The following is a 122,432-nucleotide window of genomic DNA, read 5'->3' on the forward strand; positions in this document are numbered from 1 at the left end:
CAGGGCTATGACTGGAGCTGGGCCATTGTCATTTCTGGACATGCATAGACACACTCCGGAATTCCAGTGTAACTATAAAATGAAGCTAGGGCTTGATTTTGAGGCTGCCTGGTGGGCTTGCCTCTAGAACTCATTTCTATGGATGACAAGTTAAGGTACATGGGCAGGAGGTGGGATTGAGAGAAAAGAGGAGATGCTGGACCCAGAGGGGGAAGGCGAGAGAGATTGATTCTGGATAATGGGACGGAGGGAATGAGGGAGGAGGCGCAATTCCAGGGGGAGTGCCGTTGCAGAGGTGGGGACACCAGAGCAACAGTTGGCTCAGGGAACCACAACCCCTTGAGCAGGCACTGCTCATATAACCTCCAAGCTCCTGTGTGTGACAAGTTTATATTACAATTGAATTCCATGTGATATTATTCTCTGTTTTCTTGATGATGCTTTCCATGTTTTCTTCATGTAGTTAGTTAGGAATTAGAGTAAACACTTTATTTTAGAAAATTGTATCTTTCCTACAAGATAACTGCATTTAATATTTGAGAGTGAGGCTTGATGGCAGTACATTGTAACTGGGTCAGTAATTTTCCTGTTTAGTAACTGAATTAAGAAATCCCTACAGGTTTAATTAATACCAGTTCAGGAGTTTAAAATAAAATGTTGGGAAAGATTATTTGTTGAGTCAAGTGAATGAAAATATTCGTGGCCTATTTTCAAAAGGTCTGCAAAGAAGCTTTGGATGCATCTGAAAAGGTGAATAACCTCAATTATTCCAATTTTTAGAGTAATCCCTACTCTTTATTAATTAATACATTCCATCATATTATAGTCTCATTTTTGTTTATTGGAATATAAATAGTTAATCACCTGACCAGAATAATGTAATGAACTAGGTGGAATATAAGTAAGGCTCAATGTTAGGAAGAAATAATGCTTGAATTACCACAATAAGAGGGTCATCTTATTAAGCCTTTACACTAGGTATGCATGGCATCTATCTCCATCTTCAGGGTTATGAATTTTCTGCTATTTTAGGAAGGTGAGTAATGTGCACTTATATGGGACATCAATAGGACAAGTAGGAATCTATAAAAGGGTCGAGTTATGGACGGCAAATAGTTGCATACTGGGCAGGATGTGGAAGAAAGGAAATGTGGAGGGATATTTTTGATATGACATCTAAATCCAATTTTGGACATTTTGCTAAAAATATCCAAAAATCAAGTGGCAAGCAGCAATTTTCAAACCAGAAAAACATATTTCTGTTTCAAAAATGGCTATTTTCTAGATGTTTCTGTGCTCAGTGTGTCTATCTTTTCAGACCATTAAAAAAAAAAACATCCAAGGGGAAAACGCACAAAAACAAACCATTGGGATATATGGAGGGGCCAGCGTTCTTAAAAGACTGGCCACACAGACATCCCAGCAAAGCATTGGGTCACCCTAGGGAACGCTGCAGTGGACTTCACATAAAAGGTCCCAGTACACATCTCACCATTACTCCTTATATTGTATGAGGAGCCCTCCAAAATGCACCAAAAATCTACTGTACCGAAATGTATACCACTATGATAGACATTATATCTGCAGGTGTCACCTATATGTGGGTACAGTAGGTTTTTGGTGGGCTTTGGAGGGTTCAAACTTTCCACCACAAGTGTAACAGTTAGAGTCTCCTCCTAACCTACAAATGCATTCAGTCCACAGCCCCTTATTACCTCTCCACCCTCATCTCCCTTATGTTCTCACCTGAAACCTCCGCTCACAGGACAAATCCCTCCTCTCAGTACCCTTCTCCACCACCGCCAACTCCAGGCTCCGCCCTTTCTGCCTCGCCTCACCTTATGCTTGGAATAAACTTCCTGAGCCCATTCGCCAAGCCCCCTCCCTGCCCATCTTCAAATCCTTGCTCAAAGACCACCTCTTCAATGTAGCCTTCGGCACCTAACCTTTATACCTCTATTCAGGAAATCTAGACTGCCCCAATTTGACTGCCCTAGTTGACTGAGTGTACATTTGTCCTTTAGATTGTAAGCTTCTTGAGCAGGGACTGTCCTTCTCTGTTAAACTGTACAGCGTTGCGTAACTCTAGTAGCGCTTTAGAAATGTTAAGTAGTAGTAGTAGTAGTAGTAGTATGAGCCTGGGTTCTCTTCTCTATAGGGCACTGCACCGACCACTAGGCTACTCCAGGGACCTGCTTACTACTTTAGTAGGACTGGTCCCAACATCTGAGGCTGTCATATAGGTTTCTTTCACATTACATTACACTATGGACTTATATCCCACAAACACTATCAAGTTCAATGCAGGTAAAAGTAAGCAACTAAACAAACTTCAGGAATTACAATAAAAAGGAAGGGGAATAGGAATGGGACTTGGTATACCACCTTTCTGTGTTTTTTGCAACTAATTCAAAGTGGTTTACATAGTATACACCAGGGGCGTATCTGCGTGGGGCCACAGGGGCCTGGGCCCCCGCAGATTTCGCCCTGGCCCCCCTCCCCGCCGTCAACCCTCCCCCGCTGCTTACTTTTGCTGGCGGGGTCCGACCCGCAATCTTCATATTTCGGCTTCCTCCGTGGCCATGTGCTTCCAGGAAGTAACGCTGCAGCGCTGATTCGTTGAATCTAGTTCGGCGTCTGACGTCCCACGTCAGACGCCGAACTAGATTCAACGAATCAGCGCTGCAGCGTTACTTCCTGGAAGCACATGGCCACGGAGGAAGCCGAAATATGAAGATTGCGGGTCGGACCCCGCCAGCAAAAGTAAGCAGCGGGGGAGGGTTGACGGCGGGGAGGGGGTGGAGAGAGGCGGCGGCGGCGGCGGGGGGGGGGGAGGCAAAAATGTGCCCCCCCTCTCTGGCTCTGGCCCCCCCCTACCGCCGGATTCCAGATACGCCCCTGGTATACACAGGTACTTATTTGTACCTGGGGCAATGGAGGGTTAAGTAACTTGCCCAGGGTCACAAGGAGCTGCAGTGGGAATCAAACCTAGCTCCCCACAATCAAAATCTGCTGCACTAACCGCTAAGCTACTCCTCCACTCCAATCATTCAACTTCATTTATACAGTGAATGATGAATCCTAATCCTGGTAGAATCTCTTAAAAAGAAATGTCTTTAACAATTTTCTAAACAGAAGCGCGCGAAAGCTTTCCTTCTAATAAGTTCTGGGAGAAGAGGATATTTCTCTGGTAAGTGAACAAATTTTGCTTGTGCTTTCGGAACTTGAAGATTGGGGTTTAAAGGAGGAACTGTAAGTTAGTGATAGGCTGATATCCTTAATACTTTAGCAAGTTTTAAATTACGGAAAAACTCAAAAAACACTAAGATGGAGTCAGCAGTCCAGCAGCGAGAGGGGTGCTATCCAGTCTTTTGCATTGAGTGTCACATGTATGATTATCTCCCAATTGGTGAGGTGTCATATGTGTGTGCCCGATGCAAAGAGCTCCTAGCTCTCAGAGAACGTGTCCGTTCCCTTGAGGCTAGAGTAGCAGACTTGATGGAGCTGAGGGAGACAGAGAGGTACATAGAGGAGACCTACAGGGATGTTGTAGAGAAGTCCCACCTCCAGTCAGGTAGCCCCTGTGCTACCTTGGAGGAGGGAGGTCTCCTAGAAGGAGAGCATCACCCTGGTGAAGTAGGAAGTACTCCTGTAGCCAGGACCTGCCCACCAGGGGATGTATTATCCTTTCGCACCGAGGATATATCTCCAAATGTTGCCCGGGAGGGAAAGGTTAGGACAGCTGTTGTACTTGGTGATTCGATCATTAGGCATATAGATAGCTGGGTGGCTGGTGGACGTGAGGATCGCCTGGTGACTTGCCTGCCTGGTGCGAAGGTGGCGGACCTCACGTGTTACCTAGATAGGATTCTAGATAGTGCTGGGGAGGAGTCCGCTGTCTTGGTACATGTGGGTACCAATGACATAGGAAAATGTGGGAGAGAGGTTCTGGAAGCAAAATTTAGGCTCTTAGGTAGAAAGCTGAAATCCAGATCCTCCAGGGTAGCATTTTCTGAAATGCTACCTGTGCCACGCGCAGGGCCCAAGAGACAGGCAGAGCTCCAGAGTCTCAATGCGTGGATGAGACGATGGTGCAGGGAGGAGGGCTTTAGATTTGTTAGGAACTGGGCAACATTCTGGGGAAGGGGGAGCCTATTCCGAAAGGATGGGCTCCATCTTAACCAGAGTGGGACCAGGCTGCTGGCATCGGCGTTTAAGAAGGAGATAGAGCAGCTTTTAAACTAGAAATGGGGGGAAGGCCGACAGTCGCTCAAAGAGCATGGTTCGGGATAAGGTATCTTTCAAAGATATCACCATAACAGGGAAGATAGAGTATCCTGATAGTGAGGTTGCAAAAGAGATTGTAGTAGATCGGGTATCTTTAAATAACAATAAAAATCAGACAAAAGATTGCCAATTAATACTGTCAAGTACTAAGCATGATGTACTTAGGAACAACAAACATAGTTTGAAATGTCTATATGCGAATGCCAGGAGCCTAAGAAATAAGATGGGGGAGTTAGAATATATTGCACTAAATGAAAAATTAGATATAATAGGCATCTCTGAGACCTGGTGGAAGGAGGATAACCAGTGGGACACTGTCATACCGGGGTACAAATTATATCGTAGTGATAGGGTGAATCGGATTGGTGGAGGGGTAGCATTGTATATTAACGAGAGCCTTGAATCAAATAGATTGAAAATTCTGCAGGAAGCAAAACACTCCTTGGAATCACTGTGGATTGAAATTCCATGTGCAAAGGGGAAAAGGATAGTGATAGGAGTGTACTACCGTCCGCCTGGCCAGGACGAACAGACGGATGCGGAAATGTTAAAGGAAATCAGGGACGCAAACAAACTGGGCAACACAATAATAATGGGGGATTTCAATTACCCGCATATACTGTAGACTGGGGTAATGTAACATCTGTACACGCAAGGGACATAAGATTTCTTGATGAAATCAAGGACAGCTTCATGGAACAGCTAGTTCAGGAGCCGACAAGAGAAGGAAAAATACTAGACTTAGTCCTTAGTGGTGCTCATGATCTAGTGCAGGGGGTAACGATACGAGGGCCGCTTGATAACAGTGATCATAATATGATCGGTTTTGATATTGGCATTGAAGGAAGTGAAACTAGGAAATCAAGTACGCTAGCGTTTAACTATAGAAAGGGTGATTACGACAAAATGAGAAAAATGGTGAAAAAAAGACTGAAAGGAGCAGCTCGCAGAGTAAAAAACTTGCATCAGGCGTGGATGCTGTTTAAAAACACCATCCTGGAGGTTCAGGACAAATATATTCCACGTATTAGAAAAAAGGGAAAAAAGACTAAACGTCAGCCGGCGTGGCTAAACAGTAAGATAAAGGAAATCATTAGAGCCAAAAAACAATCCTTCAGAAAGTGGAGAAGAGAACCAACTGAAAGTAACAGGATAGATCATAAGGAATGCCAAGCCAAATGCAAAGCGGAGATAAGGAGGGCAAAAAAGGACTTTGAGAAGAAATTAGCGTTGGAAGCAAAAATACATAGTAAAAACTTTTTTAGATACATTAAAAGCAGAAAACCGGCCAAAGAGTCGGTTGGGCCGCTGGACGAAAATGGTGTTAAAGGGGCGATCAAGGAGGACAAAGCCGTAGCGGAGAAATTAAATGAATTCTTTGCTTCGGTCTTCACCGAGGAGGATTTGGGGGGGACACCGGTGCCGGAAAGAATATTTGAAGCGGGGGAGTCGGAGAAACTAAACAAATTCTCTGTAACCTTGGAGGATGTAATGGGTCAGTTCAGCAAGCTGAAGAGTAGTAAATCACCGGGACCTGATGGTATTCATCCCAGAGTATTAATAGAACTAAAAAATGAACTTGCGGAGCTACTGTTAGAAATATGCAATCTGTCCCTAAAATCGAGTGTAATACCGGAAGACTGGAGGGTAGCCAATGTTACTCCGATTTTTAAGAAAGGTTCCAGAGGAGATCCGGGAAATTATAGACCGGTGAGTCTGACGTCGGTGCCGGGCAAGATGGTGGAGGCTATTATTAAGAATAAAATTGCAGAGCATATACAAAAACATGGACTGATGAGACAAAGTCAGCACGGATTTAGTGAAGGGAAGTCTTGCCTCACCAATCTAATGCATTTTTTTGAGGGGGTAAGCAAACATGTGGACAATGGGGAGCCGGTTGATATTGTATATCTGGATTTTCAGAAGGCGTTTGACAAAGTGCCGCACGAAAGACTCCTGAAGAAATTGCAGAGTCATGGAATCGGAGGTAGGGTATTATTATGGATTAAGAACTGGTTGAAAGATAGGAAGCAGAGAGTAGGATTGCGTGGCCAGTATTCTCAGTGGAGGAGGGTAGTTAGTGGGGTCCCGCAGGGGTCTGTGCTGGGTCCGTTGCTTTTTAATGTATTTATAAATGACCTAGAGATGGGAATAACTAGTGAGGTAATTAAATTCGCCGATGACACAAAATTATTCAGGGTCGTCAAGTCGCAGGAGGAATGTGAACGATTACAGGAGGACCTTGCGAGACTGGGAGAATGGGCGTGCAAGTGGCAGATGAAGTTCAATGTTGACAAGTGCAAAGTGATGCATGTGGGTAAGAGGAACCCGAATTATAGCTACGTCTTGCAAGGTTCCGCGTTAGGAGTTACGGATCAAGAAAGGGATCTGGGTGTCGTCGTCGATGATACGCTGAAACCTTCTGCTCAGTGTGCTGCTGCGGCTAGGAAAGCGAATAGAATGTTGGGTGTTATTAAGAAGGGTATGGAGTCCAGGTGTGCGGATGTTATAATGCCGTTGTATCGCTCCATGGTGCGACCGCACCTGGAGTATTGTGTTCAGTACTGGTCTCCGTATCTCAAAAAGATATAGTAGAATTGGAAAAGGTACAGCGAAGGGCGACGAAAATGATAGTGGGGATGGGACGACTTTCCTATGAAGAGAGGCTGAGAAGGCTAGGGCTTTTCAGCTTGGAGAAGAGACGGCTGAGGGGAGATATGATAGAAGTGTATAAAATAATGAGTGGAATGGATCGGGTGGATGTGAAGCGACTGTTCACGCTATCCAAAAATACTAGGACTAGAGGGCATGAGTTGAAGCTACAGTGTGGTAAATTTAAAACGAATCGGAGAAAATTTTTCTTCACCCAACGTGTAATTAGACTCTGGAATTCATTGCCGGAGAACGTGGTACGGGCGGTTAGCTTGACGGAGTTTAAAAAGGGGTTAGATAGATTCCTAAAGGACAAGTCCATAGACCGCTATTAAATGGACTGGAAAAATTCCTCATTTTTAGGTATAACTTGTCTGGAATGTTTTTACGTTTGGGGAGCGTGCCAGGTGCCCTTGACCTGGATTGGCCACTGTCGGTGACAGGATGCTGGGCTAGATGGACCTTTGGTCTTTCCCAGTATGGCACTACTTATGTACTTATGTACTTATAAGATAATCACAGGTCCTTATGAGGAAAGAAGGAAGAGAATTCCAAAATTGTAAGGCTTGATAAGAGTAGATTGTCGAGTAGAGTGGGAGGGTGTCAGTGACCACTGGAGGAGTAAGAGGGGTCATGCCTTAATTCTTCCAGTTTATATCTGCTCATTTAGGACACCCTTTGGTCACTTACGGCCCTGTTTACTAAGGTGCGCAAGCATTTTTAGTGCACACTAAACGCTAGAGTTGTCCATATGTTCCTATCGGCGACTTTAGCATTTAGCGTGTGTTAATCATTAGCACCTGCTAAAAATGCTAATGCACCTTTAGCATGGCTTAGTTAACAGGGCCCTTAATCGTGAATTTATTTATTTATTTATTAGGATTTATTTACTGCCTTTTTGAAGGAATTCACGCAAGGCGGTGTACAGTAAGAATAGATCAAACATGAACAATAGGCAATTACAGCAGTAATACCAACGTGATTAGTGGTATTTAATAAACTCCACCTAAACTTAGGGGCAGTTTATAAAATATGCTTAGAAGCCGTTCCTGTGACTAAATTTAGTTGCAGCCTTTTACACCAAATAAAATTTGGTGTAAATGTCCCTGCCTACTTTAGGCACAGATTGGGCATATTCTATAACACTGCAGATAAATTTTAGAAATGCCCTCAATCTGCCCATTCTCCTCCTATGGCCATGTTGCATTTTGAGATCCACATGGTTATAGACTACGTTATAGAATATGCTTAGTAAGTAGTGCACATAAATTCTAATGCGTTCTAATTAGTGTTGTTGACAATAACTGCATATTAATATCCAATTACCAGCGATGATTGGCCTATTAATCAATTAAGTTATGTACGCAAAAGTGGCTGAAACTCCAGCCCCCCCCCCCCCCTGCAGTAATAAGACAGTACTAGGCTTGGTGCCTGCGCTAATTTCAGCCATGAGGAGCCTTCTAACCTATCTGCTCCTGGAGGCCCTGTTGGTATTGTTCCTCTGACACACATGTGTCAGAGAGGATAGAACCAACAGAGTCTTCCTGAGTACGTGGTGTATATGAGGGCTTCTCACTGTTAAACTTAGCACTGGCAATGGAACTAGTACTGTCTGATTATTGCCTGAAGCCCGATCTCTCAAAGGCGGGAAGCGGGAGAGGGAGGAAGATCCAAGGAGAAGTACTGGAGGGGGGGCAATGTTGGACTGAGGAAGGTGAGGAAAGAGAAAATAGTGAGATTGGATGTATAGGTTGGAGGGAGGGAGGGAAGAGGGAAGAAATGCTGGACATGGAAGGGGGTGATGAAATAGAAAAGGTGGGTGAGGTTGGATGGGTAGGTGGGAGGGAGGGAGGGAGGGAAGAGACGAGAAATGCTAGACATGGAGGAGAAGGAAGAAGGGAGGAATTCTAGACATGGATGGAGGGGAGGTGAGAGAAGAGAAATGCTAGACATGGATGGAGGGAATAAGGAGAGGAAAAATGCTGGACATGGAAGGAGGATAGCAGAGGGAAGAGAGGAGAGGAGAAATGTTGGACATGGATGGAGGAGAGGGGTAGGAAAAGAGGAGAAATTCTGGACATAGATGGAGGGTAGGGAAGAGAGAGGAAGGAGATGCATATGGATAGTGTTTCAGATTTGGCAAGACTGTTTTTCTAATTACTAATCTGTGTGCTAATTTGGTTTGTATTATTTTGGGTGTTCTGGGGCTGTAACAGGTTACAGCAATTATTTATATTGAAAAAAATCACGTTATTTTTTTGTCTTCTATACTGGTGTAATAATTTCAGTGATGACGTTTTAGGTAGTCCATGGCTGGTAAAAGGGATGTTGCTACTGTAGTGGTGGAGCAATAGTGACCCGCCCCTAAGGTTGCCCTGTACAAGAACTGGTACCTTTTTTCTGCCAAAAAAGCACTGGCTGCAGCTGCTGCGTTGGCAAATCTTCAGGTGGCAGGCAGGCAGAAGAAGGCTTAGGCTGCACTGGTCTTGTCTCCTGCTCATGTATGTCAGCTGGGACCTCAGCTATTGAGTTAACACGTTGTCTTCTCTTCCACCATAGGTCCTTCTTCCTGCCTCATCATGCCTCCTCCTGTGTGACGTGCTTCCTGTTTCCACTGCAGGAGGGATCATGGCAGGAAGAGGATCTGTGGCAGCAGAGAAGAGCCCAAGCTCAGGAAAGATGGCAGACACCGAGGTGGGAGCACACGCTGAGGATTAAGCAGGAATCGAGGTGTGGGGGCTGGGCTGAGTGCACACAGCTAAGGAGGCAACTCCATAGCTCACAGCATAGGGTGCGGGGGCCCTTAAGTTTGTTTGCCCTGGGCCCTGCTTTGTCTGTTGGCAGGCCTGTGCAAAACAACAGAAAGGAACTTCAAGCCTCTCCAGTTCATAATATAAAAGGGTTCTGGTAACAGGGGAGAGTCTCTCATTGGAGGTGAAAAAGGTATAAACTCCACCTAAGACATGGAAGACAACAAAGGTTCAGTGCTAAAAATAATCCTTTATTGGTGATCTCAAAAAGACATAAAAATTTACAAAAGTGGAAAAACCAAAGAGCAAGCAATAAAGTTCAGAAGTCCTTCAAAGTCTAAAGAAATTATGCCCTGATTCTCTGAAGCAAACACAGGCGCTAGAGGCCATTAGCACCAGACTAGCACCCACATTTACCAGCACACAATGCTTAGAGGCCCTTATCAAGGGAAACAACAAGCTCACTGAAGAACAGCTCTAATAGCATGGTAATATAGTCAAAAAGATACAAACTGGGTCATTTCCTATTCCCTCCTATGCTCAGAGAACAGCATGCTGAAGATACCTAGAGAATTACACAATCCTGTAACGCTTATTTAGACACTTGTTGAAAAGGGAACAAAGGAGAATTCAGTATAGGCTGTTCCCACAGCTGAGCTTTAATTTCAGTGAGTTTAGCCAAAAACGTTTCACTTAAAAGCTCTATACATCATTAATACTCCTTATTTTTGTAACCCTTAATTTATTTCTTTTTTTATATCAAACACATGTTTTACATTTTATTATATCCAGCCAGGAATGTGAAAAATTCAATAGGTATCTGTATACACCATTCCCCAAATCTGTTGACTGAAAAACACTGTCCAAAAAAATATAATATATCCATACACTATACAAAAAAGCACCAGAATATTCAAGAGCAGAAAGGAGCAAATTTATCTTGACTCATATTTTGTCACATGCGTCAGTTAACTGTGTGACAGTTTAGCATGTGTCAAATGAGCAACTATGACAGTTTAACATGTAATAGTTTAGTGAGTGACAAATTAGCAACTGAGACAGTTAAAAGTGTGTCATTTCATCACACCTGCAGATAGGAAGAACTACCATTTGGTGGTGCCTGTCAGGGAGGATGCCTGACTAGTTCAGGCATTCTCTCTGACAGGCAAAGCCTGGTGCAGCTTTCTCTTCTGTGCCAAGGACTCACCTATGGCAGGACTTGAAACAGCCTTCTGCGCTGGCAAAGCTGAATGGCAAGACTTTGCTATAGGCCTTGAGTGGGACAGGACTCTGCCATGGCCATGGGTGGTGTATGCTGGCAGCTGCCTGTGGGTCAGGTCTCTATGGTGGTCATAGGAGCCAACTTTTCCAAAATATTGGGGTGCTAAGCCCAATGGAAATAACCTCTCCCTGGACACATACAAGGAAATTTCTCAATATTGGGGGTGCTCAAGCACCCATAGCACCCACAGAGTCGGCTCCAATGATGGTGGTTCTTGTGCATTCACAGAGCTGTAAGCGGGCAGGTGTGCATTGTGGGCCTTGTCCATCGACAACACCAGATGCAAGACAGTGCTCACGATGCCAGATATGGAGATGAGTGTGGAGCAGGGAGAGAAGAAGTCTGAAGGGAACTTTTGGCCACTGCGATTTGGGTGCCCAAAGGCCAGGTGTCAATTTGCATAAGCACTCAAGCATCTGCACTCAAACAGCAGTGCCCTCATGGCAGCACCCAAAACTCCTGCTTTGCCCTATACTGCCCCATTTCTAGCATGTTCTTCTCTTCCTTTTTCTGGGCCTGTTGTCATCAACACTCTACCTCTGTCCATGCTTGTGAGAGCAGCATAACCAAATTTAGCATGATACCGGGCCTTAAGCACAGGCTCTCGCTCAATGCCTGATGCAAGAACCAGAGCCACAGTCAGCTGAAAACTTGCATATCCTTGTTAAATATAAAATCTCCACTGACTCAATTGTTGCATGAAAAACTGTTGCAGTTGCTCATCTAATGCACGCTCAAGTGTTGCATGTTTAAGTGACTGGCAACGCCCATGTGCCTTGAAATGCTAGCAAAACGTCTACGCCATCCAGCTTGAAAAAATGTCCCATAAAGGTGAACACAAAAATGTAGGGAAACGTGATCACCGCAACAAAGAACAAATATAATACATTTTTGGACAAAATTCCATAGTCAAACCTCCTGGCTAGGTATACAGGATACACCCGGAGGACAGGGCTCAGTACCAGAACCCAGGGTCTTTCAGGAGTGTAGATGAGATGCACCCTCTAGATTTTATTCACCAATTGAAAATCTCTGTTCAGTTAAAGGAGGTTTAAGAAAACTAGTTACTAAGCTGTGATAAAATACAGAATTTTACCAACAGTTTACCTTACCATAGCAGTTACTAACCTTAGAAAATGAGCACCGTAATACTACAGTGAAGGAATAATGCACATTACAAACAACCTGGTGGAGGAGTGGCCTAGTGGTTAGGGTGGTGGACTTTGGTCCTGAGGAACTGAATTCGATTCCTGGCACAGGCAGCTCCTTGTGACTCTGGGCAAGTCACTTAACCCTCCATTGCCCGCCGCATTGAGCCTGCCATGAGTGAGAAAGCGCAGGGTACAAATGTAACAAAAAAAAACCCCTCACAAATGGGGTTATTCTACTCTGCTCCCTGGGAACCATTTTAAAGGAGCTGGAGTATTATTAGCATTCAGCGTGGAACCACATCCCCCCCAAAGGCAATTTTATAAACTTCAGTCCAAGCGTCCCATCTACCAGATACTCAATCTGACTTTCCACCCCCACAAAGACCTTCTTTCCTAGACCTACTTCTCCAATCTCTGGTGGTCTAATAGTTACTTGAAAAAACAATCCCCAGTCACTCCTACCCTATGTGGTTCCAGGTTGAAAATGGTGCCTCTTGACCCAGAGCACTAGTCTCATCATACTACCATTAAGTGTCAAGCTGCCATATAGAGGTGTTAAGTGCCTTTGTTGGGCTGGGGGAAGGGAGGGGTCTACGGAGATGGTATCTTTAGGGGGAAAGCCTTTGATAATGGGGAAAATGGAGTGTTGCACTGAATATTAATTATGCTTAATTCCCTTTAAGATGGCACTCAGGAGCATCCAGCCACAATTTAATAGCACAATATTTTCACAATGGCAACATAATGCCAACTCAAAGCTACAAAAGTATTTATCTTTGAAATGAGTATTGAATTTGCAATGCTTAACCCAGAGCTATATCTTGCTAAAAGGGTAGGAGAATACATCATCTTCTACTGTATAAAATGTTTGAAGGAACAACCATTGGCTATAAGATTTTCCAAGAATTAAAGCTTTTAAATATTCTTCTGCTGTCAATGAACCAATCTTTACTGGAGTCAAAATTATGGTCTACATCTTGCTCTTTCATGCTGTGAGAAGGGAGAGGCTGTCCTACCCTGGTTAGGCACCTAGAGGGTGCTGTTCCCCTAAAATGTCCAGGGAGAAGGGCTGGGTGAGTTGCTGAAGGGAGCCAGTAAGGGGAGGTATAGCTGGAGGTCGCTAGGACCGAGGAGAGTCCTGGAGGTGGAAACAGGTGCAGCAGGTTATGGGCTGGGTCCTGTTTGGCCATTAAACACTTAATACCCCACCTGAGTGGTGAGGGGGAGAGGAGAGCTAGCAGCGGTAGAAGAGAGCTGGTAGCTGAAGCAGGAGGTCCCCATGTGAAGTACTGGCTGAGCCCTTTGGACTGGTGGTGAACTGTGTGCAAAGCAAGGAAGCTGGCTGGGGTAAGAAGGCCCTAGAGTGCCAGGGATAAGAACTGTGTGTTACAAGGACGGACTGGGTGTCCGGGTTACAAGGAAGGACTGGGGTGTTCATGTTACAAGGAAGGACTGAGTGTCCAGGTGCTTAAGCTGGAAGATTGAACTGACTAGGAAGAAATGTTTAAGCTGGAAGGACTGTTTAAGCTTGTAAAAGTGTTTTAAGCTGGAAGAAGTGTGCCCCAGGAAGGGGCAATAAAAGATTTGTAAGAGAATATCCTGTTGGTGAGACCTGACTGTGTTTGCCTTTGAGAAGCAGGTCACCCTGAGCAGAAAGGGGTAGTAGAATAATTTGCATAAAATCTGCATACTGAGAACCAGCTCACCCTGAGTGAAAGAGGGTCGTGGGATCCTGAGGTGGGAGCTTCATCTTCACAATAGCCTCATCTTGACAATGCTTAGAATATGAGTTGTAAACAATAACAGAAAATTGTATGTTTTCTTAAGTATATGACAAATATGTGTTTGAAATTAGTCATTAATATCTTCTATTGAGGGGGCTGGTCAGCCTTACACAGTTGGTGATTCACCTCCAAAAGCTTACTGTAACATATGTTTGACCACGGCTGTGAAAGAAGCCCTCAGAACCCAGGCTTGGGTTTTAAAAATTCATAGGTTTGTAAAAAAAAGAGATGTGCAGACAATTATGATATGCTTCAGTTATTAGGATTGTTTTAATATATCAGTGAAATCATATGGAGTGCACAGATTGTTTCTGATTACAAGACAATGTTTGGAATTAACATTAAAGATCAATCTTTTGAAATCAGAATGATTGCCAAATTAAATAAAGAGGGTAACATGCTTGATGCTGATTTTTGGAAAGTGGATTTTCAGTGTTGCTTTTTCACTTCTTTGCTCCACCTGTGCATTGTTGCTGCTGGTCTGTGTTTTGACATCCACCTGGAACAAGAATCAGAAAATCAGTGGAACTATAACCTATCAAACTCCTCAGGCTCCCTGCATACTTACTAATACTTCATTCAATATATGATATAATTACAAATACATTCTGGTTAGTTAGTTAGTTAGTTAGTTAGTTAGTTAGTTAGTTAGTTAGTTAGTTAGTTAGTTAGTTAGTTAGTTAGAGAGGAACCCTTTTACTAAGCTGCACTAAGAAGTTGCCTGTGTTATTTTTAGTGTGTGGATTTCCCACACGTTGAGGCCACTTTTACTGGGAGGGTAAAATGGCCGCAATGTTGTTTTTTACATTAATGGCCACATGCTAATTTCCAAATTAGCATATGGATAGTGTTAAACTGTTTGTGAGCCCTTGTGCCTAGGCCGAGGCTTAGGAAAAACCTTGGCCAAGGCCTAGGGTGGACCAAACAGGCGCTAAGCAATACCATGGCCACAAAGCCCCGTACACTCAGGACAATCACCTAGCCTCACGGCCGAACGGGAACTCACTCATACAGAGTCCAAGTATAAGGGCCTCATGGCCAAACTGGAACCGAGTCATACACTAGGGAAGGGGAAAAGAACAATGAGGGGTCCCAAAAGGGATTGGAGCACATGCAATGCACACAGTACTAGATAGTGACACAAAGGAAGGGCAACAGACAAAAAGCTGGCAGGTACAGGATACGACCAGGGGAAGAGATTGCACACAAAGGTAGCAGAGGCAAAGCCCACAGGGAAAAGGAGAAAGCCGAGGACAGAACAGGACACAGACTCTACAAGAGCGAAGCTCCACAGGAACACTCTAGGCTGTACCATACAGCACTCAAAACACTAGGCTGTGCCACACAGCACCCAAGGGAAAAGGGAAGCCACCTATAGGAATACACTAGGCTGTGCTACACAGCACTCAAGGTTAAATGGAAAACACTTATAGGAATACACAAGACTGTGCCACTCCGCACTCAAGGGTCAAGGGAATTCACTCACAAGAATACCCAAGGCTGGCCATTCAGGACTCAAAGGTAAAGGGAAACCACTCATAAGAATACACAAGGCTGTGCTACAGAGTCAAATAACAGACATTAGAGACAAAGGGAAAAGCAAGTAAACAGGGAAAGCTGCCTTTACATACACCAATCAGATAAGGAGCAATGCTCACAATAATCAGGAGACAAACACAGCAGACAAAGAGTTAAAGCAGGCTAAAGGGAAGGGCTGCTTTAAACACTCAAGTCAGGAAGAAGCAGGGCTTACAATGCAGTCAAATGTTTAAAGCTAAAAAAGGGGAAATACAAACCATGTTCTTACCAGAACTCATCTGCACACAGAGACAGAGCAAACAGAGCACCCACAGCTGCACGGAAGACAGGTAATCAAGGAGCGCAGCTAGACTAGGGAAACAATCAAGCACACGCTGGGAACAACCAGCACACAGAGAAGCTACAAGCAACGAGAAGGGTAAGCAAACTCCAATGGATGCACAATGTGCTACTAGCATAGACAGAGAGAGGGCAAGGTGCTCAGCTGACAGGAGTTAATGCTAAAGCATAGGCTGTAGGGAGAGGTAGGTTTAAATAGATCTGACTTGACATCTGCTGCCTCAGACGTCAGCTCAATCCCTAATAGGCCAATCAGAGGTGAGTCCCAGTCATTCCCCTGCCTGTCTAGCAGAATCATAACAGATAGTAGAGTGAGAGCCCTTACCATCATCTATTTACTAGGTGATTAGGGTTCCCAAGCTGGACCCTTGAAAACCAGCAGCTTGCGAAGATTTGCTGATTAGCGTGGGACATGTCTAAACTCTGCCTCAAATAGCCCCCCCTACTAAAAAAATATTTTACATTTTCTAGAGCAGAATTGACATGCGCCAATCCCAGAACTACCATGGGACACCTGAGTGCACCCCATGATAGTAGTGCCTTTTACCGTGATGTAAGCACGCATTAGTGCTTACCGCCGCTTAGTAAAAGGACCCCTAGTTGCTTTTTAGATGATAACATCTAAAGGAATCCACTTATTTCATCAACCATAAACATAGGAAGAACCCTTGGCCTGAGAGATGACCTCAGAATAAACAGCTCAAAATTAAGAAATGAAAAACAGTTATAAATGCAAAAGCCGACTTTTATTTTAGCTCTGTTATGTTCTGTCATGTTCAATAGTTTACAACTTATTTTTAACTGTATTTCAAGAAGCAATTTCTGAGGTCACAGAGGGCAAGTATCCCTGAATGTTAGCTGACACTGAAAAACAGAAAAGTTCTCATCTGACAAGTGTGATTAACACCACCTTAGTACTTTCTACACTCTACACATATTTTTTTTTAGCTCTTTCTGTTTGTTACATTATTTATGTGCTCAGAGTAGAATTGTTTGAAATTGTAATGTACTGGAAAATCAACGTAAACTTGTAACTTCAACCCTTAAGTTATCAGGCTGTGTTAAAGCTATAATGAGCATGATTTGTCCTAACACAGTTTAGATTAATATAACACAAGGTTAGTGAAGTCTCTGCGGAGTAAATAGAAACAAGAGGCAGGGCATTCAAAAATATGCAAAACACCTCATTACTATGGAAATTCCATAATGTGGCTTGCACTAAATGCCTTAAACTACATTCTAGCTGGTAAAAGACAGTGTTATTTTACCATCCCGGAAGCATCAAGCTTCAGAGTTCCAGCCTAGTACTCATGCACTACTTCATAAAAGGGGAGATACACAATTATCTTGGGAGTCCCCCCAACCTAAACGGCCTCAGAAGTTATCCCATGCTCCCAAAGGCCCCCAGACCTACCTTCCTTTGTCTTCTGGGCATCTTGTTCAAAAGGGCTACTAGAGGTCATGTTTCCATATAACAAATACGTCATTAATATAGATGAAATTAAACTTGAGATCATTACCTTGGCTTTTAGTTTCGAATGAATCACAATCTCCACCTTGTGATGTTTGGCCACATTGTCCTCCTCCATTTCCACCCTTGGAAGATGAGCTTGACTCTAGAGACATAAAGAACAACAGTAGGAAGTGTGATTTTTAAGATACTTTAGTCTTGTTTTCAGAACTATCTGAAGTTTTCCTCCATGCTCCATCACAATAAAAATATTGACCAGAAGAGACATGCTATGGGGCTGATATTCAACTTACTGTGATCAGTGTTTTAAGCCACTTATAGCCACAGGCTGAATTAAGGCCTGATGTTCAATGATGAGTCATATTTGAGCGTAGCGCACACAAGTTAACCAGGCACCAGTCAATATTCAGACTGGTGCCTAGGTAGCTCAGCGAATGAAGTAAGGAGAGTATTTTTGCAATCCTAACTTTATCCACTTAATTGTGGTTAACAGACTGAATAACTTAACAAAAAAAAAAAAACCCACCACCACCACCACCAACAACAACTATCCATAATACTAATTTTTCTTACCAAACTTCCAAATTCTCATTACCCAAGTAAATCAGACATTCAGTGAATTATATGTCATTTAGAAGCTTACTTAAAATCCACTTCTTTAGATCTGTGTTCAGCTAATATGAAAATATTTTTTAAATAGTTGTATTATTGTCTTAATATTAATTATCTTGTAATGCTTCTTCTTAATTTCTTATGTAAGCCGCATTGAACCTTAGCTTTCCTAGGAAAATGCAGGGTAAAAATGTCATAATAAGTATATAAATAAATATTGCCACTAACAAAGTAAATCCAAGCTATTCCTCACTTCTGCTCTAAACTGCCCCTTCACTACTCAAACAGTGCTGTGGACCAAACATTTTCTATGGAACAGTTTTTATAATGCATTAACACTTACGTCCAGTCACTTGACTACTCTGTTGGCAGGAGCCACCTCCAACCTGAGAGCTCTGGGAGCTCTGATTCCATTGACCTCCACAGCTACTGCCCTGGCTAGATGTAGATGTTTCTGTAAAATAAAGTGGAACAGAATAAGAAGTGTAATTCTGTACAGTCCTGCTATGGAAGAACCTTATTTTCACAAATTCCTGAAGTTCACTCCTCATTTGTACATTTTTATAGGATAGCCAAATATTCATAACTATAATCAATGGTCAAAAGAACAAATTACATATTTTGTCTCCTGAATCTCAGTAGTAGATTTCATCATTTAGTGACAGGTTTCGCTTTCTTCCAGGAATTATAAAAACTACTAATGCAATATTCCAAATTCATGCTTTATAGAGGAGCTGAAACAAGCTTTGGGTCAATAATGAATTATAAAAGATGCATTTAAACTATGTAGAAGATTTATAAGTTAAATAAATTTCATTCAAGATTAAAGGTTCAAAGTGTATATAACAGTGCAAATCATGAAAAATGATATCACATTAAAAATATTGAGGTTATTTTACATTTTAAAATATGAACTTTTAACCCTGAATAAAATTAAATAAAATTACTTTGTCAGTAATAAAACTATCTATCCATGTATTAAAATATTTTAATGTCTAAGAATGCAGACATCCTCAAAGATATAGTAGTTTACAAATAGCTTGTATGGGAAAAATGATTCTAATAAATTAAAACTTACGTCCAGAGACTTGACTTTTCTGTTGGCAGGAGTCATTTACTTTAACTTGAGAATTCTGTGAGCTCTGGCTCCACTGTCCTCCACAGGTACTTCCCTGGCCAGATGTAGATGTTTCTGAAGATATAGAACAGAAAAAGAAGTATGATTCTATGAATGCATACATTTCTAAGAATCGCACAATAATGCTTAAATAATTTCTGAGGAAAAAGTATTGCAATGAATTAAAACTTACGCCCAGAGACTTGACCTTTCTGTTGGCAAGAATTAACTCCAACCTGAGAGCTCTGTGAGCTCTGACTCTGTCCTCCACAGCCACTGCCCTGGTTTGATATAGATGTTTCTAAAGATAAAGATCAGAAAAAGAACTATAATTCTACAAATGCAAACATTTCTAAGAATCGCACAATAATGCTTAAATAATTTCTGAGGAAAAACTATTGCAATGAATTAAAACTTACGTCCAGAGACTTGACCTTTCTGTTGGCAGGAATTAACTCCAATCTGAGTGTTCTGTGAGCTCTGACTCTGTCCTCCACAGGCACTGCCCTGACCAGTTGTAGAGGTTTCTGATAACATAGAATAGAACAGAATAAAGACTGTGAGTCTGTGAATCTTTAGGATTGTCTACCTATAATTTTTTGTTTTCTGCTTATTTAATAGTAATCTATCTTGTACTGTGTAAGAATGAAAGGGCAGAATGGAGATGCAAATGCATACAATGTTCTCCTTCCCCTTCTCTGTCCTCCTCCCCCTTCCCCGTTACCACTATCCAGCCTCCCCTGCCTTCTCCCTTACTTTACCTTCTCTATTTCTACAAGCTATCATAGCTACTATCTTTAGACAGAAAATGCAGACAATAACTCATTCTGGAACCTAGTGTCATGCATGCACCTTACATCTTGATAACATGTGTTACTCTTTCAGATACAGCTATATCATCCTTCCTCTCAGAGACTATAAAAGCTACCCTGAGGAGCTGAATCCAAGCTTACAAACTGAATCCATGTTTCCTACCTAGCAGTGTGTCATCCTGTTATAGGGCCATTGATTCAGGACCTTGTCATTAAGGATATGCTTAAAATGAAATATTACCCCTTTATCTTAGGAAGATAATTGCAAATTATATCAAGAGTAGAAGCAAGAATCATTATCTTAAAATAAAATGCAACTTACGATCATAGGTTTGACCTTTATTTTGGCATGAGTTGTTGCCTTGATTCTGTTGGCATGTTGTCTGCTGATTGCACTGTCCTGCACCACTACCACCCTTGGCAGACATGATTCTCTCTATCTCTCTACAGTAATGAAGAATAAGGAGAGTGGATCTGTGAGTCTTTGGTCTTATCTGTGTGATTGTGCCATTTATATACACAAGTAATGCTCCTCCCTGTGCCACATCAGTTTCAGGAATGCTTTGATGGAGTTCTTGATGAGCAAATAGGAATTCAGAATCACTCATTTAATTATGACATTTCTCTTAATTTTTGGCCCAAAGGTAAGGTGCATATTTCTCAGTGTAATCTTCTTGCTTTGATGATTTAATTAGAATTAGTGACATCTTTAAGCCATGCATTGAAACTTAGAAAATAATGATAGATAAATACCATATGACTTATCCAGTCTGCCCATTCATACCATCTAATATTCCTTCCTCTTCCTTAGATATCATATGCACTTTGTCACTTTTATGTCTTTGAAAACATTGAGGGGTCCTTGTACTAAGGTGCAGTAAGCATTAGCATGCGGGGAAATGCACTACCACGGGACACATTCGGGTGTTCCACGGTAGTGTTGGCATCTGTGGACTTTTCCCACATGTCAAAAATATTTTCTATTTAGCACTGGGGGTAGTTAAGACAGTTTCAGTGCTGTGTAGTGGCCTGATTGTGAATTTTGGAGGATTGAGAAGTTTTTACTAGGTATTCCATTAGTTGTTGAGCTACTAAGCCCTCCATCATTTTGGTCAATAGAGGTATTCACGCCACTGGTCTATAATTTGTGAGTTCATTGATCTTATTCGTTGCATTTTGGGGGATTGTGGTCAGTATGATGTTGCCTTTGTTCGGGGGGAATTGACCTTTTAAAAATATGTATTTTATGTGTTTGATGAGGCAGTTGATGAACCAGTCTGGTGGATTCTTCATCAGGTAGTTGGGACACTTGTCCAGTAGGCAGTTAGCACGTGCGTATTTTGTTAGCATTGTTTTAACTGATTTGGTGGTAGGTATCGTAAATGATGTCCACGTTTTGTCTGCCTTGATAAGTTGTTTTTTTGTTTTGTACTCGCAATCGTTTAGAAAGTCCCTGATGGATGTATATATTTTGGCTAGGTTTGAGCATAGGTTAGTTATTTTTTCTTCAAATCATTTTGCAAGCTCGTTCGCAGTTGATGGTCTTTCATTTCATGCTAGTAGAGTTTTGGTGTTTAGTAAGTTATTCATGAGTTTATACACTTTTTTCATATTAATCTGATTTTGGCTCATGTATGTGCTGTAGTATCCAGCTTTTTCTCTTTTTCACTTGTGTTTATATTTTCGTATTGCTTTCCTCCATTCGGTTTTGTTTAAGTCAGATTTGGTTTTGGCCCAGTATCTTTTTAGTTTCTTGAACAGTTTTTTCACTTCTCGTACCTCACCATTGAACCATGTGCGTGGTTGTTTCTTACATGTTGTTTTTGTTTTAAGTGGTGCTATTTTGTTCAGTGTGTTTGTGCTTAGTTTGTCCCTTTTACTCATGAAGTGGATGTTGTTGGGTGATATGTTTATTTGTTCATGCAGCACTGTTTGCCAGAAGGTGTGGTTGTCCACCATTCCTCTGATTAGATAATTATGTGATTTTTTTGGCGTCTCTTTTCTTGCTGTTTTGTTTTCATTGAAATGTGAATTTGAGTTTGTTGTGATCTGACCATATCACTTCTTCCCATTTGTGATTTTCTAGTTTGTGGTTGTTTTCCATCGAGAATCTGTAGGCAAGTAAGTCTAGTAGATGACCTTTTGTGTTGGATGATGTGCCTTGTAGTGTTTTGAAGTCCCATTGGGTCAGGAAGGTTCATACGTTTCTAGTATTATGGTCTTGCTGGTTTTCTAGGTGCAGGTAAATATCATCTAGTAGGTTTTATGTTCATTTTGGTTTTTGTTCAGACTAATCTTTTCATCATATGTTGGTATGTAATTTCCTGGGTTTTTGGGTTTGTTTGTTTTTTGTGGTACTGCACTTCTAGTAGATTGTAGGGGTACTGTCTTTCTGATATAAGTACCGGTATTTTGTTCCATTTGTTAAGCGCTGTAGCTTGCAGTTCAATTATCCATAGTAGTATCAGGTAGAAGATGACCCATTCCCTTATGTTGGTCATTTTTGGTTCATTTTATGTCACAGGTGTTGCGTTCCTTCTAGGTTAAACACTGGCCTAATTGGTGATCTGCTTTCTCCTAAAATTCTATGGTTTGTTTTTGTTTGTTGTGTGCTGTCCCAAATCCAAATAGCAAATGTAACCATTTTTTAAAAAAGAAAAAAGTTTATCTTTTTTTTTAATACTATTTTGAACAAGGTTTTGTGCTTTGTGCATTTAGATTTTTAGGCTATTTTTGAACAAAAACCATACAAGTTAAAAACATACAAAATCAAGCCATTTGGATATAGGAGGGGCCAGCATGTTTAGCAGATTGGTTCCTAAGACATCCCAGGAAAGCAATGGGGCACTTTAGGGGCACTGCAGTGGAATTCATATAAATGCTCCCAGGTACACAACTCACTGCTGCTCCCTTGTCTGCTGAGTCCTCTAAAATCCCCCCAAAACCCACTACCCCTCAACTGTACACCACTATAATAGCCCTTATGGGTGAAGGGGACACCTATATGTGGGTACAATGGGTTGTTAGTGAGTTTTGGATGGTTCACAGTTTCCACTACAAGTGTAACAGGTAAGGGGAGGTATAGGTCGGGGTCCACCTGTCTACACTACACTACACTGCACTGACTACTAGACTACTCCAGGGACCAGCATGCTGCTCCAATGGATCTGGCTATAACATCTGAGGCTGTCATATAGGCTGGTGAGTAATATTTTTATTCTCATTGTTTGGACGTAGGAGGGGGGTCAGTGACCACTGGGGGAGTTAGGGAAGTCATTCCTGAATCCATCCAGTGGTTATTTGGTCATTTAGGGAACCTTTTTGTGTCGTATTCATTAGAAAAACAGGTCTAGACCAAAATGGTGAAGCTTTTTGCCCTACATGTTTTGACTTTGTTCCATTATGGCACACCCTAATCCCACCTTTGAAAGGCCTCAACACACCCCCTCGTGCTTTAGATGCACTACATAAGAATTGCATAGATAAACGGCTGCAAACAGGTTTCAAATATACCAAATTAGATGTTTTGAGAAGACATTCATCCAAATGATACTTTATGACACTTTTTAGATGTCTATCTCTTTTGAAACTGAGCCACAAAATCTTTTCCTCTAAACTGAACAGAGCATTTCCTACGATATATATTTTTGAAAGGTTGTTCTCATAGCTAAAGCTCTGGAATATATTTGTAAGACATCCTTTCTGACTTCCTGTGTCCTAGGGAAAATTACAAATAAACATAAATCATTATGACAAAGAAAGATATAAATTATTCCCTAAAGAAAAATATTAATGCCATATCATGATCAGAGATGGTCAGAAAAGAGACTACTAACGTAGTCTTATTGATGGGCTCTTGACAGGGTCATGTACCATAGCTTCAAATCTTATTAATTGAAATGATGTCACAGAGATACATCCAGATAGTAAGCCATCCATCAAAATCAGGTATGCTATTGTAGACATACAGGCAGACTGAATGCTACAATTGACTTAAATGCTCAAAAAGTATAGAGGTATAGAAGCAGGGAGACACCAAAGAAGTAGAGGATGATGAAGAACTCTCAAACTGGGGGTTGCAGATAACACCACTTTATTATAGCACCAACAATAAAGAACCTTCACAGAACCAGGCTAGCAAAAAAAGAGAATTCTGAGGGCTCTCTTGTCTTTGCATTTAGACAACAATTGTCTAAATGCAAAGACAAGAGAGCCATCAGAATTAAAGCTGAAGAGCTGATAACATCGTCTAAGGCCTAGACACCTTCTAATGAGGGTAAAAAAGATGAGGGAGATGAAGGTAGTGTGGGGGGGGGGGGGGAGAAGTATTAACAATGTACAGAGTGGGAAGGCGAGATAGGAGAATTACGAGTAGGCATAGAGGGTAGAAACAGGAACAGAGAATGGGCAGTTACCAGTTATCTAAGATGCAGGCACAAGGGAAGGCAATTTGGTGGGCAATGAGGACATTTAGGGTTGTGTAAAAGGGATTGAGTGGGGATATGGTAAGGAGTGCCAGCTACCCATTTTAATCCCCCTCACCCTCATCCATGTACGTGTTGAGGGAAAAATTTTGGTAGGGGGTGATGTGGTGCAATGATTGGGGAATAGTTTCTGAAGGGGACCTTTGCACTTATAGGGCACTGTGAAAGGGGGCAGGACACTGCAGCAAAGGGGAGGTTGGGCTTTGGTGTGGAGCAGTAGGTGGAATCAGTAGAAGTGGTCATGAAAATAAAACAAATGTAAAAAATACATATTGTAATTGGGGTTCAAACTCTCATGGGTGACACCACCGTGAGGGTTGGTATGATTCAGCAGCACCTCTGGTCATGCTATTATTTGGCGTGACTCAGTGACACTGTGGCTCATGTTATGACTGCTATCATTACTTACTCGTTGTCATTAAGTAGGGGGCTAGTTCATTTCCAACTAGCCATCGAGGTGAGGGGGAGGGTGTAATAGACTGCTCTGGGCATTTTATCTTTTGTTACATGTTTATGCAGATATGTTAATTGTATGTTACATGAGTTATTTGGGTGTTTTCTTTAATAATACTGTGGCCAATGCATTGCCACATTAATTTGTAAATATTAATGCCTGTGAGATGATTTTTTACTGATGGGAGAATAATTGCTGTGAAACGTTGGAATGGTTCAAGTGCCGATGTTATGGAGAATGTAGTGAGTATATTCAGAAGCCATAAATAGATCAAAATCTGACATATGAATGGATAAGAAGAGGTGAACATAAACCTAATGAAGAAAGACTGATAATTGCAGCATGGGATAGTGATCTAAGGACAAGCTGGTTCATAGTCAGCATTGAAAAATATGGTAAAACTAACATGCAGATTCTAAAGCACACAACTGCAAACAATTGTATATTATTATTAGTTGCAATCTGTTGATGTGTGAAAGCCTGTATACAGAAAGGCAAATTAAGGTACCATAAGTACATACATAAGTATTGCCATACTAGGAAAGACCAAAGGTCCATCGAGCCCAGCATCCTATTTCCAATAGTGGCCAATCCAGGCCAATCCAAACCTGGCAAGATCCCCAAAATGTACAAAACATTTTATACTGCTTATCCCAGAAATAGTGGATTTTCCCTAAGTCAACTTAACAACGGTCTATGGACTTTTCCTTTAGGAAGCCGTTCAAACGTTTTTAAACTCCGCTAAGCTAACCACCTTTACCACATTCTCTGGCAACGAATTCCAGAGTTTACTTACACGTTGAGTGAAGAAACATTTTCTCCAATTCATTTTAAAGTTACTACATTGTAGCTTCATCGCATGCCCCCTAGTCCTAGATTTTTTGGAAAGCGTGAACAGACGCTTCAAATCTACCCGTTGAAGTTCACTCATTATTTTATAGACCTCTATCATATCTCCCCTCAGCAGTCTTTTCTACAAGCTGAAGAGCCCTAGCCACTTTAGCCTTTCCTCATAGGGAAGTCGTCCCATCCCCTTTATCATTTTTGTCGCCCTTCTCTGCACCTTTTCAAATTCCACTATATCTTTTTTGAGATGCGGTGACCAGAATTGAACACAATATTCGAGGTGCGGTCGCACCATGGAGCGATACAAAGGCATTATAACGTCCTCACTTTTGTTTTCCATTCCTTTCCTAATAATATCTAACATTCTATTTGCTTTCTTAGCCGCAGCAGCACACTGAGCAGAAGGTTTCAACGTATCATAAACGATGACACCTAGATCCCTTTCTTGGTCCGTGACTCCTAACGTGGAACCTTGTATGACGTAGCTATAATTCGGGTTCCTCTTTCCCACAAGCACCACTTTGCACTTGCTCACATTAATCGCCATCTGCCATTTAGACGCTCAGTCTCCCAGTCTCCCAGTCTCGTAAGGTCCTCTGGTAATTTTTCACAATCCTCCTGTGATTTAACGACTTTGAATAACTTTGTGTCATCAGCAAATTTAATTACCTCACTAGTTACTCCCATCTCTAGGTCATTCACTCAAAAATATATAAAATGATTTAACTATGTGATATGACCATGACAGAATTGTAGAGAATGAACAAGTTTTGATCACCTGAGATATTCCCACCAATAATAAGCTTGATGCATGAAAGCCAAACATTGTGGTATGGGAGCACAGCACATGTTAAGTATTGATAATAGTTCAGTTAGTACTAAATGGCTGTTTTGTGCTATGTGTGGAGAAAAAGAAGATTCTAAAATGAAAAAATGGAATCAGAAATCATGAAAATATGGCAGGAAGATACAGAGGTATTTCTAACACTTCTGAGTGCCAAGAAATTTCCAAGTGTAACCCCTTGCTATATTGGGACTGATGAATGGAGCCCTGGGTGGAAGGAACCCAGCAGGGAAAAGTCATGAATCCATCTAGCACTTGAGAGTGCCCTGATTTGTGGAATCACAGTGTGAGATGGATCTGGTAATTATTATATAAGGGAGTACAATAAATTTGTCCTTGGTAGCCTGTGTTTGAGAACTTCTATACCCCCGCCAAGTTATCCAGTGGAAAGAGAGGTACCTGCTGAGCCAGCCCTGATTGTAGAGCAGGATCAGGGTCATTGCTGTTCATTTCTTTAGCCAACAGAGGAGCCGAACTGTGGGCTGAGATTGGGGAGTCTTGCCACAAACCGGGATCAAGGGTTAGACGCTGTCTACCTGCGACTGGTGATTTCTTTCAGGGTAAGTCTCTGAAAGACTAGGATGGTAATGCTGGATCCAAATCTCTGATGGTAATTGTGCTACATCAGAGAAACTGACTGTGGGGTGTTATCTGGGTACAGGTCAGGCATAAGGGTTTTGCACACATGTATAATACAAGAAGGAAAAGTTATCTTCTTTCGTGACTCAATAAGATCAAGCCTGAGATGCCATCATAACTGTATGCTGAGGACTATCATGTCAACCTTTACTTGGTTCCAATTTGTTGAATAAAGTTCAGTTGATTTTCTTGACTCTCCTGACTACTGTGTGGTTCCTGGGCTGGAATTGGAGGGAGCCTGAACTGAGTTGTTCATACCCAGTCTCCTGAACCCCAAGGTGAGCTCGCAGAGAAGAGTAGAGAGCCTAATCCAGCTAAGTGAGAGACGCGGGTTACAAAAGCACACCATGATAACTTGCTTGTAGATATTAGACCTTATAAACTTCAGAAGGAGGTTCTCTTGGACACAATGCAAGTGCTGAGGTAATCTTAACAGTACAGCTGAGAGTCTGAGCTTCATTCCTGTCATGAAATATACAACCTATTTGGAGACCCCCGGTCAGGCATTTTGCTGGAGAACAGGGGGAAGAAGGGAGTTCTAAAGTGATAGTGGGAGGGAGGAAGGGAGAGAGAGAGAGAGAGAGATGGACTTTGGAGAGGCAGAACGAGTGAAAAAGCTGAGGGAACAGAGGGAAAGGAAGAGTGATATCTTTAGGCCTAAAGAGGAGGGGTAGGAAAAGTGTGCCCACCCCTGGTAATTAACTTTGAATCTGAGTTGTAGGGAGGGGAAAGAAAAGACACCACTCCTCCCACAAAAAACAACAATCTCCATTTTGCCCTCTTCCTACCCCCTTCCCCACCAACTGAAGCAGTCAAGCTATACCTATGACAAAATCAGAAACCAGGAGGTGAGACAGAAACAAAGAATTTAAGGACAGAGAATCTACTTGACAGCTTTACTCATTTGTTGTACTGAATTATTATGAGTGATTAAATCTGATTTGTGAAAAGGGGTGTTGTGTACTGTAATACTGTTATGATTCACACCTTGCTATTGTGATAATCTCTATATAATAATTGGTCAAACTGCTTCCTGGATGACTGGCTGGCTGGGTTCGTAACAGCATGCAAACGAGCTGACATCAGATTGCCTCCAGCGTTCCCTTCCCTCTCAGTGTTCCACCCTCATGCAAAGATGAAATGACGTCAGAGGAGGGCAGGACACAGAGAGGGAAGGAAAGGGAAGGCTGGAGGCGACGCAAGCCGAGCCTGCCACTTTCACTGCCGCCACTGCAACCTGAGCTAAAATTAAAGATTTTAAGGAAGGGCGGCAGAAAGGACAAGAGGGCTGTTGTAGAAGATGATGAAGGGCAGGTGAGGGTTGGGGTTCAACTCCACCTTGGGTGCTTAAAAGGGAGGCAGGTGGGAGTTGAGGCGACTCTCTGGACAGGGAGGGGAGGGGAATCACTGGACATCGATAGGATGGGATGGAAGGGGAGACTCACTCGACATGGAGAGGAGGGCAGGGCACGGGCCAGAGGAGAAATAGCTTAGACGAGAGTCACTGGCCATGGATGGGATGGAATGGGAGGGCAGAGGACAATCACTGGACTTGGATGGAATGAAATGGGAGGGCAGGGCAGAGGAGAATCGCTGGACATGGATGGGATGGGATGAGAGGGGAGGGGAGAGGAGGGGAGAATCGCTGGACATGGATGAGATGGCAGGGGAGGGGAGAATCGCGGGTCATGGATGACAGGGCAGATGACAATCACTGGACATGGAGGGGAGGGCAGGGCAGAGGAGAATGGCTGGACATGGATTGGATGGGATGGAAGGGGAAGGGAGAATCACTGGACTTGGAGGGGACGGGAGAATCGTGGGACATGGGAGTGGAAGGCAGGGCAGAGGAGAATCAGTGGACATGGATGGGATGGGAGGGGAGGGGAGGGGAGGGGAGAATCAGTGGACATGGAGGGGAGGGCAGGGGAGAGAGGAGAAATCGCTTAGATGAGAGCCTTCCTAGGGCCCGTTTCATTTTTCACAAAACGGTCAAGGCATTTAGGTCCTCTTTTATTAAACCGTGCAAGCGATTCCCACGTGGCAATTTTGACAAAGTCCATTCAAAGTGAATGGGCTTTGTCAGCATTGACATGCCAGAAATCGCTAGCTCAGTTTGGTAAAAGAGGCCATTAATGAGAATTAAAGTAATGATATGTATTTAGAATCAGTGGAAAGACGTATTTATACAAGGTAATATTTAATAGGGTCAAATCCACATTTCTATATATGAACGTTCAGTCGATTTATCCAAATAAGGTTACTTATTTTATTTATTAATTTTAAAACATTGGTTTTCTGCAAAAGTCATCTAAACCATCGTATACAATACACAAACAAAATACAAATCTGTTAAATGCCATGTAAGACAAAAGAGACATCTGTACAATCTTACATTAAAAATACATGGGCCAGTAATTAAACAAAGTTATATTTACAGTTCACCATCCCATATATATATATATATATATATATATATATATATATATATATATATATATATATATATATATATATATATATACACACACACACACAGTGCAATCCACTTAAGTGCAAGGATCTGGGACTAAAAAAATGCATGCACTTAACTGTTGTGACCCAAAGAAGCTTGACATCTGATAAACATATGTACAGTACTGTTTATTATTATATGTACAGTATACAGTCTCCGTAAACTGACATTAGGCTTACTTGAAGTAATCAGTTATAGTCCTCTGTACACTAATGGGTCTGTGAGTTCCATAGACTACGTCTGCCAGATGATAAAAACTGTCATAGCACTGACATCCAGTGGCCTCCAGATAGGCCCGCATGGTGTTGAGACTCTCCAGAGCTCTTGCAAAAGTGACAGGTGGAGATTGTTGAATTTCGTTAGCATGTGCCTCTCTGCTCATTTCATCCTATGTTTCATCATCAGCCATTGTTGCCTGTGTGTAGGCGCATATCTCAACATCAGTGCTGTCGTCAGCTGTTTGTAGATCATAATCAACAGCTACGTAGCGATGAAACTCCTCTTCAGTAACACCGGCTGGGATGTCAATAACCTGTTCATCAGACACGTTTGCAACAGCTGCATCTGTTTCGTCCCTCTCCACATCCTTAACAAAGCTTGCACGCTTGTAGCAGTTCACAATGGTTGCCTGTGTAATATGATTCCAGGCTTCTTTCTGCATATGTAGGGAATCTAACAGTGATAGATTACGAGCCAGTTCAACAGCAGGTTTATCCTTGCCAGTCTGGTCATCCATAACACTCATCAGATGACGTAGCACAAGAGCTCTCTCCCTGAGCCCTGCCCTCCCATCCATGCTCCTCTGTCCCCTGCCTACCTTCATCCATCCATATTAAGCAATTTTTCCTCTCTCCCTGGGCCCTGCAATCCCATCCATGTCCATCCATGCTCCTCTGTCCCCTGCCCACCTCCATCCATCCATATTAAGCAATTTCTCCTCTCTCCCTGAGCCCTTCCCTCCCATCCATGCTCCTTTATCCCCTGCCCCTCCATTCATTCCTATCCAGTAATTCCCCTCTCTCCCTGAGCCCTGCCCTCCAATCCATGCTCCTCTATCCCCTCCATTCATCCCTATCCAGTAATTCCTCTCTCTCCCTGAGCCATGCCCTCCCATCCATGCTCCTCTGTCCCCTGCCCACCTCCATCTATCCATATTAAGCAATTTCTCCTCTCTCCCTGGGCCCTGCCCTCCCATACATGCTCCTCTGTCCCCTGTCCACCTCCATTCATCCATATTAAGCAATTTCTCCTCTCTCCCTGCCTACCTCCATCCATCCTTATTAAGCAATTTCTCCTCTCTCCCTGAGCCCTGCCCTCCCATCCATGCTCCTCTGTCCCCTGCCCCCTCCATTCATCCCTATCCAGCAATTCCCCTATCTCCCTTCCATGAACCTTGCCCTCGCACCCATGTTCCTCTCTCCCCTGCACTCCCGCTCCCATGTCCCAACTGCCCGCCCTCTTCTCCCTCCCAACATCCCTTTCCTTTTTTTTTTCTTTTAAATGTACCTCCGTCCGGCAGCACAGGCGCAGCGTCAGTGAAGGAGGCGGTGCTCCCGACGTGTCTAGCCTTTCTTTCGCTCAGTGTCCCGCCTTCTTCTTACGTCATTTCTTGATGTCAGAAGAAGGCGGGACACTGAGCGAAAGGAAGGCTAGACACGTCGGGAGTGCCGCCTCCTTCACTGATGCTGCGCTGCCGGACGGAAGTAAATTTAAAAGGAGAAAAAAAAGGAAAGGGATCTTGCGGGAGAGAAGAGGGCGGGCAGTTGGGCAATGGGAGCGGGAGGGCGAGGTAAGCATGGTGCGGCGGCTCCCCCCCAGAGGACGGCGCCCCCCTGCCGTGCTTATTCCGCTTACCGTGTTGGCACGGCCCTGAACAGAAACTGCAGGCAAAGTAAGAAGTAATCAAACCCCACTAAAGCACAGAGCAAATAGCTCAGACAGAGCGCAGGTAAAGCTTCAGCAGAACAGAAATAATGCCAAAGCAGGGGTTATAGGGAAAAGTAAGCTTAAGTAGATCAGAGTGACATCAGTTCAGCCCCTGACGGACCAATCAGGAGCAATTCCAAGCATTCCCCTGTCTGACTAACAGAATTATAACAAGAGTAAAGAAATAAATGGACAGGAGGCCCTGGAAAAGGGGTTAAGAGAACAGGTAATGAGCAGCAGAACCAGAGACTGGGACCAACATGATAAGAAAAACAAAGTCACCAGACAACAAAGGTAGAAAAAAATCATTTTATTTTCATTTTAGTGTTTGGAATATGTCCAATTTGAGAATTAACATCTGCTGTCTTATTTTGCACTGTACAGGAGAAAATGTGTTTCATTCTGTTTTCCCGGTATTATGCTACATGCAGAGCCTAGGATTTCAGGTTCATTTTTACCCCTATTTGAAGAGGGGCTATCTCTGTTCTGTCTCTGAGAGAGACTGCAAGGCCAAGTGTCTGAATAGGGATCTTTTTGTTAGGTTCTGAGATTTTGATAACACATTGGGCTCCTTTTACTAAGCCGTGCTAGCGATTTCCATGTGTCACTTGCAATGAAGGCCATTCAATTTCTATGGTCTTCATCAGGGCGTGCCAACACGGTAAGCGCGGTAAGCGCAGTAAGCACCGCAGGGGGCGCCTGACTTCAAGGGCACCGCGCCATAGTTGTATGTTTTTTAAAAACCTTACTCCTCCGCTCCATCCCCGATTCCCCGGTGCTTTAAATTTACCTCACTCCGCCTCCGACATCTGCGCAGCGTCAGTGAAAGCGCTGCCTGTCTGACGTCTCTCCACCAGCCTTCCCTTCGCTCCTTCGTTCCCTCTGTGTCCCGGCCTCAAGGAAATGACATCAGAAGAAGGCGGGACACAGAGGGAACGAACGAGCGAAGGGAAGGCTGGTGCAGAGACGTCAGACAGGCAGCGCTTTCACTGATGCTGCGCAGACGTCGGAGGCGGAAAGAGGTAAATTTAAAGTGCTGGGGAACTGATAGTCTGCAGGGGGGGGCGCCAACTGATGGTCTGCAGGGGGGCGCAAGAGACCCTAGGCACGGCCCTGGTCTTCATTACATTTGCTGTGGGGGAATCACTAGCATTGCTTAGTAAAAAAAAGCCCATGGGTGGTGTTTCAGATTTGGCAAGACTGTTTTTCTAATTCCTAGTCTATGTGCTAATTTGGTTTGTATTATTTTGGGTGTTCTGGAGCTGTAACAGGTTACAGCAATTATTTATAATGAAAAAAATCACAAGTTATTTTTTGTCTCCTATACGATACAATGGCATCATAACATCCTCACACCTGTTTTCTATATCTTTTCTAATAATACCCAACATTCTATTCGCTTTCCTAGCCACAGCAGCACACTGAGCAGAAGGTTTCAGTGTATTATCAACAACGACACCCAGTGTATCGTTCCATGGTGCGACCGCACCTTGAGTATTGTGTACAATTCTGGTTGCCGCATCTCAAGAAAGATATAGTGGAATTGGAAAAGGTGTAGCGAAGGGCGACGAAAATGATAGCGGGGATGGGACAACTTCCCTATGAAGAAAGACGAAGGAGGCTAGGGCTTTTCAGCTTGGAGAAGAGACGGCTGAAGGGAGACATGATAGAGGTTTATAAAATAATGAGTGGAGTGGAACAGGTGGATGTGAAGCGTCTGTTCACACTTTCCAAAAATTGTAGGACTAGGGGGCATGCGATGAAACTACAGTGTAGTACATTTAAAACAAATAGGAGAAACCTTTTCTTCACCCAACCATTAATTAAACTCAGGAATTCGTTGCCAGAGAACGTGGTGAAGGCGGTTAGCCTGGCAGAGTTTAAAAAGGGTTAGACGGTTTCCTAAAGGACAAGTCCGTAGACCGCTATTAAATGGACTTGGGAAAAATCCACAATTTCGCGAATAACATGTATAGAATGTTTGTATGCTTGGGAAGCTGCCAGATGCCCTTGACCTGGATTGGCTGCTGTCAGGGACAGGATGCTGAGCTTGATGGGCCTTTGGTCTTTTCCCAGTATGGCATTACTTATGTACCTATGTACTATCCCTTTCTTGGTCCATAACTCCTAACGTGGAATCTTGCATGACGTAGCTATAATTCGGGTTCTTTTTTCCCACATGCATCACCTTACACTTGCTCACATTAAATGTCATCTGCCATTTAGCCGCCTAGTCTCCCAGTCTCGTAAGGTCCTTCTGTAATTTTTCACAATCCTCTCGCGAATTAACGACTTTGAATAACTTTGTATCATCAGCAAATTTAATTACCTTGCTAGTTACTCCCATCTCTAAATCATTTATAAATATATTAAAGAGCAGCGGTCCTAGCACTGACCCCTGAGCAACCCCACTAACTACCCTTCTCCATTGTGAATACTGCCCATTTAACCCCACTCTCTGTTTCCTATCCTTCAACCAGTTTTTAATCCACAATAGGACATTACCTCCTATCCCATGACCCTCCAATTTCCTCTGTAGCCTTTCATGAGACACCTTGTCAAACGCCTTTTGAAAATCCAGATACACAATATCAACCGGCTCCCCTTTGTTCACATGTTTGTTTACTCCTTCAAAAAATTGAAGTAAATTGGTCAGGCAAGATTTCCCCACACTAAAGCTGTGCTGACTTGGTCTCAGTAATCCATGTCCTCGGATGTGCTCTGTAATTTTGTTTTTAATAATAGCCTCTACCATTTTCCCCGGCACCGACATCAGACTCATGTCTATAATTTCCCAGATCTCCCCTGGAACCTTTTTTAAAAATTGGTGTTACATTGGCCACCCTCCAATCTTCCGGTACCACGCTCGATTTCAAGGATAAATTGCATACCACTAATAGTAGCTCCGCAAGTTCATTTTTCAGTTCTATCAGTACTCTAGGATGAATACTATCTGGTACAGATGATTTGCTACTCTTCAGTTTACCGAACTGCCCCATTACGTCCTCCAGGTTTACAGAGAATTCAGTACGTTTCTCTGACTCATCCGTTTGAAATACCATTTCTGACACTGGTATCCCACCCAAATCTTCCTCGATGAAGACCGAAGCAAAGAATTCATTTAAGCTCTCCGCTACATCTTTGTCTTCCTTGATCGCCCCTTTTACCCCTCGGTCATCCAGCAGCCCAACCAATTCTTTTGCCGGCTTCCTGCTTTTAATATACCGAAAAAAATGTTGCTATGTTTTTTTGCCTCTACTGCTATCTTTTTTTCTTAATCCCTCTTGGCCTTCTTTATCTGTGCCTTGCATTTGCTTTGACACTCCCTATGCCGCTTCTTGTTATTTTTAGACAGTTCCTTCTTCCATTTTCTGAAGGCGTTTCTTTTAGCCCTAATAGCTTCCTTCACCTCACTTTTTAACCACGCCGGCTGTCTTTTGGACTTCCGTTTTTCCTTTCTAATTTGCGGAATATGTTTGGCCTGGGCCTCCAGGATGGTATTTTTGAATAGCATCCATGCCTGTTGTACAGTCTTTACCCTCTCAGTTGCCTCTCTAAGTTTTTTCTTAACCGTTCTTCTCATTTTATCATAATCTCCTTTTTTAAAGTTAAACTCTAACATATTTGACTTCCTATGTATAGTTACTTCAAGGTTGATACCAAAACTGATCATATTATGATCACTGTTATCAAGTGGCCCCAGTACCATAACGTTCCCCACCAGATCATGCACTCCACTAAGGACCAAGTCCAGAATTTTTCTTCTCTTGTTGGCTCCTGCACTAGCTGCTCCATAAAGCTGTCCTTGATTTCATCAAGGAATTGTACCTCCCTAGCGTGCCCCGATGTCACATTTGCCCAGTCTATATTTGGGTAATTGAAGTCACCCATTATTATCGCATTGCCCATTTTGGTTGCGTCTCTGATTCCTTTTATCATTTCTGCGTCCTCCTGCTCATCATGGCAAGGCGGACGGTAGTACACTCCTATCACCATGATTCAAAGGTGTGATCTGTGTCCTGCTGAATTTGTAATCTATCTGAGTCAAGGCTCTCATTAATATACTATCATAGAGGCTCATTTTCAAAGCACTTAGCCTCCCAAAGTTCCATAGAAACCTATGGAACTTAGCCTCCCAAAGTGCTTTGAAAATATGCCTCAATGCAACCCCTGCACCAGTCCGTTCCACCCTATGACTACGATATACTTTGTACCCCGGTATGACAGTGTCCCACTGGTTATCCTCCTTCCACCAGGTATCAGTAATGCCTATTATGTCCAATTCTTAATTTAGTGCAATATATTCCAACTCTCTCATCTTATTCTTAGACTCCTAGCATTTGCAAAAGCTACAAAAGTATCTGTCTTTGAAATGAGTATTGAATTTGCAATGCTTAACCCAGAGCTATATCTTGCTAAAAGGGTAAGAGAATTCAGCATCTTCTACTGTATTAAATGTTTGAAGGAACAACCATTGGCTATAAGACTTTCCAAGGATTAAAGCTTTTAAATATTCTTCTGCTGTCAATGAACCCATTTTTGCTGGAGTCAACATTATGGTCTACATCTTGCTCTTTCATGCTTAGAATATGGATTGTAAACAATAACAAGAAATTGTATGTTTCCTTAAGTATATGCGAAATATGTGTTTGAAATTAGTCATTAATACTCTTTTCTATTGAGGGGGCTGGTCAGCCTTACATAGTTAGTGATTCACCTCCAAAAGCTTACTGTAACATCTGTTTGACCACGGATGTGAAAGAAACCCTCAGAACCCAGGCTTGGGTTTTAAAAATTCATAGGTTTGTAAAAAGAGATGTGCAGACAATTATGATATGCTTCAGTTATTAGGATTGTTTTATTATATCAGTGAAATCATATGGAGTGCACAGATTGTTTCTGATTACAAGATACTGTTTGGAATCAACACTAAAGATCAATCTTTTGAAATCAGAATGATTAAATAGAGGGTAACATGCTTGATGCTGATTTTTGGAAAGTGGAGTTTCAGTGTTGCTTTTTCACTTCTTTGCTCCACCTGTGCATTGTTGCTGCTGGTCTGTGTTTTGACATCCACCTGGAACAAGAATCAGAAAATCTGTGAAAATATGCTCTATCAAACTCCTCAGGCTCCCTGCATACTTACTTTTCATTCATTCAATATATAAGATATAATTACAAATACATTCTGGTTAGTTAGTTAGAGAGGAACCCTTTTACTATGCTGCACTAAGAAGTTGCCTGTGTTATGTTTAGTGTGTGGATTTCCCACACATTGAGGCCACTTTTACTGGGAGGGTAAAATGGCCGCAATGTTGTTTTTTTTATTAATGGCCACATGCTAATTTCCAAATTAGCATGTGGATAGTGTTAAACTGTTTGTGAGCCCTTCTGCCTAGGCCAAGGCTTAGGAAGGACCTTGGCCAAGGCCTAGGGTAGACCAAACAGGTGCTAAGCAATACCATGACCACAAAGCCCCGAACACTCAGAACAATCAACTAGCACCACCAGAAAAGGAAGACAGACCACTCAGGCAGGCCGAACGGCTGAACAGGAACCAACTTGTACAGAGCCCAAGCATACGGGCCTCACGGCCAAACTGGAACCGAGTCATACACTAGGGAAGGGAAAAAAAACAATGAGGGGTCCCAAAAGAGACTGGAACTCATGCAACGCACACAGTGCTAGATAGTGACACAAGGGAAGGGCAACAGACAAAAAGCTGGCAGGTACAGACTAAGACCAGGGGAAAAGAATGCACACAAAGGCTACACAAAAACACAGTGTAATCCGTTAGGTTGGTCGTGAGCCCTTGAGCCCTGGCCGAGGCCAGCAGAGCGCCGACCCAGGCCAAGGGGAGACCGACCCACCACTGCACACCCCAGCTACTCAAACCCCTAACCTACCTTCCCCTGTAGCACCTCAGGAAGAAAGGGAAATAGGCATACAGGCGGGCCTTGTGGCCAAACAGGAACCCAGGCGCTCAGAGCCACTCGTGCGGGCCTCACGGCCGAACTGGAATCCAGATGCACATAGGATGGGGTGAAAGAACCCAGGAGCCCCCCCCCCCCCCCGGGACCCCAAGGTGCCAGCCATGCGCTGAACACCAGCCACAGGGCAAAGGGAGTAACAAAAGAACCAGAGCGGGCCACACCCCCCAGGGGACCAGCGCAGGACAGGGGAACTAATAGAGGAAGCCCCCTGCCCCCTGCGGGTGGATGAAAAGACAACACCCCAAAGGACCTCCCTCCCCTGGGTCCAAGGGGAGAAGGAACACCCCCACTCCCACAAGCCAGAGACAGGAGCAGCAAACAAAAAGAAAACCTAGGCCCCAGCCAAATGCCAGGGAAAAGACACAATAGAAGAGAAAGGAAATCTCTGACAGAACACCCAAAAGACAGAGGCAGAGCCACAGCACATAAGGGGTTAAACTTACTGAGCCAGCAGGCAGGCAAACGAGGGAAGGAGATCCTTAACTAAACAAACAAACAGAGAGAAAGCTCCTGACCAGGAGCACAGCCCCGCTGAACAAACACACATCTGGCTTCCCACTGAGACCTGCAAACAGTGAGGGAGAGCCCAGCTCTAGGCAGTGAGCTGATTACAGCTCCACACACACACACACGCTGAAACCAGCTAACACAAACAGAGGGCAGGGAATAGGAATCCCTGAACAGAAACACAGATCAAAGCCAGAGCACGTTCTGACTAAGAACTGTCCGGCTTTCTAGTCACAAAGAAATGTAACGCCAAAGCAGGGAAGGCAGAAGGAAGCAGGCTAAAGTACACCCCCTGACGTCAGTCAGACCCTGCTAGCCAATCAGGAATGAAGTCCACCCCCTTCCCCTGCCAAACCAGCAGAATCCTAACACACAGGTAGCAGAAGCAAAGCCCACAGGGAAAAGGGGAAATCCGAGGACAGAACGGGACAAGACTCTACAAGAGCGAAGCTCCACAGGAACACTCTAGACTGTACCATACAGCACTCAAATACACTAGGCTGTGCCACACAGCACTCAAGGATAAAGGGAAAACGCTTATAGGAATACACAAGACTGTGCCACTCCACAGTCAAGGGTCAAGGGAATTCACTCACAAGAATACCCAAGGCTGGCCATACAGGACTCAAAGTAAAGGAAAACCACTCATAATAATAACAAGGCTGTGCCACAGAGTCAAATAACAGACAGTAGAGACAAAGGGAAAATCAAGCAAACAGGGAAAGCTGCCTTTACATACACCAATCAGATAAGGAGCAATGCACACAAGAATCAGGAAACAAACACAGCAGACAACGAGTTAAATCAGGATAAAGGGAAGGGCTGCTTTAAACATTCAAGTCAGGAAGAAGCAAGGCTTACACTGCAGTCAAATGTTTAAAGATAACAAAGGGGAAATACAAACCATGTTCTTACCAGAACTCATCTGCACACAGAGACAGAGCAAACAGAGCACCCACAGCTGCACTGAAGGAAGGTAATCAAGGAGCGCAGCTAGACTAGGGAAACAATCAAGCACATGCTGGGAACAACCAGCACACAGAGAAGCTACAAGCAACGAGAAGGGTAAGCAAACTCCAATGGATGCACAGTGTGCTACTAGCATAGACAGAGAGAGGGCAAGAGGCTCAGCTGACAGGAGTCAATGCTAAAGCACAGGCTGTAGGGAGAGGTAGGTTTAAATAGATCCGACTTCTGACGTCTGCTGCCTCAGACGTCAGCTCAATCCCTAACAGGCCAATCAGAAGCGAGTCTCAGTCATTCCCCTGCCTGTCTTAGCAGAATCATAACAGATGGTGGAGTGAGAGCCTAACCACAACCTATTTACTAGTTGATTAGGGTTCCCAAGCTGAACCCTTGAAAATCAGCAGCTTGCGAAGATTTGCTGATTAGCGTGGGACATGCCTAATCTCTGCCTCAGATAGCCCCCCCCCCCCACTACATTTTCTAGAGCAGAATTGGCATGCGCCAATCCCAGAACCACCATGGGACACCTGAGTGCATCCCATGATAGTAGTGCCGCTTAGTAAAAGGGCCCCTAGTTGCTTTTTAGATGATAACATCTAAAGGAATCCACTTATTTCATCAACCATAAACATAGGAAGAGCCCTTGATCTGAGAGATGACCTCAGAATAAACAGCTCAAAATTAAGAAATTAAAAACAGTTATGAATGCAAAAGCCAACTTTTATTTTAGCTCTGTTATGTTCTGTCATGTTCAATAGTTTATAACTTATTTTTAACTGTATTTCAAGAAGCAATTTCTGAGATCACAGAAGGCAAGTATCTCTGAATGTTAGCTGACACTGAAAAACAGAAAAGTTCTCATCTGACAAGTGTGATTAACACCACCTTAGTACTTTCTACTCTCTACACATATTTTTTTTTAGCTCTTTCTGTTTGTTACATTATTTATGTGCTCAGAGTAGAATTGTTTGAAATTGTAATGTACTGGAAAATCAACGTAAACTTGTAACTTCAACCCTTAAGTTATCAGGCTGTGTTAAAACTATAATGAGCATGATTTGTCCTAACACAGTTTAGATTAATATAACACAGGGTTAGTGAAGTCTCTGCAGAGTAAATAGTAACAAGAGGCAGGGCATTCAAAAATATGCAAAACACCTCATTACTATGGAAATTCCATAATGTGGCTTGCACTGAATGCCTTAAACTACATTCTAGCTGGTAAAGGACAGTGTTATTTTACCATCCCGGAAGCATCAAGCTTCAAAATTGCAGCCTACTACTCATGCACTACTTCATAAAAGGGGTGATACACAATTATCTTGGGACTCCCCCCAAACTAAATGGCCTCAGAAGTTATCTCATGCTCCCAAAGGCCCCCAGGCCTACCTTCCTTTGTCTTCTGGGCATCTTGTTCAAAAGGGCCACTAGAGGTCATGTTTCCATATAACAAATAAGTCATTAATATAGATGAAATTAAACTTCTTAATTTCTTATGTAAGCTGCATTGAACCTTAGCTTTCCTAGGAAAATGCAGGGTAAAAATGTCATAATAAGTATATAAATAAATATTGCCACTAACAAAGTAAATCCAAGCTATTCCTCGCTTCTGCTCTAAACTGCCCCTTCACTACTCAAACAGTGCTGTGGACCAAACATTTTCTATGGAACAGTTTTTGTAATGCATTAACACTTACGTCCAGTCACTTGACTACTCTGTTGGCAGGAGCCACCTCCAACCTGAGAGCTCTGTGAGCTCTGACTCCATTGACCTCCACAGCTACTGTCCTGGCCAGATGTAGATGTTTCTGTAAAATAAGGTGGAACAGAATAAAAAGTGTAATTCTGTACAGTCCTGCTATGCAAGAACCTTATTTTCACAAATTCCTGAAGTTCACTCCTTATGTGTACATTTTTAGAGGATAGCCAAACATTCATAACTATAATCAATGGTCAAAAGCACAAATCTAATTTTTTCTCTCCTGAATCTGAGTAGTAGAATTTCATCATTTAGTGAAAGTTAGGTTTCCCTTTCTTCCAGGAATTATAAAAACTACTAATGCAATATAGAGGAGCTGAAACAAGCTTTGGGTCAATAATGAATTATAAAGGATGCATTTAAACTATGAACCTTTAATCCTGAATGAAATTTATTTAAATAATATATCTTATACAAAGTGTATATAACAGGTGGAGTACACCAGTGCAAATCATGAAAAATGATATCATCACATTAAAAATATTGAGGTTATTTTTTTATTATTATTTATTTATTCATTTTACAATATATATCAAGATATATAACCTTGAGCAGGAAAGTAAATATTTCAGGTTATCTATACATACAAGAATATAAAAGAAAAAAATAATATGAAATATATTACTCAAGTCCACCAAAGAGAGAATCCAAGATACAATACATGGAGGTAACTAGAAGAAAATTGTTTAACAACATCAAATAATACCTAGAACTAACAGAAAAAACTTCTTATTTCACTCCTATTGTATTCTTAGAGGCTAAGAAGGATGTTAATTGTGAGGGTTCTGTGAATACATACTTCATCAAATTATATCGAATCACACATTTACATGGGAACCGCAAATAAAATACGGCTCCCAATTGAAGAACTGCTGATTTTAACAAAAGAAATTGTTTTCTTCTCTTTTGAGTTTCCTTTGAAACATCTGGGAACAAATTTACTTTAAGTCCAAGAAATAATTTGTCTTTATTTCTAAAGAACATTCTAAATAGCCAAGCTTTATCTGATGATAGTGCTAAGGTAGCAATCAAGGTCGCTGGCCTGGCTTGTTCAGTTTCAGAAGTCTCTAATAGTGTAGAAACATCTAATGGGACATTTTGTTCTTGCTGAAGATCTTTTTGTGGCACATAATATGCTTGATTGAAAGGTGGTAAAGTTTCTTGAGGAATTTGTAACACTTCCAATAGGTATCTTTTAAGCATATCTACAGGTTTTACCATTTTGACCATGGGGAAATTTATAAATCTGATATTATTATACCTCATAAAATTGTCATAAAGTTCCATCTTCCTTCTCAGATTTACCACATCTTTCACCATAGTTTGTTGTACTTTCTCAGCCTCTAGAAACTTTTTATCCATCTTTTCTTCATTGTCTTTTAAACCTTTAATATCAGATTCATTTTTAACTATCTTCTGTTCTATAGAAACCAATTTCTCAGATAAAACTTTAGATTGACCAGCAAAGGTCTTAACGGCCTGTGCCATTAAGTCCCATAAGGCATCCAACGTTACCTCAGAAGGTTTCTCCGGAATTTTAAGGGAAAGTGGCAAGAGTAGATCCTAAGAACCCATTAATTCTTCTCCTCTTCGTCCCACAGCCTGGGTCCCTGCAATGGTCATCTCGGAAGTTGTAAACTGACCCTCTGGCTCTTCCTCGCGCTGTTCAAGAGCTCCCTTCACTGGAGTTACCCTTCCGCTCAAAAGCGGAGGCCCCGTTGAACCTCCTGTGGGAGAGCTGGTAAACCGCGGTTGTGGGGGCGGAGTCCTCTGATCGGGGCTCAGCGAAACATTTGGCCCGGAGTTCACCGATTCCTCCAAGACGCCGGCGCTACTCTCGGGACCGCTCCCGATCCGGATATTCTGTCCCGAGGGTCTGACATATTGGTCCATCGGGCCAAGAGGTAAGGGGGGAAGCGGAAGCGAAGCTCGAGCTGCTGTTTTCCCCCATCTTTTCGGCATTATTTTCTTAACTAAGAGAGCAGCTCCTCGATGTTCATAGGTACGGCCTATTGAGGTTATTTTACATTTTAAAATATGAACTTTTAACCTTGAATAAAATTAAATAAAATTACTTTGTCAGTAATAAAACCATCTATCCATGTATTAAAATATTTTTAATGTCTAAGAATGCAGACATCCTCAAAGATATAATAGTTTACAAACAGCTTGTATGGGAAAAATGATTCTAATAAATTAAAACTTACGTCCAGAGACTTGACTTTTCTGTTGGCAGGAGTCATTTACTTTAACTTGAGAATTCTGTGAGCTCTGGCTCCACTGTCCTCCACAGGTACTTCCCTGACCAGATGTAGATGTTTCTGAAGATATAGAATAGAAAAAGAAGTATGATTCTATGAATGCAAACATCTCTAAAGTTCAACCATTAATTTTAAAATACTTTCTAAGGAAATATTATTACAATGAATAAAAACTTACGTCCAGAAACTTGACCTTTCTGTTGGCAGGAATTAACTCCAACCTGAGACCTCTGTGAGCTCTGACTCTGTCCTCCACAGCCACTGCCCTGGCTAGATATAGATGTTTCTGAAGATAGAGATCAGAAAAAGAACTATAATTCTATGAATGCAAACATTTCTAAGAATTGCACAATAATGCTTAAATAATTTCTAAGGAAAAAGTATTGCAATGATTTAAAACTTACGTCCAGAGACTTGACCTTTCTGTTGGCAGGAATTAACTCCAACCTGAGAGCTCTGTGAGCTCTGACTCTGTCCTCCACAGCCACTGCCCTGGCAAGAAATAGATGTTTCTGAAGATAGAGATCAGAAAAAGAACTATAATTCTATGAATGCAAACATTTCTAAGAATCGCACAATAATTCTAACAATAATAGAACTAGGGGACACAAGATGAAATTAGAATGTGGTAGGTTTAAAACAAATTGGAGAAAGTTTTTCTTTACTCAGCGTGTGGTTAGACTCTGGAACTCATTGCCGGAGAAGGTAGTGACGGCAGCTGGCCTTGCTGAGTTTAAAGGGGGTCTGGACAGATTCCTGTAGGAAAAGTCCATTGATCGTTATTAAATTCTGGGTTTTTGCCAGGTTCTTGGGGTCTGGATTGGCTGCTGTCGGAGACAGAGTGCTGGGCTTGATGGACCTTTGGTCTTTTCCCAGCGTGGCAGTGCTTATGTACTTACTAGCCATTAAGCCCGTAAAAACAGGCGAGTAATGCAGCCCTCCTCTCTCTCCTGGCCTCACCCCGTCCACTGATCCTCCCCCCCATATTCAGCGACCCTCCTCTTTCCCATGGCCTCCCCCTCCCCCCATGTCCAGCACCCTCCTCTGTGCCCTGCTCTCACCCCAAGTCGAGCAACCATGGCCTCTCCCCCCTGCCCTCCCCCCATGTCCAGCTACCCTCATCGCCGCCGCTGCTCCCTCCCCCCTCCGTGCCGGGCCCCCTGCACTGACCTGACAGCGCCTCTCACCTCCGTGTGAAAGCGCTACAGGCAGCAGCTGCCTGCAGTGCTTCCACACGGAGGTGAGAGGCGCTATCAGGTCAGTGCAGGGGGCCCAATACGGAGGGGAGCGGCGGCGGGGATGGGGGGAGGGTGGAGGTTGTTTCGTGTGATGTTCCTTTCCAGGCGGCAGCGTCGTTGTCTGACAATTCGACTCCGTTTCCCTCTCTGTTCCGCCCTCTGATGTCATGACATCTTGATGCGAGGGTGGGACAGAGAGGGAAATCTGTACTGCGCATTTGCAAGTGAGTATGGTCACTTGCCATTTATATGTTTGATGCTTAAATAATTTCTAAGGATTGCAATGATTTAAAACTTACGTCCAGAGACTTGACCTTTCTGTTGGCAGGAATTAACTCCAACCTGAGAGCTCTGTGAGCTCTGACTCTGTCCTCCACAGCCACTACCCTGGCTAGATATAGATGTTTCTGAAGATAAAGATCAAAAAAAGAACTATAATTCTATGAATGCAAACATTTCTAAGAATCGCACAATAATGCTTAAATAATTGCTAAGGAAAACGTATTGCAATGAATTAAAACTTACGTCCAGAGACTTGACCTTTCTGTTGGCAGGAATTAACTCCAATCTGAGTGTTCTGTGAGCTCTGACTCTGTCCTCCACAGGCACTGCCCTGACCAGTTGTAGAGGTTTCTGATAACATAGAATAGAACAGAAGAAAAACTGTGAGTCTGTGAATCTTTAGGATTGTCTACCTATAATTTTTTGTTTTCTGCTTGTTTTATAGTAATCTATCTTGTACTGTGTATGAATGAAAGGGCAGAATGGAGATGCAAAATCATACAATGTTCTTTCTTTCACAATTACCTGTAGTCCCCTTCCCTCTCTCTGTCCTCCTCCCCCTTCACTGTTACCACTATCCAGCTTCCCCTCTCTTCTCCCTTACTTCACCTTCTCTATTTAGACAAGCTAGCCTAGCTACTATCTTTGGACAGAAAATGCAGACAATAACTAATTCTGAAACCTAGTGTCATTTATTCACCTTACATCCTGATAACATGTGTTGCTCTTTCAGAGACAGCTATATCATCCTTCCTCTCAGAGACTATAAAAGCTACCCTGAGGAGCTGAATCCAAGCTTACAAACTGAATCCATGTTTCCTACCTAGCAGTGTGTCATCCTGTTATAGGGCCATTGATTCAGGACCATGTCATTAAGGATATGCTTAAAAATGAAATATTACCCCTTTATCTTAGGAAGATAATTGCAAATTATATCAAGAGTAGAAGCAAGAATCATTATCTTAAAATAAAATGCAACTTACGATCATAGCTTTGTCCTTTATTTTGGCATGAGTTGTTGCCTTGATTCTGTTGGCATGTTGTCTGCTGATTGCACTGTCCTGCACCACTACCACCCTTGGCAGACATGATTCTCTCTATCTCTCTACAGTAATGAAGAATAAGGAGAGTGGATCTATGAGTCTTTGGTCTTGTCTGTGTGATTGTGCCATTTATATACACAAGTAATGCTCCTCCCTGTGCCACATCATTTTCAGGAATGCTTTGGTGGAGTTCTCGATGAGCAAATAGGAATTCAGAATCACTCATTTAATTATGACATTTCTCTTAATTTTTGGCCCAAAGGTAAGGTGCATATTTCTCAGTGTAATCTTCTTGTTTTGATGATTTAATTTGATTTACTGACATCTTTAAGACATGCATTGAAACTTAGAAAATAATGATAGATAAATACCATATGACTTATCCAGTCTGCCCATTCATACCATCTAATATTCCTTCCTCTTCCTTAGATATCATATGCACTTTGTCACTTTTATGTCTTTGAAAACATTGAAGGGTCCTTGTACTAAGGTGCAGTAAGCATTAGCAGGCGGGGAAATGCACTACCGCTGGGCACATTCGGGTGTTCCACGGTAGTGTTGGCATCTGTGGACTTTTCCCACATGTCAAAAATATTTTCTATTTAGCACTGAGGGTAGTTAAGACTATTTCAGTGCTTTGTAGTGGCCTGATTGTGATTTGTGGAGGATTGAGAAGTTTTTATTAGGTATTCCATTAGTTGTTGATCTACTAAGCCCTCCATCATTTTGGTCAATAGTGGTATTCATGCCACTGGTCTATAATTTGTGAGTTCATTGATCTTATTCGTTGCATTTGGGGGATTGTGGTCAGTATGATGTAGCCTTTGTTCGGGGGAATTGACCTTTTAAAAACATGTATTTTATGTGTTTGATGAGGCAATTGATGAACCAGTCTGGTGGATTCTTCATCAGGTAGTTGGGACACTTGTCCAGTAGGCAGTTAGCTAGTGTGTATTTTGTTAGCATTGTTTTAACTGATTTGGTGGTAGGTATCGTGAATGATGTCCACGTTTTGTCTGCCTCGATAAGTTGGTTTTTTGTTTTGTACTCGCAATCGTAGGTTAGTTATTTTTTCTTCAAATCATTTTGCAAGCTCGTTCGCAGTTGATGGTGTTTCATTTCATGCTAGTAGATTTTTGGTGTTTAGTAAGTTAATCATGAGTTTATACACTTTTTTCATATTAATCTGATTTTGGCTCATGTATGTGCTGTAGTATCCAGCTTTTTCTCTTTTTAACTTGTGTTTATATTTTCGTATTGCTTTCCTCCATTCGGTTTTGTTTAAGTCAGATTTGGTTTTGGCCCAGTATCATTTTAGTTTCTTGCACAGTTTTTTCACCTCTCATACCTCATCATTGACCCATGTGCGTGATTGTTTCTTACATGTTGTTTTTTGTTTTAATTGGTGCTATTTTGTTCAGTGTGTTTGTGCTTAGTTTGTCCCTTTTACTCATGAAGTGGATGTTGTTGGGTGATATGTTTATTTGTTCATGTAGCATTGTTTGCCAGAAGGTATGGTTGTCCAACTTTCCTCTGACTAGATACTTGTGTGATTTGTTTGCTTCTGTTTTCTTGCTGTTTTCTTTTCATTGAAATGTGAATGTGAATTTGTTGTGATCTGACCATATCACTTCTTCCCATTTGTGATTATCTAGTTTGTGGTTGTTTTCCGTTGAGAATCTGTAGGCAAGTAAGTCCAGTAGATGACCTTTTGTGTTGGATGATGTGCCTTGTAGTGTTTTGAAGTCCCATTGTGTCAGGAAGGTTCATACGTTTCTAGTATTATGGTCTTGCTGGTTTTCTAGGTGCAGGTTAATATCATCTAGTAGGTTTTATGTTCATTTTGGTTTTTGTTCAGACTAATCTTTTAATCATATGTTGGTATGTAATTTCCTGGGTTTTGGGGTTTGTTTGTTTTTTGTGGTACTGCACTTCTAGTAGATTGTAGGGGTACTGTCTTTCTGATATAAGTACCGCTATTTTGTTCCATTTGTTAAGCGCTGTACCTTGCAGTTCAATTATCCATAGTAGTATCAGGTAGAAGATGACCCATTCCCTTATGTTGGTCATTTTTGGTTCATTTTATGTCACAGGTGTTGAGTTCCTTCTAGGTTAAACACTGGCCTAATTGGTGATCTGCTTTCTGCTTTCTCCTAAAATTCTACGGTTTGTTTTTGTTTGTTGTGCGCTGTCCCAAATCCGAATAGCAAATGTAACCATTTTTTTAAAAAGAAAAAAGATTATCTTTATTTATTTATTAATTTATTTATTTATTTTAACAAGCCTTACATCTTGAAAAAGTAACACAGAGTTAGAAATTTGTTTTAAACAAATAGTTTTCCACAATACAAACATCAATATTATTAATCTCTTTCTTAGACCTCAAAAATGGGGGTCGTTTCATGTAGATAAGGGGATCACATGCAAAATCATAAAGGAATCAGCTTAACTCAAATTCACTTTCTTAATATATTAATCAGCTGTTAAACTATTCACTGGGATCCACTAGAGAGCCTTTTTTGATCCAAGAAACCTTTAAGTTGTTCAGGCTCAAAGAAAACATATTTAACATTTAGATATTTTACAATACATTTACATGGATAGGACAAGAGAAATGACACTCCCATTGCCCTAGTTTCCTCTCTAAGTGCAAGGAATAATTTCCTCCTGTCTTGAGTATTTTTAGTCACATCCGGGTATATCCAAACCCGGGATCCACAAAAGATTTTCTTGGAGTTTTTAAAGTATAATTTTAATATAGCACTGAGATCTTGTTCGAAAACTAACGATATAATCAAAGTTTGATGCTAAGTAACCATTGAAAAAGATTGTTCCAGAAACATTGAGAGATCTTGTATTTCATGTTCACTCCCTCCTCAAGCGGCCTGGTCTCTGGTTTCTTTCGCTACCCCATCTTTTTTTTTTAGACATAGAAATATAGTAAATTTTATTTACTGGAGGAATATGAGATAGGGAGTATTGTAAATTTTCAGTCAAATACTTTCGAAATAATTCCATCGGGCTCAGGCCGTTTATTACAGGAAAGTTCAATATCCTTAAATTCAGACGTTTATTAAAAATTTCCATTTGTTCAATCTTCCTCACTATTGCCAGCATATCTTTAATCAAAGCCGTGTTAATCGTTTTCAGTGTCGCTACTTCCGATTCAATCGAATCAATTCTAGTTGTTGTATCTGTTTTTACATTTTCCACAGTTTCAGTTAAAGCATTAACTTTACTCACAAGTGATGTGGTCTTCCGAATTCGCTACCGTTTTTGTGAGGTCTTGTATGGCTTTCCAGATCAATTCCAGCGTCACCACCTGGGGAGCTTGTAGCTCCAAGAATGATTCCTCTGCTCTCGTTGGGGGGGAGCCGCCATTCGCAGATCCATCGCCCTCGTCTTCCAAAGCAATCGGATCTGACCCCCTCTCCCGTTTGTGAGCTGGACAAGGTGGGGGATTAACCTCCGGTGGCGAAAGAGTTGTTTCTATTGCCTAGTGGGCCGATGCTCCTTCGTCAGCACTCACAGCGGCCTGCTGAACACTGGTATCTTGTGTGAAATTTGTTGTAAAGCAGTCAAGCGTTGTCTGGATGGGCGAAGAGGTGCAAACCGATGGCGGGAGGGTCTTTACCACTCCTTTCCTCTTGGTATGAGGCATTTTAGGAAATAAACGAGGTAACAATTCTTAATGCAGAGTAGCTTGATCACTCACATTCAACATCGAGTCGCCATCTTGGAAACGCCCCCTAGAATAGTCTTTTTTTTTTTTTTATACTATTTTGAACAAGGTTTTGTGCTTTGTGCATTTAGATCTTTAGGCCATTTTTGAACAAAAACCATACAAGTTAAAAACATAAAAAATCAAGCCATTAGGATATAGGAGGGGCCAGCAGGTTTAGCAGATTGGTTCCTAAGACATCTCAGGAGAGCAATGGGGCACTTTAGGGGCACTGCTGTGGAATTCATATAAATGGTCCCAGGTACACAACTCACTGCTGCTCCCTTGTCTGCTGAGTCCTTTAAAATCCCCCCAAAACCCTCTACCCCCCAACTGTACAACACTATAATAGCCCTTATGGGTGAAGGGGATCCCCAGAAGCTTAGCTGGTGGTGGGAGGTGGGGATAGTGCTGGGCAGACTTATACGGTCTGTGCCCTGAAAAAGACAGGTACAAATCAAGGTAAGGTATACACAAAAAATGACACGTGAGTTTATCTTGTTGGGCAGACTGGGTGGACCATGCAGGTCTTTTTCTGCCATCATCTACTATGTTACTATGTAAGGGGACACCTATATGTGGGTACAATGGGTTTTTAGTGAGTTTTGGAGGGCTCACAGTTTCCACTACAAGTGTAACAGATAAGGGGAGGTATAGGTCTGGGCCCACCTGTCTACACTACACTGCACTGACTACTAGACTACTTCAGGGACCTGTATGCTGCTCCAATGGATCTGGCTATAACATCTGAGGCTGTCATATAGGCTGGTGAGTAATATTTTTATTCTCATTGTTTGGATGTAGGGGGGGGGGGGGTCAGTGACCACTGGGGGAGTAAGGGAAGTCATTCCTGGTCATTTAGGGAACCTTTTTGTGTCTTATTCGTTAGAAAAACAGGACTAGACCAAAATGTTGAAGTTTTTGCCCTACATGTTTTGGCTTTGTTCCATTATGGCACACCCTAATCCCACCTTTGAAAGCCCTCAACACACCCCCTTATGCTTTGGATGCACTACATAAGAATTGCATAGATAAACGGCTGCAAAACAGGTTTCAAATATACCAAATTAGATGTTTTGAGAAGAAATTCATCCAAATGATACTTTATGACACTTTTTAGATGATTATCTCTTTTGAAAAAGAGCCCCTATAATCTCCTCCACTAAACTGAACAGAACATTTCCTACGAAATATATTTTTGAAAGGTTGTTCTCATAGCTAAAGCTCTGGGATATATTTGTAAAACATCCTTTCTGACGTCCTGTGTCCTAGGGAAAATTACAAATGAGCATAAATCATTATGACAAAGAAAGATATCAATTATTCCCTAAAGAAAAATATCAATGCCATATCATGATGGGCTCTTGACAGGGTCATGTACCATAGCTTAAAACCTTATTAACTGAAATGATGTCACAGAGATACATCCAGGTAGTAAACCATCCATCAACATCATGTATAGGTATGCTATTGTAGACATACAGGCAGACTGAATGCTACAATTGACTTAAATGCTCAAAACGTATAGAGGTATAGAAGCAGGGAGACACCAAAGAAGTAGAGGATGACAAACAACTCTCAGGCTGGGAGTTGCAGATAATACCACTTTATTATAGCACCAACAATAAAGAACCTTCACAGAAAAAGGCTAGCAAAAAAATAGAAACAATTGTCTAAATGCAAAAGACAAGAGAGCCCTCAGAATTAAAGCTGAAGGGCTGATAACATTGTCTAAGGCCTAGACACCTTCTGAGGAGGGTAAAAAAGATGGGGGGGGGAAGGGGAGGAGTATTGACAATGTACAGAGTGGGAAGGCGAGATAGGAGATTTACGAGTAGGCATAGAGGGTAGAAACAGGAACAGAGAACGGGCAGTTACCAGTTATCTAAGATGCAGGCACAAGGGAAGGCAATTTGGTGGACAATGAGGACATTTAGGGTTGTGTGAAAGGAATTGAGTGGGGTATGGTAAGGAGTGTCGGCTACCCATTTTAATCCCTCTCACCCTCCTCCATGTACTTGTTGGGGGAGAAATTTTGGTAGGGGGTGATGTGGTGCAATGATTGGGGGATAGTTTCTGAAGGGGACCTTTGCACTTATGGGGCACTGTGAAAGGGGGCAGGACACTGCAGCAAAGGGAAGGTTGGGCTTTGGTGTGGAGCAGTAGGTGGAATCAGTAGAAGTGGTCATGAAAGTAAAACAAATGTAAAAAATACATATTGTAATTGGGGTTCAAACTCTCATGGGTGACACCACCGTGAGGGTTGGTATGATTCAGCAGCACCTCTGGTCATGCTATTATTTGGCGTGACTCATTGACACTGTGGTTCATGTTATGACTGATATCATTACTTACTTGTTGTCATTAAGTTGGGGGCTAGTTCATTTCCAACTAGCCATCGAGGGGAGGGGGAGGGTGTAATAGACTGCTCTAGGCATTTTATCTTTTGTTACATGCTTAGGCAGATATGTTAATTGTATGTTACTTGAGTTCTTTGGGTGTTTTCTTTCATAATACTGTGGCCAATGAATTGCCTGTGAGATGATTTTTTACTGATGGGAGAATAATTGCTGTGAAAGGTTGGAAAAGTTCAAGTGCCGATGTTATGGAGAATGTAGTGAGTATATTCAGAAGCCATAAATAGATCAAAATCTGACATATGAATGGTTAAGAAGAGGAGAACATAAATCTAATGAAGAAAGACTGATAATTGCAGCGTGGGTTAGTGGTCTAAGGACAAGCTGGTTCATAGTCAGCATTGAAAAATATGGTAAAACTAACATGCAGATTCTGAAGCACACAACTGCAAACAATTGTATATCATAATTAGTTGCAATCTGTTGATGTGTGAAAGCCTGAATACAGAAAGGCAAATTAAGGTACCATAAGTACATACATAAGTATTGCCATACTAGGAAAGACCAAAGGTCCATCGAGCCCAGCATCTTGTTTCCAATAGTGGCCAATCCAGGCCAATCCAAACCTGGCAAGATCCCAAAAATGTACAAAACATTTTATACTGCTTACCCCAGAAATAGTGGATTTTCCCTAAGTCCATTTAAAAACGGTCTATGGACTTTTCCTTTAGGAAGCCATCCAAACTTTTTTAAACTCCGCTAAGCTAACCACCTTTACCACATTCTCTGGCAACGAATTCCAGAGTTTACTTACATATTGAGTGAAGAAACATTTTCTCCAATTCATTTTAAAGTTACTACATTGTAGCTTCATCACATGCCCCCTAGTCCTAGATTTTTTAGAAAGCGTGAACAGACGCTTCACATCTACCCACTCAACTCCTCATTATTTTATAGACCTCTATCATATCTCCCCTCAGCAGTCTCTTCTCCAAGCTGAAGAGCCCAAGCCCTTTAGCTTTTCCTCATAGGGAAGTCGTCCCATCCCCTTTACCATTTTCGTCGCCTTCTCTGCAGTGGCGTAGCTACGTGGGGCCTGAGGGGGCTTGGGCCCCCGTAGATTTCAGTAGGGACCCCCTCCTGGTGAACCCGCCCCCGCCACCACCTACCTTCCGTTTTGCTGGCGGGGGTCTCCACTCCCCGCCAGCCGACGTCCTCTCCCGTAGAATGCAGCGGCACTGGCAGAGAAAAGTCTTCTTCCTTGCATGCTGATGTCCTGCACATTGTACATACAGGACGTCAGACTCAGAGAACAGAACTGTGCAGGACGTCAGCATGCAAGGAAGAAGACTTTTCTCTGCCAGTGCTGCTGCGTTCTACGGGAGAGGACGTCGGCTGGCGAGGGAGTGGCGTCCCCACCAGCAAAACGGAAGGTAGGCGGCGGCGGGGGAGGGCTCACGACGGGGGAGGGGGTCGGCAGAGACGGGGGGGCGACAATGGCGGCGGGAGGGGGCGGCGGTGGGGGAGGTAAAATGTGCCCCCTCCCCATGAGCTGTGGACCCCCCTCCCACGCAAGTCTGGCTACGCCCCTGCTTCTCTGCATCTTTTCAAATTCCACTATATCTTTTTTGAGATGCGGCGACCAGAATTGAACACAATATTCGAGGTGCGGTCGCACCATGGAGCGATACAAAGGCATTATAACATCCTCATTTTTGTTTTCCATTCCTTTCCTAATAATACCTAACATTCTATTTGCTTTCTTAGCCGCAGCAGCACACTGAGCAGAAGGTTTCAACGTATCATCAATGATGACACCTAGATCCCTTTCTTGGTCCGTGACTCCTAATGTGGAACCTTGCATGACATAGCTATAATTCGGGTTCCTCATTCCCACATGCACCACTTTGCACTTGCTCACATTATATTTCAATCTTTTTTATTCAAATGGCAAACCACTCAGAAATTAACAACACCCCAGACACTTCATTCCGTGCCCGGGAAAAAGACCATATTGTGTACATAACCTTTCCAAAACCGTTTTCCTTTTTCCCCATTTTGTTAACATTATTCAACAGTATTGCTGCTTTTCTTTTTCTTCCCCCTCCCTCCCCCCCTTCCCTCCCTTTCCCCCCCCCCCCCTTTTCTTAGAACTAAGCTACTTCCCCACTAATCCTTCACATCAACAACATCTTTGATCCTATCTAATCTACTTCTCTTATGGAATATATGTCCCCCTAACTGTCTTTAAAGGTTCAAAAGTTCAAAAGGTGACTACGGGCTGCTGGGGTTAGTGTCGACCAAAAGGGAGTCCAGCACTTTTGAAATTTCTTTCCTGTCTCTGAGTCTAGGTTGTGAATCCCTTGCCGTTCTATTCTCATTAGGTGCAACATCTTGCTTCTCCATTGTTGTCTTGTGGGTGATTTGGTTGAGATCCATTCTGACAAAATGACATGCTTAGCTACGATGGTGGTTTTAAGTACAAACTCTTTGAGCCCCCCAGGGCTGGGTGTACTCAACCGTGGTTGGCCAAACAGCAAAGTCGCCTCACACATCCAAGACGTGCTCCATAACTCTGAGACATAGGTTGTAACGGTTCTCCAAAATTTCAAAACGTTCCGGCAGGTCCAGAACATGTGTCCTAGCGTCACTCCTTCTTTTCCACATTTTGGGCATGAGCCCCAAGGGGACACACCCATGTGAAAGGCTCTTCGAGGGGCTATGTATAGTCTCAATGCAAATTTATATTGTAATTCCCAATGGTTCGCTGCTTTAGTTAATTGCCTGATGGAGAGGATATGTGTTTGTAACTGTGAAGCTTGTATCCTGATCGGCAGGTCCTTATTCCATTGTTCAGCCAGTCCTTTATAATCCAGTTCCGCTGCGGTATCTCGGATATGACGATGGTGATATGTGAGTGGGACTTTTTGCTGCGCCTCCATAGAGAATGTAGATGCCAGTTCTTCCTGGACGTCTTCTGCCAACCACTCCCATGGTAAGGTATCCACATAGTGTTTGAGCTGCTTATAATGAAATTCGTCTGTTGCTGCAAGGCCAAACTCTTTCTGCAGCTCCGAAAACGATTTTATCTTGCCCTCTCGATTGAGCACCTGTAGCAGGTATATCACTCCTTTATTTTTCCATCTGTGGAACACCACATACATGTTTCCAGGTGCAAAACTTCTATTTCCACATATGGACCTAAATGGTGTCACTCTTGCTGAGAACTTATGTAACCGGCATATCCAGTTCCATGTGGCTTTGGCTGACGGCATTATCCACGAGTACCTTAAAGCTTCTGGTATGGGGCCACCTCCCGCATGTAGGTAATTTGTGAAATGATTCTCTGGTACCACTTGTAATTCCAAACTTGTGTTAGAAAAATCCTCTGTTCCACGGAACCAGTCGTTAATGTGGCGCATTCCACAAGCCACAGTCATATATCATATACTCAATAATCCCAGTCCTCCATATTCCACCGGAGTTATTAAGGTGGATATAGGCAAACGTGCCCTTCTCCCCTGCCAAAGGAATTTCTGTGATGTTTTGTTCAAGGTCTTTTCATCTTTTTTCTTTAGGTAGAGTGGGATAGTTTGGAATACATATAGCCATTTGGGTACTATGGTCATGTTGTACAGGGCAATCTGTCCTAAGAGTGTTATGGGCAGTGATCTCCACATAGCCAACTTCTCTTCAGTCTCTTTTAGTAACCTCCTAATGTTCTCTTTATAAAGCTCTCCCAGATCTGCAGGTAATTTAATTCCTAAATATGTGATTAGTCTCTGAGTCCACGTTAGATGTTGCGGGCCTTTTCAGGTTCCCACTACTTCTGCATTGACTGGTAGAACATGTGATTTATTGTAATTTAGTCTGAACCCTGAATATTCTCCAAACCTCTCTATCCCACTCAGTACCACCTCTAGAGAGCACTTGGGGTTGGTTAGAAATAGTAGTAGATCGTCTGCATATGCAAACACTTTCAGCCGGTGACCTGTTACCTCTATTCCCTGTATTTCTTTGTCTTGCATTAATTGTTTCAATAATGGTTCTACTGCTAGCACAAACAACAGTGGCGAGAGTGGGCATCCCTGCCTGGTGCCTGTTTGTATGGGGAATTCTTTCTCCTTCTGTCCATTTACAATCACACTGGCCCTGGGGTCCGTGTATAAGGTTTTTATTGCTTTGGCAAACCACCCCGTTATGCCCACCGTTGTTAAAACCTGGAATAGGTAAGTCCAACTTACTTGATCAAACGCTTTTTCGGCATCTAGACTTATTACCCAAGCTGGAATGTCTCTAACTTTACATGTTGCCATCGCCAGCAGTAGTTTCCTCACATTGTGGGCCACCCTCCGGTTTCTAATAAATCCAACCTGCTCAGGTCCAACAATGTCAGGTAGACACGCCGCCAGGCGATCTGCCATAATTTTTGCCAGTAATTTTATTTCGACATTTAATAATGATATTGGTCTGTAAGACCCTGGTCTCTCTGGTGACTTTCCTATTTTTGGAATTAGTGTTACTAAAGCTGTGTTAGCAAAAGCTGGGAAGCGGCCTTCATGAATCACCTCTTCAAAGTAATCTAGTAAGTGTGTCAGGGCTTCAGGGGGCAGTAATTTGTAGTATTCCCCTGGAAGTCCGTCCGGACCTGGGGCTGAGCGGAGTTTTTGTGTCTTGATTGCCTTTTGCAATTCTTTTAAAGTCAAGGGTGCATTTAAGTCTTCTATCTGTTAGTCTTGCATTTTTGGAAGTCTAGAGTTTTGGAGGTAGTTTATAAGTTCCTCCCCTTGTACACTCTCTTGGTTCTTATATACCGTGGCAAAATATTCTGTAAAAATTTGACCAATCTGTTTATGATCATTAGTCATTTTATCTGATTTATCTCTTAGTGTAGTCACTGCTCTAGGGCCTCCTTGGTTTTTGATTATGTTTGCCAGTAATCGCCCTGTTTTGTTGCCAAACTTGTGCAGTCTATATTTATAGAACAGTGCGGACCTACTCTCTTTCTCATGTAGTAACGAATTGAGTGCTATTTGTGTTGACTTTAAAGTGTCCAAGGTATCTTTTGACGGTCTCCGTGCATGTGCTCTCTGTGCTTTTTTGAGTTTTTCCTCTAGCCTCATGATTCCCGCTGTTCTGCGTTTGTTTTGCTTGCTGCTATATGCAATAATGTCCCCTCTAAGGACCGCCTTTGAGGCTGTCCAAAATAGAATAGGTTGTGTTTGTGCATGTGCGATATTGTTCTGTGTGTATTCTTCCCATCTACCCGCAAGGTATTTTGCAAATTTTGGGTCTGAGTATAGATGTGTTGGAAATCTCCATTCTCTACCCCTGTCATTGTCTGCGCGTGTCTCAATTTCCACCCACACAAAAGCATGGTCCGATATTTCTTCTGGGCCTATTTCTGCTTTTACCATCTGTGGAAAAGCCGTACGTTCTACCAATATGTAGTCTAGGCGGGATTGCGAACCATGTGCTCTCGATCGGTGTGTGTATTCTTTATCTAGGGGGTGAAACGTTCTCCATATGTCAATTAGATTGAGTTCCCTTGCAAATAAGGTCATCTCTTTAGCCCTTTTCCCTGAATGGTGTGGTGAGGAACTGTTTGAGCAATCTATCTGGGGATCAAGTACCAGATTAAAATCCCCTACCACTACCAGCTTCTCCTTTCCTTCTGTGATGCACTTACTTATTAATGTCCTTAAGAAACTCGGCTCGTAGTTGTTTGGGCCATAAAGGGCCACTAGTCTGAGTTCTAGACCTGGCAACCACACTTTTATTATGATGTATCGCCCATCTTTCCCAGTGGCCAGTAGTGTCGCCCTGTATGTTAAACCTTTACGAAAAAGTATTGCTATCCCTCCCTTTTTCCCTTGCGCAGGCACTGCAAAAACTTCCCCCACCCACGTCCTTTTTAGTTTTTTGTGTTCTATGTCATTGAGGTGGGTCTCCTGAATGCATGCTATGTCTGCTTGCTGTCTTTTCAGGGCAGTCAGTATTTTTGCCCGCTTGATTGGGGAGCTTACCCCTCCTATATTCCATGTTATTATTTTAACTGGCATGTTGCTTGCCCTGAGGGACTTTTATATACGTTTTCTCTTTTCTTTTTCTCTGTCTGTTTCTTTTCTGTTGTGATGTGTGAAGGCATGTTCCTATCCCCCCTATCTCCCTCCCTTCCCTTCCCTTCTCTTTCTCCCCCTTAGATTCCCTGGCTCCATCTTCTAGGTCTTGAAGATGGAATGTGGAGATCACTTACGCCCATGAGTCCATGCCCTTCTGTCTCATTGTTTAGTACACTTGCTGTTGGTCTCGCGTCCCCAAGTTAGTTTTTACCTCACTCAGCGTTGATTAGTCCAGCTTCTCGCATTGCCGCTGTTGCAGCCGCTGCTTCCTTGAATGATTTCCATTGGCCTCCAATTAAAATCCTTAATGTGGCTGGAAATCTCAATGAGAACCGTATGTCCTTCCTTGCTAGGGCTGCGCATACCGGGTGAAATTGGCACCTCTGCTGCTGCACCTCAGTAGAAAAATCTTGAAAAATTAAAACTCTATTCCCCTCGTGCTTTAGAGAGTCTCGACGTATATGGAAGCCCTGCAGGATCTCCATCTTGTGTCGATAATTGAAGATTCTGGCCACTACCACTCTCGGTCGTGTGTTATCTTTTGATTTCTGCCCAACTCTGTGTGCTCTTTCAATTATTAATGGGCCTATGGTATCTGTGAGTGCCAGTTCTTTTGTGAGCCAATCTTCAAGCCAACACGTTAAGTTCCATTCCGGAACCTTCTCTGCTAGTCCAACAATTCTTATGTTGTTCCTTCTGGAACGATTTTCTAACTCTTCCAATTTGTCATGGCTCTCTTTTAGCTGCTTTGTGAGGTTTGCTATTTCAGGGCTGTAGCCTCTGCTATCGTCCTCCAGGGCCGACACTCGGGTCTCCAGATCTCCCACTCTCGTCCCTATACCATCTGACTGTGCGGCCAGGGTCTCTAGCTTTTGTTCCATCTCAGCCCATTTGGGGTCCCAAGCCCTTACCACTGCCGCGGTGAGCTGTAGGAGCTGCGCTTCAGAAAATCCTCCGGGTTGCGTTGCATCAGCCTCCGCCATTTTGGATTGCTTGGGGCTGTCCGTCTTCATTTTCTCTGGCTTTTCTTTCTTTGATGATCTTTGTGCCATCGTCCCAGATGTGTTCCTCAGGTATCTGTCCATATGTGGGGTTGTTGTCCCCATCAATATTGGGTCTGGGTCCGCGAGAATCGTCAATTATCGGGCATGGATCTCGGAACTCCAGCAACTCGCTGCTGTTCAGCTCATGTCTCGCGTGATCTCCCCGCACTTGCTCACATTAAACATCATCTGCCATTTAGATGCCCAGTCTCCTAGTCTCGTAAGGTCCTCTGGTAATTTTTCACAATCTTCCAGTGATTTAACGAGTTTGAATAACTTTGTGTCATCAGCAAATTTAATTACCTCACTAGTTACTCCCATCTCTAGGTCATCCACTCAAAAATGCATAAAATGATTTAACTAGGTGATATGACCATGACAGAATTGTAGAGAATGAACAAGTTTTGATCATCTGAGATATTCCCACCAATAATAAGCTTGATGCATGAAAGCCAAACATTGTGGTATGGGAATACAGCACATGATAAGTATTGATAAAAGTTCAGTTAGTTCCAAATGACTGTTTTGTGCTATGTGTGGAGAAAAAGAAGATTCTAAAATGAAACAATGGAATCAGAAATCATGAAAATATGGCAGGAAGATACAGAGGTATTTCTAACACTTCTGAGTGCCAAGAAATTTCCAAGTGTATTCCCTTGCTATATTGGGACCGATGAATGGAGCCCTGGGTGGAAGGAACCCAGCAGGGAAAAGTCATGAGTCCATCTAGCACTTGAGAGTGCCCTGGTTTGTGGAATCTCAGTGTGAGGTGGATCTGGTATTTATTATATATATTATTATTATATAAGGGAGTACAATAAATTTGTCCTTGGTAGCCTGTGTTTGCGAACTTCTATACCCCCGCCAAGTTATCCAGTGGAAAGAGAGGTACCTGCTGAGCCAGCCCTGATTGTAGAGCAGGATCAGGGTCATTGCTGTTCATTTCCTTAGCCAACAGAGGAGCCGAACTGTGGGCTGAGATTGGGGAGTCTTGCCACAAACCGGGATCAAGGGTTAGACGCTGTCTACCTGCTACTGGTGATTTCTTTCAGGGTAAGTCCCTGAAAGACTAGGATGGTAATGCTGGATCCAAATCTCTGATGGTAATTGTGAGGTGGATCTGGTAATTATTATATATATTATTATTATATAAGGGAGTACAATAAATTTGTCCTTGGTAGCCTGTGTTTGAGAACTTCTATACCCCCGCCAAATTATCCAGTGGAAAGAGAGGTACCTGCTGAGCCAGCCCTGATTGTAGAGCAGGATCAGGGTCATTGCTTTTAATTTCCTCAGCCAACAGAGGAGCCAAACTGTGGGCTGCGATTGGGGAGTCTCGCCGCAAACCGGGATCAAGGGTTGGATGCTGTCTACCTGCGACTGGTGATTTCTTTCAGGGCAAGTCTCTGAAAGACTAGGCTGGTAATGCTGGATCCAAATCTCTGATGGTAATTGTGCTACATCAGAGAAACTGACTGTGGGGTGTTATCTGGGTACAGGTCAGGCATAAGGGTTTTGCACACATGTATAATACAAGAAGGAAAAGTTATCTTCTTTCGTGACTCAATAAGATCAAGCCTGAGATGCCATCATAACTGTATGCTGAGGACTATTATGTCAACCTTTACTTGGTTCCAATTTGTTGAATAAAGTTCAGTTGATTTTCTTGACTCTCCTGACTACCGTGTGGTTCCTGGACTGGAATCGGAGGGAGTCTGAACTCAGTTGTTCACACCCAGTCTCCTGAATCCCAAGGTAAGCTCTCAGAGAAAAGTAGAGAGCCTAATCCAGCTAAGTGAGAGACGCGGGTTACACAAGCACACCATGATTACTTGCTTGTAGATATTAGACCTTATAAACTTCAGAAGGAGGCTCTCTTGGACACAATGCAAGTACTGAGGTAACCTTAACAGTACATCTGAGAGTCTGAGCTTCATTCCTGTCATGAAATACACAACCTATTTGGAGACCCCCGGTCAGGCATTTTGCTGGAGTACAGGGGGAAGAAGGGAGTTCTGAAGTGATAGTGGGAGGGAGGAAGGGAGAGAGAGAGATGCACTTTGGAGAGGCAGAAAGGGTGAAAAAGCTGAGGGAACAGAGGGAAAGGAAGAGTGATATCATTAGGCCTAAAGAGGAGGGGTAGGAAAAGTGTGCCCACCTCTGGTAATTAACTTTGAATCTGAGTTGTAGGGAGGGGAAAGAAAAGACAGCATTCCTCCCACAAAAAAACAACAATCTCCATTTTGCCCTCTTCCTACCCCCTTCCCCACCAACTGAAGCAGTCAAGCTATATCTATGACAAAATCAGAGACCAGGAGGTGAGACAGAAACAAAGAATTTAAGGAGAGAGAATCTACTTGATAGCTTTACTCATTTGTTGTACTGGATTATTATGAGTGATTAAATCTGATTTGTGAAAAGGCTTGTTGTGTACTCTAATACTGTTATGATTCACACCTTGCTATTGTGATTATCTCTATATAATAATTGGTCAAACTGCCTCCTGGATGTCTGATTGGCTGGGTTCGTAACAGCATGCAAACGAGCTGACATCAGCTCGCCTCCAGCGTTCCCTTCCCTCTCAGTGTTCCACCCTCGTGCAAAGATGAAATGACGTCAGAGGAGGGCAGGACACTGAGAGGGAAGGAAAGGGAAGGGAAGGCTGGAAGCGACGCAAGCCGAGCCTGCCGCTTTCACTGCCGCCGCTGCAACCTGAGGTAAAAGTAAAGGTTTTAAGGCAGGGTGGCAGGAAGGCCAAGAGGGCTGTTGTGGGAGATGACGACGGGCAGGTGAGGGCTGGGGTTCAACTCCACTTTGGTGCTTAAAAGGGAGGCTGGTGGGAGTTGGGGCGACTCTCTGGACAGGGAGGGGAGAGGAATTGCTGGATATCGATAGGATGGGATGGAAGGCAAGACTCACTCGACATGGAGAGGAGGGCAGGGCAGGGGCCAGAGGAGAAATAGCTTAGATGAGAGTCACTGGCCATGGATGGGATGGAATGGGAGGACAGAGGACAATCGCTGGACTTGGATGGAATGACATAGGTATGGGATGGTGAACTGTAAATATAACTTTGTTTAATTACTGGCCCATGTGTTTTTAATGTAAGATTGTACAGATGTCTGTTTTATCTTACACAGTGCAATCCACTTAAGTGCAAGGGTCTGGGACCAAAGAAATGCATGCACTTAACCGGAGCATGCACTTAACTGTTGTGACCCAAAAAAGCTTGACATCTGATAAACATATGTACAGTACTGTTTATTATTATACGTACAGTATACAGTCTCCGTAAACTGACATTAGGCTTACTTGAAGTAATCAGTTATAGTCTTCTGTACACTAATGGGTCTGTGAGTTCCATAGACTACATCTGCCAGACAGTAAAAACTGTCATAGCACTGACATCCAGTGGCTTGCAGAAAGGCCTGCACGGTGTTGAGACTCTCCAGCGCTCTTACAAAATTGACAGGTGGAGGTTGTTGAATTTCGTTAGCATGTGCCTCACTGCTCATTTCATCCTATGTTTCATCATCAGCCGTTGTTGCCTGCGTGTAGGCGCATATCTCAACATCAGTGCTGTTGTCAGCTGTTTGTAGATCATAATCAACAGCTACGTAGCGATGAAACTCCTCTTCAGTAACACCGGTTGGGATGTCAATAACCTGTTCATCTGACACGTTTGCAACAGCTGCATCTGTTTTGTCCCTCTCCACATTCTTAACAAAGCTTGCACGCTTGTAGCAGCTCACAATGCTTGCCTGTGTAACATGATTCCAGGCTTCTTTCTGCATATGTAGGGAATACAACAGTGATAGATTACAAGCCAGTTCAACAGCACATTTATCCTTGCCAGTCTGGTCATCCATAACGTTCATCAGATGACGTAGCACAAGAGCCTGGTAATGTTGTTTGAAATTGTCTATTATGCCATGATCCATAGGTTGGATCAGAAAGGTAATGTTTGGTGTTAGGAAGACCACCTTGACGTTAGACAGTCTGACATCATCCCTGTGTGCAGCACAATTATCACAAAGCAACAAAATCTGGCGCCTTTGTGCCCGCATTCTAGTGTCTAAATTCTTTAGCCACTGCTTCCAAATTTCTCCAGTCATCGATGAATTTACGTTATCCTTGTATGACACAGGAAGTCGCATAACTTTCTTGAAGCAATTGGGCTGTTTGCTCTTTACAATGATGAGGAGTTCCAACTTCTCACTCCCATCGACGTTTTACCTCCAGTACGTTCGGCATGTTTGAATGCAAGTATTCCATCAGGAATCGCTCGCCAGTAGAGACTGTTTTTGTCAGCATTGAAAATGTCACAAGGTGCAAACTCGTTCAATATGGTAGGAAGAACTGAAACAGCCCAGTGAGAGAGGTAATTAGACACACACTAGAAGCAGCAGGCAAATAGAGACAGAGGAACAGAAACTGCAGGCAAGGTAAGGCATAATCAAACACTACTAAAGCACAGAGCAAATAGCTCAGACAGAGCGCAGGTAAAGCTTCAGCAGAACAGGAATAATGCCAAAGCAGGGGTTGTAGGTAAAGGTGAGCTTAAGAAGATCAGAGTGACATCAGCTCAGCCCCTGATGGACCAATCAGGAGCAATTACAAGCATTCCCCTGTCTGACTAGCAGAATTCTAATAGAAACATAACAAGAGTAAAGAAATAAATGGACAGGAGGCCCTGGAAATGGAGTTAAGACAACATGATAAGAAAAACAAAGTCACCTGACAACAAAGGTAGAAAAAAATCATTTTATTTTCATTTTAGTGTTTGAAATATGTCCAATTTGAGAATTAACATCTGCTGTCTTATTTTGCACTATACAGGAGAAAATGTGTTTCTTTCTGTTTTCCCGGTATTGTGCTACATGCAGAGTCTGGGATTTCAGGTTCATTTTTACCTCTATTTGAAGAGGAGCTATCTCTGTTCTGTATGTGATTGAGACTGCAAAGCCAAGTGTCTGAATAGGGATCTTTTTGTTAGGTTCTGAGATTTTGATAACACATTGGACTCCTTTTACTAAGCCGTGCTAGCGATTCCCATTTGTCACTTGCAATGAGGCCATTCAATTTCTATGGTCTTCATTACACTTGCTGTGGGGGAATCGCTAGAACTGCTTAGTTAAAAAAGCCCATGGTGTTTTAGATTTGGCAAGGCTGTTTTTCTAATTCCTAGTCTGTGTGCTAATTTGGTTTGTATTATTTTGGGTGTTCTGGAGCTGTAACAGGTTACAGCAATTATTTATAATGAAAAAAATCACAAATTATTTTTTGTCTCCTATACTGGTGTAATAATTTCAGTAATGCCTTTTTAGGTAGTCCATGGTTGGTAAAAGGGATGTTGCTACTGTAGCGGTGGAGCAATAGTGACCCGCCACTAAGGTTGCCCTGTACAAGTATTGGTACCTTTTTTCTGCAGCTGCTGTGTTGGCAAATCTTCAGGTGGCAGGCAGGCAGGCAGAAGAAGGCTTAGGCTGCACTGGTCTTGTCTCCTGCTCATGTGTGTCAGCTGGGACTCAGTTATTGAATTAACACATTGTCTTCTCTTCCACCATAGGTCCTTCTTCCTGCCTCGTCCTGCCTCCTCCTGTGTGACGTGCTTCCTGTTTCCACTGCAGGAGGGATCATGGCAGAACGAGGATCTGTGGCAGCAGAGAAGAGCCCAAGCTCAGGAAAGATGACAGACACCGAGGTGGGAGCACACGCTGAGGATTAAGCAGGAATTGTGGTGTGGGGGCTGGGCTGAGTGCACACAGCTAAGGAGGCAACTCCATAGCTCACAGCATGGGGTGCGGGTGCCCTTAAGTTTGTTTGCCCCGGACCCTGCTTTGTCTGTCGGCAGGCCTGTGCAAAACAACAGAAAGGAACTTCAAACCTTTCCAGTTCATAATATAAAAGGGTTCTGGTAACAGGAGAGAGTCTCTCACAGGAGGTGAAAAAGGCATAAGCTCCACCCAGCTTGAAAAAATTTCCAATAAAGATGAACAAAAAAATGTAGAGAAACATGTGATCACCCCAACAAATAACAAATATAATACATTTTTGGACAAAATTCCATAATCAAACCTCCTGGCTGGGAATACAGAATACACTTGGAGGGCAGGGTTAAGTACCAGAACCCAGGGTCTTTCAGGAGTGTAGATGAGATGCACCCTCTAGATTTTATTCACCCATTGAGGAAAATTTCTGTTCAGGCAGCCTGTCCTTAGGGAGTACTCCCTTCAAAGCAGGTTTAAGAAAACTAGTTACTAAGCTGTGATAAAATACTGAATTTTACCAACAGCTTAGCTTACCATAGCAGTTACTAACCTTAGAAAAATGAGCACTGTAATACTACAGAGAAGGAATAATGCACATTACAAACAACCTCAAAAATGGGGTTATTCTACTCTGCTCCCTGGGAACCATTTTAAAGGAGCTGGAGTATTATTAACATTCAGCGTGGAACCACATCCGCCCCCCAAAGGCAATTTTATAAACCTCAGTCCAAGCGTCCCACCTAGCAGATACTCAATCTGAAGACTTTCCACCCCCACAAAGACCTTCTTTCCTAGACCTACTTCTCCAATCTCTGGTGGTATAATAGTTACTTTAAAAAACAATCCCCAGTCACTCCTACCCTATGTGGTTCCAGGTTGAAAATGGTGCCTCTTGACCCAGAGCACTAGTCTCATCATACTACCATTAAGTCAAGCTGTCATATAAAGGTGTTAAGTGCCTTTAATGGGCTGGGGGAAGGGGGTCTACGGAGAGGGTATCTTTAGGGGTGAAGTCTTTGATGATGGGGAAAATGAAGGGATGTTGCACTGAATGTTAATTATGCTTAATTCCCTTTAAGATGGCACACAGGAGCATCCAGCCACATTTTAATAGCACAATATTTTCACTATGGCAACATAATGCCTACTCAAAGCTACAAAACTATCTATCTTTTAAATGAGTAATGAATTTGCAATGCTTAACCCAGAGCTATATCTTGCTAAAAGGGTAGGAGAATTCAGCATCTTCTACTGTATAAAATGTTTGAAGGAACAACCATTGGCTATAAGATTTTCCAAGGATTAAAGCTTTTAAATATTCTTCTGCTGTCAATGAACCAATCTTTACTGGAGTCAACTTTATGGTCTACATCTTGCTCTTTCATGCTTAGAATATGGTTTGTAAACAATAACAAGAAATTGTATATGCCAAATATGTGTTTGAAATTAGCCATTAATACTTTCTTCTATTGAGGGGGCTGGCCAGCCTTACACAGTTGCTGATTCACCTCCAAAAGCTTACTGTAGCATTTGTTTAACCATGGCTGTGAAATAAACCCTCAGAACCCAGGCTTGGGTTTTAAAAATTCATAGGTTTGTAAAAAGAGATGTGCAGACAATTATGATGTGCTTCAGTCATTAGGATTGTTTTATTATATCAGTGAAATCATATGGAGTGCACAGATTGTTTCTGATTACAAGACAATGTTTGGAATTAACATTAAACATCAATCTTTTGAAATCAGAATGATCACAAAATTAAATAAAGAGGGTAACATGATTGATGCTGATGTTTGGAAAGCGGATTTTCAGTGTTGCTTTTTCACTTCTTTGCTCCACCTGTGCATTGTTGCTGCTGGTCTGTGTTTTGACATCCACCTGGAACAAGAACCAGAAAATCAGTGGAAGTATACCCTATCAAACTCCTCAGGCTCCCTGCATACTTACTCTTCATTCATTCAACATATGATATAATTACAAATACATTCTGGTTAGTTAGTTAGTTAGAGAGGAATCCTTTTACTAAGAAGTTGCCTGTGTTATTTTTAGTGTGTGAATTTCCCACATGTGGAGGCCACTTTTACTGGGATGGTAAAATGGCCACAATGTTGTTTTTTACATTAATGGCCACATGCTAATTTCCAAACTAGCATGTGGATAGTGTTAAACTGTTCGTGAGCCCTTGTGCCTACGCCGAGGCTTAGGAAGGACCTTGGCCAAGGCCTAGGGTGGACCAAACAGGCGCTAAGCAGTACCACAGCCACAAAGCCCCGAACACTCAGGACAATCAACTAGCACCACCAGAAAAGGGAGATAGATCACTCAGGCGGATCTCACGGCCGGATGGGAACCCACTCATACAGAGTCCAAGCGTACGGGCCTCACGGCCGAACTGGAACCAAGTCATACACTAGGGAAGGGAAAAAGAACAACGAGGGGTCCCAAAAGGAACTGGAGCACATGCAACACACACAGTGTTAGATAGTGACAAAAGGGAAGGGCAAATACAAAAAGCTGGCAGGTACAGGCTAAGACCAGGGGAAGAGAATGCACACAAAGGCTACACAGAAACACAGGTAGCAGAGGCAAAGCCCAAAGGGAAAAGGGGAAAGCCAAGGACAGAATGGGACACAAACTCTACAAAGAGCGAATCTCCACAGGAACACTCTAGGCTGTACCATACAGCACTCAAATACACTAGGCTGTGCCACACAGCACCCAAGGGAAAAGGGAAGCCACCTATAGGAATGCACAAGGCTGTGCTACACAGCACTCAAGGATAAAGGGAAAACACTTATAGGAATACACAAGACTGTGCCAGTCCGCACTCAAGGGTCAAGGGAATTCACTCACAAGAATACCCAAGGCTGGCCATACAGGACTCAAAGGTAAAGGGAAACCACACATAATAATACACAAGGCTGTGCCACAGAGTCAAATAACAGACACTAGAGACAAAGGGAAAAGCAAGCAAATAGGGAAAGCTGCCTTTATATACACCAATCAGATAAGGAGCAATTCTTATCAGGAGACAAACACAGCAGTCAAAGAGTTAAAGCAGGCTAAAGGGAAGGGCTGCTTTAAACACTCAAGTCAGGAAGAAGCAAGGCACTGCAGTCAAATGTTTAAAGATAACAAAGGGGAAATACAAACCATGTTCTTACCAGAACTCTTCTGCACACAGTGACAGAGCAAACAGAACACTCACAGCTGCACGGAAGGAAGGTAATCAAGGAGCGCAGCTAGACTAGGGAAACAATCAAGCACACGCTGGGAACAACCAGCACATAGAGAAGCTACAAGCAACGAGAAGGGTAAGCAAACTCCAATGGATGCACAGTGTGCTACTAGCATAGACAGAGAGAGGGCAAGAGGCTCAGGTGACAGGAGTCAATGCTAAGGCATAGACTGTAGGGAGAGGTAGGTTTAAATAGATCTGACTTCTGACGTCTGCTGCCTCAGATGTCAGCTTATTCCCTACCAGGCCAATCAGAAGTGAATCCCAGTCATTCCCCTTCCTGTCTAGCAGAATCATAACAGATAGTAGAGTGAGAGCCCTTACCACCACCTAATTACTAGGTGATTAGGGTTCCCAAGCTGGACCCTTGAAAACCAGCAGCTTGCGATGATTTACTGCTTAGCGTGGGACATGTCTAAACTCTGCCTCAAATAGCCTCCCCTACTAAAAAAATATTTTACATTTTCTAGCGCAGAATTGGTATGCGCCAATTCCAGAACTACCATGTGACAGCTGAGTGCATCACATGATAGTAGTGACTTTTAATGTGATGTAAGCACGCATTAGTGCTTACCGCCACTTAGTAAAAGGACCCCTAGTTTTTTGCTTTTTAGATGATAATATCTAAAGGAATCCACTTATTTCATCAACCATAAACATAGGAAGAACCCTTGGCCTGAGAGATGACCTCAGATTAAACAGCTCAAAATTAAGAAATGAAAAACAGTTATGAATGCAAAAGCTGACTTTTATTTTAGCTCTGTTATGTTCTGTCATGTTCAATAGTTTATAGCTTATTTTTAATTGTATTTCAAGAAGCAATTTCTGAGGTCACAGAAGGCAAGTATCTCTGAACGTTAGCTGACACTGAAAAACCAGAAACATTCTCATCTGACAAGTGTGATTAACACCACCTTAGTACTTTCTACACTCTACACATATATTTTTCAACTCTTTCTGTTTGTTACATTATTTATGTGCTCAGAGTAGAATTGTTTGAAATTGTAACCTACTGGAAAATCAATGTAAACTTGTAACTTCAACCCTTAAGTTATCAGGCTATGTTAAAGCTATAATGAGCATGATTTGTCCTAACACAGTTTGGATTAATATAACACAGGGTTAGTGAAGTCTCTGTGGAGTAAATAGTAACAAGAGGCAGGGCATTCAAAAATATGCAAAACACCTCATTACTATGGAAATTCCATAATGTGGCTTGCACTGAATGCCTTAAACTACATTCTAGCTGGTAAAGGACAGTGTTATTTTACCATCCCGGAAGCATCAAGCTTCAAAATTACAGCCTAGTACTCATGCACTACTTCATAAAAGGGGTGATAGACAATTATCTTGGGAGTCCCCCCAACCTAAATGGCCTCAGAAGTTATCCCATGCTTCCAAAGGTCCCCAGGCCTACCTTCCTTTGTCTTCTGGGCATCTTGATCAAAAGGCCACTAGAGGTCATGTTTCCATTTAACAAATACGTCATTAATATAGATGAAATTAAACTTGAGATCATTACCTTGGCTTTTATTTTGGAATGAATCACAAGCTCCACCTTGTGATGTTTGGCCACATTGTCCTCCACCATTTCCACCCTTGGAAGATGAACTTGACTCTAGAGACACAAAGAACAACAGTAGGAAGTGTGATTTTAAGATACTTTAGTCTTGTTTTCAGAACTATCTGAAGTTTTCCTCCATGCTCCATCACAATAAAAATATTGACCAGAAGAGACATGCTATGGGGCTCATATTCAACCTACTGTGATCAGTGTTTTTAAGCCACTTATAGCCACAGGCGGAATTAAGGCCTGATGTTCAATGCTGAGTCATATTTGAGCGTAGCGCACACAAGTTCACCAGGCACCAGTCAATATTCAGACTGGTGCCTGGGTAGCTCAGCGAATGAAGGAGAATATTTTTGCAATCCTAATTTTATCCACTTAATTATGTGGTTAGCAGACTGAATAACTTAACAAAAAAAAAAAAAAAAAACAACAACTGTCCATAATACTAATTTTTTTACCAAACTTCCAAATTCTCATTACCCAAGTAAATCAGACATTCAGTCAATTATATGTCATTTAGATGCTTACTTAAAATCCACTTCTTTAGATCTGTGTTTAGCTAATATGAAAATATTTTAAATAGTTGTATTATTGTATTAATATTAATTATCTTGTAATGCTTCTTCTTAATTTTTTCTGTAAGCCGCATTGAACTGTAGCTTTCCTAGGAAAATGCAGGGTAAAAATGTCATAATAAGTATATAAATAAATATTGCCACTAACAAAGTAAATCCAAGCTATTCCTCACTTGTGCTCTAAACTGCTCCTTCACTACTCAAACAGTGCTGTGGACCAAACATTTTCTATGGAACAGTTTTTATAATGCATTAACACTTACGTCCAGTCACTTGACTACTCTGTTGGCAGGAGCCACCTCCAACCTGAGAGCTCTGTGAGCTCTGACTCCATTGACCTCCACAGTTACTGCCCTGGCCAGATGTAGATGTTTCTGTAAAATAAAGTGGAACAGAATAAGAAGTGTAATTCTGTACAGTCCTGCTATGGAAGAACCTTATTTTCACAAATTCCTGAAGTTCACTCCTTATTTGTACATTTTTATAGGATAGCCAAACATTCATAACTATAATCAATGGTCAAAAGCACAAATCTAATTTTTTGTCTCCTGAATCTGAGTAGTAGAATTTCATCATTTAGTGAAAGTTAGGTTTCTCTTTCTTCCAGGAATTATAAAAACTACTAATGCAATATAGAGGAGCTGAAACAAGCTTTGGCTCAATAATGAATTATAAAGGATTCATTTAAACTATGAACCTTTAATCTTGAATGAAATTTATTTAAATTATATATCTTCTACAAAGTGTATAAAACAGGTGGGGTGCACTTCAGTGCAAATCATGAAAAATGATATCATCGCATTAAAAATATGAACTTTTAACCTTAAATAAAATTAAATAAAATTACTTTGTCAGTAATAAAACTATCTATCCATGTATTAAAATATTTTTAATGTCTAAGAATGCAGACATCCTCAAACATAGCATAGTTGTTTACAAACAGTTTGTATGGGAAAAATGATTCTAATAAATTAAAACTTACGTCCAGAGACTTGACTTTTCTGTTCACAGGAGTCATTTACTTTAACTTGAGAATTCTGTGAGCTCTGGCTCCACTGTCCTCCACAGGTACTGCCCTGGCCAGATGTAGATGTTTCTGAAGATATGGAACAGAAAAAGAAGTATGATTCTATGAATGCAAACATTTCTAAGAATTGCACAATAATGCTTAAATAATTTCTAAGGAAAAAGTATTGCAATGATTTAAAACTTACGTCCAGAGACTTGACCTTTCTGTTGGCAGGAATTAACTCCAACCTGAGAGCTCTGTGAGCTCTGACTCTGACCTCCACAGCCACTGCCCTGGCTTGATATAGATGTTTCTGATGATAAAGATCAGAAAAAGAACTATAATTCTACGAATGCAAACATTTCTAAGAATCGCACAATAATGCTTAAATAATTTCTAAGGAAAAAGTATTTCAATGATTTAAAACTTACGTCCAGAGACTTGACCTTTCTGTTGGCAGGAATTAACTCCAACCTGAGAGCTCTGTGAGCTCTGACTCTGACCTCCACAGCCACTGCCCTGGTTTGATATAGATGTTTCTGAAGATAAAGATCAGAAAAAGAACTATAATTCTACGAATGCAAACATTTCTAAGAATCGCACAATAATGCTTAAATGATTTCTAAGGAAAAAGCATTGCAATTAATTAAAACTTACGTCCAGAGACTTGACCTTTCTGTTGGCAGGAATTAACTCCAACCTGAGTGTTCTGTGAGCTCTGACTCTGTCCTCCACAGGCACTGCCGTGACCAGTTGTTGAGGTTTCTGATAACATAGAATAGAACAGAATAAAGACTGTGAGTCTGTGAATCTTTAGGATTGTCTACCTATAATTTTTTGTTTTCTGCTTATTTTATAGTAATCCATCTTGTACTGTGTAAAAATCAAAGGGCAGAATGGAGATGCAAATGCATATAATGTTCTTTCTTTCACAATTACCTGTAGTCTCTCTCCCTCTCTCTGTCCTTCTCCCTCTTCCTCATTACCACTTCCCAGCCTCCCCTCCTTTCGCCCTTACTTTACCTTCTCTATTTAGACAAGCTAGCATAGCTACTATGTTTGGACAGAAATTGCAGACAATAACTAATTCTGGAACCTAGTGTCATTTATGCACCTTACATCTTGATAACATGTGTTACTCTTTCAGAGACAGCTATATCATCCTTCCTCTCAGAGACTATAAAAGCTACCCTGAGGAGCTGAATCCAAGCTTACAAACTGAATCCATGTTTCCTACCTAACAGTGTGTCATCCTGTTATAGGGCCATTGATTCAGGACCATGTCATTAAGGATATGCTTAAAAATGAAATATTACCCCTTTATCTTAGGAAGATAATTGCAAATTATATCAAGAGTAGAAGCAAGAATCATTATCTTAAAATGTCACTTACGATCATAGCTTTGTCCTTTATTTTGGCATGAGTTGTTGCCTTGATTCTGTTGGCATGTTGTCTGCTGATTGCAGTGTCCTGCATCATTACCACCCTTGGCAGACATGATTCTCTCTATCTCTCTAGAGTAATGCAGAATAAGAAGAGTGGATCTATGAGTCTTTGGTCTTGTCTGTGTGATTGTGCCATTTATATACACAAGTAATGCTCCTCCCTGTGCCACATCAGTTTCAGGAATGCTTTGGTGGAGTCCTTGATGAGCAAATAGGAATTCAGAACCACTCATTTAATTATGACATTTCTCTTAATTTTTGGCCCAAAGGTAAGGTACATATTTCTCAGTGTAATCTTCTTGTTTTGATGTTTTAATTTGACTTAGTGACATCTTTAAGACATGCATTGAAACTTAGAAACTTAGAAAATAAAGATAGATAAATACCATATGACTTATCCAGTCTGCCCATTCATACCATCTAATATTCCTTCCTTTTCCTTAGATATCATATGCACTTTGTCTCTTTTATGTCTTTGAAAACATTGAGGGGTCTTTTTTTCTAAGGTGCAGTAAGCATTTGCATGCGGGGAAATGCACTACCGCGGGGCACATTCGGGTGTTCCATGGTAGTGTTGGCATCTGTGAACATTTCCCAGATGTCAAAAATGTTTTCTAGTTTTTAGCACTGGTGGTAGTTAAGACTATTTCAGTGCTGTGCAGAGGTCTGAAGCCTGATTGTGATTTGTGGAGGATTGAGAAGTTTTTATTAGTTATTCCATTAGTTGTTGAGCTACTAAGCCCTCCATCTTTTTGGTCAATAGTGGTATTGAAGCCACTGGTCTATAATTTGTGTTCATTGATCTTATTCGTTGCATTTTGGGGGATTGGGGTCAGTATGATGTTGCCTTTGTTCGGGGGGAATTGACCATTTAAAAACATGTATTTTATGTGTTTGATGAGGCAGTTGATGAACCAGTCTGGTGGAGTCTTCATCAGGTAGTTGGGACACTTGTCCAGTAGGCAGTTAGCTAGTGCGTATTTTGTTAGCATTGTTTTAACTGATTTGGTGGTAGGTATCGTGAATGATGTACACGTTTTGTCTGCCTCGATAAGTTGTTTTTTTGTTTCATACTCGCAATCGTGTAGAAAGTCCCTGATGGATGGATATGTTTTGGCTAGGTTTGAGCGTAAGTTAGTTATTTTTTGTTCAAAGAATTTTGCAAGCTCGTTTTGTAGTTGATGGTGTTTTATTTGATGCTAGTAGATTTTTGGTGTTTAGTAAGTTATTCATGAGTTTGTACACTTTTTTCATATTAATCTGATTTTGGCTCATGTATGTGCTGTAGTATCCGGCTTTTTCTCTTTTTATCTTGTGTTTATATTTTCATATTGCTTTCCTCCATTCAGTTTTTTAAGTCAGATTTGTTTTTGGCCCAGTATCTTTTTAGTTTCCTGCACAGTTTTTTTCACCTCTCATACCTCATCATTGACCCATGTGCATGGTTCTTTCTTACATGTTGTTTTCGTTTTAAGTGATGCTATTTTGTTCAGTGTGTTTGTGCTTAGTTTGTCCCATTTACTCATGAAGTGGATGTTGTTGCATGATATGTTTATTTGTTCATGTAGCGCTGTTTGCCAGAAGAAGTGGTTGTCCTCCTTTCCTCTGTAGATTGTAACCAGGGTCCTCTAGGTGCAGCCAAGGATAGAACAATCTCCTCCAGCCACAGGCTCCCGGTACAGTCGAGAAATAAATGTCCACCAGCAACTTCAATCTTAAGGATTTTATTCCATGCAGGTTTCTAGTAGACCTGATACACAGTTCCAACAGCAGCATTCACCATCAATCTTAAGCACATATAAACCACCTGAAAGTGTGTGGCAAATAGTCCCCTTTAAGCAGTAGGCTATCAGCACATACCAGGATTCAATACAGGCTCACAATCAGCTCCAGTCTGGGCTCTTTATCCAGGGCACAATAACAGTAGTTCAATTCCAAATAAAAGCAGTTCATTCAGTTCATCATCACAGTTAAATCACAAAGCAGCAGTTTCTATCTTCTACTCTCTTTACCTTCAGGAGAGGTTCCATATTTTAGGGACTTCTCATACCCAAGGGATTCCCCTTTACATCAGCTTCACTGGTAGATTCAATACTTTCGGGACCTCTTTTAGGGACCCAAGGGTTTTCAGCCTGCAAATACTTTTGGGACTTTCTCATACTCAAGGGATTTCACCCTGCCTCTGCTTCACTCTTCCCTGGGACTCCTTCCCACCTGCCTAATCAATCTTTGGCTTCTGCTACCACAACCAATCATTCCCCTTCCATTAGCTTCCCCCACACCCATACTAGCTGAGTTGAGCATTAGACAAATGATAAGCTCCTGCACACAGGGTTTCCTATCTCTCTTTCCCCCTAGTGGCAGCCAATCTACATGTCCTGCCAGCTTACACCCTTGTCTTCCCCTATTGCAGCTAGGAGTCCAGTCCAGGTTCTTCATCTCACTCCCTGGCTCCTTACCTGCAATGCCTTCTGGGACTTGTATTTCAGACTGAAACTGCCTTAACCCAACTATCCTGGATGTGACTCTATCACAAGATACTTGTGTGATTTTTTTGCTTCTCTTTTCTTGCTGTTTTCTTTCCATTGAAATGTGAATGAAATGAGAAAGCTGGTTAGCTTTCTCCATAAGCAGTGGACCACTGACAGGAAACTGTCTGCTCCTGACTCGAGAAAACCACCGAAGAAGAGCATCATCTACCTCCTCAGCTTTTCTTGCCCATTTTCGTTTCCGTTGTGGATTTGTATTGTTTTGCCAGTCTTCCAGAAGCTGGTCTTTCTGCTTCAAGACACATGAAATTTGACTGGGATTGACACCATATTCTTTAGCAATAGGTGCTTGACTTTGTTTTCTAATTTTTAAAGAACTTCTATTCGTTCAGCCAGTGTTAAAGTCTTACAGTTCCACCGCAGCAACGACGACGACCCCAGTGTACACTCTAACAACATTCTTTCGCTTATTCTGCCTGTGGCAGTAAAAACATAGTAACATAGTAGATGACGGCAGAAAAAGACCTGCATGGTCCATCCAGTCTGCCCAACAAGATAAACTCATATGTGCTACTTTTTGTGTATACCTTACCTTGATTTGTATCTGTCATTTTCAGGGCACAGACCGTATAAGTCTGCCAGCACTATCCCTGCCTCCCAACCACCAGCCCCACTTCCCACCATCGGCTCTGGCACAGACCGTATAAGTCTGCCCAGCACTATCCCCACCTCCCAACCACCAGCCCCACCTCCCACCACCAGCTATGCCACCCAATCTCAGCTAAGCTTCTGAGGATCCATTCCCTCGGAACAAGATTCCTTTATGTTTATCCCACGCATGCTTGAATTCCGTTCAGTGCTGTGCAGAGGTCTGAAGCCTGATTGTGATTTGTGGAGGATTGAGAAGTTTTTATTAGGTATTCCATTAGTTGTTGAGCTGCTAAGCCCGCCATAATTTTGGTCAATAGTGGCAGTAAATTTGAAATCTTGGTTGTCACGCACCAATCGGCTTCCATATTCCGTGCGTGCGCTTATGCGGAGTCTTCCCTGCAGAGGAGCAGTCTTAAACCATGCATATAAGCGAATCTTGCACTTATCACTGGTGCGCTAAACCGAAGTTTGTCCTTATAGAAATTGATGGTGCCAAAAACGGGACCGAAGTACGGCATGCAGTTAAACAGAGCATGCACTTATCCGACATGCACTTAAATGGAGTGCACTGTATATATATATATATATATATATATATATATATATATATATATATATATATATATATATATATATGACTGAGTGATAGTAAATGGGCCTGAAACGGATATTGCCAGCATGGTGAACTTGTTAAATATATATTTAACACTGTCGCTTATAAGTAAAGTAGCACTGAATATTCGTATTAATTAATAATGAAACAAAAATTACATCTAGGGATGTTAAAGTTATTAAAATCAATGCCAGAATATGATAAAAAGTTTTAAGCAAATGCCTCTCAAACATCCTACAGATTTGAACTGGTTTCTAAACTCAAGAAAATTGTTCACAATTGGACAGCCTGAATATGCTGCCCTACATAACCCCATCTAACATAGTCTCTATGGTTCTACAGTGTGTACAGGTTTATCCACATTAGGGGAGATTCTATATATGGCGCCTAAAAAATTGGTGCTAAAATCAGTGCTGACTAGGTATATTCTATAATTGGTGCCTAGATTTAGGCGCCGATTATAGAACATGTGAGGTAAATCCCAGCGTGTAGATTTAGATGCAATTGGCCATATTCTATAACTACGAGCCTAGATTTTGGAACACCCAAGAAACACCCATTTCCCTGCCTCTAACCACACCCCTTTTGCCTGCATGCATTAGAAGATTGGCACACATTGTTACAGAATACGCTTAAATTCTAATCAGTGCCAATTAGTGCTCATTATTGGCTGTTTTCAGTGCCCATTAGCTTATTAAACCAATGCAGATCTCTAGCATGCTATATAGAATCCTGGGGATTATGTGGAGGATTTCCTAAAGGGTCAGGTTAGGTCAGATGACTGCAGTATGCAAAGTTTAGTGGTTTCAAATCTTGGCAGGTTGCTTTATTTAGAGACAGTATTTAGAAGCAGTGAGAAAATATAAATAGAAGTACAAATGTAGCATCATTTATGCATTATAGTATTTAAAAGTGTGTCACAGGTAATTGTTACTAAGGTCTTGGAACAGACAGCTGCAAATTCACGTACCTGACCTAGATCACTAACATCATTCACTCCTGTGATCTTGAGAGGGCCTTTCAATATCCTTTGCTCAAACATGTAGGAGATATAGTTATTACAATGTGGCTAGAAATAATTTAAATTGTCATTATATAATGCATATTTTATATAGACAATCTCTACAAAATGTCAAGTAAATAAAAGTGGAATGTGCTAGCAGTTTTATTTAAACTGGCTCAAAATTCATAGGATATAATGGAGCTAAATGTGCCAACCAAGAATGCTGTAACATGCTATCTTATGCCTTAGGTTTTCCAAAACACTGCCTCTAGGAATGCCTAAATGCAGGTTGCATAAGTGTATATGGTCACTTAATAGCATGAATCCTTTTACGCACATATACACTCACACAACTGTATGTGTCATTTAATGGTAGAACCTGGAACTGTCCCCCACGCCCATAACATCAATGAACCAACATTCAGATCACACCTGCGTTGAAAACATAGAGCTATTGGTTGTTCAGTACTTGGCCATACTTAAAACATGTTAGAACACAAGTAGACAGGATTTTTTTTTTAATTTATGCATTCTTGTATCTCACTATTTTCCAAAAACAAGTTTCGGTTTTCGGTTCAATGTGGCTTACAATTTACAGTTAAATGAGATTACAGTAATGTTTTACAGTTAGGAAGTGATGTAGAACATTGGTATCTTTTTTTTAAGGAGGATCTTCAGTTATTTCTTGAACTGAAGATAGTTATTAATGCTTCCTCTTCTGAAGTAGGGATTAGAGCATCTCTTCTAGGATCTAAAGCTGTTGTATGAAATTCTGTTATAGTTTGGATATTGTTAACTTCTTGCTTCTGAATGTTTATTTTTCTTTAATTCTCTTTAATAATCTTGTTCTACTCTATTTGTGGACTTTAATTGTAGAGCAATATCATTAATTTCAATTTCCTTTCATCTGAATCAGATTTAAAGATTGTATTTCCTATCTTTGTTCATTATTGTTTTACAGGTTTGCATACTTGGGTGTTATTATTGAAAGTTTGATAAACAATTATTTTTTAAAAGTTTGATTAAAAATAATTTTAAAAAAGAACCTCACCTGAGCCTCAATACCTTCACACAAGTGATTATCAGCTGCGCTCTGTGGCCTGAGGACAACTAACCACCATACAGTTAGCTAAACAGCCCCCTCACACCCACTACAAACATTCAACCCCCTAGTAAACCCATGTTGCCCTTTGCCTGGCACCACCATATCATTGACTGGGAACCTATAGTCTGACATAACGTTGACCATGGCACGTGGACCCTTAAAAAGAAAGAACCACCTGGATCTCCCTTCATCAATATACAGTAATGGTTGTAAGGCCCAAGCCCACACATAATCAAACTTATCAATCAGCAGGTTCTGCCAATTACTACTACTACTACTACTACTATTTAGCAATTACCCACTAAAGGTTTCAAACTATCCATCATACTACACTATCAACATCCCTAATTCAATATAAAGAACACACAAAATGTAAACTTGCTCCCCTCACCTCAACCCCTTCCCATTTATAACTCAGGCCATCCAACCTACATGATGTAAATTTCAAATTTCAAATTTTAAAGCACAAAATCTTATCTCTACCAATAGCAATTAAGGCCTATCCTGCAATGCATGTACAACTTTTTTTTCCAGTGTTAGAAGATATGGCAGAGACATCAGGAAAGTTGAAAGGCATTTTGGAAATGGTTAGGAATTGGATGAGAAAAAATGGGTTGGCACTGAACATGAATAAAACAGAGGTGATGTTGGAGGGGAGAGATATGCAGTTGTCATCTCCATTGGTTTGCAAAGTGGATATGGAACTGTCGAGCATTAAACAACAAGTGAAATATTTAGATGTGATTTTGGATGTACATTTCCCAATTTGGAAACAAATTGGATAGGTAGTAAGATCTTTTTTTCACATGAGATTACTTAGTAAATTGAAATTTATGTTGACAGTGTATGATTTTTGAATGGTGGTGCAAATGTTGGTTTTGACAAAACTAGATTATTGTAATGCATTGCACTTAGGAATCTCTAAAACACAATGTAAGGCCTTGCAAGTTATACAGAATACTGCAGTAAAGTTAATCTTGGATAGTGGAACATTTGAGTATATTACACCTGGGTTGAGACAACTTTCCCTCACCTCCGGCACACTCCTTTTAGTGAAACTGGATTTGTTTCTGGAAGCTTGGAAAGAGGAACCCAGTCTGGGAAGGAACTTGGCCAAATAAGTCCTCACCATGCAGGAAAGGCTAAAGAAAGTTGGTGAGGCCTCCAAGCTCTGCCTTGATAAGGCTCAAGTGGTTCAAGCCCAGATCCTACAACCAGAATACATTACAATGAACCTTCCAGCTAGAGTATAGGCCAGTGGTTCCCAAACCTGGTCCTGGAGGCAATCCAGCCAGTCACGTTTTTGGGATATCCACAATGAATAATCATGAGAGATATTTGCATGCACCTCCTCCACTACATACTCTCTCATGAATATTTATTGTAGATATCCCAAAACCTGACTGGCTGAGGTGCCTCCAGGATCAGGTTTGGGGACCTCTGGTATAGGCAATCACTCAGGTGCCTGTACCCCAGATAAAGAAGCAAGTACGAGCCTTCCTCGGGTCCTTTTTTAATTATTATTATTATTATTACTGCTGTTTTATTCCAGGGTTTGCTGTGAAAGCAGAACCTCTAACTTGCCTCCTGCAGGAGAAGGCTCAAGAGAAGTTGCACTTGACTGAAGAATTGGATGTTGCCTTCCAAACTCTGAAAAGGTTTATTTCCTGAGAGCCGATGCTGGTCAGCCCAGACTTTAAATGGCCCTTCATGGTGCAGACCCGTGCATCAGAGGCTGGACTTGATGACCATTGGCATACATTAGCTGAAAGCTGTTCCTGAGAGAAAAAAATGTAGGATTGAGAAGGAGGATTTACCTGTCAAGTGGGCCCTGGAGACATTCTAATACTATCTACTGGGCTGAAATTTCTAGCTGGTTACTGATCATCAACCACCTCAGTGTAAAGATTCAAATGAAAGTATAATGCACTGGTTCCTTAGCCTCCAGCCGTTTAGCTGTCAGGTGAAACATGGGCAAGCCAAGAGCATACTATTGAGAACTTTTTGTCCAAAAAGGTAGACCCTGGGATGCCAGGTGCTCAACCAGGCAATTTTGAGCTGAGGAGGAGGGTATGTGAGGGGGTATATAGAATACTTCCCCTCACTATAATGGGGTTATGGTGCAAGTTTTCAAACTGCTAGTTTACCTGGGCAAGTTGCAGTTGACATTTTCCCTGTATATTTATGTCTTCCCATGTAAATTTAGGACTGCATATTCAGGCTGTCCAGCTGTGAACAATTTTCTTGAGATTAGAAACCACTGTGGGATTATTGGGAGGCATTTGGTTAAATTTTTGATCATCTTCTGTCATTGATTTTAATAAATGTAGCATCCCTAGATGTAAACTTAGTTTAATAACAAATTATTATAAATATTCAGTGCTACTTTACTTATAAGCAACATTGCTGAATGTGTTTAATAAGTTCACCATGTTGGCAATATCCATTTGCTTCAGGCCCATTTAATATCACCCAATCACGGCCCCATATTATACAGGTAGTTTCAGGTTGTCCTGTTTTATTTTCATCAACCTTCTATCTGTATATACATATTTTTTAAAATATTTATTTATTTATGGCATTTATATCCCACAATAGTCCTGCCCATGGGCAGGCTCAATGTGGCGTACAATAGTTATTAAAACAAACAATAGTACAAAGTACAGCATACAGGTCACAGGAGAGAAAGAGGGAAAGAGAAATAACTGAGGAGGGAAAGGGAGAGAGGAGGGGTGATCATTTATCACTGAGAAAGTCGTGGATCAGAAGGATGTGGTGCCAGATGGGCTCACAGCATATGCTCTGCCAAAAAGGAAGGTCTTGAGTCGCTTCTTGAAGGTCGGGTGATCTGGAGTGAATTTGACCTCTCGAGGCAGCCCGTTCCACAATTGAGTGCTGAGGTAAGAGAAAGAGGAAGCATAGATGGTCTTATATTTGAGGCCACTTAAAGCTGGGTAGTGGAGATTGAGGTACGAGCGAGCTGACCTTCCGGAGTTCCTTGGCGGCAGGTTAATAAGAGTGTCCATATAGGCAGGGGCTTCTCCATTGATGATTTTGTGCACCAATGCGCAGATCTTGAAAGTGATGCAGTCCTTCACAGGAAGCCAGTGCAACCTTTCAAGCAACGGTCTCGAACTTTCAAATCTCGATTTGTCGAAGATAAGTCGAGCTGCTGTATTCTGAGCAGTTTGCAATTTTTTTAGGAGCATGTTTGTGCATCCCCCGTAGATACTGTTGCAGTAATCAAGACGGCTGATAACCAGAGACTGGACCAGGTTGCAGAATACTTCTCTAGGGAAGTAAGGCTGGATACGCTTAAGCCTCCAAAGAGAGAAGAACATTTGCTTGACTGTAGAGTTCACTTGTTGCTCCAATGTCAAGGTTCTGTCAACCAGGACTCCCAAGATTTTTAGGGGTCCTTTTACTATGCCATGGCAAAAAGTGGCCTGCAGTAGCATGGGCACGTGTTTTTGGCGCTTGCCAGGCCAGGTTTTAACGTGTCTGGGAAAAAGGTCTTTTTTTAATTGGCCGGGAAAAGGGTCTGTAGTAAAATTGAAACCAACACATGCCTATTTATGTCTTGAGCCCTTAATGCCTCCCATTGATCTAGCGATAAGGGCTTCAGCGCTACTTGTGTTTGACCGACCAGAGCATGCCAAATGCCGATTAATGCCGGAAATGCTGCCGACGGTAGGAAGTAAACAAAATAATTTCTCCCAGTATTTTGGGTGTGTAACAAATTCAAAATTACCACCAGGGGGTGCGCTTGCCTTCTGGTGGTCTTATTTTGGTGCACACTGCACATGCATAGAGCCTACCACACCTTTGTAAAAGGGCCCCATAGGGAATTGAAAAATTATAACTTTGTGTAATTATTGGCCCATGTGTTTTAATGTAAGAAAAGTCTGTTTTGTCCTATATAGGTATTTAACAGATTGGTTTGTGCATCATATAGGATAGTTTAGATTGCTTTTGTCCAATAACAATATTTTAGTATTAATAAATAAATAACATTAATTGGAGAAATTGACTGAAAATCCATGTTTAGAAATGTGATTTTGACCTTACTAAATATTGCCTTGTATATTTATATCTTTCCACAGTTTTTAAGTATGCATCAATACTTTACTTTTCATTAAGGGCTCCCGATTCTCGGTGTGGCAAATGAAAGGAAGCCCATTCAGTTCCTACGGACTTCCTCTTATTTGCCGCATGGGAATTGGTAGCGCAGCTTTGTAAAAGAAGCCCACAATGCTTTGACCGAATACTGAGGGGCTGTTTTACTAAGCCATGATAGACACTAACATTAGCCTTCATGTGCCAAAAAAGCACTGCCGCAAGATGATTTGAGCACGTTAATCCCGCACTAAAAAATACAAATAAATTGTAGCAAAGGGTCTCTATGGACGGAGAGTACGTGTGCTCTGCACTGATTGGGTAGCATGGGCACATTGCCGCATGCTGCCCAATTAGAATGGATTTAATGTGGGAACCCTTAATTCCTGCAACAGCGTAGGCAACTTTTTAGTGCAGCTTAGTAAAAGGGCCCCTAAGTATTTAAGTATATATATAATCACAACAGCAAAGTGTGAGTCATAACAGTATTACGGTACACAAAAACCTTTTCACAAATCAGATTTAATCTCTCATAATAATCCAGTACAACAAATGAGTAAAGCTGTCAACTACATTCTCTGTCCTTAAATTTTTTGTTTCTGCCTCACTTCCTGGTCCCTGATTTAGTCATAAATGTAGTTTGACTGCTTCAGTTGGGGGGGGGGGGGGGGGGGGGGAAGAAGGCAAAGATGAAATTTGTTTTTGTGGGAGGAGGGGTGAATTTTCTTTCCCCTACCCTAACTCAAAGTTGATTACCAGGCGTGGGCATGTTTTCCTTCCCCATCTTCATTTGGCCTGATGACATCACTCTTCTTTTCCCTCTGTTCCCTCATCTTTTTCACTCATTCTGCCTCTCCAAAGTCCTTCTTTTCTTTCCTACCTCACTCCTACTATCACTTTTGAAATCTCTTCTTCCACCAGTATTTCAGCATAATGCCTGACAGGGAGTTTTCGGAAGTGCCAGTATAATGTCTCCAAATAGGTTGTGTATGTCATCACACAGCAGTCCCTAGGTCCCACAAAAGAACCTCTAAAATGAGCATAAACTAATAAAATATGTAGACAAAAATTCAACTGACCCTCCCCCCTACCACCACCACCAGGAAACCAGACTCTGGCATGCAGGACAGCACTAGAAAAGCAAAAAATAAATAAAGATAGCAGATGTAATTTGTCTTTAGGAGTCCAGAGAGTGTGTTGGTTTGCTTTTCTGTTATTTTGGTGCTAATTGGTGATATTTGGTGATTTTGCTGTCTGCTGTGACCAAACCCTATAACCATTTCATCTCCAGCTTCCTCCCTTCTCACCTATACCTGCTCCACCTCTGTCCAATCTTCCTTTCTCACTACATGCTCTTCCAATCCCCTTCCCCTGCCACCAACCCCACCCCCACCTCCACCTCATCCTCACTCCCACCTCAACCCCAGCCCTGTATACCATCCCTGTATGGAACATGGTGTGTTTGCCTGTGGGTGGGTGTATCAGAATTGGTCACAAATGTGACCGCTACACATATTCTATAAACCATTTAGGCAATTTTAATAGAATATGCTTAAGTGTATTTTTCAGCAACAACTTTTGGGGCGCTCTATATAGAATCTGGTCCTAAATGTCTATTTTTAGTAAATATGTCTCATTGAATTAAAGGAACCTGTGGTAAATAACATGCATTAATGGGCTCATTTTCAAAAGAGAAAAATGTCCAAAAAATGGCATGTCTGCATTTGGACGTTTTTCTCACAAAAACATCCAAATCAGCATTTTTGAAACCTATTTTAAGACGTTTTTCTCTGAAGTCCACCAGAAGTGCATCCAAATCTCAAGGGGGGAGTGCCAGGAGTGTGTTTAGGGTGGAACTTGGGCATTCCTAATACTTAGACATTTTTCAGCCATAATGGAAGAAAACAAGCCGTGCAGGACTTAAATTAAGACGTTTCGAGCTAGACCTATTTTTATAATGAATAAGGCACAAAAAGGTGCCCTAAATAACCAGATGACCACTGGAGGGAATCAGGAATGACCTCCCCTTATTCCTGCTGTGGTCACTAACCCCCTCCCACCCCCCCAAAAAATGTGATGAAAAGCATTACTTGTCAGCCTCAGATATTATACTCAGGTCCATTAGAACAGCATGCAGGTCCCTGGAGTAGTCTAGTGGTGGGTGCAGTTCACTGCAGACAGCTGGACCCAGTCTTCTACCTCCCCCTAACTGTTACACTTGTGGAAGAAACTGTGAACCCTCCAAAACTCCCCAGAAACTCACTGTACCCACATATAGGTGTCCCTTTCACTGGTAAGGGCTATGGTAGTGGTGTACAATTGGGGGTAGTGGGTTTTGGGGGGACTTAGCAGACAAGGTAAGGGTTCAATGGTGAAATGTGTACCTGGGAGTATTTTACGAAGTCTTCTGCAGTGCCCCTAGGGTGCCATATTGCTTTCCTGGGATGTCACTTTTCCATTATTCTACCTGACGCCAAGTTTTCTATTTTTTACAACATCTGAGCCTTGTGTCTATTGTTTCAGTAGATTTGGACTTTGAATCAGATCTATAGATAAAAAGGAGGTCTCTTTACATATATCTAAATACCAGAGTGTTATTTTTCCATACTTTATAGCAAGAGTGTACATTCCCTAATTACCTGTCCCAATGCAACTGAAGCTTTTATTTCCTCGGTGCATGTAAATGGTTTCATCCCTATGTGGATTCTCTGATGCCTTGTGAGGCTTTCTTTCCAACCAAAGCTTTTATCATATTCATAACATGTAAATGGTTTTACTTCTGTGTGTATTCTCTGGTGCATTGTGAGGTTTACCTTCCAACAAAAGCTTTTATTACACTCTATACATGTAAATGGTTTCACTCATGTGCATTTTCTGGTGCATTCTGAGGTTTCCCTTCCAGCGGAAGCTTCTACCACACTCTGCACATACATATGGTTTCAATCCTGTGTGGATTCTCTGGTGCACTGCAAGCAATGCCTTATTTCTGAAGCTTTTAACACACTCAGAACATGTAAATGGTTTTACACCTACGTGGATTCTCTGGTGAACTAGGAGGGATGTCTTGCCTGTGAATCTTTTACCATACTGAGGACGTAAATAATTTTACTCCTGTGTGGATTCTCTGATGCACTGTGAGGCTGTGCTCAATGATGCTTTCTATATGCATCTGTTTTAATTCTGAATGGATTCTATGGTTCATTGCTAGATTTCCCTTCTGATGGACACTAGCACTACAGTCAGAACAAGCACTAGTCTCCCATTTTTCTGAATGTTTTGATATTTTGAAATATTAGTCTTCCTACAAAATAAAGTTTTCAGATGTAATATAACTGACAGATTCTACAGCAGTTTGAACCTTGTTATCCTCTATGAATGCTTTCCTGTGACTGAAGCTTTTTTTATGCTCTGTATCCAAATGGCTTGATTTTGTGTGTTTTACATTTAGATGTTTTTTGTTTGAAAATGGACCGAAAAATAAAACGTCCAAATCACAAAATGTTTTTCAAAACAGTATTTTCAAAAGGAAAAGATAGACCTTTTTTGTTATTGTTGAAAATGACCTTCTTTCCTGTTCAGAATTTGGATGTTTTGTCTAAATCATTTTAGCAATGGTAGCACCTTTTAGTAAATACTGCACTTTAAAGTTGAGAAAACACAATTGAACATGCTATTTGACACTTAAATGTATGTAAATCCATTTGAAAAGCCAATTGTGTATTTTATATCTAACTCAGGACAGCTTTTATGAACCTGACCTAAAAGGTAGATTTCCCCTCATGCTGAGGCCACCTTTAATTTTTTTGAATTCCTCAAATAATGCCCCTCAAGCACTAATTTCCAAACTGGAGCATGATCATTACTGTGTGAGCCCTTACCAACATTTATTTAATAGGTGGAAAGGCCTTACGTGTTAACCATCTGCTAATCAGTAGGCGTTCAACAGTGTGGCATTGAAATATTAGCATTGGGCAGGCCTACTCTTGGCCTCCAAACACGTCCTCAGTGCTAAAATGGGAAGCATGTGTGGATGCCAGCATGACCATGGAACGCTTAAGCATACCCCACAGTAGTATATTTTCCCACGTATAAGCACACATTAGTGCTTACCGCCTCTTAGTAAAAGATCTCATTGTTTTCAAAGGCTTAAAAGTGACAAAGTATATAGGATATATAAGGGAGAGGAAGGAATATTAGATGGTATGAATTGACAGACTGAAATGTCATATGAACTGCAATTATTTTCTAAGTTTCTATGTTTCAATGTATATCTTAAACATGCCACTAAGTCATTTTAAATAATCAAATAAGAAGATTACACTGGGAGATATGCACCTTACCTTTGGGCCAAAAATTAAGAGAAATGTCATAATTAAACGGGTGATTTTGAATTCTTATTTGCTCATCAAGGACTCCACCAAAGCATTCCTGAAACTGATGTGGCACAGGGAGGAGCATTACTTGTGTATATAAATGGCACATTCACACAGACAAGACCAAAGACTCACAGATCCAATCTCCTTATTCTGCAATACTCAAGAGAGAGAGAGAGAATCATGTCTGCCAAGGGTGGTAATGGTGCAGGACAGTGCAATCAGCAGACAACATGCCAACAGAATCAAGGCAACAACTCATGCCAGAATAAAGGACAAGGCTATGAGCGTAAGTTCTGTTTTATTATAACATAGTGATTGTTGCTTCTACTCTTGAAACAGTTTGCAATTTTCTTCCTAAGACAAAGGGGTCATATTTTATTTTTAAGCACATCCTTAATGACATGGTCCTGAATCAATGGACTTGTAGCAGGATGCCACACTTCTAGGTAGAAAACTGGGGTTCATTTTGCAAGCTTGAATTCAGCTCCTCACGGTAGCCTATATTTTCCCTGAGAGGAAGGATGATATAGCTGTCTCTGAAACACTAACACATGTTATCTAGATTCACGGTGTATTAATGACACTAGGATTCAGAAGGAGATATAGTCTGTATTTTCTGTCCAAAGATAGTAGCTAGGGTGGTTTGTCTAGACAGAAAAATTAAAATTAGGGAAGAGAGGAGGGGAAGCAGGCATGGGGGGTGAGGGAAGACTCCAGATAATTGTGAATGAAAGACCATTCTATACATATGAATCTCAATTCTGCCCTTTTGTCTAAGACAGTATAAGGTGGATTATAACAAACTAAGCCAAGAAACAAAAAACATAAGTAGACAATGCTAAGGCTTCACATACCCACAGTCTGTATTCACTTTTATTCTCTGTTATCAGAAACATCTACAACTGGCCAGGGCAGTGCCTGTGGAGGACAGTGGAATCAGAGCTCTCAGATAGGAGTTAATTCCTGCCAACAGAAAGATCAAGTCTCTGGACGTAAGTTTTAATTCATTGCAATACTTTTTCTTCAGAAACTATTTTAAAAAATTTGATTGAACTTTAGAAATGTTTGTATTCATAGAATCATAGTTCTTTTTCTGTTGTATGTTTTCAGAAACATCTACATCAGGCCAGGGCAGTGGCTGTGGAGGACAAACTTCTCAAGTTGGAGTTAATACCTGCCAACAGAATAGTCAAGTCTCTGGACGTGAGTTTCATTTTATTATTATTATTAACATTTGTATAGCGCTACCAGACGCACGCAGCGCTGAACACCTGACACAGAGAGACAGTCCCTGCTCGATAGAGCTTACAATCTAAAAATACAGACAGACAAGACAATTAAGGGCGAGGAAAGTACTGGGTGAGAAGGAACAAGGATAGGGGAATTGAGTAGTGGTTAGGAGCCAAAAGCAGTGGTGAAAAGGTGGGTTTTCAGCATAGATTTGAAAACAGGTAGAGATGGAGCTAGGCGTACAGGCTCAGGAAGTCCATTCCAGGAATCATTTGTTCCATAGAAACTGCTCAGCTATCTTTGTGGATGTCTGCATGCATAAACATTAAAAATGCTTTACTACATGGATGGATGATTCTATTACTGACAATGTAATATCATTTCATTTCATTCAAACTTAAAGGTTTATACTTAAAATTTAGAACACGTTCAATATTTTTAATGTGATGATGGCATTTTTCATGATTTACGCTGAAGTGTACCCCATTTGTTACTTACAAATTATGTAAGATATGTAATTTTATTTCGATTTCATTTAGGATTAAAGGTTCATATTTTAAATGTATCCTTTACAATTCAGTGTGAGCACAAAGCTAGTTTCAGTGCCTCTAAAAAGCATGAATTTGGAAAATTGCATTGGTAGATTTTATAATTCCTGGAAAAAAAGGAAACCCACCTAATAATAAACAAGGAAATATACTATTTGGATTCAGAAGACATGCACATTGTTTGACCTAAGAAATTCAGATTGGTGGCTTTTGGCCAAGTATGGTACTTAGAAATACTTGGCTATCCTTTAAAAAGTTACAAATGAGGAGTTAACTTCAGAAAGTTGTGAAAATAATGTTCTTACATAGCAAGACTCTACAGAATCACAATTCTTATTTTGTTCCATTCTATTTTATCAGAAATATCTACATCTGGTCAGGGCAATAGCTGTGGAGGACAATGGAGTCAGAGCTCACAGAGCTCTCAGGCTGTAGGTGGCTCTTGCCAACAGAAAGGTCAAGTCGCTGGACGTAAGTTTTAATGCATTATAACAAATCTTCCATAGAAAATGTTTGTTGTGTTATCTTTGGTGATATCATAAACTTTGAATATGTTTCAGTGCAAAAAAACAAACACTGTTTCTATTCATGAGAATGTAATGTTAATTAATTTCACTTAATATTAATGGTTCATAATTATTCTTAATGACATACCTTCATGAGAGAGGGTTGGCCAACAATCAACTAACACAGCAAGACATTGCTATGTAGGAAATTGGGTTTTAATTCTTAATTCTAGTTTCAGCTTCTCTGGATAGCTGAAACTGGAATATTATATTGGTACAATTTATAATTCCTGGCACCAAGGGAGACCCAACAGTAAAACCTATTGCTTAGTTTCAGTGCACATATAAATTGAGTGGCCTACATAATTGTAATTTGCAGCTGATGGCCAAGGATTTCATAAGGAGTACTTGGCTATCCTATAAAAAGTTACAAATGAGGAGCAAACTTAAGGAGATTTTGAGGAAAAAGGTTTCTCCATAGCAAGAGTCCACAGCATCAAACTTCTTCTGTTTTATTCTATTTTAACAGAAACATCTACATCTGGCCAGGGCAGTAGCTGTGGGGGACAGTGGAATCAGAGCTCACAGAGCTCTCAGGTTGTAGGTGGCTCCTGCCAACAGAATAGTCAAGTCTCTGGACGTAAGTTTTAATGCACTATATCAAGTTTTCCATGGAAATGTTTGCTGTGTTATCTTTGGGGATGTCTGCAATCATGAGATCTGATAATTTTCAAATGCAAGAAAAGATGGTTTTCTTCATAACAATGAAATTTTATTTAATTTCAGTCAAGATTAATGTTTCATAGTCCATTCTTAATTATATACTTTCATGAAAGAGGACTGGACAACAATGACATAGAATGTTAAAGACATTGCTATATAGGAAATTGGGGATTAACACTTGATTCTATTTTCAATTTCCACTGACAGCCTGAAATTAGAATATTGTATTGGTAGAACTTATAATTTCCAACTATCACTCAGCAGTGAGACCTACTGCTCAGATTCAGAGAGTATGTAAATTGAGTGACCTTCATAATTGTAATGTGTAGCTTTTGGCCATGGATTGTAGTTATGAATACTTGGCTATCCTTTAAAAAGTTACAATGAAGGAGCAAACGTCAGCACATTTTGAAAAAAAAATCTCCATAGCAAGAATCCACAGCATCAAACTTCTTCTTCTTCTTTTTTTTCTCCCCCCTATTTTAACAGAAACATCCACAACTGGACAGGGCAGTGGCTGTGGAAAACAACTGAATCAGAGCTCCCAGAGCTCTCAGGTTGGAGTTGGCTCTTGTCATCAGAATAATCAAGTCTCTGGACGTAAGTTTTGATTCATTAAAACAGTTTATACATAGAAAATGTTTCTGTAAATGACAATGTAACATTATATAATTTCACTCAAGATGAAAGTTTATAGTGTATTCTTAATGACATACCTTCATGACACAGCATTGGCCAATGATCAAATAACATATAGGAAACTGAGGTTTAGCTCTTAATTCTAGTTTCAAGTTTTCTGGACAGGCTGAAATTGGAATGTTGCATTTGTAGGGTTTATAGCTTTTTGGAGTAAGAGAGACCCAAGTATCACTCAAATTGTGAAATTTTCTGGCCAGATTCATAGTCAATTATTCAGGGACCCTTTTACTAAAGCATAGCACACATTAAATGCTAAGAAGGCCATAGGTATAAAATGGGCTTCTTTCCATTTAGTATATGCCAATTCTGTTAGGGCACACTAAGCTTTAGAAAAAGGGCCTCTAATTTTCTTATATTTTACATTATAATATCTTCTAGTTTAGCATTGGCCTGAAGTTTTAATGGCAGTGTGAAAACCTCAATTTGAAATACATTGATTCAAACCTTGATGCCAATCTGACCGAGAGAGAGAGAGAGAGAGAGTCCTAACAATTTCTAAAACGGTGACACCTACTGGAGGTATTTATTTTGCTCCCATCATAGACTGTGAAGAGAATATAGGGCTCAATGTTGAAAAGGGTTTCACTTGGTAAGAAAGTCTACTGTGCTGTTAAACCATGCAGAGTGGGATAGGTGGAAATATTCAGAGGTATTTAAATAGACAGCTCCGCTGAATATCTCTTCTAACCTCCACAGTACACAGATGTTGCAGTCCAGGACGGAAGTAAGGCATAGCTTGGATTTACTTGGTTTGTGGCAATATTCAGTTTGCTAACCTGGTGAATAAGTGGATAAAATTAGGATTGCAAAAATACTTTCCTAACTGCCATACTACAAGAGTATTGGTCTGAATATTGACCAATGCCTGGATAATTTCCATGTGCTGCACTAAAACAATGCTAGTGTCCAAATATGACTTGGCATTGAATATGTGCCTTAATTGAGCCTTTGGCCATTAGTGACTTTAAAGCTGTAAATATAGCAGGTTGAATACTTGCCTCAAAGCATATCTCTTCTGTTCAATTTTTGTATTGTGATGGCTGTTCTATATGGAAGGAGGTTCGACATGGAGGAAAACTGTAGATAGTTCTGAATAAAAGTACATGAAATGTTGATAAAAGCAAGACTAAAGTATCTTAAAATCACACTTCCTACTGTTGTTCTTTGTGTTTCTAGAGTCAAGCTCATCTTCCAAGGGTGGAAATGGTGGAGGACAATGTGGCCAAACAACACAAGGTGGAGCTTGTGATTCATTCCAAAATAAAAGCCAAGGTAATGATCTCAATTTTCACTTTATCTATATTAATAAAAAAAAATATGCAAAACATTTGTTATATAGAAACGTTATCCTTAGTGGCCATTTTGAACTGGTGCCAGCTAGACACCAGAGACATTTGGGGTCCATTTGGATCATGGGTATTTATACTTTATAGGCCCTTCAGGTTTGGGAGGGGGGACTTCAAGATAACTGTTCCTGAGCCCTTTAAGAAGTGGTCCAGGAGCACTGGGCTGTGGCTTCCAGGATGGTAAAATAACCCCGGCTTTTTCCAGATATAATGTAGCTTAAGGCACTACCCAATTACTGCTGGGTTACCACTGCAACCCTCAGCACTTCCTAAATAGGAGGCGCTATAAGATCAAGAGTACATGGCCACACAACTCAAATTTTAAGAAGTGCATCACCATTTACTGCCTTTATTGGGAAAATGCCCTTTTACCCGCTAAGGTAAAAGGTGGCCTCAACACTCAGCAATCCTACATGCTAATTCCACCATGGGCAACCTTTTACTGCTTCTTGGTAAAAGGGCTCCCAAATAACCAGAATGTTTTCATAATTACACTTTATATAAGAAGTATGTATGGAGCCTGAGAAAGTTTGATAGGGTATACTTCCATTGATTTTCTCTTTCTTCTTCCAGGTGGGTGTCAAAACACAGACCAGCAGAAACAATGCACAGGAGGAGCAAAGAAGTAAAAATTCAACACTGAAACTCCACTTTCCACAAATCAGGATAAAGCATATTACCCTTTTAATTTAAATTGGCAATCATTCTGATTTCAAGTCTTTAATGTTAATTCCAAACATAGTCTTGTCATCAGAAATCATCTGTTCATTCCACCCAATTTCTCTGATATAATAAAGTAATCATAATGACTGAAACATATCATATTTGTCTGCACATTCTTTTATACAAAATTATGAATTTTTTAAAAAACCAAGCCTGGTCACACACATCTTTGCTCAAAGTACTTTTATTAATTCTGTTTTTTTAATTAAATAGTAGCATCGCACAACAAATAGAGAGTTTACAAAAGGTTACAACCACTTGGAGGGGCATAATCGAAAGGGGCGCCCAAGTTTTCCCTAGGACGTCCTCGCAGGATGTCACGGCGAAGGGGCAGGGAAACCCATATTATCGAAACAAGATGGAGTCCATCTTTCATTTCGATAATACGGCCGGGGACGGCCAAATCTGGAAATTTAGGTCGACATTAGAGATGGTTGTCCTTAGAGATGTTCGTCCCCGATTTTCGGTGATAATGGAAACTGAGGACGCCCATCTCAGAAATGACCAACTCCAAGCCCTTTGGTCATGGGAGGAGCCAGCATTCGTAGTGCACTGGTCCCCCTCACATGCCAGGACACCAACCGAGCACCCTAGGGGCACTGCAGTGGACTTCAGAAATCGCTCCCAGGTGCATATCTCCCTTAACTTGTGTGCTGAGCCCCACAAAAACCCCCAAACCCCCCAAAACCCCACTCCCCACAACTGTACACCACTAGCATAGCCCTTATGGCTGACGGGGTGCAACTACATATAGGTACACTGGGTTTCTGTTAGGTTTTAAAGGGCTCACATTTACCACCACAAGTGTAACAGGTAGGGGGATGGGCCTGGGTCTGCCTGCCTGAAGAGCACTGCACCCACTAAATCTGCTCCAGGGACCTGCATACTGCTGTCATGGAGCTGGGTATGACATTTGAGGCTGGCATAGAGACTGGAAAAAATATTTAAAAATTTTTTTTTGAGTGTGGTAGGGGGTTAGTGACCACTGGGAGAGTAAGGGGAGGTCATCCCCGATTCCCTCCAGTGGTCATCTGGTCATTTAGGGCACATTTTTGTGGCTTGGTCATAAGAAAAAAGGACCAGGTAAAGTCGTCCTTCTTTTTCCATTATCAGTCGAGGATGCCCATGTGTTAGGCACGCACCAGTCCCTCCTTCACTATGCTTCCGACACGCCCCTGTGAACTTTGGTCATCCCTGTGATGGAAAGCAGTTGAGGACGCCCAAAATTGGCTTTTGATTATGCTAATTTGGGCGACCCTGTGAGAAGAACGCCCATTTTGCAATTTGTGTCGAAAGATGGGTGCCCTTCTCTTTCGAAAATAAGCCTGTTAGCTTTTCGTGCTTCCCATATCTAGATATAAATATCATGAAATAAAAATTGAATACAACTAAAACAGCTTAAAAAATTATTGTACCTGGTAGCAAAAGCAGTTATAAACTCTGTACTTTGTGCTCATTTTTCTACACTGTTCTGTACAGTATGAATGGCCAAATTTCAGTGAGGATATCCTGTTCCTGATGGGCTTAACTTAACTGTTGTTGTAATCTGCCTTGGGAAGCCTGGTGTTATAAACAAAGAATATTAAATGGAAGGAAAATTAAACTCTTCTTTAATTGGTCTTCCGGTTTCTCCTTCCCCTGCTCTTGTTCTATGGCTGTGCCCCTTCTCCCTGCTGATTTCAGATGCCAGCACTTTATCAGCTGAGCTCTCCCTGGACTCCATTCTTCGGCTTGTACTTTGGTACGTGTTTCTAACACTGTAGTCTGCTTTTTATCTACTGGTCCCTCGTTGCTGACTTTACCTGTACCTGGATTACCCCTCTGCCTGCCGCCTGCCTACTGACTTTTGCCTGCATCTGGATTACTCTCTTGCCTGCCGCCTCCCTACTGACTTTTGCCTGCATCTGGATTACTCTCTTGCCTGCTGCCTGCCTACTGACTTTTACCTGTACCTGGATTACCCCTCTGCCTGCCGCCTGCCTACTGACTTTTGCCTGCATCTGGATTACTCTCTTGCCTGCCGCCTCCCTACTGACTTTTGCCTGCATCTGGATTACTCTCTTGCCTGCCGCCTGCCTACTGACTTTTGCCTGTACCTGGATTACTCTCTAGCCTGCCGCCTGCCTACTGACTTTTGCCTGCATCTGGATTACTCTCTTGCCTATCACCTGCCTACTGACTTGCCTGTACCTGGATTACTGTCTTGCCTGCCGCCTGCCTACTGACTGCCGCTTGTACCTGGATTACTCTCTTGACCTGCTGCCTGCCTGGCTGATACATTCATCACCCCGCTTCCAGCTCCGTCCCATAAGTCCTGCAGGCTGCCCACACCTAGGGGCTCAACCTCTGGAGAACGGCGGTCAGCACAGGTGAAACCTGGGTTGTCCAGCCGACAAGCAGAACCTGGCCCGAGTACCGGGCTCAGCAGCGCTCTACTTGGTACAAGAACTCACAAGTCTGACATGCTGTTTCTTATTATTTTCAATTGGATCCTTCTTCCATTTTCCGAAGGATTTTATTTTAGTTCTATCTAATAGCTTTCTTCACCTCACTTTTTAACCATGCAGGCTGCCGTTTGGTCTTCCTTTCTTCTTTTTTAATACACAAAATATATTTGGCATGAGCTTCCAGGATAGTATTTTTGAACAGCATCCAAGTCTGATGTAAATCTTTGATCCTCGCAGCTGCCCCTCTTTTTTTTTTCACTGTTCTTTTCATTTTATCATAGTCACCTTTTTGAAAGATAAATGCTAACGTATTGGATTTCCTGTGTGTACTTACTCCAAAGTCAATATCAAATCTGATCATATTATGATCACTGTTATCAAGTGGTCCCAGCACCATTACCTCCTGCACCAGATCATGCGCTCCACAAAGGACTAGAACTATAATTTTTTTCTATTCTTGTTGACTCCTGTACCAGCTGCTCCATAAAGCAGTCCTTGATATCCTAGCATACCCTGGTGTTACTTTTACCCAGTCAATATCGGAGTAATTGAAATCCACATTAACATTGTGTTGCCCAGTTTGTTAGCCTAATTTATTTATTTATTTATTGTTTGCTTATATCCCACGTTTTCCCACTCATGCAGGCACAATGTGGCTTACAAAACGTTAATAAGATTACAAAATAGGAAAATTAGAAAAGTAGACGGGAAGTAAGCAGGGGGAAAAGCATCTAACAGGGTAAACTAGCAGGGTAGGGGTCAGGGAGGGTGCATCAGTCAGCGGTATAAAGTGAGGAGTAGGTCTTGGCAAAGAAGTGGGTCTTCAACAACTTCTTGAAGAGGGCGTGGTCCGCTTGAGTTTTGAGGTGTTGCGGGAGAGCATTCCAGTGCTTAGGGCTCCAATAGCGGAAGGATGAGGCAGAGATCTTCTTGTACTTGACACCCTTACAGTTTGGGAAGTGCAGATGGAGGTAGGAATGAGCGGCAGGATTGGCATTCCTGGCGGAAGGTCGATCAAGGGGTGCATATATTCCGGGGCAAGTCCATAGATGATTTTATGGGTCAAGGAGAAGAACGTAAAGGCAATGTGCTCGTGTACAGGCAGCCAGTGTAATTTGAAGCGCAAGGGTTCGGCATGTGCAAAGCGTCGCTCTCCTAGGATGAGTCTCGCGGCAGTGTTCTGAACTGTTTGGAACTTTTTCAACAGTGAGGCCTGGCAGCCCACATAAATTCCGCTGCAGTAGTCCAAGTGGGAGAGGACAAGCCAGTGGACAAGTGTGCGGAACAAATCTCTAGTAAGGAAGTATCTTATGCGCCGAAGCCTCCACATGGTATGAAACATTTTTTTGGAGACCAACTGCACATGAGTGTCCAGCTGGAGGTGTGTGTCAAGGTGCACTCCTAAAAGCCGCAGGCTGGTGGCAATCGGAAGGGCAGATCCCATTACTGGGAGCACTGTGTCAAGTACTGGGGAGTGGATGGACGTGAGGATGAGACACTGTGTTCTGTCCTTGTTTAATTTGAAACGGAAGACCTGGGCCCAATGTGGTTATTTCTGATAACATTTCTACATCTGTCTGTTCAACCTGGCCAGGAGGACTGTAGTATAGTCCTATCACTATCTTTTTCCCCTTTACACATGGAATGTCAATCTACATGCAGAATTTTTAATCTGTTTGTTTCAAAGCTTTCCTTAACATAAAATGCTACCCTTCCACCAATTCTATCCACTGTATCACTATGATATAATTTGTACCCTGGTATGACAGTGTCCCTCTAGTTATCTTCCTTCCACGAGGTCTCAGCGATGCCTTTTATATCTAATTTTTAATTTAGTGCAATGTATTCCAACTCTCCCATCTTATTATTTAGTCTTCTGATAATCACATATAGCCATTTCAAACTATGTTTGTTCTTTTAATTTACATCTTGCTCAGCTGTTGACAGTGTTAATTTGCAATCTTTTGTCTGATTTTTATTTAAAGACACCTGTGCCCAAATGATCGAAAATTCTATGCTGTTCCAAACAGCGTTCTAAAAATAGCACTGGAACAGCATGGGGCTTTATTGCCCCTATGATTAGAGATAATAGCATGAAAATGTATGTGTGTTGTTATCTCTGATCATAGGGTAAAGTGCAGGAGGATTGCACCTGAGCATGCACTCAGGCACAATCCTCCTGTACTTGTTTGACCTGTCAAACACAGGGACTGGAAATCCATGGAACCACCAGACCCCAAACAGCATGGTCCTGGTAGCTAAGTGACCCCACTGGACAACCTTCCCAAACCAGCGACATGGCGACGGAGGTCCGGTGGACATCTAGTCCCCCCTGACACCACCCCAACACAAGTTCAGAGGGGCTGGAGATCCAGTGGGTCTCCAGCCCCCTATCATCTCCCCAAGAAAAGCCTGGTGGCCCACTAAGCCACAAATCAAGCCCCCTCCCCAACCTAGTGGTCTAGTGTCCCTCTTCCCTGCCCCCCTGTACCTTTGTTGGAAGAGGAAGTTAGACTCCCACCTCTTCCAGCAGCGCCACCTTGAAAATGGTGGTGCCCAGCACTGCCCAGTGCATCCTGGGATGCATTAGGTGGGGCTTTACACTATATAAGGGACTTCCTGTCTAGCACGCATAAGCCTATGGTGGTGCTTACTGCCGCACAGCAAAAGGGCCCCATTGCATATTATTCATAATCCATGTACTCTGTTACAATATTATTGTCAGGTGAGTAACATTGGACATGTATAGGTACTCACCTGGAAAAAGAAAAAATGAATACTACATAATGAAATGAATGTGCCCTTAAGAATGGGGAAGTAACCTGAAAATTGATGTAATTGGGGTTATTCAACTTTTCCAACTCATCTGAATCCTTTCTGCTGCCATTTTCAAATGTAATCTACAAGTCTTTTTACTAAACTGACTGTGATTAATTACGCCTGCAGGAAATTTTAAAATTAGTTCAGAGTCCTTTGCTTGAAAATGGCACTAGTTTCTGAACTGGAAAATTACTAGCACAGTTTACAGGAAGTTGTCATCAGGCCTCACTCTCAAACAATAAATACGTCAATAGGAGAGATACAATTTCTACCATGAAAAAGAGCTTACTCTAATTCCTGGCAAACTACATGCAGAAAATTTAGAAAGCATCGTGAGGATAAGCTTTAAAATAATGATAAACCTATTACAATATAAACTTAACATTACATGGTACTTATAGACTGTTAGGATACAAAAGAATAAATTCCTGATACAATTATCAGGAATTACAAATAATAAACACAAATATTGAAACATTTAATTAAATGGATGTAAATAGATGTCACGGTCCTACCCTGACTCTGGGTCTGAACGCGCTTCCATCTCGCAGTAGGAGGAGTAGTCCCTTGCAGGACCTGTAGCCCCAGTGCCGGCAAGTCCCTGATGATATCAGATGCCAGGAATTTAATCCGGCCAGCTCTTAGTCCAGATGCTCTCTCATCTTTGCCTTGCTTGTGTGGGTTCCTGTGCAACATCTTGTTGCTGTGTATGTGGGTTACTGTATTACACTTCACCTCTTGTATGTGAGGATTCCAGTATTTATCCTTGCTTCTTGTGTGCATGGATTCCAGTTTGGCCTTGCATGAGTGGGCTTCTTTTCAATTTGACTTCCTGTGTGCACGGGTTCCAGTTCAGCCTCGCGGCCTCTGTGAGTGGGCTTCTGATCTGATTGACTTCCTTGTCTCCCCGTGTTCCAGTTCCAGCGTTGCTAATTGTAGGATTGGATCATATTGCCCTTTGTGCTTTTCTTTGCATGACTGCCTGTGGCCACTTCACTTGTCTGACTGTGGGGATTTAGTTTCTCGTAGTTTTCTACTATGAACCAAGGGCTCACATCCCCGAGGCATAACAGTAGATAGGTTTTCAAAGACCCATGAAAAGTTAAAAAATGCCACAAGAGATGGAGACCAATGGGAAGATGATTCCTTAGCTGGACCACTAAATAATGACATGAATGAGAAAAAATGGCTTTTAATCTAATTTGTATAACAGACAACAAAGCTAAAATTAATGAGTTGCAAGTTGGAAACCAAGTACTCAATTGTAAAGTTTTAAAAGATCGCAAAAAATCTTCTTCACCAACATCGTGTAGAGGGGCATTTTCAATATGATGTCTAAGTCCGACTTTGCAAACAAAAAAAGCAAACACTGGGCCTTCAGGATTGAGAAAAATGTAGTCCTTTAATATCACAAATACCCGACACGGGCCATGTTTCGGCATATATAGGTATCATCTAGAAATATATGGTTTTTAAATGTTTTTTAAAAGTTTTTTAATATATATACATATATATCTATGCATGGTGTATATGTAGTGTAGTGAATATATGTGTATATGTATATGGTTTTAAGTTGTGATAATTATGTGCATATGACTGAAATTATGGTTTACTGATATTGATTAATTAATTTATGGTTTTAATTTATTTTTATGTGTCTTCATGTCAGACCCCTGATGCAGGCGGTTGTACGCCGAAACACGGCCTGTGTCGGGTATTTGTGATATTAAAGGATTACATTTTTCTCAATCCTGAAGGCCCAGTGTTTGCTTTTTTTGTTTGCCTAATTGTATTTGTATGCTGTTTTCCCTCTCTTTTGTGACTGTAAGTCCGACTTTGGACATTTTGCAAAAAAACATCCAAAATTTAAATAGGAAAGAAGGTCATTTTCAAAAAAGAAAAAGTACATAAGTACATAAGTATTGCCATACTGGGAAAGACCAAAGGTCCATCAAGCCCAGCATCCTGTTTCCAACAGTAGCCAATCCGGGTCACAAATACTTGGCAAGATCCCAAAAAAGTACAAAACATTTTATACTGCTTATCTCAGAAATAGTGGATTTCCCCCAAGTCTATTTAATAATGGACTATGGACTTTTCCTTTAGGAAGCAGTCCAAACCTTTTTTTAAACTCCGCTAAGCTAACCGCCTTTACCACATTCTCTGGCAACGAATTCCAGAGTTTAATTACATCTATCTTTTGTTTTCCAAAATAGAAGGTTTTGTGATTTGGATGTTTCGTTTTTTGGTCCATTTTTGAAAAAACAAACATGCACAAAATCAAGCCATTGGATGTAGGAGGAGCCAGCATTTTTAGTAGACTGGTCCCCCTGACATCCCAGGAAAGCAATAGGCACCTTAGGGGGCAGTGGAATTCGTAAAATGTTCCCAGGTACACATCTCACCATTGCTCCCTTACCTTGTCTGATAAACCCCCCAAATCCACCCAAAACCCACTAGCCCAACTGTACACCACTAACATAGCCCTTACGGGTGAAGGGAGCACCTATATGTGGGTACAGTGGGTTTCTGGTGAGTTTTGGAGGGTTCACAGTTTCCTCCACAAGTGTAAAAGGTATGGTGGGGGTAGGAGCCTGGGTCTACCTGTATGCAGTGTACTGCACCACCACTAGACTACTCCAGGGACCTGCATGCTATTCTGATGAACCTGAGTATAACATCTGAGGGTGGCAAGGAGGCTAGCAAGTAATGTTTTTCATCACATTTTAGGGGATGGGAAGAGGTTAGTGACCACTTGGAGAATAAGGGGAGGTCATTCCTGATTCCCTCCAGTGGTCATCTGGTTATTTAATGCACCTTTTTGTGCCTTATTCGTTATAAAAACAGGTCTAGCTCAAAACGTCTAAGTTTTAGTCCTAGACGGTATTGTTTTGTTCCATTATGGCTGAAAAAAGGAATGCCAAAATTCCACCCTGAACACACCCCTGGTACTCCCCCTTGAGATTTGGATGCACTTCTGGCGGACTTCAGAGGAAAAATGTCTAAAAATAGGCTTTTAAAATGCTGGTTTGGACTTTTTTGTTAGAAAAACGTCTAAATGCAGACATGCCTCTTTTTCTCTTTTGAAACTGAGCCCGATAATGACTTAAAGATCAGGCATAATGCCTAAGAAACAATCCTTGCTTGAACTGGCAACCAGTGTAACTCTGACAACAGAGGGGAAACATAATTAAACTTTGATTTGTGAAAAATTAACCAGGCTGCTGAATTCTGAATCAACTGCAGCTTAGACATGTATTTTATGGCTACTCCTAAATATAAGGAATTGCTATAGTCCAACATAGACTAGATAACTGGACTATTATCCTGAAATGATCTTGTAAGAAATAACAGCGAACTAATCTAAGTTGCCTAAGTTTAAAATAAGCTTTCAGGATTAATTATTTACTTGCTGCTCCATTGACAAAGTCATGAAGGAAGTTGTATGTTGGATGAGGTAGTGAACTCATGCTAGAAAAGGTTTATTGCAGTAAAATGGCTCATAGACATTATTAAAGGAATTGAATATATAACATCAAGGGGCAATCTCAAAGCAATGTAAGAACCAAAGACCTTAATGTACTTAAACAGAAAGCTCATCTTCAACTCCTACAGAATACCACATCCAGATTGATCTATAGCCTGGGATGATACAACAGGGTTTTCCCCCACATTGAAAGAACTACACTGGATGACAATCTCTGAATGCATCTGATTCAAAACATTATGTATGATCTACAAGGCATTCTTTGGTACATGCTCAGAAGGACTGACAGACCTACTAGAAATCCCTTCATCCTCAAGAAATCTTTGTTACCGAAGGACACTAACACTGGGCTGCCCTTCCACCAGAAAAGCCAATCTACAGACTATGATTGAAAAATCATTCCCTTTTCATGGAGCATGCCATTGGAATATGCTCTCACTGGCCCTAAAAACACAACCTTCCTACATCCTGACTTGGTAATAATATAATGAGTTGCAAAGTTGCCAGTGTACCAACTGTTCTAGGTTGGCCTTCTATGAGACAGAGAGCTGGATGACAAATGGAACTCGGAAGGGTATGGATTATATCAGAACTTCAGCCCTAAAGTTGTCTCTTTGGACTTAGGCTGCAGTCTAGGGGACCCACTTTTTCAACAAATTAATATGGAAGATCTTCACCTTGTACCTCCTATCAGATGAGGCCACCTTATAATTGACAGGACATGTCTATTCTACAACTTAATAAGGACACTTACACTTGCATAATAGCTCTGAGGAGGGTAAAAGTACTAAGACTCTATATCCTAGCTGGAAGGTTCATTGTACTGCCTTCTTATTGTAAGATCAGGGCTTGACCCATTTGAACCTTATAAAGGCAGAGATTGGGGCCTCAACAAATTTCTTTAGCCTCTCCTGCATGGTGATCACTTATATGGCCAAGTTCCTTCCCAGACTGGGTTTCTTTTCCTAAGTGTCACGTTTGTGACCGTTTCCTTGTCTGTGCTCACCTCGCCCTCTGGTGGCCAGAACCGATGGCTGCTATGAACTGTCACCCGTTCCAGATTTCAGCTCAGTCCGGCCCGGATCATCCGGGCTGCCAGACTTGCTTCTCCTGTTTGTGCCTGAACAGCACCTGTAGCTGCCTTGTAATTCCTGCAACTGAACTTCAGCAACTGATGGGCTTTATTAATCACCTGGAAACTTCTGTGTTTGCCTTTGTATCGTCTAAGGTCCCTGGTTTGTTGGTGCTTTGTTGCACTTCTGCCTAGTCTGGTTTCTTGTTTGAGTTTCTTGTCCAGTTCTAGTTAGTCTGTGTGTAATTTAGCTTAGGTTTATTAGTTATTTCTTAGTCTTGTTTCTGGTTTGTATTTCTGGTCTAGTTTCTGTTTGTCTGTATCTCTTGCTTAGTGGCTGCTCTGCAGCTTTCAGTCCTGTCTCTTGTCTGTCAGTATTTGTACCCTGTTTTAGTGGCTGCTTGGCAGCTTTCAGTTCCTGTCCTTTAACTTGTCCATTTTCCTGCCTTGTGTAGTATTGTCTGTCTGTGATTCCCAGCCCAGTTCTTGCCTTGCTGCCCATGTATATTCCTTTCCCCTCTGACCCAGGCATTCACTATTTGTATAAATGAATGCTGAGCATCTGAAGTCTTTTCCTCCCACATAATATATGCTTATACTTGAGAGAGATTTACTTGCTATTTGTAGTACTTTAATTATAAGCAAGTGCTGAATATATATTTAATAAATTCTCCTTGCTGGAAATGTCTGTTTACTTGAGGCCCACTTTAATATCATCCGATCATGGTCCCATATCATGCAGGTAGTTTCAGGCTGTCCAGTTGTATTTTCAGCCCACTTCTATCTGTATATTATGTGGGCTGAAAATAAAACTGGACAGCCTGAAACTACCTGCATAATATGGGACTATATATATATATATATATATATATATATATATATATATATATATATATATATATATATATCTATCTATCCAGAAGTCTGTTTTGTCATATACAGCATTTAACAGATTTTTTTGTGTATTACATAGGATGATTAAGATTACTTTTGTGGAATAACAATGGTTTAGAATAAATCGACTGAACTTTCATATATAGAAATGTGGATTTGACCCTACTAAATATTGCCCTGTATATTTACATCTTTCCACTGATTCTAAATACACATTATTACTTTAATTCTCATTAAGAGCATTTGAATGGGCTTTGTCGGCATTGCCATTTGGGAATGGCTAGCGCAGATTAGTAAAAGAGGACCTAAATGTCTTGACTAATAAAGTTTATATAATCACAGAGCAATGTGTGAATCATAACAGTATTACAGTACACACCAAACCTTTTCACAAATCAGATTTAATAATAATCCAGTACAACAAATGAGTAAAGCTGTAAACTATAAAACTATATTCTCTGTCATTAAATTCTTTGTTTCTGTCTCACCAGCTGGTCCCTGACTTTGTCATAGATGTAGTTTGACTGCTTCAGTTAGTGAGGAATGGTGGTAGTCTGGTTTAGTATATATGTTCCTAGGGCTGTTGATATTTAATGAATGATGCAAATGGGAGTAAAAAAAAATAAAAAAATACATCCTGTAAGTAGAGAGAAGTGAGTAGTGTGCATGAGGTTGACTGAGGATGTGAGAGGACAGACCTTAAAGTTTATAGTTTAATTATTCCCTTTAGGTTAAGGGTTATCACGATAAATTTGATTAGCACTGGTTGTGCTTGCTTATCACATTAAAAATTGGAGACGTCCAATGATCGAGAAACTTGTCCACCCTTAGAAGCAGAATTTACCTTTGAGTACTGCTTCGCTTGTGTGAGTTAACACTCTGAGGACCTTTCCTTCATCACAAAAATTTTATTGTTCTTATAGGTTCTTGTTATACTTTGGGGTCGGTCCTCCTATAATTCTCTATAGAATCCATTAAAGCAGCATGCAGGTCTCTGGAATAGTCTAGTGCAGTGCACTGAAGACAGGTGGACCCAGGCCCATACTTCTCCCTACCCTTTTACATTTGTGGTGAAAAATGTAAGCCCTCTAAAGCTCACTAAAAAAAAAACACTGTACCCACATATAGGTGCCCTCTTCACCCATAAGGGCTATTGCAGTTGTGTACAATTGGAGGTAGTGGGTTTTGGGTGTGGTTTGGAGGACTCAGAAGACAAGACAAGAAAGCAATGGTGAGATGTGTATCTGGGAGCATTTATATGAAATCTACAGCAGTGCCCCTAGGGTGCCCCATTGCTCTCCTAGGATATCTTGGGTACCAATCTGCAAAAAATGCTGTCCCTTCCTACATCCCAATGTTTTTAACTTGTGCAGCTTTTGTTTGAGGATGGACACCTTTAGTGCAGCTATAAAATGGCTGATTTTTCATTTCCTTATATAATGGACAATTGGTCATTTCTGAATTGGTGCATGGACATTAGCTCGTGAGCCCTTAATAACATCTATTTAGCCAGTGGAAAGGGCTCACTCGCTAACCATGCGCTAATCAGTAGGCACATGACAATGTAGTTGCGCTACCCAATTAGCACTGGGCATGTCTATTTTCCCGCCCTCAAATACACCCCCAGTGCTAAAAAATAAAAAGTATTTTTTGACATGTGGAAAGGCAACACTACCATGGAACACCTAAGAGTGCCCCATGTTAGTGCATTTTCCCCACATGATAAGCACATGTTCATGCTTACCACAGCTTAGTAAAAGGACCCCTCAATGTTTTCAAAGACTTAAAAGTGGCAAAGTGCATAAGATATCTAAGGGAGAGGAAGGAATATTAGATAGTATGAATGGGCAGACTGGATATGTCATGTGGCTTCTACCTGCCATTATTTTCTAAATTTCTGTGTTTCAATGCATATTTTAAACATGCCACTAAGTCATATTAAATCATATTAAATCATCAAAATAAGAAGATTACACTGGGGAATATGCACCTTACCTTTGGGCCAAAAATTAAGATAATGTCATAATTAAATGAGTAATTCAGAATTCCTATTTGCTCATCAAGGATTCCACCAAAGCATTTGTGATGCTGATGTGGCACTGGGAGGAGCACTACTTGTGTATATAAATGGCACAATCGCACAGACGAGACCAAAGACTCACAGATCCAATCTCCTTATTCTGCATTACTCTAGAGAGAGTGAGAAAGAGAAAATCATGTCTGCCAAGGGTGGTAATGGTGCAGGACAGTGCAATCAGCAGACAACATGTCAACAGAATCAAGGCAACAACTCATGCCAAAATAAAGGACAAGGCTATGATCGTAAGTTCTGTTTCTTTATAACATAATGATTGCTGCTTCTTCACTTGACAATAGTTTGCAATTATATTTCTAAGATAAAGGGGCCATATTTCATTTTTAAGCATATCCTTAATGTTATGGTACTGAATCAGTGGCCCTGTAGCAGAATGACACACTTCTAGGTAGAAAACCTGGATTTCATTTTGCAAGCTTGGATTTAGTTCCGCAGGGTGTCCTCTATGGTATCTGAAACAGTAACACACATATTATAGAGATTCAAAGGTGCATATATGACACAAAGTTCCAGAAGGAGCTATAGTCTGCATTTTATGTCCAAGGAAAGTAGCTAGGATAGCTTGTCTAGATAGAAAAGGCAAAGTAAAAGAGGGGGAGGGGAGGCAAGCTTGAGAAGTGGGCGGGGGGGGGGGGGGGGGGACTCCAGGTGATTGTGAATAAAGACCGTTTTATACATCTGCATCTCCATTCTGCCCTTTCAGTCTTATCATTGTATGCATCTGCATCTGCATTTTGTCCTTTCAGTCTTAGATAGTACAAGATGGATTACAATAAAATAAGCCAGAAAATAAAAATATAAGTAGACAATGCTAAGAATTCACAGACTTCACAATCTGTATTCTGTTGTATTCTATGTTATCAGAAACATCTACAACTGGCCAGAGCAGTGCCTGTGGAGGACAGTGGAGCCAGAGCTCACGGAGCAGTCAGGTTGGAATTAATTCCTGTCAACAAAAAAGCCAAGGCTCTGGACGTAAGTTTTAATTAACTGCAATAATTTCCCCTTAGAACTGTTTAAAATTATTGTGTGATTTTTAAAGATGTTTGCATTCATAGAATTATAGTTCTTTTTTCTGATCTTTATTTTCAGAAACATCTATATCTAACCAGGGCAGTGGCTGTGGAGGACAGAGTCAGAGCTCACAGAGCTCTCAGGTTGGAGTTAATTCCTGCCAACAGAAAGATCAATTCTCTGGGCGTAAGTATTAATTCATTGCAATAACTTTTTTTCTTAGAAATTATTTTTAAAATATTGATTGATCTTTAGAGATGTTTGCATTCATAGAATCATACTTCTTTTTCTTTTCTATATCTTCAGAAACATCTATATCTGGCCAGGGCAGTAACTGTGGAGGACAGTGGAGCCAGAGCTCACAGAATTCTCAAGTTAAAGTAAATGACTCCTGCCAACAGAATAGTCAAGTCTCTGGACGTAAGTTTCAATTTATTAGAATCATTTTTTCCAAAGACACTGTTTATAAACTGCTATGCTATCTTTGAGGATGTCTACATTCTTAAACAATAAAAATGTTATTACATATGGATATATGATTGTATTACTGACAATGCAATTTTATTTCATTCAAGGTTAAAGGTTCATATTTTAAAATATAATACAACCTCAATATTTTTAATGTGATGTCATTTTTTATGATTTACACTGACGTGTACCCCACCTGTTATATACACTTTATGTAAGATATATAATTTTAATTAATTTCATTCAAGATTAAAGTTTCATAGTTTAAATGTATCCTTTACAATTCAGTGTTGGCCCAAAGCTAGTTTCAGCTCCTGTATAGAGAATGAATTTGGAATATGGCATTGGCAGTTTTTATAATTACTGGAAGAAAGAGAAATCCAACAATCACAAAAAAATGAAATCTATTTCTCATGTTCAGGAGGCATGCAAATTGATAGGCCTAAAAATGAGATTGGAGATTTTGGTCAAAGTTTGTAGTTAGGAGTACTTGGCTATCCTGTAAAAAGTTACAAAAAGAGAAGTGAACTTCAGGAATTTATGAAAATAAGGTTCTTCCATAGCAGGACTGTAAAGAATCACACTTCTTATTCTATTTTATAGAAACATCTACATCTGGCCAGGGCAGTAGCTGTGGGGGACAGTGGAGTCAGAGCTCACAGAGCTCTCAGGTTGTAGGTGGCTCCTGCCAACAAAAGAGCCAAGAGTCTGGACGTAAGTTTTAATGCATTATAACAAATGTTCCATAGAAAATGTTTGCTGTGCTGTCTTTGGGGATGTCTGCATTCATAAATTCTGAAAATTTTCTATGACAATTTAATTTTATTTAATTTCACTCAAGATTAAAGGTTCATAGTCTATTCTTAATGTCATACTTTCATGACAGAGGGTTGGACAAAAATCAACTAACATGGCAAGACATTGATATATAGGAAATTAGGGTTTAATTCTTAATTCTAGTTTCAACTTCTCTGGATAGCCTAAAATTCCTGGAATGAAGGGAGACCAAATTATCACTCAATAGTGGAACCTACTGTTTAGTTTCAGGGTACATGTAAGCTGAGTGGCTTACATAACTAATGTGTGGGTTTTGGTCAAGAATTGTAGTTATGAGTACTTGGCTATCCTGTAAAAAGTTACAAATGAGGGATAACATTTCAGGAAATTTTGAAAAAAAACCCAGGTTTCTCCATAGCAAGACTCTACAGCCTCAAACTTCTTCTGTTTTATTCTATTGTAACAGAAACATCCACAACTGGCCAGGGCAGTGGCTGTGGCGGACAATTGAGTCAGAGCTCCCAGAGTTCTCAAGTTGGAGTTGGCTCCTGTCAACAAAATAGTCAAGTCTCTGGACGTAAGTTTTGATTCATTGTAACAATTTATCATTAGAAAATGTTTCTATAAACAGTAATATAATTTTATTTAATTTCACTCAAGATTAAAGTTTATAGTTTATTCTTAACAAGACGCCTTCATGATACAAAGTTGGCCAATAATGAAATAACATGGTAATACGCTGTAATTTTAGGAAACCGAGGTTTGGCTCTTAATTCTTTTTTCGGCTTTTCTGGACAGGCTGAAATTTTCTTGCCAGAGTCATAGATAATCATTACTAAAGCTTAGCGCGCGCTAAATACTATGAAGCCCATAGGTATAAAATGTGCTTCTTAGCATTTAGCATGTGCTAATTTCTTTAGTGCATGCTAAGCATTAGAAAGTGTGCTCCTAATTTTCTTCATGTTATAGAATTTCTACTTTATTTATAATAATATTTTATAGTTCAGCATTGATCTAATGATTTAATGGCAGTGTAAAAACCTCTATGTGAAATACATTGGTTCAATTCTTGATGACAGTAAGAGGCAAAATATTGTGGAAGCATCATTTATTGTCCTAGAGAGGTAGTCTCAAGAATTACTAAAACAAATACCTACTGGAGGTATTTATTTTGCTTCCATCGCAGCCTGTGAAGAGAATCATAGGGCCCACTATTGAAAAGGGTTTAACTGGGTAAGAAAGGCTTCTGTGCTTTTAAACCATTCTGAATGGGATGAGAGGAGACATTAAGAGGTATCTAACCTGGCAGAAGTGCTGAGTATCTCCTCTAACCTCCACAACGCTGTTTGGGTAGTAGTGGGGCGGTGCAACGTGGAGGTGAGGAATAGCTTGGATTTACTTGGTTAGTGGCAATATTCAATCTGCTAAGCAAATAATTAAGTGGATAAATTTAGGATTGCAGAAAGACTTCCCTAACTTTATCTGCTGAGCTACCTGGGCACCGGTCTGAATATTGACCGTGCCTGGGTAACTTCCGTGTGCTATGCTAAATCAATGCCAGTGCCCAGATATGACTTAGCGTTGACTATCTGGCCTTAATTCAGCCTGTGGCTGTAAGTGGCTTAAAAGCTCTGACCACAGCAGGTTGAATATATGACATATTTGTTATTCCAAAACATGACCACTAGAGGCTATTTTGAATCAGATGCCCAGAAGACATAGGAAGGTAGACCAGAGGGTCTTAGGGAGGATGGGATAACTTCAGAAACCCTTCAGGTTGGGGAGGGGCAATATAACTGTGCTTCACCCCTTTAAGAAGCGGCCCGGGAGTATTGGGCTGCGACTTTGAAGTACGATGCATCCGGTATGGTAAAATAACATCTGCTTTTTCCAGCTATAATGTTGCTTAAAGCATTAAGCACAATCCACATTATGAAATTTCCATTTTAATGAGGTGTTTTGCATATATGTGAATGCTTTGCCTCTTGTTACTATTTACTCTGCAGTGACTTCACTAACCCTGAGTTATATTAATCTAGGACAAATTATGCTGCTTAAAGACTGATAAATCAAATGTTGAATTTACAAGTTTACATTGATTTTCCAGTAGGTTACAAGTCTATTCTGAGCACATAAATAAGGTAGCAAACAGAAAGAGAGCTAAAAAAACCTGTGTAGAGTATAGAAAGCACAAAGAGGGTGTTAATCAGCGCTGCTCTCTCTTTGCTGTCCCGATTCAAAGAGAACTCCTCCTTTCCTTCCCTTCCTTTACCTTTCCTTTCTCTCCACCCCTTCCCCCTCCTCACATTAACCCTTTGCCTGCCTATCTCATCCTTCTATCTTTCCCTGCGCCCTCCCCTCCCTCCCCCCTCCCTGTCCTCGCAGGCCATCGGCCTGGTTGTGCCCAGCCTCCCTTTAGGAGGTGTGGCTGGGTTCTTTCTCTTTTTCAGCGTCTGCTAACATTCTGAGATACTTGCCTTCTGTGGCCTCATATTGCTTATTGAAATACAATTAAAAATAAGAATTAAACTATTGAACATAACAGTACTAAAATAAAAGACAGCTAAAATAAAAGACAACTGAGTTTGATTCCCACTTCAGGCACAGACAGCTCCTTGTGACTCTGGGCAAGTCACTTAACCATTGCCCCAGGTACAAATAAGTACCTGTATACAATATGTAAGCCGCATTGAGCTTGCCATGAGTGGGAAAGCGCGGGGTACAAATGTTACAAAAAAAAAATAATTGCTTTTCATTCCTTAATTTTGAGCAGGTGCTTCTGTGCTCATCTCTCGTGCCAAGGGCTCTTGTTATATTTATGGTAGATGAAATACATAAGTGAATTTCATTAGATGCTATCATCTAAAAAGTAAAAAAAAAAGAAAACTAAGGGGCCCTTTTAACTAAATGGTGCATGCCAATCCTGTGTAAAAAATAAAAAATATATTTTAGTGTGGGGGTGTATTTGGGGCAGAGTTTAGGTATGCCTTGTGAAAATCAGAAATTCGCTTCAAGCTGCTGATTAGCACGGGAGCCCTAACCACCTATTAACTAAAAAGTGGCCTCAGTTAGTGGGAAATCCACTTGCTAAAAATCACAGAGACCACGTTTTAGTGTGGCTTAGTAAAAGGGCTCCTCTCTAACTAACTAAGGGCCCCTTTTACCAAGCTGCGATAAAAGGGGGCCTGTGCTGGTATCAACGTGTGTTTTTCACAATCGCCGAGTCCCCCTTTTACTGCAGTGGGTAAAACAGAAGTTTCTCTTTCCTGCAGGAAATGGCCGCGCAGCAATAATGTACTTGCCACGCGGCCATTTCAGGGAAGAGCCCTTGGGCTCCCCCATTAACCCAGCAGTAACTGGGCAGCGCACGTCACTGCCCGAGTACTACCGGGTACACTACGGTGCTTCAAAAATAAATATATTTTTGTAGAGCCGGATATGATGGCGCGCTAGGGTTGGGAAGTACCGCTGGGCTGCTGTGGTAAGCCAGCAATACTTCCTGTTTAGCGAGTGGTAAGCCCACGATGGGCTTACTGCCACTTATTCAAAGGGGCCCTAAATAAATAACCAGAATGTATTTGTAATTATATTTATAGGTTAGGAATTATGCAGGGAACCTGAGAAAGAGTTTGATAGGGTATACTTCCACTAATTTTCTGGTTCTTGTTCCAGGTGGATGTCAAAACACAGACCAGCAGAAACAATGCACAGGAGGAGCAAAGAAGTGAAAATGCAACTCTGAAACTCCACTTTCCATAAATCAGCATCAAGCATGTTTCCCTCTTTATTTAATTTGGCGATCATTCTGATTTCAAAAGATCAATCTTTAATGTTAATTCCAAACAATGTCTTGTAATCAAAAATCATCTGTTCATTCCACATGATTTCTCTGATATAATAAAGCAATCCTGATGACTGAAGCATACCATATTTGTCTGCACATCTCTTTATACAAACCTATGAAGTTTTAAATCTCAAGCCTTGGTTCTGAAGGTTTCTTTAACAGTTGTGGTAAAATAGATGTTGCAGTAAGCCAGTGGCGTACCAAGGAGGGGGCGGTGGGGGCAGTCCGCCCCGGGTGTACGCCGCTCAGGGGGTGTCACGCGCCTGTCGGCTCTTCGTTTTCATGCTCCCTCTGCCCCGGAACAGGTTACTAAGAAACAAGATGGCAAGCGATCCGCAAAATCCAACGTAGAGACAAACAAAGCAGATCAATCAGTGATATGGTTCAAAACTCTGAAAATAAAGTTTTGAACCATATCACTGATTGATCTGCTTTGTTTGTCTCCACGCCGGAACAGGTTACTTCCTGTTCCGGGGCAGAGGGAGCATGGAAACGAAGAGCCGACAGGCGCGCAGCACCCCCCCCTCCCAGCAGCGTGCACCCGGGGGGGGGGGTCTTTCACCGGGGGGGTCACGCTGCACCCGGGGGGTTATTTTGCCAGGGGGGGTTTGTGCTGTTCCAGGGGGCAGGGCGCATCGGCGATCTGCCCCGGGTGTCAGCGCCCCTAGGAACGCCACTGCAGTAAGCTTTGGTTGATGAATCATCACCTGTGCAATGACTATCTCAAACACAAATTTGGCATATGCAAACACACAGTATCTTGTTATTGTTTACAAGTTACATTCTAAGCATGAAAGAGCAAGATGTAGACCATAACGACTGGTTCATTTACAGCAGAGGAATACTTAAAAGATTTAATGCTTGGAAAATCTTATAGCAAATGGTTATCCCTTCAATCAATTTACACAATAGCAAACACAGTATGCTCCTAACCTTTCAACAGGATATAGCTCTGGTTTAAGCACTGCAAATCCAATACTCAGTACAACGATGGATATAGTTGTTGCTTTGAGTTGGCATTAAGTTTCCATTCTGGGAATATTTTGCCACTAAAATGTGGCTGGATGCTCCAGGGTGCCATCTTAAAGGGACCAGAATATAATTAACATTCAGTACACACCCCTTCTCAACCTTTTTCCCCACTCAGCCTAGCCCTCACATCTCAATTGCCGCTTAATCCTCAGTGTCTGCTCCCGCCTCCATGTCTGTTTTCTCTCCTGTTCCAGTACACACCCCTTCTCATTCTTTTTCCCCACTCAGCCCAGCCCTCACACCTCAATTGCTGCTTAATCCTCAGTGTCTGCTCCCTCCTCCATGTCTGTTTTCTCTCCTGCTCTTGTGTTCGTGTGTGCTGGCTGGGACCCAAGTTAACACGTTAACTTTTCTCTGACGCCACAGATCCTCTTTCTGCCATGATCTCTCCTTTGGCAGAAACGGAAGTATTTTGCACAGGAGGAGGCGGAATGAAGCAGGAAGAAGGGCCTGCAGTGGCAGAGAAAACGTTAATGCGTTAACTTGATATTTTGGGTCCCAGCTGGCACACAGGAGTAGGAGATGAGACCAATGCAGCCTGAGCCTTCTTCTGCCTGCCTGCTTTTCCAACACAGCAGTGGCAGCCAGTTCTTTTCTTGTAGGAAAAAAAGTACTGGAACTTATATAAGGGAACCTTATGGCAGGATCACTATGGATCTACCCCTATAGTAGTCACACCCATTTTACCAGCCATGGAGCATATAAAAAGGCATCATTGAAAATACTACACCAGTTTAGGAGACAAAAAAATAACATGATTTTGTTCATTATAAATAATTTCCTCAAGAAATCTCTGTTACCGTAGGACACTGACGGCTATCATTCCACCAGGAAATCCAATCTAAAGACTATTCTTGAAAAATCATTCCCTTTTCATGGAGCATGCCAATGGAACACGCTACCACTGTCCCTAAAAACACAACCTTCCTACATCCAATTCAGGAAACTGCTTAAGACCTACCTATTTGATAGCTAATCAATATTCAGACCATTGCCTAGGTCCATACTAGCCTACCACACTCCCCACCAACTTACCCTCCCTTTGAACACTCTTTAACAGTCTATCTTGTTGACTCCTTTAACCCTCTGTATCACCCTCCCCAGATGACCCCAATTTGTAAACCACTGTGAATCCTACGGAACTATGGTCAGTAAGAACTAGATTAGATTAGATTGGATGACTCTGTGAGTTGAAAAGTTGGTCCAGCCAGGTACTTCAGAAATTACATATTCATTCTGGCATACCAACCGCTCTAGGTCAGCCTTCTGTGAGACGGAGAGCTAGTCAACAAATGTAACTTGCAAGAGTACGGATTATGTCGGGACTTAGGCCCAAAGTCATCTCTTTGGACTAGGGCTGCAGTCATGGGGACCCCGCTTTCCAACAAATTGATGTGGAAGATCTTCTCAGGTTAGGCCACTGTTACACTCCTACCTGGCTGCTCCTGGCGGCGGCCATCTTGGTTGGTTCAGTTGTGGCGGTGGCCATCTTGGGAAGTGCAGTTTGATCAGCCTTTAAGGGCGGCCATCTTGGTTCTAGGCAGCCTCAGGAAGGAAGTACATATTTGGACATAGAGCATCTCTTCTGATGGAGGCTGCCATCTTGAATCAGCTGCACATGTTTTAGACTGGTTCCTACACTATTTAAAGCCCTGCCTCCAGTCAATCATTGCTTCGGCTTCTATTGCTGCAGAGTTTGTAGTTCCCGTCTGTGTTCTGTTACCGGTTATCCTGTTTCCTGTGTTTTGATCCTCGGATTGTTTCCTGACTACTCTGCTGTATTGCTGCCTGCCCAGACCTTGGACTGTCTCCTGACTACTCTGTTGTTTTGCCATCTTCCTTTTCCTTGGACTATGTCAGTTCTCCCGCCTGTCTGGTTGGTGGCCGTACACCCCGCCGGTTCCAGAAGTCCTGGTGACCACCTGCAGCTGGGAGCTCAACTCCCGGTGAACGGTGGTCATTTCCCAGGTGAAGCTAGGGGTTGTCTGGCTACCTGACCGAGTGCGGTGTCACTCCATCTCTGCCGTGCTCAGTTGGGGCACATGGGCTCACTACTACCGGGTCATAACAGCCACCTTATAATTGACAGGACCTGTCTTTTCATAACTTCATAAGGACCCTGCCACTTGCATAATAGTTTACTCTCTGAGGAGGGTAAAAGGACTAAGACTCTGTACCCTAGCTGAAAGGTTCATTGCAATGCATTCTGGTTGTAGGATCTGGGCTTTACCCACTTGAGCCTTATCAAGGCAGAGCTTGGTGGCCTTACCAACTTTCTTTAGCCTCTCCTGCACGGTGAGCACTTATTTGGCCAAGTTCCTTCCCAGACTGGGTTCTTCTTCCCAAGCTTCCAGAAGCAAACCCAGGATTCCCATAGGTCTCCTCCCAAGTAACATTCCAAATGGAGAGAATCCTGTTGAAATCTGGAGCACCTCCCTGATTGCGAATAGTATATACATGAATAGAGAATCCCAGTTTTTCCTATCTTTGGCCACAAACTCTTTCAAAGTCTGGTTTAGAATCTTTAAAAAGCAAAACAAAAAAATCCTCCATCCAGCTAAAAGTCCATATGGTGCATAGTGACATATATAGTTTTAGTCAGATTGTGAGATATTTTCAGAGGCATTTTTAGATTGTTCTGCAAAATCATATATGTGCATGTTATTTCCAAAATATATTGGAACTTTACTAATGTGTGGTAAGAGTATGCACTTACACACCAGAAGTGCAAAACTCAAGGTGTAATCAGTGCAAAGCCAAGGCCATGGCAAACATCTGCCCTCAATTTACCACAAAGCCAGAACCTTACAATAATGTAAATTTGTCAGCAGATAGTATAGATTTATTGATGCTATCTGCCAATGCATGTACCATGACCCCATAGATAACAGGATATCTCAATCAATACCTCTTGTATCTATTGGCTCTTTCCCCTATCCCCAAAGTACATCCTGAAGTGCTCTCAAAGACCATCTTCAAGCCGCCCCTCCTTTCTCTTCACGTCAAGGGGGTTCCCTGGTGTTTACAGTCTCAGAGCAAAATAGATCACCAATCAATCTTTCCCTCTCCAGCACCAGGTTCAAAATGGCCAGTAATGTCCCTAGCAGTAGAATTTCAGTAGCTGTCAGGGTGGGTGATGTCCTCGCTCTCTGCCAATGACCCATCTAGATCCTGCTCCTATGTACTCTATGCAGCTATTATAGGATTTACCATGCTGGATGGTTTGTGAGTAATAGACGTTAGTGTGGCTCTATGATAAAGGCTATCACATGCTAATACCCAATTTAACTGTTTAGCATACACTCTCTGTACTATTTTTTCTTCGTTCTTCTGTAAAAAATATCAGGTGTAAAATACTGTGATTTTTCTAAAATTCATTAAATCTATGCATCTGTCAGTTATCTAAAATGGCAACACTAAACTTGTAGTACATCACAAGATGTTGGACGTACTTAAAATATTAAGGGGCCTTTTTACCAAGCCACATAAGTGTCTATGCTTGCCCAATGCATGCCAAAATGGAGTTACTGCACGGCTACCACGTGGCCCTTTCGGTAATTTCACTTTTGAAACGCCCGTAACATCCCCTAGAAAAATATTTTTTTATTTTCTGGCGTGCATCAACTACACATGCCAAGTGGCATTTGACGCACGTAGGTCATTACCGCAAGGTTACCGCATGAGACTTTACTGTTAGGTCAATGGCTGGCGGTAAGATCTCCGACTGAAAATGGATGCGTGGCAATTGATTTTGCCGCATCTCCATTTTCGGCAAAAATGTTAAAAATGGCTTTTTTACAGGTGCACTGAAAAATGATTTGGCGCGCGCCCAAAACCTGCGCCTACACTACCTCAAGCCATTTTTCAGCACACCTTAGTAAAAGGAACCCTAATGCTCAAAACTACTTACAATCTGAGGTAAGTCTATGAAGCATTTTCTTGTGTGTAAATCATATTAGACTTGATTCTATCCATGATACCATTCTAGAAACTCTAATTAAAGTTTGCACAGTTTATAGAATATGCCTAGTGCCCTTCTACAAAACTAAATTTAGTCACAGGTATTTATGCCAAGTAAAATACGGTGTAAATGCCAGTGAATAAGTTAGGAACGGAGCAGGTGCATTCTATATCAGCACGCATAGATTATAGAAATGCTTATGACCCACTCATTCCACACCCATGGCTATACCCCCTTTTTGGTTCTGCATCTTAGAATTTACAAGCAGAGCTCTGTACAATATGCTTAGCAAGTTCTGTGCGTAAAATCTAATTAATGACAATTAGAGGGGCATTTTCGAAAGAAACGTCCAGTGCGTTTGTGGTGGGTTTTGGAGGGCTCACTGTTTCCTCCACAAACATAACAGGTAGGAGGGGATGAGCCTGGGTCCGCCTGCCTGAAGTGCACTGCACCCACTAAAACTGCTCCAGGGACCTGCATACTGCTGTGATGGACCTGAGTATGACATCTGAGGCTGACATAGAGGTTGGGAAAAAATATTTTTAAGATTTTTTTGGGGGTGGGTGGGGGTTAGTGACCACTGGGGAGTAAGGGGAGGTCATCCCCGATTCTCTCCGGGGGTCAACTGGTCATTTCGGCCACCTTTTTGTGCCTTGGTCGTAAGAAAAACACGACCAGGTAAAGTCATCCAAGTGCTCGTCAGGGACGCCCTTTTTTTCCATTATGGGTTGAGGACATCTATGTGTTAGGCACGCTCAAGTCCCGCCTTTGCTATGCCTCCGATATGCCCTCTTGAACTTTGGCCGTTCCTGTGACGGAAAGTCGTTGGGGATGTCCAAAATTGGCTTTCGATTTTACCGATTTGGACGACCCTGGGAGAAGGATGCTCATCTTCCAATTTGTGTCGAAAGATGGGCATCCTTCTCTTTTGAAAATGAGCCTGTTACTGTGCACTTCAACAAATTTCCAACCTGTTTACTAAGCCATGCGTTTTTAGCATGCACTAAAAATTAGCACACGCTAATGTTAGACACGCCCCTAGGAAAATATGGGTATCTCTAGCATTTACTGTGCACTAAAAATGCTAGCACACCTTAGTAAACAGTGTTCCTATGTGTCATCAATTCCAAGCATATGCTTTTCACTGTTTGGTATTTTATCAAAGGTAATTTACATGTGCCATATCCACATAAAAATGCCTAAAATACCTTACAGTGCATGGCCACTTCATGTACAAATGATTAGAATACTCCAGGTATGCCCCACTTATAAAATTACTCTCAGTCTGTGCAGGGAAGTAGGCAGACATACTGATAGGTAACTGCAGTGTCAGTAAATTTTGCATATCATCAGAGTGCTCTATTTATGTTTGTATTCTACTGACCAGATCTACAGGGAAAAATAACCTTATATCATGGTTAAGATCAGTGATATGTAGAGGCAGAAAAGCAACTTTATGCTTCCTGTAGAAGTCCTCCATAGACTATAGATGGCAAAAAGGAAATTCAGAATTGCTAGTAGGGGCATTTTCGAAAGAAACGTCTAAGTCTGAATTTGGACGTTTTACAAAGACATTCAAATTCTGAACCGGGAAGGCCATTTTTGAAAAAGATGGACATCCATCTTTTGTGTTCAAAAATACCATGGTCATCCTGTGATTTGGAGGTTTTGCAATTTAGATGTTTTTGATTTGTGGCCATTTTCGAAAACAAAAATGTTCAAGTGTAAAACATCCAAAGTCAAGCCATTGGGATTTGGGAGGTGCCAGCATTTTTAGTAGACTGGTCCCCCTGGCATCCCAGGACAGCAATCGGGCACCCTAGGGGGCACTGCAGTGGACTTCATAAAAAGCTCTCAGGTACTCATCTGACCATTGCTCCCTTACCTTGTGCGCTGAGCCCCCCCCCAAACCCCCCCAAAACCCATTACCCCCAACTGTACACAACTACCATAGCCCTTATGGGTGAAGGGGGCACCTATATGTGGATACAGTGGGTTTCTGGTGAGTTTTGGAGAGCTCGCAGTTTCCTCCACAAGTGTAACAGGTAGTGGGGGTATGGGCCTGGGTTCACCTGTATTCAGTGCACTGTACCCACTACTAAACTACTCCAGGGACATGCATGCTACTGTAATGGGCCTGAGTATGACATCTGAGGCTGGCATAGAGGCTGTCAAGTAATGTTTTTCATCACAATTTTGGGGGTTGGGAGGGGGTTAGTGACCACTGGAGGAGTAAGGGGAGGTCATCCCCGAATCCCTCCAGTGGTCATCTGGTCATTTTGGGGCACCTTTTTGTGCCTTATTCGTAATAAAAACAGGTCTAGCTCAAAACGTCAAAGTTTTAGTGCTGGATGTCTTTGCTTTGTTCCATTATGGCTCAAAGACGTCCAAATCTTAGGAATGCCCAAGTCCAACGCCCAACGAACATGCCCCTGATACACTCCCTTGAGATTTGGACGTTCTTCTGATGGACTTCGGAGAAAGACGTCCAAAATGAGGTTTCAATTATACCGATTTGGACGTTTCTGTGAGATGGACGTCCAAATGTCGATTTATGTCACTTTTTGGACATCCATCTCTTTCGAAAATGAGCCTGCTGGTCACCTAGGTGGTGAAGTCATGGAAGCCCAGAGGTCCTACAGAAATATTTATCAATTGGAACTTGTATGCAAAACCATAGAAAGGAACTTCAAACCTTTCCAGTTTGCAACATAAAAGGGTTCTGGTAACAGGGGAGAAGGTCTCACTGGAGGTGAATAAGGCATATGCTCTACCCAACACATGATAGTCTGCAAAGGTTCCATTCTAATAAAACACCTTTATTAGTGATCCCAACAAGACATAAGAATTTACAAAATTGGAAAAGCCAAAGGCCAAACAATAAATCTCAGAAGTCCTTCAAAGTTAATTTGCTCAGAGTATTGCAATCAAAAATCCTACTCCATCTAGCTGCAAAAAAATGAACCAAAGAAGTGAGTACAAAAATGTAGGAAAATATGTGTCACCTAACAAAGAACAAATATAATATATTTTTGGAAAAAATCCAAAATCAGAATCTCTTTGCTGGGTATACAGGATGCACCTGGAGGATAGGTCCCTGCACCTCTCTCAGGAGTGTAGATGAGAAGCACCAGGGGCGTAGCCAGACAGCAGATTTTGGGTGGGCCTAGTCAAGAAGTGGGTGGGCACCAAGTGTTCTCCTCCCCCTCCCCCCCCCCAATGCGATGAGACCAGTATCAGCAGCTTAGGAAGCTTAGACTGCTGAAGTGGAAAGCAGTGTTTTCAGCACCATCAGGTGGAGGTCTTCAGCTGGCGAAGCTTGGGATCCCCACTAGCTAGCACTAAATATGTGCTGCTGTTGGGTGGGCCTGAGCCCTAAGTGGATGGGCCCCGGCCCACCCAGGCCCACCTGTGGCTACGCCACTGAGAAGCACCCTCTAAGTTTCATTCACCCATTGAGGAAAATCTCTGTTCAGGCAGCCTGTCCTCAGGGAGTACTCCCTTCAGTTAAAGGAGTTGTAGAGAAGCAAGTTACTAAGCTGTGAGAAAATATTGAATTTTACTACAGCTTAGTTTACTGTCCAGCTCATTTTCGAAAGTGATCGCCGGCCATTTTCCGACATAAATCGGGAGATGGCCGGTGATCTCGGAAAAGCGGCCAAATCGGTATAATCGAAAGCTGCTTTTTTGGCAACATCGCCGCTTTCCTGTCGAGTTGCCGGCCAAAGTTCAAAGGGGCGTGTCGGCGGCAAAATGAAGGTGGGACATGGGCGGGCATGGGCGTGGCTATCAGATGGCCGGCTTTCGGCGATAATGGAAAAAAACCCGGCGATAAGCAGTATATCGCCGGGTTTACTTGGTCCTTTTATTTTCACGACCAAGCCTCAAAAAGGTGCATCAAATGACCAGATGACCACTGGAGGGAATGGGGGATGACCTCCCCATACTCCCCCAGTGGTCACCAACCCCCTCCCATACTAAAAAAAATAAAACTATAAACCTTTTTTGCCAGCCTGTATGCCAGCCTCAAATGCCGTACCCACCTCCATGACAGCAGAATGTGTTGTATTCTCCGACAGCCTTTCCCTGGTTGCGATGTGGCTCTCAGGTGAGTGTGACACCTTTTCTGTTAGGTGCCCTGCAAAGTCACATTAGCAATGCATTGTGGTGGGGGTAGGGTACTGGGCTCTACTCCCATAGTGCTTTCCCCCCTGCTAACTGGGTCAGAGTGTGCCCTGTTTTGTTTCCGGTAGTCCATGAGGTAGTGGCCATTTTTGTAAGCCAGTTTTAGATCCCTTTCATGTGTTACCCACGTTAGAGAACGTTATTACCTTGAATGTGGCTGAAAGAGGGCATTGTACACCATTTTGCCAGCTCTGACTTACTGCTAATCTTAGTATCAGGGAGACTCTTTGCCAGTGGGGCACAACCTCTGATCTGCAGTTAACTGTGAGTAAACGTGCTTATTCAAATAAAGGACTTTTTCAAAAAGATTAGTCTTCAGGTGTCAACTGGTGTGCCAAGGTTAAACAGCAGCAACAAGTCCTAGAGGCCTGCGTGTATGCAGGTCCCTGGAGCACGTTTAGTGGGTACCGCAGTGCACTTAAGGCAGGTGGACCCAGGCCCATCCCCCCTACCTGTAACCAGTGCTTTTTTGTAGAAAAAAAGGTGCCGGTACTCATTATGGGCGGGGTCATCACATATGGCTTCACCCCTATGATAGCCACACCCACATTAGCCACACCCCTTATACCAGCTATGGTGCATATAAACATACATCATTGAAAATATTATATTAGTATAGGAGAAAAAAAATAACGTGATTTTTTTTCATTAGAAATAATTTCTGTAAGCTGTTACAGCTCCAGTGTACCCAGTGCAAAATAAGACAGCAGATGTAAGTTCTCAAATTGGACATATTTCAAACACTAAAATGAAAATAAAAAGATTTTTTCTACCTTTGTTGTCTGGTGACTGTTTGTCTTTCCATATTGGTCCCAGTCTCTGATTCTGCTGCTCTCTATCTGTTCCCTTAACTCCGTTTCCAGGGCTTCCTTTCCATTTATTTCTTTACTTTCTGCCTTTCTTCTCCATTTCTTGTCCTACATCCGTAAGTAAAAGCTGGGTCCTCCGCAGACTTCACCGTCCAGTGGATCTAGCTTCTGCCTATTTTCTTCATCCATGTGCAGATTTTCTCCTCTCTTCCTTTCCCCTCATCTCATCTCTCACTCTTCCCTTCCCTCCATCCATGTCCAGCATTTCTTCTCTCTCCCTTCCCTCTCCTCCATCCATGTCCTGCAACCCTCCTCTCACCTGCCCTCCCTCCATCCACCCATGTCCAGCGATTCCCTTCGCTCCCCTGCCCCCCCAGCCATCCATACCCACCCCGCGATTCCCTCGGCTCCCCTGTCCCCCCATCCAGCCATCCATACCCACCCAGTGATTCCCATGGCTCCCCTGCTCCCCCTCCAGCCATCCATACCCACCCAGCGATTCCCTCGGCTCCCCTGCCCACCCTCCAGCCATCCATCCCCACCCCGCGATTCCTTTCGCTCCCCTGCCCGGAATCCATGCCCACTCCGCAATTCTCCTCGTTCCCCTGCCCGGCATCCATCCCCACCCCGCGATTCCCTTCGCTCCCCTGCCCGGCATCCATCCCCACCCCGCGATTCTCTTCGCTCCCCTGCCCGGCATCCATACCCACCCTGCGATTCTCCTTGCTCCCCTGTCTCCGTCGCAGCTGCCGTAGTGAAAGGCTGTCAGCCTTCCCTTCGTTTCCTGTCAGTGTCCCGCCCTCGCGCAATGACGTCAGAAGAAGGCAGGACACTGACAAGAAACAAAGGGAAGGCTGACGGCCTTTCACTACGGCAGCTGCAACAGAGGCAGGGGAGCAAGGAGAATCGCGGAGTGGGTATGGATGCTGGGCAGGGGAGCGAAGGGAATCGCGGGGTGGGGATGGATGCCGGGCAGGGGAGCGAGGAGAATCACG

At 41.9% G+C, this 122,432-nt stretch overlaps 2 protein-coding genes across 2 annotated transcripts; one reads left to right on the forward strand and one right to left on the reverse strand.

Moving 5' to 3' along the window:
* Nucleotides 1–14,177: 14,177 nt before the first annotated feature.
* On the reverse strand, nucleotides 14,178–86,839 carry LOC115471283 (loricrin-like). The gene is made up of 16 exons (XM_030204985.1): nucleotides 86,722–86,839; nucleotides 71,617–71,724; nucleotides 71,391–71,498; nucleotides 71,165–71,272; nucleotides 70,214–70,324; nucleotides 69,364–69,423; nucleotides 45,494–45,571; nucleotides 44,754–44,861; nucleotides 44,528–44,635; nucleotides 43,395–43,502; nucleotides 43,169–43,276; nucleotides 42,937–43,050; nucleotides 18,946–19,059; nucleotides 18,211–18,321; nucleotides 17,305–17,400; nucleotides 14,178–14,405 (listed from the first exon to the last, which is right to left on the reverse strand). Exons 1-16 carry the CDS (start codon nucleotides 86,837–86,839, stop codon nucleotides 14,350–14,352), a joined length of 1,614 nt encoding a protein of 537 aa, XP_030060845.1. The 3' UTR covers nucleotides 14,178–14,349.
* Nucleotides 86,840–86,900: 61 nt separating this feature from the next.
* LOC115471284 (loricrin-like) lies at nucleotides 86,901–111,522 on the forward strand. Its single transcript, XM_030204986.1, has 14 exons — nucleotides 86,901–87,043; nucleotides 87,648–87,749; nucleotides 87,868–87,960; nucleotides 88,896–89,006; nucleotides 89,571–89,681; nucleotides 90,254–90,364; nucleotides 91,640–91,735; nucleotides 105,317–105,574; nucleotides 106,212–106,322; nucleotides 106,440–106,547; nucleotides 106,668–106,781; nucleotides 107,433–107,543; nucleotides 108,073–108,183; nucleotides 111,279–111,522. The coding sequence occupies exons 1-14, from the start codon at nucleotides 86,938–86,940 to the stop codon at nucleotides 111,332–111,334; spliced, it is 1,599 nt and encodes a 532-aa protein (XP_030060846.1). The 5' UTR covers nucleotides 86,901–86,937; the 3' UTR covers nucleotides 111,335–111,522.
* Nucleotides 111,523–122,432: the final 10,910 nt, after the last annotated feature.

This window comes from Microcaecilia unicolor, chromosome 5 (genome assembly GCF_901765095.1).
Source record: "Microcaecilia unicolor chromosome 5, aMicUni1.1, whole genome shotgun sequence".
Lineage (NCBI taxonomy): Eukaryota > Metazoa > Chordata > Amphibia > Gymnophiona > Siphonopidae > Microcaecilia > Microcaecilia unicolor.

Bases quoted from the DNA above. Each gene is read 5' to 3' on its own strand.
- LOC115471283 (XM_030204985.1), bottom strand. From the start codon at position 86,839: ATGCTCCTCCCTGTGCCACATCAGTTTCAGGAATGCTTTGGTGGAGTC. The intron at 43,051-43,168 runs GTAAGTTTTTAT...CTATATCTTCAG, and splicing joins GAAAGGTCAAGTTTCTGGAC to AAACATCTACATCTGGTCAG. The intron at 19,060-42,936 runs GTAAGTTTTAAT...CTATATCTTCAG, and splicing joins GAAAAGTCAAGTCTCTGGAC to AAACATCTACATCTGGCCAG.
- LOC115471284 (XM_030204986.1), top strand. From the start codon at position 86,938: ATGTCTGCCAAGGGTGGTAATGGTGCAGGACAGTGCAATCAGCAGACA. The intron at 106,548-106,667 runs GTAAGTATTAAT...CTATATCTTCAG, and splicing joins GAAAGATCAATTCTCTGGGC to AAACATCTATATCTGGCCAG. The intron at 106,782-107,432 runs GTAAGTTTCAAT...TCTATTTTATAG, and splicing joins GAATAGTCAAGTCTCTGGAC to AAACATCTACATCTGGCCAG.